We start from the raw sequence: 121,896 nt of genomic DNA, 5'->3' as shown, positions 1-121,896 counted from the left end.
CACAGAGCAACTAAGTCTATGCACCACAACTACTGAGCCTGCGCTCTAGAGCCCGCGAGCCACAGCTACTGAGCCCGCGCACCACAACTACTGTAGCCTGCGCACCTGGAGCCCGTGCTCCGCAACAAGAGAAGCCACCGCAATGAGAAGCCCGTGCACCGAAACAAAGAGTAGCCCCCGCTCGCCACAACCAGAGAAAGCCCGTGCATAGCAACAAAGACCCAACGCAGCCAAAAATAAATAAAAATAAATAAATACATTTATATATATAAAAAAGGGGGGGCTTCCCTGGTGGCGCAGTGGTTGAGAGTCCGCCTGCCCATGCAGGCGACACGGGTTCGTGCCCCGGTCTGGGAAGATCCCACATGCCGCGGAGCGGCTGGGCCCGTGAGCCATGGCTGCTGAGCCTGCGCGTCCAGAGCCTGTGCTCCGCAACGGGAGAGGCCACAACAGTGAGAGGCCCGTGTACCGCAAAAAAACCCACAAAAAACAGAAAACAAAAGGTATATGCACACCAATGTTCACTGCAGCATTATTTACAATAGTCAAGATATGAAATCAACCTAATTGTCCATGATAGATGAATGAATATATAATATATGATATTACTCAGACAATAAAAAATGAAATCTTGCCATTTTTGACAACATGGATGAATTTAGAGAGTATTATGCTAAGTGAAATAAGTCAGACAGAGAGACAAATACCATATGATCTCATACGTGGAATCTAAAAAAAAGAACGGGGCTTCCCTGGTGGCGCAGTGGTTGAGAGTCCGCCTGCCGATGCAGGGGACACGGGTTCATGCCCCGGTCTGGGAGGATCCCACATGCTGCAGAGTGGCTGGGCCCGTGAGCCACGGCCGCTGAGCCTGCGCGTCCGGAGCCTGTGCTCCGCAACGGGAGAGGCCACAACAGTGAGAGGTCCGCGTACCGCAAAAAATAAAAGAATAAAAAAATATTTAAAAATAAATTAAAAAAAGAACGCATACAAACAAAACAAAATGAAAACAGACCCACAGATACAGAGAACAAATGGGTGGTTGCCAGTGGGGAGGGGGTGGTGGGCAAAATAGGTGAAGGGGATTAAGGAGTGTAAATCACCAGTTATAAAATAAATAAGCCATAGGGAAGTAATATACAGCAGAAGGAATAACGGTCAGTGATATTCTAATAGCTCTGTGTTGGGACAAATGGTTACTAGACTTATCATGGTGATCAGTTCATAATGTATACAAATGTCAGCTCACTACGTAGTACACCTGAAACTAACACAGTATCGTACACCAACACTACTTCAATAAAAATCAAAGAACCTTTAAAGTATTGACCCAACACACAAATAACTACCGTCAAGAAAAAGACCAGTATTAAAAAAAAAAAAAAGAAAAGAAAAAGACCAGTATTATTTAAAGAAAGACAAGACCAAGTCATCAGCCACAAAAAATTGACAACGTTCAGCAGTCAGTGAAACATTACTAGACACATAAAGAAGCAGGAACATGTGACACTCGGTGAGAGAAAAATCCTTCAGTGGAATCAGGCCTAGACATGACAGAGGAGACAGACCTAGCAGACAAAAACATGAAAACATTGATTACAAACATTATCCATATACTCGAGGATGTAAAGGAAAACATCAACATAATAAAAGAAGAAACGTAAGATTAAAAACCAAGGAAATTAACTTCTAGAGAAAAAAATAAATTATCTGAAGTGAGAATTTCACTGAATGAGACTAACAGCAGATTCAATATTGTGGAAGAATAATCAGTAAACTTGAAGATGTAGCATCAGATCCTATTCAAACTGAAGAATATAGAGAAAAAAGGTTGGAAATGGTGAACAGATGCTCAGAGCTGATAATGAGATAATACTGGGCATTATCACATATGTAAAATTGGAGACCCAGAGGGGAATAGAAAAAAAAATACATATATATATATAAACACTGGCTTCAATTTTTATAAATTTGATCACTACTATAAAATTTCAGATTCAAGATACTCAACACCCTCCAAGTAGGATAATCTCTGTCTCTCTCTCTGTCTCGCTCTCTCTGTCACACACACACATTTACACGCCAAGACACATATTATTCGATTATTAAAACCCAGTGAAAAAGAGAAAATATTAAAACCAGCTACAGAAAAATATAAACTACAAAGAAAGAAAGATGAAAATAAGGCGAAACTAGGCAAGCCAAAAGAATTTAAACAACAGAACAGGGAAAAGTTTAACCTAGAATTCCTAATCCAACAAAAATATCCTTCCAAAGCTAATGTACATGGAAACTTTTCCAGACAAACAGTGGCTGAGAGAATTCATCACCAGCATACCTACACTACAAAAATATATGAAAAGATCTTCAGGTAAAAGGAAAATGATACTCTAGAGAAACTATACTGTCATCTTAAATTAGAAATAAATCTGAGAAAAGAGGCAGCGTTATCTTAATGCAAAAGGACAGCTTTATTGTTTGCAAGGTTTGCAAACCAGGGATAAGAAGCCTTTGGCTGTAACCAAAAGTACGTTCCTTGGAGGTGAAGGGGTGAGGGGTGTTTGAAAGCACAAGCCAAAGAAGCCACAGTTGGGAGACTTATAAAAGGGGACTGGATGGCCCTTGCAGCCTGACCGCAAGTCACTGCAGCCTGACCAGAAGTTTCCAATGATGGCTGTCACTGGAGCATCTCCTTAGGGGTTTTTCAGGTAGGACCCTTAGCACAATCAGAAGTCCTTATAGTTTTCGTTCGTGGTTTTTCTAAGAACTCAGAGTACGTGACTGAACCCTAGGTCTGTCACGATTGCCTGGCTCCATTTTATTGGGGGTACCTGTTAGCCACACCAGGTCCATTTTCTAAATATGTTCTTTCCACAGGGAATCCCTCTTATTTTTACTTTTCCTTAGGGGATTTTATTTTTACAACAAAGGGATGAAGAGCAATTGAAATGGTTCATATGCGGATAAATATAAAATAGTTAATTGTTCTAATTAAAAAAATCTCTTTCAAATTAACTTTAAAAAATACCATATCATGGGATTTAGAACAATATATTATGGGTCGCGCTATGGGCATATCAAAACCATGCTAAGGTGTAAGCGCAGAGAAGAAAACGTTACATGGAGCACAGTTCAATTTAATAATAAAAATATCTATTTCCTCCTTGCCCTCACAACCACTCATGTAGAACTATCAGGAAGAAACCTGGAGGCCGGATGTGAAGAGATGCTATTTCTGGAAGGGAAGCAGGTTCAAGTCACCTGGGACCTCCTTGTTCATAGACCTTGAAGCACCACTGTGAAGAAGGGAACTCAGTCGCACCTCTCAACCCTATTCCCTTGTGAGTTTCTGCACCTGTAAAGGAAACACAGTTCTGAAACAAGGGACCAGTTTCGTGGAAGGTCTGCTCTGGAAAGGACAAGACGGAGGTGTCCCCAAATCAGGGACACCTTAAGAAGGGCTTCTCACCTGGTATAGTAGATCCAGGTGAGGCCATAGGTGAGAAGGAAACCAGCCCCCATCAGGGCCCCCCTGAGCAACGTGAGGACCAGGGGCCAGGAGCCCTCTCTCCGCTCCCCAGAGACTTGGGAGAAGGAAGAGGAGACACCTGGAGGACGAAAAGAGAGAGGAAGGTGGATGATAGGTGTAAGTCCACACCATTATTTTTATTTTGGCCACGCTGCTTGCCATATGGGATTTTAGTTCTGCGACCAGGGATCAAACCCACGTCCTCTGCATTGGAAGCATGGAGTCTTAACCACTGGACCACCAGGGAAGTCCCTGTAAGTCCACACCTTAACCCTGCTTTCCACCCTAGCTCAGAACTCAGGCATCCTTGCTTATACTCACCTTGTACAACTAGGTTCAGGGAGACACGGAGGGAGCCCCTCGGGTGCTGAGCTTGGCAGGTTAATTCTCCTCCATCCCCTAAGACCACGTGGGGCAGCTCCAGGACCCCAGGGTCCAAAGGCTGTGAGGGGCTCACTGTCAGGCACCCACGGGCCCAGCGTATCCTGGTGGGTGGGTTGCTGTCGACAACACAGACCAGGCGCAGGGACTGGCCCTCCACGACTCGAAGGGAGGTGGCGTTGCCCAGGATCTCTGGGATTAGAGAGACAGAGAGAGCTAGAAGGGCAAGGCTGAGAGGCCCTTCTCTCCCTCTGTCCTCCCAGACACGGGAACAGCGGCTCTGAGACAGGCACTGCAGGCAAGGCCAAGGACGGGGGGCAGTCTATGAGGTGAGGCGGGGGAAGGAGAGGCAACCTGCTGATCCCAGGACCGGGGGCTGTGGACGCTTGAGGAAGAGTCGACCAGATCTAGGCCTGGGAGAGAACATCCCAGGAAGTGGCCCTTGATGTGTGAAACTGTGCAGGGCACTGACATCCGTGGGTCTGGCCACTTGGAGGCCTGCACGCAGGTGATGAGAGCCCCAGGGAGCCATGGGAGGGTTCTGAGCAAGAAAGTCGTAGGGTCAGATCTGGGGCATGTAGAGATCCCTTTGGGGTCCCCATTCTTGCAGGCTGGACAGGGCCAAGACTAGAGGCTGACAGGCCAGAGGGGAGGCTGGTCCGGATCCAGGCCAGAGAGAGGATGGAGGCCTGAGTTGGAGCTGCGGTCACGGGGATGGACGAGGGGACTGACGTGAGTCATTCTCAGAAAGTCAACGTCGCAAAACTCCCTGAGTCCCGGGGACGATTGGGTGAGACACGGAGCCTAAAGGAATTGCCGAGATCCAGGCTCGGGTTACTCATATCGGAGGGTCCCTTGCAGGGGGAGTGGAGGGCACTCAGGACAGAGGTTTGGGAGAGTCTTCAGGGCAGAGGTAGGATTGGAAACCCCGGAGTAGACGAGCTTCCCCTTGGAATCCTGCAGAACCCAGCTTGGGAACTCAGTCTCCTTGCGGGAGAGACGGAGACAGGGAGGAGGCAGGGAATCCGCGAAAGGATGTCCTGGGAAAGTGAGGAGGGAGAAGAGGTGGGAAGGGAGGGGGCAAGCGGAGGTGACAGTGAGTTGTCACTAGGAATCCACAGTGGCCCTAAAGTGAGTCCTGCCAGGGGACAGGGTTGGGGGGCAGAGGGCAGACGTAGGAGCAGAGAGGGGATGAGTGATGGGCTTGATTCTGTCCATCTTCACAACATCCCTGCATCTGACCTCCATTCCACCCAGGTACTTTTCTCCCACCTGTGCTATTTCCCCGGAAGACACGAATGTCCAGGTTCTGTGGAGCATCTGGAACAGAAAGAAAGAAATGTCCTCCTGCAGCATGATGAGGTGTCATGAGTAACATGACACCATGGGGGGGGGGTCTCAGCATTCTCCTCGTTCTCCTCCCAGCCTGCCTCCAAATAGAGTCCCCAAGTATCCCACCCAGGCCTCCCGTCCCCAACGCCCTCCACCCTCAGGGCCCCGGCGTCCCGGCCCCGCGCTCACAGGACACGTTGAGCCTGATGGTTCTGTCTGCGCTCACGCCAGCTCCGGGGAAGGTCACTCGACAGGTGAGGTTGGTGCCATGGTCCTGGGGCCCCAGGGTGAGGGTGAGCACCGAGGAGTGGGGGCCCTTGGGGTGCAGGGAAGGGAGGGCAACCCCGGTCCAGGAGAAGGTGGGGGGTGTCCCCCTCTCACAGGCCCATGGCACTGCACAGGTGATATTCCTGGGGAGGCCAGATTCTAGGGTCCCCTGGACGTGGATGTCGGGTGTCTGTGTCAGAGCTGAAGAGGAGAGAGAAACAGACCCAGGCCCTGGATGGGGGGCCCCGAGTGTGCCCCTCAGAGCTGTCTCTGCCCCAGGCCAGCCGCAGCGGCCTGTCCTCCTAGGTCCTCTTGGGCCCCTCCCAGGATGAGAAGACAGGGGGTCCCCTCCCAGCCCTGCCCTGGGGGCCCTCAGGGCCCCTGTGTCTGTGTGTCCTCTCCTTGACACCATCCTTACCTGTTACATGCAGGTGGAGCTTGTTCTCTAAATAACTATATTTCACAAAAGGCCCTCTCTCCACCCTAAAGAAGTATGTCCCCGTGTCTCCCTGCCGTGCATCTCTGATGTCCAGGGAGCAGCTGTAGGTCCAGGGGTCTCCAAGGAGGTGGAATCGGCCCTGGGTGTCTGTCAGCACCTCACGACCTGGGTCGTTTGTGGCCACTGGACGATTCTGGTCGGTTCTGGCCCCTTCCTGGAACCAGTAGCCGAAAGATGGGACAGAGTCGTCCCAGTAGACCCAGGGATGGTGGAAGAAGCAGGGCACGCGGACACACAGGCCCTCCTGCACCGTCACGGACTCCTGCACTTCCAGCCGGTATTCTCTGTCCTGAGCCAGGGACCCTGCGGGGAAACGAGGGTCAGCCACAGCCCCTGCCCTGCCCAGCCCTCTCCCCGCAGCCCACCCACCTGCCCACAGCAGGGACAGCAGCAGCGGCAGCATCTCTGAGACGGAGGGCTTCTGGGCGTCCTGTGTGTGAAAAGAGAAGGGGAAGGAGAGAGGGAGGTAAGGCTGCGGGGAGACCCACGGGAAGCCGGGGAGGAACACGAGACCCAGCTGTTCACAGAAGAGGAACTGCAGAGCCAGAGCTCGGCCCCCCTCTGCACAGAGCGGACGGACACCCCTCAGTCCAGAGACCCCGGAGACCTGCCCAGAGAGGAGCAGGCAAGGAGGAGAGCCCTGTCCTGCCCCCCATCTCGGGTGGGTCCTTCCAGCACCAGAGCCTCTGAGGACACGGAGGCGTAGGACACGGTGAGCCTCCTAAGGTCCTCCCGTCTGAGCACCGCTGTCTACACCAGGGAGCCGCTCAGCTCCTGTCTTGACCTGGAGGGTCCGAGCCTCACCTAGACCCTCGGGTGGTCGGTCCCGCAAGATGTCGGGTTCTTTAGGGTCTGTGTGAGCGTCTGGGGCAGAAGACAAGAAGGGGCTCCTGGGTGACGTGAAGGCAGCCGCCAATCATGCCTTCACTCCTTCCCCCAACACTGAGCATCTTGGGCTGGTGACCTGGAGACCAGAAGGGCTACGGCTGGCCTGGTCCCTGCCCAGGAGATGCTCCCACCCGGGCCCATCACTTCCTCCCCAAACAGGCAGCACTGTCGGGCTTTAGAGCTGCATCAGTGGTGAGATTGCCGAGTGTCCGGCAGCATACTGGGTATTTTCTTTTAATGAGTATGACTTTTTTTTAATCTAGTAAAAAAATAACTCTTTTCAAGTTGAAAACCTTGAAATTCTGTACCTACTAAACAACCAATCCTTCTTCCTTCTTCCTGCCAGCTCCTGGCAACCACAGTTCTATTTTCTCTCTCGAGGAATTTGACTCCTTTGTCTACCCCATATAAGCGTATCATGTAGTGTTTGTCTTTTTTTCACTAGGTTGTTGAACTTACCGTAATGTCCTCAGAGTTCATCCATGTGGTAGCAAGTGTCAGAAATTCCCTCCTTTTTCAGGCTGAATAATATTCCATGGTTTTGCTTATCCCTTCATCTGTTGAGGGCAAGCTGGGTTGCTTCCATCACTTGGCTATAGTGAATAACGCTACTAGGAACACGAGTGTGCAAATATCTCCTGGAGTCCCTGCTCTCAGTTCTCTTTGAGAGATATCCAGAAGTGAAAGTCAGGATCATGTGTTAATTCTATATTTAAGTTTTTGAGGAAGTATCATACTCTTATCATCCCACCCCACCCACTTTTTTTAACCTCATCTATTGTCATCTTCCACTAACTCTACAATTTAAGGTCTCTACCCTGGACCCCTCCTCTGATCCCCAGACTTTCATATCCAGCTCTCTACATACATTTCTGCATCATATTTGATCCTCATTTCCCCTCACCTACCACATCCATTAGAAAATTCTGTTAGCTTGACCTTCACAACATATTCAAAACATATCCTCTCTATCTACACGATCTCCTCGGTCCACTGCACCATCACCTCCTGCCTGGAGTCCCCAGCAGGGTCCTGCCACATCTCTTTCTTGCTGCCCTAGATCCACTCTGGCTGATTCTGAACACAACAGCCTGAGGATCCTACCTCAATGAGGGTCTAATCCTATGTCCGCTCTCCTCAAAGGCTTCCAGAATCCTGCATTGGCCTGCAGTCACCTTGCACGGGGTCCGCAGCATCCTCCCATCTTCCCCCCAATCCCTTTGCCTCCCCACACCAATATGTCACATGCTCCGGTCCTTGTGTGATTTTCCTCCAAACCTGTCAAGAGCTGACATGCTCTCATTTTACTTATCATTTCTTTGAAAAGTTCTTGTCCGCATAACGACATCCCCATGAGGACAGAAGTACTTCTCGTTTCTAAAATCACCATGAAACAAAACACCATTTGAAACATTGTATACGGTACGATTCAATGGCACTAAGTACATACGCAACGTTAGTGCAACCGTCATCACTATCTCCAGCATGTTCTCATCATCCCAAACAGAAACTCTGCTGCAGTTACACAATAACTCCTCACCATCCCCATCCCCTAGCTGCAAGCAACACCATTCTACTTTCTGTTTCGATGAATGTGCCTTGTAGGGAGCTCGTATAAGCAGAATCAAACGATATCTGTCCCTTTGTGTCTGCTTCTTTCAGGTAGCACACTGTTTTCCAGAGTCACCGGCGTTGTAGCGTGTGTCAGAATTTGCGTTGCTTTGAAAGGCTGAATGATACTTGATTGTATGTTACCACATTTGGTTCATCCATTCAGTTGCTGGGCGCTGGGACTGGTTCCACCACTGCTGGGAATCTTGCTGCTATGAACAATGGCATGGAAGTTATCTGTCTGAGCCCATGCTCTTTTCAGCAACGAAGATCCGTCGCCCCGCAAAATAAATAAATAAAATAAATAAAAAATGTATAAAGTATGCTACGTAATGAATATTTGAGTTAACAGCTTGCGGTATACATGTGCGGGTCTGGGCTGGGAAGACAGGGGTTGAGAAGAGAGCAGAGTTGTCCCTGGAGGTGGACACGTGGACACATTCACCGAGGGGGAGGAGAGGGCCCTGGGCGGAGTCGTGAGAACACGCACGCTCTCAGGCGCGGTGCGCACGGGCTTAAGCTTAATTGCGGGTTGGAGGGGGAGGTGGTAGTTGTGACTGAGATAGCCCGGCCGGGGAGATAGGAAGAGAACAAGGTGGTTACTGGTGACCCAGGTGAGAGTTTTGCCGGGCAGGGGTGGGAGAGGGCGGCAGCCAGATGGCCGGGAGCAGAGCGGTGATGCGAACGGGAGGCGTTGCACTGACCGCCTTTAGCCCTCTCCTAGTTGCCACCTCCGTCAGTGCCACAGAGGAGAGCTTCCTTCCTACCTGTGCCATTTCCTTGGATGGGGCCAAAAGCCAGGTTCTGGGAGCATTCGGGATAGAGAAAGAAAATATTTTCTACTTCCATCATGGGAAGATATGGTGGCTTAACTTCTTTGGTTGGATCCACAAAAGGGTGGCGAGGTGGGGACGGTTGTGCTTTCTTCTCCGTTCTCAGGCCGGGCTTCTGGCCACACATCAGGTCCCACAGGCTCTGCAGCTGGGTCCCTCCTCAGGGACCAGCTGATTGAAGCAATGAGTCAAAATGAAAATAACAATTAAGCCTTTAATCGCTTACTTGTTAAAGAACAGTGAAGCCGACTTTATTCAGGACCACTGCCACAGGTGCAGGGACCCCTGCAGTGGGGCTTTGCAGCAGGGGAAAGGGATCAGGCTCAATTCTGAATACAACGAGGAAAAGTGGGAATTTATTGCCAGGGAGCGGGGTGAGGGGTCAGCGGATGGAAAATTGCTAAGAGGAAACATAGGGGCAAAGGGGGATTCTGGCTAAACCGACCTACCAGGCTTCTTGCTGAAGGTCGGCCAGGGTGATCAGATATCAGCTGGGGGCTAGTGAAGGGTGAGGAACCCCATCAGACCTTGAGGGTAAGGGATTTTGGTTAAACTGTCTTACCAGGATTCTTGGGGAAAAAATGGACGATGCAAAGATAGATGCAGAACTCAAGAACTTGTTGAAAAAGAGCTTCAAGAGCCTGGCTAAAATTAGCCAAGGAGAGAACCTTTGCCGATGGTCAGGGTGACCAGCAGACATGGGGGTCGTCTCGCGGACGCGGGACCCAGAACAAAAAGCTCTAGTGGGTCTAAGGACCCTGGGTTGGGGGTGGCGTTGGGAATGGAAATGTACTGAGTTCTGAATCAGAGTGGGGAAAAGTGTCTCCAATTTTTCCTGCTTCTCCTCTACGAGGAGGCTTCGGTGGAGATGCCTGAAGACCTCTGCCCAAGGCTTCAGATAAACAGACCAAAGAATAAAGTCATCTGAGCTAGGAATGCAAAAATGTGAACAGCACGATGGGCCAGGGCAGTCTGAGTCCTTCACTGCAACTCCTTTCAGAGACTACAGTGCAGCACGCCCGTGAGGCCAGCCAAGGAAAGCTTTTGCATTTGCCTATGATCAGGCCTGAAAAATCACGTATAGGTTTGTAGCCATGAGCTGAACTCCTCAGATGGCTCTATACATGGACCTATCACCTCCTAGGAAGGTCTCCTGACAACGTAGGGCTGGTGTCAGGATCCTTTTTAAAAATTTTATTTATTTTTAAAAATATTTTTATTGGAGTTTAGTTGATTTACAGTGTTGTGTTAGTTTCAGGTGTACGGCAAAGTGAATCAGTTACACATAGACACATATCCTGGCGTCATGATCTTGGGACCCGAACATATGGGTGAATAATAAGGAATGGGGGACCCTGGGCCCCATGGAGGAGAGAAGCATCCTCCTACTGGACTTTGGGCTGTTCAGATTCCAAAATGGTTGTACTTCAGGTTAAATGGTTGTAGATTTGGGGTATCTGGTAACAAGCTGAAGAGGAGAAAATGATTCAGACCCCAGAGGGGAGACCCTGAGACTCCACCTCGGCTTCCTCTGGGGTCCTCAACAAGTCCTCCACCCTCCAGATAAGGAGTATCTGTGTTCCTGTCTCTGGGGTTCTCTCCTGGGGATCCCTGGCTACTTGTCACATTCAGATATATTGGGAGTCCTTTTTCACATAATATTTCTCTACCTTAAAGTATTCCCACTTCCCCGCATCTTGGAGAATCTGATGCTTAGAGGGCAACTGTGGGTCCCTGGATCCCACAGAAGGTTGGATTGGCCCCAGATTGTTTCTTCCAGGTTTTGATGGGGTCTGTGGCCAGAAGGGGATTACAATGTCTGCTGCCCACCTCCAGGATCTGAAGGTGGATGTCGAATGGGCTAAAGTCAGTCCAGAAAATCCATGGGTTGAAATGGAGAACGGGATGGGATGCATAGGTTCTCCTTCACCGTCACTGAGTAAAGGTTACAGATCGCACCTGCGCCAACCTCCAGGGACCACTGCAGGAAACCGAGTCTCTGTCTGCAGCCCTGCCAGGAAACCTCTTCCTCACATCTGTTGCCCTCACGGTTGTGGCCACAGCGGCAGCAGCATTTCTGGGCTGCAGAGGATAATCTAGATTCGCCTGACGCCATCTGAATAGCCTTTCCCAGCTTGGAGATGGGGGCGGCCATGGGGTGCTAAGAGAGCTGGGGGTGCTTCCTAGGTTGAAGTGTATGGCTTCTATGTCAAACTTCTCCCTTCAACAGAAATACCCATCTCTCCCTCGGGCCACTGCCGGGGGGGAAGTGAAAGCTGAGCTCTTCTCTCCTGGGACCACAGCTGGGTGGACTCTTCCTGAACCCTGAAACGCTGACTCTCTCTTCCTGAAGACCAACCCCCACTCCCCTTAAGACACATGGGGGGTTTGGGGGTCTATTTTCCCCAGATAGGTTTCTTGGAGTCTAGACAGACGTAGATAGGGAGGCCTTGATCCTGTTCATATCAAGTCCCCAAGCCTCTCCCACTTCGCCTTCCCACCAGAACCTACCCACAGCGGGATTGCTCTTTCCAGCCAAGACACCATCTTGTCCCCAGGAAGCAGGGGGGTGTCGCTGTCCGTGGTGCTGAAGCAGCATTGGATCTTGAGTTTAGGGATAACTGGATTGTACAGAAGGGTCTGACTAGACACGAACCAGATCTGGACCTCAGGCCAGAAAACCATCTGAGGCAGAAGGACTGGGTCTGCCTAGGAAGGAGAAGATCAGGGAGGGGCCGACCCTCTGGCCTGGGGCCAATCCTTTGCCTCTCCTTCCTTCTTTACTCTCTGGAAAGTCTTGTAGATTCTGCCAAGCCACTTAATCAAAGCCAGCAGCAGCTCTCCCCTCCCCCCACCCCTTCGTGTTTCATGAGAAAAATAAAGCCCTGTTTGGTTTTGGGTTTTTTGTTTCATTTATTTTTGGCTGTGTTGGGTCTTCGTTGCTGAGCGCGGGCTCTCTCTAGTTGCAGTGAGTGGGGCTACTCTTCTTTGCAGCGCGTGGGCTTCTCATTGCGGTGGCTTCTCTTGTTGCCGAGCATACGCTCTAGGCGTGCGGGCTTCAGTAGTTGCGGCACGTGGGCTCAGTAGTTGTAGCTCACGGGCTCTAGAGCACAGGCTCAGTAGTTGTGATGCACGGGCTTAGCTGCTCCGCGGCATGTGGGATCTTCCCAGACCAGGGATCGAACCCGTGTCGCCACCCGGGAAGTCCCGCCCTATTTGTTAAGGTTCCCGAAAGTCAGCTTTTTTTGTAACTTAGAATGAAATGCATTTCTAATTGATACGGTATGTGGAGATGATTCCTCCAATTCCATTTGAAGCCAACACGACATTTTCCAAAAGTGCCCTACTCATATGAGAGTGCCTGGTATGCTTGACTTCTTTCACTTTTGCTAATTCAAGAGTAGAGAAACAGTATTATATCTTTTCTTTACTTTGCATTGATGTGATTATAAACAACCTTTCCCATCTTTTTAAATTAACTGTAATCCTTCTTTGTGATTTATCTATTCGAAGGGTTTACACAGAAGGACCGTGGAGCTTTCCTTATCAACTTCTCTAAAGATTCTTTTTTCTTTTTTGCGGTACGCGGGCCTCTCGCTGTTGTGGCCTCTCCCGTTGCGGAGCACAGGCTCTGGACGCGCAGGCTCAGCGGCCATGGCTCACGGGCCCAGCGGCTCCGCGGCGTGTGGGATCTTCCCGGACCGGGCCACGAACCCGCGTCCCCTGCATCGGCAGGCGGACTCTCAACCACTGCGCCACCAGGGAAGCCCAACTTCTCTAAAGATTCTGATCTCATCCCTATTATTAACCTTAGAGAATAATATATTTTTACCAACAAAATATGCATCCCTAGATTTCAAAGTTTTATTACTTTTGACCTTTATGTGAATGGCATCATACAGTACACATTTTTTCCCTGGCTACTTCCACTTGGTATCAGCTAAAAAAAATTTTTTTTATGGTGAAGTGTATAATGTTCAGAAGATACAAATGGGTAAGTGTGCAGTACAGTGACTTATCACAAAGCAAACGCACTCAGTTCACGAAATATCGCCAGTTTGAGATATCGAGTATCGCCAGCTCCCAAAATAGCTCAAGAGTCCACACACCCACCATCAGAGCATGAGGTTCCTACTTCCTCACATCTTTGCTACCCTTGCTGTTATCTGCCTTCTTGGTTTTCCAACCTGATGTGTGTAGAGCAGTATCTCGTTTCGGTTTGATTTTTCTTCAACTACCAGTGTGTTTCAGCATCTCAATATGGACTTGTTTTCCATTCATATTTCCACATTTCTGAAATAAATATTCATGTCATTTGCTATTTTTATGATGGCTTGTTTTTCTTCTTGTTGATTTGTGAAAGTTTTGGTACATTCTAGTCAAAAAGCTCTTGTGGGCTTAAATGAAGGAAATAATTCCTCCCATTCTGTCATTTCTCAATTGAACTGATCTCAGTTGTCCTCTATTTGATGTGAACCTTCATTTTGATGCAATCAAACCTATGTGTCTCTGGTCACAACACTGTGTATCCCTCCTAAAAGTATCCATGATCCTGGCTTTTACATTAACCATTTCCATGCTTTCTTTTTTTTTTTTTTTGCGGTACGTGGGCCTCTCACTGTTGTGGCCTCTCCCGTTGCGGAGCACAGGCTCCGGACACGCAGGCCCAGCGGCCATGGCTCACCAGCCCAGCCGCTCCGCAGCATGTGGGATCTTCCCGGACCGGGGCACGAACCCATGTCTCCTGCATCAGTAGGCAGACTCTCAACCACTGCGCCACCAGGGAAGCCCTCCATGCTTTCTTTATAGTTTTATCACCAATGTATCCCTAAAAATTATAGTTCAGGGGCTTCCCTGGTGGCGCAGTGGTTAAGAATCCGCCTGCCAACGCAGGGGACATGGATTCGAGCCCTGGTCTGGGAAGATCCCACATGCCGCGGAGCAACTAAGCTCGTGCACCACAACTACTGAGCCTGGGCTCTAGAGCTCACGAGCCACAACTACTGAGCCCACGTGCCACAACTACTGAGGCCTGCGCACCTAGAGCCCATGCTCCGCAACAAGAAAAGCCACCGAGATGAGAAGCCTACACAACACAACGAAGAGTAGCCCCCACTCGCCGCAGCTAGAGAAAGCCCACCCGCAGCAAAGAAGAACCAACGCAGCCAAAAATAAATAAATAAATTTATTAAAAAAGTATAGTTCAGATAAACCTATTTTTGAACTTTTTATAAGTGCAATCATATTATATGTCATTGCCTGTGTCTTGCTTCATTTTTTTTTATTGTGATATAATTTACATATAATGAATATATATTTAGGTACATTTATAAATAATAGATGTATACACAAGTAAATGTTTAAAATAATCAATAGACTTTATTGTTTTAGAACAGTTTTAGGTTTACAGAAAAATTGAGCAGACAGTACAGAGAGTTCCCATAGGCACCCTAACCCCCTCATATTCTTCCCTATTACTAACATCTTGCATTAGTGTAGTATATTTGTTACAAATAATGAACCAATACTGACACATCATCATCAACCAAAGTCCATAGTTCACAGTGAAGTTCTCTCTTTGTGTTACACAATGCTATGGGTTTTGACAAAAGCATAATGTCATGTATCCACCATTACAGTATCTTACATACATATTTTATCATATATGCGTGATATACACTTATGTATGACATATAAATATATATGTAAATAATTTTTATTTAATGTATTTATGTCTAGTCCACAGGATTTTTGTTGTTTAAAATTTTTTTTCTTTTTTTAAATTAATCTTTATTGGAGTATAGTTGCTTTACAATGTTGTGTTAGTTTCTGCTGTACAGCAAAGTGAATCAGTTGTATGTATACATACATTCAGTCATTTTTAGATTTCCTTCCCAGTTAGGTCACCAAAGAGCACTGAGTAGAGTTCCCTGTGTGATACAGTAGGTTCTCATTAGTTATCTATTTTATATATAGTAGTGTATGTATGTCAATTCCAATCTCCCAGTTCATCCCACCTCCCCCCACCTTGGTAACCATAAGTTTGTTCTCTACATCTGTGACTCTATTTCTGCTTTGCACATAAGTTCATTGTATCTTTTTCTAGATTCCACACATAAGCAATATTATACAATATTTGTTTTTCTCTTTCTGACTTATTTCACTGTGTACGGCACTCTCTAGGTCGATTCACGTCTCTGCAAATGGCACTATTTCATTCCTTTTTATGGCTGAGTAATATTCCATTGTATATATGTACCACATCTTCTTTATCCTTTCCTCTGTCAATGGACATTTAGGTTGCTTCCATGTCCTGGCTATTGTAAATAGTGCTGCAATGAACATCGGAGTCCATGCGTCCTTTTGAATTACGGTTTTCTCTGGGTATATGCCCAGGAGTGGGATTGCTGGGTCATATGGTAGCTCTATTTTTAGTTTTTTAAGGAACATCCATACTGTTCTCCATAGTGACTGCACCAATTTACATTCCCACCAACAGTGCAAGAGGGTTCCCTTCTCTCCACACCCTCTCCAGCATTTATTGTTTGTAGATTTTTTGATGATGGCCATTCTGACGGGTGTGAGGTGATACCTCATTGTAGTTTTGATTTGCATTTCTCTAACGATTAGTGATGTTGAGCATCCTTTCATGTGTCTGTTGGCCATCTGTACGTCTTCTTTGGAGAAATGTCTATTTAGGTCTTCTGCCCATTTTTTGATTGTGTTGTTTGTTTTTTTGATATTGAGCTGCATGAGCTCTTTGAATATTTTGGAGATTAATCCCTTGTCAGTTGCTTCATTTGCAAATATTTTCTCCCATCCTGAGGGTTGTCTTTTCGTTTTGTTTATGGTTTCCTTTGCTTAGTACACAGGTTTTAATGAGTTTTGATAAATGCATTCATCCACCCCAATCAAGATGGAGAATATTTCCGTCACTACTCAAACTTTCCTTATACTATGCCTCCCTGAGGCAGCCTTTACTGATTTCTATCGCCATAGCTTAGTTTTGGCCATATTAGAACTTCATAAAAACGGAATCATAACTGTGTCCTCTTTTATGTCTGGCGTCTTCGGATTCCTGCATGCTGTCGGTTCCTGCCTCAGCGGTTCCTTCCATTTTATTGCTGAGTAGTATCTCTGGGACAGGGAGTCCAGAACCTGCTGCTTCCTGTGTCTGCCCTCACGTGCTGGAGAACTGACCCTGGAGCTCCTGCTCACCTCACATGATCCATTCTGCTCCTCTGGCCCCAAGACCTGGGGCCTCTGGGGCAAACACATCAGCAGGCATGTCCCCTCTGGGTCTTTCTTGCTGACAGCTCCACTCTTCCCAGGAGCCCAGATAGGCGGCCATCTGAAGGCTCCGACCAGAGCCACAGGAGCGAGTGGGGCTGGGAAGTGAAGGAGGAGCCTGTAGCCTCAGTGATGCGGCCTGACCCAGGGGCTCTGCAGAGACACGAAGCAGCCCTCGAAAGGCAGCGACCACATGGTCACTCATCCACCATTCGCTCTGCATCAGTTTCTGGGGGCCCTTGGGGAAGGTCACCGTGCTAGCCACTGACAGTAGACAGAGCTCAGAAAAGTCGAACAGCATTAAAACAACAAAAAAAAGAGATGTGGACGACACTTAATGCAACTTCATCACAGCTCTGCCGCCTTTTAACTGTGAGAATACGAAGCTGTGACTTTAGCTGTAGTTTCCAAAATGTGTGGGAAGGGATTAATCACAGGTTTGAAAGTGGCATTCGACGAGGCCTGTGAAGCCCTGAGCACCTACCTGGCACTTGGTAAACACGGCAGCCTAAATAATCCCCCATGTGGGGTTTCAAATAACCCATTCCAATAGGAAACCACCAGCAACCTGCCCAATCAGTGACCCTCACCATGTCCACAGGGACCCAAGGAGAGGCCAACGTCGACCCACTCATTCATCCCCAAAGGACCCCAACACTCACTGCCCAGGAAGCAATGCGGTCACCCTCGCAAACCTCCATCATGGACCCCCTAGGTCTCCCATGCACTGGTTCCCACATGCTGTGCTTAGCACCGCCATTACTGATTTCATATGTCCTCCATCCGTTACTGTCCCCCTTGTGTGTGTTACAAGGTGAGCCTCAAAGCCCTCCGATCCCTGAAGCCCCTGCTCCCAATCAACCACTGCCTCCTACAGCCCCCCAAGTGGTGAATCACTTCCCCTAATGTCCCCCAGCCCCAGGAATAGTTCTCAGGAGCCTGGGGGCAGACACAGGGAGCAGCGTATCCTGGACTGCCTGTTCCTGGGACAATCTGGACCCTCCTGCTGAGAGCAGACCACAGAGGGCAGATGCTTCCTTGTCCACAGGCCTTCTGTGTTATGCAGGAAACCACGGTCTGGCTGATGAAGAAGTATGTGTTTGTTATTGTTTTGTTTTGAAGTAATTAATTTGGCTGCATCGGGTCTTAAGTTGCGGTATGCAGGCTTCTCTCTAGTCGCGTCTCGTGGGCTTAGCTGCCCCGCCGCATGTGGGATCTTAAGTTCCCTGACTAGGGATCGAACCTGCATCCCCTGCATTGGAAGGCGAATTCTTAACCACTGGACCGCCAGGGAAGGCCCCAGAATGTGTTTGTTGGAATAGATTTGCTGGGGAGAGTGATGGGGAATCTGTGGGGTTGAGTATCAGGGGTGTTTCCAGGGTGAGTGATTGGAGAGATTTACAGTGGGTGAGGGGCGGGTCTCTGAGGAGAGTGATCTCTTCCAGGGCATTGGTGGGGAGAATGACTGGTGGGGACTGCGTAAGGTGAGTGATGGGAGGATCTTTTAACTGCGTGACAGGGAGTCTGTGGGGTGAGTGATGAAGTTCTGAGGGTTGGGGGCAAGTTTCTCTAATTTAAGTTGGATGTATGGTTCATGAAGTTTAACCCTCTCCTTTTGTTTTTCTGTATGTATGTATATAGGTACTTTTGTAACCGTTAAACTCCAAGTATAATTTTACTGTTGGGTTTTATATCATTGGTTCATGAGACTTGCTCATTTGAGGACAGTGAAACATGCATATGAGAAGGGACCTAAGTTTGGAACCTTATAGGAGATGAACCTTGTCGAGCCCTTGGCACCTTCCTGGCACATGGTAAACAGTGAATAAAATAAAAATCAGCAAGTTGCAGAGTCAGGTATCAGGTACCGTGTTTAATTTTCACACAATCCTGTCAGCTAAATATTATGTTCATTATTACACCCATTCTGTGGATGAGGAAACTGAGGCTGAGTGCTGTTACATAATTTGCCTTAAGGTCCAAAGGGAGGTATAGGGAATCGGTCCAACGTCCGCCTCATTCTAAATTGCACACAATTGCCACTATCCCATCTGGTTCCCGACATGATCTAATTCCAGAAACATCATTTCTGTGTCCTGTTGCCTTCAGAGAGCTTAGGTTTTGCAGTGGCCATGTCTGGTGTGCCTACTCTGAGTTCTGGACATTTCACTGCCTATCCAGATTATTAGACTAGGATGCTTTTCCAGTCTTTGCCCCGAGGCATGTGATGATACACATCTGTCAACTGCCGGCAAAGAAAGAACTATAATCCCATTTCAGGGATTGAAGCTTGCCATCTGCTCAGGGCTCAACTGTGCCTTTGGCGATGTTTCAGTAAACTAATAAGGAATGTGAAGACATTATCTCAAATTCTGGCGAGCTGCTGTGAAGCCATAAATTAAATTAAGCACAAGGCTGATGTTCTCACTATGAGACAGCAAGTTTCCTGTCTGGGTATTTGTCGCCTGAGCAATTCTTCTGGGAAGAGAATGAAAATTATTTTATGGATGGGGCTCTCTGTTCATCCCTTGTTGTATAAGACTAAGAACTTGGCATGTGTTTACAAGTATCATCTGGTATTTAATATCAAGTATGTGGTTTTATTATCCACATTTTGTAACTGTACATTTCTTCCAGGTGTTCAATCCATCCCTGTCCAGAGAGCTTTAAAAATACAAATTCTAGTGTGAAAGCAAGCTATGGTTGTTAGAGAAAAATTTCAATGACAAAAAGTGAAAAAAAAAAAAAGAATAGGATGCTTATGAGGCTTACAAGTGGGTGGGCAAGAGGGTGCCTCCCCGAGAACTTCGTGGGCTAGAGTTTTATAATCAAGTGGGGAGCGGGAGAAGGCCACCTCCTTCCTCATTCTTTTTTTTTTTTTTTTTTTTTCGGTACATGGGCCTCTCACTGCTGTGGCCTCTCCCGTTGCGGAGCACAGGCTCCGGACGCACAGGCTCAGCGGCCATGGCTCACGGGCCCAGCCGCTCCGCGGCATGTGGGATCTTCCCGGACCGGGGCATGAACCCGTGTCCCCTGCATCGGCAGGCGGACTCTCAACCACTGCGCCACCAGGGAAGCCCCCTTCCTCATTCTTGAGTAGACGTCATGCTTTCATCATCAGCTCCGCCTCCAGGTTGGGCAGGGGAGGTTTTTTGTCCCTACATGGTCAAGGCAGGACTGTAAAAATTATTTTAGGCCTCTGTACGATGAGTACCTTTCCATAAATTATTGTTTTTTATGTGTGCAGAGAGCATGCCCTAGGGCGTCATTAACCTACTGAGCTCACTGGGCAGGATGTGGGTCTCACGCCACCATTGTTTTATTGTTTTGGGGCATGTCTCAAACTTCTGTCGCACGGTTTTGTTGCTAGGCAAGCCTGCTTGGTTTTGTGGTTAAGTAAACCTGCTTTCTTGAGTGATCATTAACTTACAGGGGTCTCCCATACTTTTTTCTTTACTTACAATACCCTAGTGAGATTAACTATTAATTACCTAATTTGTCCTTTACTCTGTCACTATCATTGGGACACTTCATTTAAAGAGAGAAGAAAGAGGGATTCCCTGGTGGCGCAGTGGTTGGGAGTCCGCCTGCCGATGCAGGGGACACGGGTTCGTGCCCCGGTCCGGGAAGATCCCACATGCCGCGGAGCGGCTGGGCCCGTGAGCCATGGCCGCTGAGCCTGCGCGTCCGGAACCTGTGCTCCGCGGCGGGAGAGGCCACAACAGTGAGAGGACCGCGTACCGCAAAAAAAAAAAAAAAAAGGGGAGGAGAAAGAAGAAAAGTCAAGTTAAGAGGAAAATACAATTAGTCGGGACAATGCCAGCAAGCCCAGTTGGGCAGAATTTTCAGGAGGCTTTTCCATCATCAGAAGCATACCCTAGAAAAGTGGGCAGTAGTGGCCATAAAGTAAACAATGGGGCAGATTTCAGGAAATGGATCTGAAAGGATCTGAAATGAACCTCCTCATTTATGGTAACACGGAAGCGCATTTCATGGTCACGGGAAGGATAGCCATTAGAAGGGACTATCACACAAAATAACACTGAGAGAACTCAGGTCTACAAATTCATGATTGCACAAGAAAACACATTTCAGACTCAGGGAGAATGGCGATGCTTGGGAAATGAAACGAACGAAAAGTCTGGGACGAATCCTAAGACTGGTAAGAGGGTCACATTCCTTGAATAACATATTCTCACCCAGCTATTCTTCCATTCATTCAACTCATCCGCCCATCTATACATCCATCCACTTATCCATATTTCCATCCCTCCCATCACACCTGTATTTCCATATATCCATCCGTTCTTCTGTTCACTCTACCAGGTAAGGTTCAATTACGAAAATGGAAATCACTCTAAGTATTTAAGACAAAAGAAATTTAATCAATAAAATTGGTTACAATTGGTAGAAGAGATGAAAAATTCAACACAGGACGATAAAGCAACCTTGAAATGAACAACAGCAGACCACCACCAGGACAAAGGGAAGGGGCAGTGTGACAGAGCCCAGGGATCTGGACACCCAGAAGAAGCTGGACCATGGCAGGTCTTCCCCTTTGGGAGCTGGAGGCTCAGAGGGGATGCAGCCGCTGCCAGAGAGGTTGCACAATGCAAAGAGAGGGGAAGAAATAAATACCTTGGATTTTACATTTTCCTCCTTGATTTTAATCTCCAGCATTTGACTCAGTAACTGACCCTAGTTGGAAGCCAGCTAATGAAGGTACCTGGAAAATGTAGCCTGCAGGGGTAAATCCCATCAGTACAGAGCAGTGTAGGTGAGGGACCGGGAAATGGTCTGAGAGCGCACTAGCCGAGGACTGATCTGTACATCCATGCATCCTCTCCCATAGGTCCAGTTCAGAAGACCAGACATGAAACTGGACAGAGGATATTTCTGGCTGAGAAAAGTCAGCAAGTATGACCTGGGACACAGAGGTAAGCTGTGGTGAGAGAGATGCCTGGGAGACAGAGACTCTGTCCCTCTGAGCTTCTGTGCCCTGCCTTTCACCATGTCCAGAGGAGAGAGAGTGGTTCAACCCACAATCCCAGCCATGCTCCTCTAGGACCCTCCAATTCTGTGGGAAATTGTAAGAGGAGGTTCTGGGCTAGGGCTGCAGAGACAGACAAGGCCACTCTCCCTTGGGATTTGGGGGCTCACGTGCTAGATCATCTGAGGAAGGGGCCACTCACCTAGATCCAGGTGAATCCACAGGTGAGTAAGAAGCTGGTCCCCATGAGGGTCCCCTGAAGCAGGGTCAAACCCAGAGGCTACAAAACACCTTTCTCTACAGACTTAAGAGTCATCTGAGCGAGAAGAGAGAATGAAGTTGAAGAAAGAGAACTGTGGAGATAAAGGGCCTTGGATTTTCAAGGTATGGAAAATAAGCCTAAAAGGCAAGAGGAAAGGAGTGTGTATGGAAGTGTGGAGGGCAGAGGCGAAGAGAGGAAACCTTGGCAAGATTATAGGTAAATATAAATCCAAATTAAATATAAACATAAATATAACTGTGTTCGTGTGCATACGTGTATACATGATGATACATACATTGTCAACCTAAATAAATGTAGGAAGCAATGATCAAGCAGAAAGCATTTATTTGGGATCAAAGATTTGCAATTCAGGGCACACAGATTCAGGTAGCAACCCAAACAGCGCCCCACATGGGAGTAAAAGTCAGGGGTTTTTAAAGGCAAAAAAGGGAGATTTGCACTACAAAGCATTTTTATTGGAGGGACTTCCCTGGTGGTGCAGTGGTTAAGAATCCGCCTGCCAATGCAGGGGACACGGCTTCGAGCCCTGGTCTGGGAGGATCCCACGTGCCACGGGGGCGGCTGAGCTCGTGCGCCACAACTACTGAAGCCCACGTGCCTGGAGCCCGTGCTCCGCAACAAGGAGGGGTCACCGCAATGAGGTCCGCGCACTGCCATGAAGAGTGGCCCCCACTCGCCGCAACTGGAGAAAGCCCATGCACAGCAATGAAGACCCAACGCAGCCAAAAATAATAAATAAATAAATTATTTTTAAAAAAAGAATTTTCATTGGAGTTGGAGGCAGAGTCTAGTCTTAGATGAACATGGTTGAGTGCTAAGGCTATAACTAGAGGGTGGAAAAAGTTCGTTGCAGTGACAAGTCGCAGGTGTTCTTGCAGTGTTCTTGAAATATCTGTGGTTTGATCCAGTTCAAAAGTTCATGGTTCCACCTGGTGGGGACGTGCGTAAGGTCCACCCCCTTAATGGCCTCCTGGATCCATTTTAAAAACCCTTGACGTAAATGACTCCATTTAATTTCACATTTCACAACATCGTATATAATCTCAGAGTTGGGAATGCCAGAGTGATAAGCAAAGGGTTATAAACTCATAAGCTTTAAAGCTTAAAGACGTAAATTCAACTATATAAAATGAGATTTGGATAGCAAATCCAAGCTAAATGAAACCAAAAGACAATGACAAACGAGGAGGATATATTCATGGTCATGTTATAGACTAATGATTGTATTTTCTAATATAAAAAGAACTTGTCCAGGGGCTTCCCTGGTGGCGCAGTGGTTGAGAATCTGCCTGCCAACGCAGGGGACACGGATTCGAGCCCTGGTCTGGGAAGATCCCACATGCCGCGGAGGAACTAGGCCTGTGAGCCACAACTACTGAGCCTGCGCGTTTGGAGGCTGTGCTCCGCAACAAGAGAGGCCGCGAGAGTGAGAGGCCCGCGCACCGTGATGAAGAGTGGCCCCCGCTCGCCGCAACTAGAGAAAGCCCTGGCACGGAAATGAAGACCCAACACAGCCAAAAATAAATAAATTAATTAATTAATTTTAAAAAAAGAACTTGTCCAAATCCTTAAGAAAAGAAATATAGGCTAATAATGATGGAAACAGATATGAATAGTCACTTCATTGAATGGCTGAACAGATTAGAATGGAAAATATTAATCATCATGAAACCTATTTAAAAATGCTCACCTTCATGCCTAAAAAGAGAAATTCTAGTTAAAACTATGATGGGGTACATTTTTCATTGTTAAGAATGGAGAGATCAAAATCAGTGCTAATGCAACCTGCTGTTGAGGTTGCAGTGAAGCAGAGACTCTCATCACATTGCAGGAGACAGTGATGCAAATTGGCACAATTTCCTGGAGAGCCATTTGGCCATATCGATCAACACTAGTAATGCATGTGCCCTCTGAGGAATTCAAATTCATACAGACATTTTAGCAGACAGGCATACCTTGGAGATAGTTCAGGTTCAGTTCCAGACCACCACAATAAAGCAAAATAAAGTGAGTCACACAATTTTTTTCTTTTTTGGTTTCCCAGTGCATATATAAAAGTTATGTTTACACTATATAATCTGGTAAGTGTGCAATAGCATTATGTCTAAAATAAAGAAAAAAGGAAAAACAACCCAATATACATACCTTAATTCAAAAAGACTTCACTGCTAAAACATGCAAACCATCACTTGAGCCTTCAGAGAGTTGTAATCTTTTTGCAATAGTAACATCAAAGACCACTATCACAGATCACCGTAAAAACTAAAATGAAAAAGTTTGAAATACTGCGAGAAATACCAAAATGTGACACAGAGACATGAATTGAGCAAATGTTGTTGGAAAAGTGGTGCTGATAAACTTGCTCATCGCAGGGCTGCCACAAACCTTTGATGTGTTTTTTTTTTTTAAAAAGGTGCAGTATCAGTGAAGCACAATAAAGCGGACGCACAATAAAACGAGGAATGCCTGTATATAAAGAGAGAATACATCCTTAAGTGCTCTCCAAAAACCACATTACCATGACAAAGGACACTTCAATGGCTCTCAACACTAAGGAAATTTCGAAGTTTTTAGTTCTCTGTCAAGCTCAACACTTCTGGGCTCCCAACACGTCTCCTCTCTGGGCAGAGTTGTGCGAGGGACGAAGGGGCTGGATACCTGGATTCTGAGAGTGGGGCTTTAAATCAGTACAGAGAAAGGGTATTTTTTCAGAATATGCTATGCTGTTTTCTCCTAGACCTATATATACACAAGTATTTCATTGGTCCTTTTCCAACGCGGGACAACTGCAAGACTTTTTAGGAAGGTTGCCTAATGTTTTCCCTGCCTGTACGGAATGGAAGTTCTTTGAAAATGGCGGCCTCCTTATCATAATCCTTATGGGCGCGGCCATGTCGTCCTCCTGACACAGTCCGCGAAAGAAAGTGAACCGCGGAGTAGAGAGACGACGTGACACGCCATGATAACTATTAGCAGGCAGTGGCTTCAAAGGTTCTAGTGAGCATGCGCACAGTTCAAGTCCTGACCGGAATCCCAAACCGCAAGCGGCCCAGAGCGGCCATTTCGCTTCTGCCGTGAACCGCCTGCGGGATGCTGAGGTGATGTGGAGTATCAGCGATGCGTAATCTGTGGGTCAATGAGGGGAGATCGGCTTGGCGTGAGTGATGTGGGCGTTTGGGGGCCGAGTGATGGGGGCCCGTGGGATGAGTGATGCCGGGTGTGAGGGGTGAGTGGTGGGGATCCATGGGGTGAGCGATGGGGTTCTTAGTGGTGGAGGCTATAGGGTAAGTGGGGTTTTCTAAGTTGAATTCTTGGCTCGCTGATTTTCACTCCTTCTTTGCCTAATTTCTGTATGTATGTAAGTACTTTTGTAACTTGAATTCCAAGTGTTTTTTTTTTTCCCCAACTGTTCTTTAATGCAGATTTTATATTGTTGGGCTGGGAATCTTTCTCATAGGAGGACAGTGAACGTGCGTCTCCAGAGGGCCTTGGTATGGTACCGGGAGCCATTTGGGGAAGTGATCCACAGCTTGGGGGGCTGTAGGAGGCAGTGGTTGATTGGGAGCAGGGGCTTCAGGGATCGGAGGGCTTTGAGGCTCACCTTGTGACACACGCAAGGGGGACAGTGATTGAGGGAGGATCTATGAAATAGGAAAGTGGGGTGCTAAGGGTGGCATATGGGAACCAGCGGATGGGAGACCTAGGGGGCCAGTGATGGAGGTTTGCAAGGGTGACTGCTTTGCTTTCGGGGCAGTGGGTGTTGGGGTCCTTTGTGAATGGTTGAGTAGGTCCGTGTTGGTCTCCTCGGGTCCCTGTGGACATGGTAAGGGGTCAGTGATTGGCTGTTGAGCAGATCAATGGTAGTTTCCTACTGGGGTGCGTTATTTGGAACCCTAGGTTGGCGGTTATTTGGGGGGTCCTGTGGAAATCACACTCCCTTTGGAAACACTTATTGGCAGTCAGGACAGTAATGATTTCAGAAGCCTGGCCGTGGGGTGACTGGGAGGCATTTCCTGACCTTCTTTGGTCCACTCATTGGGGACTTCTAGAGGTCAGTGTGGTCAACGACTATATTTTGGTTGGGGCGGGGAGGGAGAAATGGAGAGGTAAGAAATGGTAAGTGATTGGGAGTCCTGGTGCATGTCTGCAGGTTTTCCAGGTGAAGGTGGAGTTCCATATATTGAATTTGAGGGGTTTTTTTGGTCAGAAAATGCTGAGCTGTCTATATTATGGATGGGCAGTGAAAAGGCCAGAGTGTCGGATTAGGCACTCCAGATATAGACAGCTTGAAGCCTCAGGAAAATGTAAATGGAATTTCTGGAAATTGACCCCGTAGAGGACCACATGGGATAGTGGCGATTGTGTGCACTTTAAAGTGAGGCGGACCTGGGACTCATTCCCTGTTCTTTCTGTAAGGTCGGATCTTAACGAACGGCACCGCGAAACAGAGGAAAGCTTCAAGTGAGCTTTATTAGGGAGCGCGCCCGGGCGAGGGTTGGGCAAGATTTTATAGGGGAAGAAGGGAAAGGGGTGTGGTGAATCTGGGAGGGCGCAGGGTATTCCTTATTTGGTGGTCTTTTCGGGTATCCTGGGGGACCGTTAGTCCCGCCCCTCGAAAGGCGGGAAGGCTGGGCTGGATTCAAAGTCCCCAGGTCAGTTCCTGGAACTGGGTGGTCCGGAGAATTTCGGTCTGATGCAACCTGTGAATCTGATTGTGTTCCCCTGCCTGGGGCCAGTTGGCCTTACACTTTCCTTTGCACACTGAGTGACCTTAAGGCAAATTATGTAACAGCACTGTTTCCTCATCCACAAAATGGGTATAATAATGATCATGATATTTAGCTGACAGGGTTGCATGAAAATTAAACAAGGTACCTGATACCTGACTCTGCGACTTGCTGATTTTTTTTTCAGTGTTTCCCATATGCCAGGCAGGTGCTGAGGGCTTGACAAACCTCATCTCACGGAAGCTCCCCGATGCCTATGATAAACACCTTCCTTCTCATTTTGGAAACTGCAACTAAAGTACTGTCTTCGTCTTCTCACGGTTAAAAGGTGTCAGAGCTGCAATGAAAGCTTCCTTAAGTTCAGCCCAAACCTCTTCATCTTTTCTCATTTTTTACCCCAATAGCTAGACTTTTCTGAGTTTTGTCTACCCTCATCTTGAACACAGTGACTTTCACCTAATGGCCTTCAGAAATTCATGTGGAGTGAATATTAGATGAGAACTATGTGGTCGTTGCCTTTCCAGGATTTCTGGTGTCCCCGCAGAGCCCCTGGGTCAGGCCACGTCACTGAGGCTGCAGGATCTCCCTTCACAGCTCCAGCCTGACTCTTCCCAGCAGCTTTGATTGGAGCCTTCTGATGCCCACCCAGCTCCAGGCTCCTGGAAAGAGTGGAGCTGTCAGCAAAAGAGACCAAGAATTGAAGCCCAGAAAGGACATGCTTGCTGATGTGAATTTACCGCAGAGGCCCCAGGTCTTGGGTTCAGAAGAGCGGGACGGATCATGTGAGGTAAGCAGGAGCCCCACGGGGACAGTTCTCCAGAACCTGAGGGCAGACACAGGAAGCAGCATATTGGACTCCCTGTGTCTGAGACAATCTGGATTCTCCTGTGTAGAGCAGAGTACACGTGGCCGATGTTTCCTCATCCATGGGCACTGTGTGTCACAGAGGAAACTGAACTGGCTGATGAAGGAGGATGTGTAGTAGAAGAGGGCTGTCCCTGGGGCAAAGGAAGAAGAAAAAGTACATCCAGCTACAGGCGGGGAAATGCTGATTCCTTCCTTCTCAGCACAGGCGAAGATCCTGCATCTTCCATCCACTGCTGGGTCTTCACTGTCTCAGCTGGTCCCCACCTGACTCCACCGGAGGCTGGCTGGTTTCCCCTTTGTCCTCGTAGTTTATAGTCATTGGATAGTAGAGCAAGAACTGGCTTTTAAGGACCATGTTGTTTTTCCTACTTTATTAGATGAATAAAAGTGCCAGGGAATAATGTTTCCAAATTGCCCACAGATATTAATATTTGATATTTTGGAATGAGAAAGCAGGGTTCTTCAGTATACTCAAGGTTTCCTGAAATTCCAAGTTATTCTGTGTATTTCATGACACTTTATTTGCATGTTTTTAAAATAGTAATGACCCACCCCGAAGACCTCATTTTAACTTTGTTACCTCTTTAAATACCTTGTTTCTCCAAATACAGGCACAATTCTGAGGTCCTGGGGGTGAGGACTTAAGCATATGAATTTCGGGTGGGGACACACAATTCAGTCCACAGCAGTGACAGTGTTGTAGAAAAATGTCTTTCATTTTGTACTAAAGTTGGCTGAATTGTTAGGAGCATTTTCAAAAGCACGTTCAGTTACGTGTTAAGATACATGATACTTATTAGCCTTGTTCCTTTTTTAACATTGAAAATATTTTGTTTGCTCGCCTTGATCCTGCTTTTGCTCGCTGAGATTTTCGAGCAGTTTCTCCGTTCACGCTAGAATGTTCTCCAACAACATTCACATCATCTTGGCTTTGCAGCCTTCCCTCTACTCTGGCCAATACTGTGTTGTTAGTTTTTTTTTTTTTTGGTTCTTTTTCTGTTTTTAAATAACTACTAATTTAATCCAAAGAGATCTGTCATTGTTGCTTTAATTTGTATTTTTTTTACAGGCAGGATAATTTTTTTTCCCGAAGTTTTATTGGTCAATGATTTTTCTCTTTTGTGATTTACTTTTCTTGTCCTTTGACAATTTACATTGTAGTTTGTCTTAGCCTCTGGACTTTTAAAGATGTATTATATATTAATAACCCATTTTTCTTTGCATATCTGTGTACATTTCTTTTACCACTGTTTCCCTTGGAAGTCGTTTTTGTTTTTATTTGCACATGGTTTTGCTGGGCTTGTAAATAAAACAGCTGTCACCACTGTCTTTCCTTCTGAAATCCACCTCCTTAGAGGCAATCAGTTTTTACCTTTTTAACTAAATGCTTTGGTACTTACTTCCTAATCCTTTAATGACACCTAATATAGCTCCGTCTCAGATTCCCAGGTTTATGTTTGGCCCTCTGTCATATACTCGCACCTGCAGCACTCACATGCATGCTTTTCATGCTTACTTTTCCAAGAGGTGGGTTAAATTTTGATTAGCTCAGATTCCCTGAAATCAATTTACTTCTCCTGTATGTCTCTCTCTACATAGAACACCACTTCTGACACTTATGGTCACCAAATGTGCAGGGATTTTTCCCACCCCAAGCAATTCTCTGTGACACCAGCTGGGTGTCCTACAATTCAGTTCAATTCTGATACTGTCTACCTGGAGACAGTGTCAGATCCCATACGTTGTTAAGGGCTCAGTTCTTCAAGACTCCCCCCACCCCCTTTCAAATGCCAATGGCACGTCCACCTGTGCTTCTGACCTATCGGCTATAAGTCAGAGGTTCTCACAACTCCCTCCTTGGGTTCAATTAATTTACTAGGGCGGCTCACACAACTCAGGAAACCAGTTTACTCGCTAGATTACCAGTTTGTTACAAAGGAAAATTAAAGGACACAAATCAACAGCCAGATAAAGAGATATATAGGACGAGGTCTGGAACAAAGGAGCCAGTTTGTCACGCGGCCCAGCAGTGAGGCCAGGTAAGAATCATGGGATTAGAGATGTGTGCAGTGTGGCCAATATTCAATTATAAGTCACTCAGTTTATTGCACACAATTAGCACACAACACAGGTTAGTCAAAATAGGGAGAAAAGGGGTGGGGAGTAAGGAGTCACTTGGCCCAGTGCTCTCATTATAAGGAGTCTGTCAGTAGGATGTAATGGTTACACCCCAAGGGATCTTGTCTCGCTCAGTTGCTCCTTCTGTTCCAGTAAAGTCGTTCCTTATCTACCCTTAGTTTATCACTCTGAGACGCTCCCAGCCCTATACCAGACATTTCACAACAACTAATGGGGAAGTTCGCATTGGCCACTGTGACTCCATTTTGCACTACTTAACATAGCTTAAATCCTATGAATTTCACACAGAGGAGTAGGAATCATAAAAGTCACATCACTGGAAAGCCATATATATCATGGCAAAAAAAATCATTAAAAACACACCCTTGGGGCTTCCCTGGTGGCACAGTGGTTGAGAGTCCGCCTGCCGATGCAGGGGACACGGGTTCGTGCCCCAATCTGGGAGGATCCCACGTGCCGTGGAGCGGCTGGGCCCGTGAGCCATGGCCGCTGGGCCTGCACGTCCGGAGCCTGTGCTCAGCAACGGGAGAGGCCACAACGGTGAGAGGCCCACGTACCGCAAAAAACAACACACCCTTGTATGTAAGTGCCTGTTCACCAATGATGACTAATTCTCATTGAGCTTGGGTATGTTGTTACAGGGCTCCGTATCATTTGAGGACGTGACCATAGACTTCAGCAGGGAGGAGTGGCAGCAACTGGACCCTGCCCAGAGACGCCTGTACCAGGATGTGATGCTGGAGATCTACAGCCACCTCTTCTCCGTGGGTGAGCACATCTGACCTGGGACTCTTGGACGGGCCTCCTTGAGGAGATGTCTTTCCTTGTCCTAAACTGTTCATTCCTTTTGGGCATCTTTGAGTGTTCCTTTGCTCCTAGTGAAGGGTGTTGAGTTTCCTGATGTGCCAATAGAGCTTCACTGAATGGCCTCTGAAGCCCAAGACCGCGTCCGAATGCAATATCCTTTCTTATTCACAGGGTATCGCATTCCCAACCCAGAGATCATTTTCAGGATGGAAAAGAGAAAGGAGCAATGGATGAGGGAGGCTGAACTCCCACGTCAGAGGTATCACGGTGAGTGACTATCAGGTCGTGAAGATCTGAGGGGCCGTTAATTCAAGCTACCACACTTACCCATTCCCCCAGTGGTGGACACAGGTTACCTCCTACTCCTAGTTTCTAAGGCTAATGCTGCCAAGCATTATTTTGTAAATGTCCCGTAGGGGCCAACATAAGCATTTCTGAGGTGAAGAGTCAGGAGTGGGGTTGCCTGATCACTGGATATGCCTACACTGAATTTAGCTAAGTAACCATGGGGCTCTTCAGGTGGGCTTCACCATCCACACTGTCATGTGGGAATGCATAAGGATTTGCATTTGTACATCTTGCTTGCCAGCATTTAATATTTACCAAATTTCTCATGTATGGCCTATGTTATGATAGAGCTGTTTCATGTTTTAATTTCATTTTTCTAATAACAGAGCATCTCATCATTATGTTACCTGACAGGATATTCCATCTGTATGTTGCTTTTTTGTCATCTTGTTTTATCCCTTTGTGGAGTTTCCTGAAAGCCTTTTTTATTCCTTTTCAGTTGCCCCCTGAATTCAGCAATTTTTTTCCTGTGCTGGATCTTTCTTCTTTACCCCTAACTGCGATGCCTCCAGCTTGGGCCTCTGTACGTCCCTCTGGTCATCATAGAGGAATTACTTTAAATTCCTTAAATCCCTTTAAAGGGCCCTCCTATTCTCAACACTTAGGCCTACAAATTTTTTTCTGATGATCCCTTTATCAACCCCTCCAGGCCCCGTGCCTAAACTGTGTTCTCTTATTTAGCTACATGGTGGAGAGTTCCCATGGGATGACTCACTTCCTTATTTTGGGGAGCTCAGAAACTGGAATCATTACACAAATCAGAAATTCTTCTCGCCTTATACATTTTTTTCAGATTCTTCTGTTTCTTGGCTCTTCCATCTCAGTCTTCTCATTTTCTTATTTTAGAAATTCTATCACTTTTTTCTCGCCACGCCACTCGGCTTGTGGGATCTTAGTTGCCTGACCAGGGATCGAACCCACACCCTCGGCAGTGAAAGTGCAGAGTCCTAACCACTGGACCGCCAGGGAATTTCCCCCATTTTTTCTTTTTTTTTTTAAAGGTGTTTTTAAAATTTTGTTTATTTTATTTATTTATTTTTGGCTGCAGTGGGTCTTTGTTGCTGTGTGCGGGCTTTCTCTAGTTGCGGTGAGCAGGGGCTACTCTTCGTTGCGGTGGCTTCTCCTGTTGTAGAGCATGGGCTCTAGGCACCCGAGCTTCAGGAGTTGTGGCTTGTGGGCTCTGGAGTGCAGGCTCAGTAGTTGTGGCGCATGGGCTTAGTTGTTCCGCGGCATGTGGGATCTTCCTGGACCAGGGCTCGAACCCATGTCCCCTGCATTGACAGGTGGATTCTTAACTACTGCACCACCAGGGAAGCCCCATTTTTTTCTTTCTGAAAGTACAATTTAATTGACCCTTTGTGTTAATTCCACGGGTATCACCATAAACCAGCTCCCTATTTTCTCATGCTTGGGTTATTTTCTTCCTAATGGGATTTGTGGATTCCCAGTCATCATGAGTTCGGTCAAGGTGCCATTGACAGATTTTATTACCCCAAAGATTGGCATTTTGTTTCTTTTTTCTCAGATTTTAATAAAAAGAAATATATATATATATATACATATACACACTAAAAATGATTATAAAGAGCATTCTCATTTTTTAAAAATAGTGATAGATGACTGAGGTTTGGGGACAGGACAAGGGTCTGGGATACAGTTTATCCAAGTGATGGAAAGAGAAAAGAAACAAGACGTGATGGTCTTATCATACTCAGCATTTATCTCTGGTAGGATAAAGTAATAGTAAAATTTAGCCACTTTTTTTTTTTTTTTTTGAAGAATCTGTTGTTGTGTTCTTACTAACAAATAGGATGATCAGTGACTCCCATTCTTAGGAGAAAATGGCATGTTAAGTAGCATAAAGCTGAAAGTGATAACAAAGAGACCAAGGACCAGTATAATTTCCAGAATAATTTCCCTCCTATAAAACACTTCTAAAAGGCAGGTCAGCAGGAAGCTTTACGTTTTGTATTCATTCGGGTGTTGAAGTTTTTCTCTTGTCATTGCAGTACCATCTTTTATGATGTCACTCTGTGGGACTGAATGCACTGCACCCAAAGCCAGGTTCTACTAGGCAGAAAAGGGGTGGAGGGTATTGAGAAGCTGTGATATATTACCCTGGCCAGAAGTGGTGCATAATGTTGTATGCACATTCCATCAGCAAAAACAGTGTCTGTCACACCTCATTGCAAGAGAAATTGTGAGCTGTTACATGGCTTGGCTGCCCTGTACCTGGCCACAGTTAACCCCTGTGGAAGAAGGGTGAAACAGATTCTAGGGGACAGCTTGCTTGTCCAGTCTTCCGGTGTACCCTTCTTAGGATATGCATATTCCTAAGTTCAAGAAAACAAACTTCAGTTTCATGGAGAGTTGCAAGTTTGGGTATAGGTATTCTTTCAGTGCTTGGCTATGTTAGGATTGATACTTTAATAGGATTTCAGAGGAATATCTAGGGCTGATGGATTTTGTATTGTTTCTTACGAGTGGGAGGAAGCTGGGAGATTAGTTACAATTTAGATCTGAAAGCTAATGAAGACCTATACAGATGGTCCCTGACTTATGATGGATTGACTTATGAATTTCTCAGTAATGTTGCAAAAGCCATACATGTTCAGTAGAAACCATACTTTGTGAATTTTGATCTCTTCCCAGGACAGTGATGTGCAGTACCTTACTCTTGTGATGCTGCGCAGCAGCTCCCAGTCAGCCATGTGATCACGAGGGGAAACAACCAGTACACTTGCAACCTTTCTGTACCCAGATAACCACTCTGTTTTTAACTTTCAGTATAGTATTCAAGAAATTGCATGAGATATTCAACGCTTTATTATAAAACAGGCCTTGTGTTAGATGGTTCTGCCCAACTGTAGACTAACGTTTAAGTGTTCTGACCACATTTAAAGTAGGCTGGGCTAAGCTACGATGTTCAGGAGGTTAGGTGTATTCAATGCATTTTCAAATTATGATATTTTCAACTTCTGATGTGTTTATCAGGACACAACCCCACTGTAAGTCGAAGAGGCTCTGTACTCTGAGCCCCCTCCTTCAACCTTGGGCTATCCACAGATGCTGTCCTATGACACACTTGCCTCTTTTATCCTGTAGTCATCCTACTAGGTCTGGGTATCAAGACTGCCTACATGAGTGGAGCCAGTTTGCCCTTGTTCAAATCTAACTTTCCCCAAGGCTGAGCAAAGTGTTTTTCGCTAATTACTTAACCATTGTGTGTTTCCTTTTCTTCATGTGGAAAACCAGGATAATAAGTAGTTAGCTCCTGGGGTTGTTGTGAGGATTAAATGAGCTTATGTGTGTATCACGAAGGACACTGCCTGGCGAATGCTAAGTGCTATACAGATAAGTGCTTGCATATAATAAGGGCTGTGCAACTGTTTTCTCTCATAATCACCATCAGCACCACCACTGGTATCTGACTCAGCAGTTTCCCTGTGCACAATCTCAATCAGCTCCATGTGACTTTTCCTCTATCCTTTGCTAACTGTTCACTGTATCTATTTCATCTTTTTCTCCTTCTAGAAGGGGAGTCTGGGCTTGAAACCCTACAATGGGAAATTTCTGAAACGGCTTCATTTCACAATGAGATGTTGGATGAAGTCACAAGAGATGGCACATGGTGTTCCATTTTAGAAAAGCTGTGGGAAGAAGCTGACCAAACAAAGAGAGATCAGAAAAATCAAAGTAAACCTTCACATCAGGGGGCTTTCCTCAACAAGAAAAAATTGAACACAGAGAGGGACCGTAACTATAAGGACCCTGGAAAAATCATCCGTGCGAGGCCCCACCTTGTTTCTTCACAAAAGAGACCTCGTAAAGGTTGCTCTCGTGCAAAAAGGTTGAAACCTAACCTAGAAGTAAATCATCAAAATCAAAGCAACACCACAGAACACCTTGATGAGATGGTTGAATCTGGTCAGCTATTCACCCACAGCTCTTCCAGTGCCAGCTGCAAAAATACTCATACAGGAGAGAACTTCTGTGAAGGTAATTCATGCACAAAAGGCTTCGGCCATAAACAGTCATTCACACAACATCAAGTTCACACCCAGGAAAAACCAGATAAGTGCACTGAGTGTGGGAGGGACTTTACCCAGAAGTCACACCTCCTTGAACAACAGAGATTCCATAGTGTAGAAAACCTCCAGGAATGTGGTAAATGTGGGAGAGCCTTCACCCCACAACCAAAACTCGGTGTATATGTGACAGATCATACAGGTAACATACCGTATATATGTAAGGAATGTGGAAAAGTCTTTGTTCAGAGGCCAGAACTGGTTACACACCAGAAAACTCACACTAGAAAGAAGCCCCATAAATGCCATGAATGTGGAAAAGCCTTTTTCCAGATGTTATCTCTCTTCAGACATCAGAAAACTCATACTAGAGAAAAACTCCATGAATGCAGTGAATGTGGGAAGGGCTTCTCCCAGAATTCAACCCTCAGTATACATCAGAAAATTCATACCGGCGAGCGACAGTACGTATGCAGTGAATGTGGGAAGGCCTTCACCCAGAAGTCAACACTCAGCTTGCACCAGAGGATCCATTCAGGGGATAAGTCTTACGTGTGTATTGAATGTGGCCAGGCCTTTATCCAGAAGGCACACCTGATTGTACATCAGAGAAGTCACACAGGAGAGAAACCTTATCAGTGCCACAACTGTGGAAAATCCTTCATTTCCAAGTCACAACTTGATATACATCATCGAATCCATACTGGGGAGAAACCTTATGAATGTAGTGACTGTGGGAAAACCTTCACCCAAAAGTCACACCTCAACATACACCAGAAAATTCACACTGGAGAAAGACACCACGTGTGCAGTGAATGTGGGAAGGCCTTCAACCAGAAGTCAATACTCAGCATGCATCAGCGAATTCACACTGGAGAGAAGCCTTACAAATGCAGTGACTGTGGGAAAGCCTTTACTTCCAAGTCACAATTCAGAGAGCATCAGCGGATCCACACTGGAGAGAAACCCTATGTATGCACTGCATGTGGGAAGGCTTTCAATGGTAGGTCAAATTTCCATAAACATCAGATGACTCACAGTAGAGAGAGAACTTTTGCCTGTTACAAGTGTGGACACACCTTCACCCAGAAATCAGAGCTGATTACACATCAGAGAACTCATATAGGAGAGAAACCTTACGAATGCTGTGACTGTGGGAAGTCCTTCAGTAGGAAACCACAACTCAAAGTGCATCAACGAATCCACACGGGAGAGAGACCTTACATGTGTTCCAAGTGTGGGAAGAGCTTCAACAACAGATCAAATTTTAATAAACACCAAACAACTCATACCAGAGACAAATCTTCAGTTCCTAATATGCATATACGTAAATGAAATAAACTCTGAATTTCTTGAAGAAAAAAATCTTATGAGTCAGATTTAGTCATATATTATAGAATTCATGCTTCAGAAAAACTCTAGGGATGCACTGCATGTCACCAAGGTACACATTTTATGTGAAGGAAATTACTCAGGAAAGAACTTTTAAGAATGAGTGGAAATGTCCATATTTGTACTAGCCTCATTAAAAGTTATAAAATTCACTTGGGGAAGAAACCCTGACTTATGCATTGAGAAGTTTCTGTAGAGTATGGTATAAGACAGAATCTTTAGGTCAGCATATTTATTTATATACACACATACACATACCCTCAATTCTGTAGTGTCTGCTATTGAATTCACTGCAGAACAGTAGGTGTCAATAGATTATATATTTTTTAAAAGAACCTAATATATACACAGATGAATGTACATTTTTTGGTAAGTGTATAAATGTGATTCTAGTCTTCACAGTGTCATTTTTCTCTTCTTTCATGATTAATTCAGCTCTACCCTCCTCTTTCCACCTCCACCATCTATGGTGAAACTTTTACTCTATGGGCTCTATCATATTTTTATACACGCTACTAAACCATTTAGGCCAAGAGTCAGCAAACTGGCCATCAGCCAAATCTGGTTGGCCACCTGTGTTTTTTAAATAAAGTTTTATTGGAACACAGCCATGTTCATTTGTTTATGTATTGTCTGTGGCTGCTTTTGTGCCAGTGGCAGAGCTGAGTAGTCATGGCAAAGGCCGTATGGCCTGCAAGCTGAAAGTATTTACTCTCCGGCCCTTACAGAAGAAGTCTGCCAACACTTGTTATCCACACACACTCATTACTCTGCTCATAAACATACACCTATATAGGTACTCTTCCCTTTGTTTTATAAATATTAGACCATATCATACACATGTGCACTTGTTCTTTTCACGCTACAATACAGCTGTTCGGTGACTACATTAGTATTCTATCCGTATGTGGACATGCTGTAATTTATTCAACCACCCTCACATTTTTTATTATTCATTCTTTCCCCCACCTTTTTTGCTACAAGAAAGCAGAACAGGGCTTCCCTGGTGGCGCAGTGGTTGAGAGTCCGCCTGCCGATGCAGGGGACGCGGGTTCGTGCCCCGGTCCGGGAAGATCCCACATGCCGCGGAGCGGCTGGGCCCGTGAGCCATGGCCGCTGAGCCTGCACGTCCGGAGCCTGCGCTCCGCAACGGGAGAGGCCACAACAGCGAGAGGCCCGCGTACCGCAAAAAAAAAAAAAAAAAAAAAAAAAAGAAAGCAGAACAGCATTATCTGTCAATGGACAGGCCCAGGAGTCAGGTTTCTGTACTTGCTTCTACATCAACCAGGCAAGATATTTAACTCATCTGTCCTGGTTTTCAAAAGCAAGATGACAACAGTGCTACCCCACGAGTCCTCATGAGAAATAAATGGGTGAATAAGCCTTAACTTTAACTGTGTGGAGAGAACCAGACCTTGGTGAATTTGAGTAGGGCCCTGTGTGACCAAATGAATGGAAATGAAAGGATGGGGGTTAGGGATGGCAGAGTGGAGAAGCAAGTAAAATAAAGCCTCCTTTAATATGAAACCAGGTGCGATGGGTGGGAAGGCTGCCCTGCAGCCCTGGTCTCAGGGATTCTGTTCCTGCCTCCAGATACCCCTCAGCCTGGCACTGGGGCTCCTGGGGATGAGAGGCTGATGTCCACAGTGAGGCTGGTGTAGAGGGGCTGCAGCTCCTTGGGAGAGCAGCCTGTATCCCAGCGAGTTCATGCCATCGTGCGACGGATCTGGGCCAGAAGGCCAGGACTAGGAGGAGGGGCAGGAGGGGCAGCCGTGTGAGCCGAGGGCTCGAGGGCTCGGGAACAGGCCCAGGACTGGCTTCCCCCGCCCCCAACCCTGACCCACCTCTGGGGGCTCTGCTTTTGGCTGCAGTCCTGCCCCTCCAGCTTATGGTAGCAGCCAAAGAGCAGATGGGGCCGTGAGAGAAGCATCCCAGAGTTTCAGCTTTCCAGGGGAGAGGGCAGGGAGGCCAGACACCTGTCTCCTCTGATAGAGTCCCTCAGGCCAGAGTGGCTTGCGTCTCCCGCAATCCGACATAGCTCGTGTCCCCTCTCAGTCTAGGGCAGCCTGTGTCCGCCACACCATGGAGGGACCTGCTGCCCCCTGTGCTAGGCTCCCTAGAGCAGGGCCCCCTACCTGGAAGTGATGTCATCATCCTCCGGATTCCAGCCCCAGTATGTGTTGGGGAAGCCATTGATCCTGACTTAGTGAATGGGGCGCAGGGCAAACACCCCTCCAAGGTAGCCCCGGTAGGGCAGCCTGCAGAGGCAGGGAGAGTTGGAAGCCCAGGGAATTTCAGGGAACGGTCCCTGGCCCTTTCCTGGCCAGGATCACAAGGTTGACTTCTGGGTTAGCCCTTCTCCACTCACCCCCATGGGAACCTCTCCCCTGACCCCTAGGATGTCTCCATGCCGGATTCTGGGGCAGTCCTTCCCCTGACCCTTGAGATGGCCCCTCACGTGACCCTGGGAGATCCCCTCCCTGAATCATCTGACAGGCCATTCTTGTGACCCCATTAAGGCCCGGCCCCTCCTTTTTTAAGTTCTCCTTCTCTGACCTCTGGTACAACCTCTCTGCCTACTGCCTTATTAAGTGCATCCTGATTCCCCCATTGATAGCCAATCCCACCCCCATCTGACACCCACACCCAGGAGGAAGGTTCTTCACCGTCCACAAGGCCTCTCCTCAGGCCGCATCATCCTCTGCACCATCAGCACCAGGGACCAGGGCCTGGACTACACAGACAGGCGGGGCAAGGCCCAAGGAATTGGGGGCCTGGCCCAGAGTCTCCCACAGGAGGTCCCCTCCCTCGACCTACTTGTACTTGAACCTGTCAATGGCAGGGAAGACGTCACAGATGTAGAGGTTGTGGTCATCCTTGGGGAGCAGGTTCACATCGTGGAGGAAGACACAGTCCCAGTCCTCCTCCTGCACGGCCTCCCAGAACCCCACGTTGTCACAGTCCCAGTCCTCCTCCTGCACGGCCTCCCAGAACCCCACGTTGTCACAGTCCCAGTCCTCCTCCTGCGCGGCCTCCCAGAACCCCACGTTGTCACAGTCCCAGTCCTCCTCCTGCGTGGCCTCCCAGAACCCCACGTTGTCAGTCCCAGTCCTCCTCCTGCGTGGCCTCCCAGAACCCCACGTTGTGAAGCTTGCCCCGGTGGAAGGCGGTGTCGTTCACCTGTGGTGGACGGAGATGCTTGGCGCTGCCCTCACCACGGGCCGTGGTGGCCCTGCCACCTGCCAGGCCTGTCCTCTCTCACCTTGTCGAGTGCCATTCTCCTGCCTGGAACCCCTTCTTATTCCCACTGTGGAGATGGAAAACCCAGACTTGTCCAGGAAGGTGCAGTTCAAAGGTGACCTCCCCTGAGAAACTTTTCTTGGATCCCCACCCCCATCCTGGTCAGAGTCAGTATCCTTAGCCTCTCAGCTCTCCCTCCTCAGCCACCTTCAAGGTTCTCAAGGATCATCACCTTCCAGAGGCCATCGGAGGAAGGCAGAGGTCAGGAGTGATAGGGGACCACCTGTGTCTCTGTTTCTACTCCTACTAGAGAAAGACTAATCATCACTTATATTACCATGATGTTCATCATCAGCATCACCACCATCATCACTATCTTCATCATCTTCACCATCACCAACATAGTCACCTAACCTCCATCATCGCTACTACCAACATCATCACGACCATCACCACTTTGACCATCACCACCATCATCACTGTCATCAGCAGCAGCACCTCAGCGATCACCATAATTACCACAATCACCACCATCAACACCACCGCCACCGTCATAATCACCACCATCATGATCGCTGTCACTTACTGAGCACCTACTGTGTGCCAGGCATTGGCTTCACTGCTTTATACTCATTAACTCAATGAATCTTTGTCTCATGAATGAGAGAACAGTGGCACAGAGCATAAATGCCCCAAGTTTATACACAGTTATACTAAGTAACAGTGTGCTGAATGAATGGCTGGATAAAAGGATCGATGGATGGATAGACGGACGATCGGTCCCAACCTCAGATCACACAGGTAAAAATGGACAAGGCCAAGACTCAAACAGGCACCTAACAGACCCCAAACCCAGTGCTTTAATTTACCCCTTAGGTTAACTGCCCAATCTGAACAGCCCTGGTCTCAGAGAGACCCAGAGTCATTGGGATTGAGCCCTTCCCTTAGCTAGCTATTCAAGCTGATCCCAGACTCAGCCAGTCTAGACCAAACCTACAGCCTTTGGTTCTGGTTTCCCCCAGTGCAAGTTCTTCTTGACTCACCAATCCTACCCCCTGGATACTCTCTGGCCCAGACGCTCTCAGCTCAGAGACTGGCAACTCCAGCCCTGACTCTCCAAGGCCAGGCGCAGACCCCTCTGCTCTCTTGCCCCTGCCCCTCCCCATTCCTGTCGCACCTGGTTCACTACATAGATGGCGTAGTGCAGTGGCTGGGGCTGCAGGAAGGGGCGCAGGTGGAGGAGCAGGTGCTGCAGGTGCTGGGCTTGCCCGCAGTAGGGCACCACTACCGCCATGTGGTGCTGTGTCCAGCAGTCAGGTGGCCAGTATTGGCCTCCCAGCTCCACCAGGGCGTTCTTTTCCACCACCTGCTCCATCATCAGGTTCTCTGGGATCACCATCTTCAAGGGCCCACCTGAGAGAGGCAGAGGCCAGGGACGGTCAGGGACCCACCCCAGAAACCCCACCACCCAGCTGTATTGGGTTAAATCACGCCCCCCCACAAATTCACGTCCACCCAGAAGTCCAGTATGTGACCTCATTTGGAAATAAGGGCTTTGCGGATATAATTGGTTAAAGTGCGGTCATACTGGTTGACGGTGGGCCCTAAATCCAATGCCTGGGGTTCTTATAAGAAGGCCATGCAAAGAACCAGAGAGAAGGTAAGTGGCCACAGAGGCAGAAATTAAAGTGACGCTCCTCCAAGCCCAAGACTGCCAGCAACCACCAGAAGCTAGGACAGAGGCACAGGATGGTGTCTCTCAGAACTTCCGGAAGGAACCAGCCCTTGACCACACCTTGATCTCAGACTTTTGGCCTCCAGAACCGTGAGGGAATACATTTCTGCTGCTCTAAGCCACCCAGCGCGTGGCACTTTGTTATGCCAGCCCTGGCACACTAACATGCCAGTCCGAAGGGCTCTGAGCTGGGCCCAGTCCCTTCGCCTCCCCGCACCTCCTTCCGTGTTCCTCCCCTCGTCTCTCCCCTGGCTCCCATGCTTCTCTTGTTCCTCCCCCAGCAAGCTCATCACCTCCTGTTGCTTTTCTCCCTGTGGGCCCTGATGGTCCTCAATCTGTCTCCTGAGCTCCAACCCCAACCTGCCTCCCAAATGTCTCCTCCAGGGTGCTTCTCCGGCCACCCACTCTCCCTACATCTCAAACCAGCCTTCTCAGTTCCCGCTCTCACTGAGGGCTCCACCGACCACTCAGTCGCCCCCAGCCGTGCCTCTTCTTTCGGCAGCGGACCGTATTTTTTGCCCAAGATGGCCACAACAGTATTGCATATCCAACAGGCCCTTCTTTTTTTTATGGCGGGGGGAGGGCCACCACACGGCATGTGGGGTCTTAGTTCCCTGACCAGGGACCACACCCGCACCCCCTGCAGTGGAAGCAAGGAGTCTCAGCCACTGGACCGCCAGGGAAGTCCCCAACATGCCCTTCTCACTGTGGCTCTAACACTCTTCCTGCTTATTGAGAAGTGAGTCTCTGTCCCCACCCTTTAAAACCGGGCGGCCTTTTATGACTGTCCCAGCAAATGGAGGATGGCAGAAGTGACAGACGTTATGTGGCTTTTGAGACTAGATCACATAAAAGTCCATGTGGCTTCTGCCTCGTTTCCATGAAGACTCCCTCTTGAAGCCTTCAGCTGCCGTAGAAGCTCTGAGGCCACCATGCTGTGAGGAAGCCCAACTAGACTGTGTGGAGAGACCCTAAGATCCCATGAAGTGAGTGAGGCGCCCAGCCAGCTCCTGGTTGCTTCCACCCGCTGCTGTTCTAGCTCCAGCCTCATCTCACAACTGCATGAAAACGTGGACCACAACTGCCCAGCTGAGCCCCTCCCCCAAATTCCTGACCCCGCCCCCACATTCTGAGAGTTAATGATTGTTTAAAGATGATAAGTTTTGGGGTGGTTCGTTTTGATGCAGCGACAGATAATACATAATCCGTTGTCCCCAGCCACCAAGCCCACTGCCTTCTGCTTCCTGGTCCTGCCCTACTCCTCAGGGATTCCTGCCAGCTCCCCAAAGCCCGAGGTGTGGCTGGGGGCGTAGGAGGTCCCTGCAAGCTTACTGATGTAGGGAGAGATGATGGGGCAGCTGGGCAGACCCTCCTCACCGATGTCCACAGGGTGGATCTGGCTGAGGCTGGAGTACCCGTCCTGGTGAGGGATTTCCGCAGAGGAGACCTGAACCAGAAAAAGTAGCCCTTCCCCTTCCTCAGGCTTGTCTTGTATGAGGAAGTGCAGGAAGGAGGCGCAGCCGTGGCGGTGGTGGTTCCAGTAGAGGAATGCCCCTGCCGGCAGCAGCTGTACCCCCAGAAATAAGAGGAGCCCCCACCGCTGCACCTTTCTGGGAAAGGAAACAGAAGGTTTCTGCTGGAACAGATGGTTCCTCCCATCTTGCAAACCCCTCACTCTGGCCCCGGGTGGCTCGGTCCCCATCTCCTGCGCCCATCCTTCCCCAACTGGCTCTGCACACGGCACAGAGGGGAGGCCAGAGGGAGAGACCTGCTGAAGCCACTCAGGGCCACCTGCCATGCGCACATCTCCAGCCTCATCCCTCCCACCTCTGGTCACACTGCACGCTGGCTGGGCTGCTCCCCTGGGTGAGTGACCCAATCTCTCTAAGACTCGAGGTCTTCGTCTATGAAAAGGGGCTTATGGCTGGATCAGACTCGCTGTGCGAGGACACGCAATGGGCGGGAGTCAGAGGGTGACACCGACTCAGCATTTTCCCCGGAGTGGGCCAGGTTCTCTCACCTCTCCAGCATCCTGTGACGGAAGGGAATAACCCCACTCCTGCTCTTTCTGGGTGCCCTCTCCCCTCTGCCACCACAAGCGCCAAGTAGCCCCTCTCAGCTCCCACAGCCCCTGTATCTCCCTCTACCACCATCTAATCATCCTGGATTGTGACTGTCGGAATGGGGAGGGGCAGGGGCAAGAGAGCGTCGGTATCAGCCTCCCTCATCAGACGAGGGGCCTGCTGAGAGCAGGGTTCAGGACTAACTCAGTTCTAGGCGCCCAGCATTTCCCGGCACAGCAGGCCCCAGGAAATGGATGCATGAGTGAGTGAATGAATGAATGAATGGGTGGATGGATAAGACGCTATTCACCACCTGCTAATCCCCTCCTCCTCCTTCAAGAGCTCCTTGTCTAGGGACTCTTCTCCAAGTCCTTCACTCTCGTCTACACTCTGTCTGGCCTCTCCTGGTCCCAGGCATCTCTGCTGTCACAGCTCTGGTCAGCAGACCTAGACAGATCCGAGTCCACTCTCTCTCCCTCACCCACCCGGGAGCTCTGGGAGGGCAAAGCTAGGCATGACTCCTCTCTGGGTCCCAGCATCACCCAGCACATGAGCTGAGCGTTCACCTACTGATTCAGCCGGGTTTACTAAGCACCTACTCTGTGCCAGGCGTTACAGCGGGAACCAATGAAGCAGCCGGAAAGACAGTCAACAAAAATCTCCACCCCTCCCCCGCCTCCGCCCCCATGAAACCTACACTCTGGTAGAAGAGATGGGCAAGAAAATGGATAATTTCAGAGAGCGATAAAAGCCTATATATGAAAGAGAGAGGAGGAAGGGGAGTAGAGAGTCAAGATTCAGAGAGGTGACCTCAGCCCTGGTGGCTGGCGAGGCAACATTTAACTGAGCCCTGGAAGATGGGGCGGAGGCAGCCACGGGGAGTGTCTCTGGCAGAGGGAACAGCAAGTGTAAAGGCCCTGAGGCAGGAAGGGGGAGAATACCGGAAAGAGTGGCAGGGGACTGAAGCTAGATCAGAAAGTCTCTTCTGTGGTCTTCCCTGGTGTCGCAGTGCTTAAGAATCTGCCTGCCAATGCAGGGGACACGGGTTCCAGCCCTGGTCCGGGAAGATCCCACATGCTGTGGAGCAACTAAGCCCGTAGGCCACAACTACTGAGCCCACACGCCACAACTACACGTGGCTAGAGCCCGTGCTCCGCAACAAGAGAAGCCACCGCAATGAGAAGCCTGTGCACCGCAATGAAGAGTAGCCCCTGCCTGCCGCAACTAGAGAAAGCCCGCATGCACAGCAACGAAGACCCAACGCAGCCCCAAAAATTAATTAATTAATTTAATAATTTTAAATAAAGAAAGGCTCTTCTAGGTCACGGTGAGGGGGGAGCAGGACAGCGGTGTGATCTGGGTCACACAGATAAAAGATTGCTCTGGAGCGAGGGTTCGCAACTGGGGAAGTTTCTGTCCCCACCCAGAGGACATCTGGCAATGTCTAGAGACATTTTTGATTGTCACAAATGGTGGGGGGATGCTGCTGGCATCTGGTGGGCTAGTAGAGGCCAGGGATGCCCCTGAATATCTTACGGTTTACAAGATGGCCACACCCACACCCCATAAAACCAAGGATGTCAAGTACTGAGGTTGCTAAACTGCTCTACAGGCAATGTGGTATGTTCTTCAGCAATGCAGGGTGACCCAGTGGGGAAGAATGCCTTGGTCTCTTTGTTTCTCCCTCCCTCCCTCCCTCCCCTTCTTCCCTCTCCCCCACCCCCCACTCTCTCTTTCCCCAAAGAAACTTCTTGGCCTTGAGACCTGGGTCGCTGTCAGCACTGGTCCCTAAGGAGGACTGGGGAGTGTTCTCATTTCCTGCTCTTGCAAAGACTCACTGATGACAAGGACTGATTCAGGGACCGAAGGCTTCCCTCTGGCTGTAGCATGAAGAACAAATCCTGGGTTTTTTTCCCCTTTCCTTTCTGTGTTTCAAGGGCTCCCAGCTAATGGATGACGAATCCTGTTTTGAATTTACACTTGGAAAGAAGTGGAAAGTGGGGATCTTGCGGAAAGATGGTAGAGAATGAAATGGGATCAGGGGAAGTTCTGCTCCCCAGGTTCATCCCAGGGGATACCTGGCGGCTGGAAGCAAATGGGTCCCATGATCAGAAGTGGGTAGGATTTGCACTGGTCCATGCTGGTCCCCGTGATCATTCTGAAGCCAAAGGTGAAGAATATGAATAGAAGCATCAATGAGCTTATCGAAAGGCGCTGAAAAGTTCCATACAGGCTGACGTCCTTGTCACTAAACTGGCGTGTATACTTTTAGATGAACTACAAAACGATCTCGTTACAGAAGCAGGCTCAGGACCAAGTCTCAAATGTGGGGCCAGACAGAATGTGAGCAGAGACAGACAATCCTCCAACTTAAGGAAACAATAGCATTACGGAAACAAGAATCCAATCTCGGTAGCAGATTCTGTTGTGGGACAGGCATCAGGTAGAATTTCTCCCAGCCTTTCAGCTGGAAAGGCAGCTTTCAGAGGAGCGCTGTTTCAGAGAATACCATCCAGGCTTTTGAGTGGCACATCTAGAATTAGACACCCATCCTTTAGGCAAAACGAGAACTAGACCCCACATGTATGGTGGAAATGCACCCTGCTCACACACACACACACACACACACACACAAGGTAATCAATAGTCAAAAACATCTCAGGGGGGCTTCCCTGGTGGTGCAGTGGTTGAGAATCTGCCTGCCAGTGCAAGGGACACGGGTTCGAGCCCTGGTCTGGGAAGATCCCACATGCCGCGGAGCCACTGGGCCCATGAGCCACAACTACTGAGCCTGTGCATCTGGAGACTGTGCTCTACAACAGGAGAGGCCGTGACAGTGAGAGGCCCGCGCACCGCGATGAAGAGTGGTCCCTGCTCGCCGCAACCAGAGAAAGCCCTCGCACAGAAACGAAGACCCAATGCAGCCAAATAAATAAATAAATAAAATGAATTTAAAAACAAACCAAAAAAAACATCTCAGGAACTTCAGCCGGATTTGGTGCTGTCCTTCAGAGACCAAGGCCAGTCTTTGAAATACCCTGGGAGAGTCAGCCCAGCAGCCATTTATGGACGCGTTTGCTGGGATGAAAAGAGCAGGGCTCATGACATTCCCCATGTCCCAGCTGGGGATGCTGCGGGTGTGGCCCACGCCTGAATCACACCACACGGGCCAGCAGCCAGCTGCTCTGTGAACAGGGGGTGCCGACAAAGCCTCGAAGGCGATATCTCCCGCTCCGAGGCAGGGGGTCAGTGAGCTTGGAGGAGTGAAGAGCCTCAGGTGGGGCGTGTCCTCTCAGGAGCCTGATTCTTCATGCAGGAGTTGGATGCATCTAGTGGTTTCCGGGGAGCCACCAACAGAGCAAGTGTGTTAGTTACACATCACGCTGGTTCCAGAGTTCAGACACCCAGACTCGCCTTCCCAGATGTCCTCCTCATGCTGGGATGGGAAAGCCTACTGCTATTGGAAGTGTGGTTTGTCTCTTGGAAAACCCAGTAAAAATGACCCCTCAGATTCCACAGGGTACGTGAGAGGCACTTCTAGAGCCTGAGAGTTATGTAGATTTCAAATGATTCTTTTTTTACTCCTGGTTTTTATAATTAATCTCTATTGTATCCATAGGGATTATGATTTAGTGCTACACAGTGCTACTGTATTTGGGGCTCTTGATGATAAAAGTTTAATTATCAATAATCATTAAAAAAAAAAAAGAATTTGCTAATCCCAAACTCTAGTCCTCAGTATGTCTGTGAGTCCGCTTCTGTTTTGTACATAGGTTTGTGTCATAGTTTAGATTCCACATATAAGTGATATCATATGGTATTAGCGGGTATAAGCTATCATATATAGGACACATAAACAACAAGGTCCTACTGTATAGCACAGGGAACTATATTCAATATCCTGTGATAAACCATAATGGAAAAGAATATATAAAAAAAAGAATGTCTATACGTGTATAACTGAGTCACTTTGCTGTGCAGCAGGGATTGACACAACCCTGTACATCAACTATACTTCAATTTAAAAAATTAAAAAAAAAAGAATTTGGCAGTATTATCATGTGACTATAGTTGTGGAAGCACAAAGGTGTGTTCTTATTACTTCCTCAAAAAACAGAAAAGATTCCATCTCACTACCATTGAAAGGTACACCAGGTATGATAAAATCAATTTTATGTTTTGTTTCTCAAAGTTATGTAAGATTTCAGGAAAAAATTCTGATGTCTTAAACTAGCAGCAATGTTCGTGCATGGTACATGATTCAAATTAGTAGAGTGTACACCCACATTTTCCAGCTGACACGGTACTGTTTGGTCTAATAATAATCTTATACTTTCATTTGTAGGCAAGAGGGAAGGTGTGGAAAGCAAACCATTGAGAAGCCCCTCTTTCCAAAGAAAATCTCACATTAGAAACATGTCTTCTTTAAGAATGAAAGCCAGGGCTTCCCTGGTGGCGCAGTGGTTGAGAGTCTGCCTGCCGATGCAAGGGACACGGGTTTGTGCCCCGGTCTGGGAGGATCCCACATGCCGCGGAGCAGCTGGGCCCGTGGGCCATGGCCGCTGAGCCTGCGCGTCCGGAGCCTGTGCTCCGCAACGGGAGAGGCCCCAGCAGTGAGAGGCCCGCGTACCGCAAAAAAAAAAAAAAAAATGAAAGCCATTTTTTTCAGTCAAGAAAATCTTTCTGCCTGCATCTGTTAGGTTCAGATATACATGCCCAGATCAGATTGTGCTTTTTGCCCTAAGGCAATCCCTAAACTCCCTGACCTCCAAGGAGGTAAGAAATGTCTTTGGGGATATGGAAGCTGTTTCATCTAACAAAGTAGAGATCTTCCAAGTGGGGTATATACACAGAACTCCCTGAGGCGGTGGCGTGTACTTCAAGTCTACTCATTTTGATGAAGGTGAAGCTTGGCTCACGTTGGGATGTTCTGTATTTAGAACAACCAAAAGCATTATAATTAGTGAAGCTGATTTTTTAAAAAGTTTAACTGGAATGTTTTCAGGGACAAATTTTTCAAGTTACACTGAATACAATATCCAGGTAAACTGGTTAGAACTGGTGCACACTATTCTCTAAGATAATTAAAACCTATCTGAGTCATGTCACGAAATATTTATTCCATGAACAGCCTACCCTCATCTCGTGTCACCTTATAAAACGTGTGGTTTCTACCTGTAACAATAACAAAAACTTGTTAATGTTGAAAAATTTCAGGTATCAACTTAAAATGAGTTAGGTGGTGGTACAAAGCTTTTCAAAATGGTTTTGGGGTCTCCCAAGCAAAAGTGTTTTAAGATGACTATGATATATGCCACACACTCATTCAGACTTCTTACATCTTAGCTAGTTTCAAGACTTATGAAAAATTGTTTTAGCCATTTCCTAAATCGTAAAACAGAGGCTAACGGGAAAATTCATTTACTGCATCATAAGTACACATATTAAGCTTCTTGGTTAAGGTCCCTTGTCTTGGGGAGTAGAGCAGAGTGACTTTGCTATTTGCTAAGACTTACTTGTAATCCAGAACAGGACTATCCAACACAATAACAGGTCACAGATGTAATTTAAAATTTCCTACTAGCCACATTTGTCGAGTAAAAATAAACAAGTACAATTACTTTTTAATATTACACTTAACCCACTGTATCAAAAATATTCCCATTTCAACATGCAACCAAGATAAAATATTTTAGTGAGATATTCCACTTTTTTTTTTTTCACATAAAGTCTTCTCATCTGGTAAGTATTTACATTTTCAGCACAGCTCGATTCAGACTATTCACAGTTCAAATACTCATTAGCCACATGTGGCCAATGGGTACCATTCTGAACAGCCACCCCTCAGACGTCTGTACATAGTTCTTGTGCGCCTGGCAAAAACCTGTATGCTCACATTGTTCGGTTCCGTTTCTGTCCATGAGTTCAAGCTGGTTAGTGGTCTTGTTCAAATTTTCCACAGCTTTATTCTTTGTCGTCTTCTTGATTAATTACTGAGAGACAGGTAATAAAATGTCACAGTGCTTCTGGAATGTGTCAATTTCTTCCTGTAGTCCTGTTAACTTTAGTTTTATTTTTTCTGGGACTATGCTGTTATGTGCATCCCAGTTTAGAACTGTTTCATCATCCTGGTTGTTCCTTTTTCCTCTGTGATGACATTTTATTACTGACAGTGCTTTCTGACTCAAAATCTCTTTTGGTTGGTGGTTAATGTGGCTAAAAGATTTCTCTGAGTTCTTTGTCTGGTATATCTTTTCCCACCCTTTTACTTTCACTTTCTGAGTCTATTCATTACATGCGGATCTCGTGTATATAGCATATAACATCTTTTTTTCTTCTTAATTCTCCTGGTGCTAGAGAAAATTCTGCTTGTTCCTATTTTTTTCTACAGCAAAACATATTTAAAAACATATTTCTTAACGATTTCCCTCAACCTAAACCAACGTAAGGTAAGCTTTTAGGTTTTATTGACTATACATTCCACAGTGGGAGTCCTGACATGAATCAAACACTTCCCTGGTGCTGGTCCATTTCATCCTCAAAGCCACCCTTTGATTTCACAGAAAAGGATACTGAGGCTCAAAGTCACTCAGGTGTGAGAAAAGAGCATGAATCTGAGTCCGGGCTCATGTGTGTGACTCCGAGGGGTCCCTGCTTAACTGAGGGTGCGTCTTAGGGGGACACGGGTGGTAGAGTTCATGGAAGGCTTCCCCAAAGAGGTAATATCTGGTTAGGTCCTGAAGGATGAGTAGGCATTCAAGCCCCATTCAAAGTGGGCGAAGGGTATTCTGGGCAGAGAGATGGAGGCAACAGAGAGCTTGGTGTATTTAAGTAGTGACGGTAATGGTACCTAATATCTGCGGAGTGCTTACTGTGGCCCAAACACTGTTCTAAGCACTCAACGTGTACCTCTTCCCAACCTCAGCACTACTGACATTCTGGGCAGGTTAGCTCTCTGCTGGGGAGGCTGTCCTGTGTGTTAGAGATCTACTAACATTGCTGGCCTCTACCTACTGGATGCCAGTCCCCCTCAACCCAGTTGTGACAACTGTCTGCCAAATGTCCCCTGGGGGACAAAAATCATCCAGGTTGAGAACCACTGCTCTACTCCTGGACTGCACTATTTCATCTCTATCTTACAGGTGAGGAAACGTAACTTGTCCACATTTACACAGCTAGATTGGTCATCCGAGGATCTGAACCTCCATCCTTAACCACCACATCCGACAGCAGCAGTCTCCTGCCGGAGCTGAGTGTTCACTGGAGCGCAGATAACAGGAGGATACAAGAAAGGAGAGGTAGGCTAGGAGCAGCTCAGGAAGGGCCTTGAATACCTGGCCTGCTCTGTTCCAGGCTTTCTGCCCAGTGATGCTAGGGACCCAGATGCAAATCCAACGAAACCCTTCTCAAAAAGCACCCAACCCGGGACTTCCCTGGTGGCGCAGCGGTTAAGAATCCGCCTGCCAACGCAGGGGAAATGTGTTTGAGTCCTGGTTCGGGAAGATCCCACACGCCGCGGAGCAACAAAGCCCGTGCGCCACAACTACTGAGCCTGCGCTCTAGAGACCGCGAGCCACAACTACTGAAGCCCACGCGCCTAGAGCCTGTGCTCCACAGCAAGAGAAGCCACTGCAATGAGAAGCCCGTGCACCGCAACCAAGAGTAGCCCCTGCTCATCGCAACTAGAGAAAGCCCGCGCGCGGCAACGAAGACCCAACGTGGCCAAAAGTAAATTAATTAATAAATTAAAAAAAAAAAAAAGAAAAAGCACCCAACCCAAAGAGATGCTGAAACAGAGGCAGGCACAACCCAAGGTGACAGGGCCTCTGACAAAGTAAGGGACCAGGGGCGTGGGAGCCCAGAGGTGGCTTGTTAACCCAAGGCAGGGGAGAAGGGATCCTGTGGACTTCCTGGGGGAAGTACATCCAAGTGGCTACCTGGAGGAGAAACAGGAATCAGCGTGGCGGGGGAGGAGGAGTGAGGGTTGGAAGGTCTTCAGGAAGGGGAGGGGGCATGTGCAAACACCTGGCAGAAAAAGTTATTTCTCCAGCAAAGGTGGGGACCTGCCAGAGGTGCAGGGGTGAGACATGAGGCTGCAAAGTCATCAGGGGCCAGGTCACAAACACCAGGCTGAGGGACTCAATCTTCACCCTCTAATTGACAAGCAGTCGACACCAACTCAGTCTCTCCCCTTAGAAACTAAGTTAACATGTTACAACTGCTGCCCCAGGGGAGTGACATTAAGGAACCAGAACACTGCCCTCCACTCTCTTCACAGCTCTTGCTAAACACCAAGCCCTGTCTTGAATGCTTTACATATATGAAATCATCTAGTTCCTCCAACAGCTGCTCTTATTATCCCCTGAACAGAGGAAGCCCAGAAAGGTTAAGACACCTACTCAAGGTCACACAACTAAGCAAGTGGCACACGGAGTGACGCGGGCAGGCTGGCTTTCACATCCTCTTTTATTTCACTGAAGCCCAGTTTAAGACGAACCTTTTTTTTTTTTTAAACTAACTTCTCACTCAATATGTGAGTGGTGTGGAGATCCGCTTAAATACTTAAATAAACTTTCATAGCGAGGGACTAAAACCAACACAGCAACACCTGAATGTATACTAATTTGGGGATAGAAAACCAGGCACAGCAGAATGCCACTTAAGCCAGGGCCCCTCAGCCTCGGCACGACTGCTATTCGGGGCCTGGGTGATTCTTCGCTGTGGGAGGCCATCCTGTGCAGAGTATGCTTACCAGCATCCCTGGCCTCTGCCTGCCTGATACCAGTCACACCCTTCCCCTTGCACCCCCGTCGTCACAATCAAATATGTCTCCAGACATTGCCAAATGCTCTCTTGGGGATAAACTCACACCCAACTGAGAACTGCCTTAGCTTATCTGTAGGTTGCCTGATATTTTGAAATTCCCAATTCATGGCTTGCTTTAAAAGAAAACTTAGGCCTAGCCCCCCCAGAAAAGGCAGCCATGCCTGGTTATGAGACTTTAATGGACGAAAATTATAAGAGTTTATGGCTTGGTCAATAAACACTTTGCTGTTAACTCATTTATTTTCACACACACTCTGTGAGGCAGGTCCGATGATTATCACCCCCATTTTACAGACGAGGAACTTGAGATGGTGCAAGGGAAGTGCAGAGCACCGGTGTCTGGCACGTGCTAACTCCTTATTAAGTGGCCCCACCCCCCATGCCCTGGTTAGCAGCACCTGTGATCTCTGGGCTCCTGCAGCCCCTGACATCTGGTACCTCCACATCAAACTGTACCATCCTTATCTCCCCAACCAGGCCTGGTACACCTGTGTCCCAGAGAATAGGACCTGGCACACAGAAAGCCCCAGGAAATGATTAACAAATGAGTGAACCCGATGACCAGGCTTCAACCAATAGGTCCAGACACCCGAATGTCCCCCATCACTACTCTCTCACGAGCTTCACAGGAGTAGAGACAAAATGATCTCAGAATATAACATGCAGGAGAGGCGGCAATTAGGGGGCTGAGGGCTTGGACCTGGGGATCAGGGCTCCGGTAGACTCTTGGGAAGGTGCTCCGTTTTTTGGTTTGGGGGGACTTGTTCCCCGGGGAACCCTCCGTCTTACGGGTCTCACCTGCCCTCCATCCCGAGCTCTGCCTTCAACTCCACCAGGCAGGAGGCGTGAGCACGGGCTCCTGACCCAGGTGCGCGCATGTCTGCTCACCGCGTTTATGCCCCGAACCCGCGTAGAGAACCGCAAACCACTACTTTTCGGCTCCGCGCAAGCATAACGCCCCCAGCCCGCACGACGGCGGTCCTCAGCCGGGGCGCACACCCGCTCTCACGTCAGTGGGGGCGCGCGCAAGAACCCAAACTGTATCCCCGATCCTTGGAACCGGTCCACCGCACTCGCTACTCTCCCTTTCGCACCCCTATCCCCTTTGTACCCCGCCCTGACGCCTCTCCACCCCCACCACAAACTCTACCATGCTCCCACAAGAGCAGAAAATCTAAAAAACATACATCTGTGGAATAAACCACAGCGCGCCGCCCATGTCAGCACCCAAATCACACGCCTCACCAGCTCCTGCGCAGGCGCACTCGGAAATCGAACCGCACTGGCATGGAGCACTCTGGGAACCGTAGGCGGGAACGAAAGACACCACCGCGAGCATCGCCGGGAGTTGTAGGCCCAGCTTGTCCGAGAGCCGTAAGCGCTCCAGGCCGAACCGCCGCACGGGCACCTGGGAGTCATTCGCGGGTTGACCCAAAGCTTTCTGGGAGTCGTAGTTATCTTACCTGCTTCCGCGTTTTCTCTGAGCCTGGACCGTCCGGCGCGGGTTCTACTCAGGTGAGTGCCTCCTCCCGCGGCGGGTCGATCTCGGCCCTTGGTCGTGCTGCCGTGGAGGAGTTGATGGTCTCCATATTTCTCTCCCACGCATTCGGTAGGCATCCCTCGGGAGATGGCACTCCCCTCCGTGATCCCCCCAAAGCCGGTCTACCGCCGGCCCTCCACACGGGAGTGCCCTAAGCCTCTGGTGTCCCTGCTGACCCGCTTTGGACTCTGCCGGCCGGGTCTGACTCCTTGTTCCCACCGCCCAAGCTGGGTGCGGTACGAGCGCACCCTCTTCTGTCCTGATTACAACCTTAGAGTGGTCAGGACTGGCCTTCGCTGAGGGTCAGACGGCCGTGGAAGCCCAGAGGAGGCGCCAGACCCAGGCCAGAGTTCTGGAAAGACTTGCAGAGCAAAGGACCTCAAATCTGGCCATGCCCAAAAGAAATTCCAGATTCTTTGCCATAAGCTTACTCCTCTTACAATATTTCCCCAGTCTTCCCTAACCCCCACCACCTCTTTATTAAATGGTCCCACTACCCTTACAAGTGCTCAAGTCAAAACAAAAGTTGGAGTTGTCATGAGTCCTCTGTTTCATCCACTGCCGTCCCCCAAGACTTGGCAGAGTCCCATCTACTCTGTCTCCGGAAGCGATCCAGAATCTGACCACTTCTCTCCAACTCCACTGTCTCCACTCTGCTCCGAGCTACCACTGTTGCTTACCTGGATCACTGCAGGAGCCTCCTCACTGGTCTGCCCACGTCTGTCCTTGCCACTCTCCACCCCTCTATTCACACGCAGCCCAAGGGATCCTGTTAAAATAGAAATTAGGTCCTGTGACTATACAGCTTAAAACCATCCAACGGTTCCTGTTTCACTCAGAATAAAGTCCAAGCTCCTCACCCTGCCAATCTCCAAGCCCCCGACCCTCTCCAGTCTTGAACCACCTTCCACCCAAAAGAACACAGACAGGACCTGCCCTTTCAGGTCCTTTGCATTTGGTATTAACTCTATCCGGAAAATTCTTACCACCTTGATCTAATGCCTAACTCCTTCTCTTCTTTCTGGTCTGAGCTCAGAGGGTAACCTATTTATATCTGAAAACTATTTTGCGTCGGCTCCTCCACTAGAACTTAGTGCCTGCAACCCTTCCTGTTTTACTCCCTGCTGTGTCCCCAGTGCCTAACCAATGTTGGGCACTTTGGAGGCACTGAGTGGATATTTGTTGAACAAATGAATGAAAGCTTAAACTGAGACTTGAAGGTGCCAGGCCTGCACAGCGCTGGGGGAAGACTGTTCCAGACAATGGGTTTACTCTGGGCACTATTTAGGCAGCCTGCCGAGAGGCAACGACCCCTTAATCCGGAATCCACGTGTAACCCGCCTCCTCTCTCCACCCATCCAGGAGAAGCCAACCCTCCCGCCTCGCCAGGACCCCGCAATGCCCGCCCCGCAGTGCGCCTCCTGCCACAAGGCGCGAGCCGCCCTCCGCCGTCCGCGCTCGGGCCAGGCGCTGTGCACCACCTGCTTCTGCGCCTCCTTCGAGGCCGAGGTGCTGCACACCGTGGTCGCGGGCCGCCTGCTGCCGCCCGGCGCCGTGGTGGCCGTGGGCGCCTCGGGCGGCAAGGACTCCACTGTGCTGGCGCACGTGCTGCGCGAGCTGGCCCCGCGCCTGGGCATCTCGCTGCACCTCGTGGCCGTGGACGAGGGCATCGGCGGCTACCGGGACGCGGCGCTGGCGGCCGTGCGGCGGCAAGCAGCACGCTGGGAGCTCCCGCTCACCGTCGTGGCCTACGCAGAGCTCTTCGGGGGCTGGACGATGGACGCCGTGGCCCGCAGCACGGCCGGCTCCGGCCGCAGCCGCTCCTGTTGCACCTTCTGCGGGGTGCTGCGACGCCGGGCGCTAGAGGAAGGGGCGCGCCGCGTGGGAGCCACGCACGTCGTGACGGGTGAGCGCAGGCGCGGCACAGAGGGGCGCGGTGGGAGGAACGGGCGCATGCGCGGCCGAGGGGCGGACACTGTAAGCCCACTGAGGCGCATGCCCCAGAGGTCGTAAAGGAGACTGCGTATATCCTAATTGGAGACGCTAAAAAAGGAGGAGGGGCTGTGCATGCACACTGAAGGTTCACAGTATGTGCGTGTCCTTAGGTTGGGCATGGTAAGCTTTTGAGTCACTGCCATCATCTTTGTACACACACGCTGGCAAATAGAGGGGTGGTAGGGTACTCTCTAGGGGCTAGGGCTGTGGTTCTCTGCGCTTATTTTTTTATGACATTGTGTCCCTTGTCACAAAAGGAGGGGTATGAAGGGGCATCTCCCATCAGAAGCATCTAGTCTGAACGCAACTGTGTCCTTTTCTCTATTCGCTTCTCCTCTTTGATAACACTTTCTCTGTACCAATCATTACTTAAACAAATAATTGTTGACCATTTATTGTGCGCCAGATGCAAGCTATATAGCCTAGAACAAACTACCTAACCTTGGTTTCCTCTTTTATATAACGGGGATATTAATACTATCTAGGACCTAGAGTTACTGGGAATTAGATGAATTATGGGAATTACGTATGACGCACTTAGACAAGACACTGAGAAACGGTAAACATATAAATGTTTGCCGTTATGATGATGCACAAGACAGTCTCTGCTCCTGTACGTTTCTCACATACGTAATTGTAACCTGATTATAATTATTTCCTGTGCCACTAAGGAAAATGACACAGGAGGACCTAGTGAAGGGAGAAACATGGGGATTAAGGAAGTGTTTCCTGAGTGAGCGGAGACCTGAAGCCGAGTGGGTAACTAGGTGAAGGACAAAACAGGGGTGGGAGACGTTCTGAGCTGACGAAACAGCTTATGCAAAGGCCCTGAGGAGGGAAAGTATGGCCGACTTGAGAAGCCGTAAGACTGGTGTTTTACTATAGACCCAAGTATAAGATGACAAGTTGCAGAATAAGCAGAGATTCAGCTTCAAATTTATGGTGACTGTTGTGTAACTATGCACTGGCTTTCTCCCTGGTCCTTCTAAATACCATAATCTGCATTCCCAGAGGCACTTGTGTCAACAGCCCACTTGAGCATCTCCATCAAATGCCATTTTGATGTCTGTGCGGTCTGAAGTACACTTCACTAGACTGAAATTGTATCTGTAGCGTAAAGCAGTGTTACTCACTACCTGAAAGGGCACCGAGCACAGAGCCTGGTTTGCAATAAGAGGGGGGCAAATGAGGGCATCCCAAGTTGCTCCACGGGAGCCTGGTGCGTTCCCCTCTCCTTTCTCGCGGGGTTCACCCGCAGCCTCCCCCTGGCCGTCCCACGGTACCGCGGGGTCTCCTCCCGCGGACCCGCCGGCCCCCGCGCCCCCTCCTCACCGGCTCGCGTCTCTCCCCCAGGACACAACGCCGACGACATGGCGGAGACGGTGCTCATGAACTTCCTGCGGGGCGACGCGGGCCGGCTGGCGCGCGGCGGGGGCCTGGGCTCTCCGGGCGAGGGGGGCGCCCTGCCGCGCTGCCGCCCGCTGCAGCTGGCCTCGCAGAAGGAGGTGGTGCTGTACGCGCACTTCCGCCGCCTGGACTACTTCTCCGAGGAGTGCGTGTACGCGCCCGAGGCCTTCCGCGGCCACGCGCGCGACCTGCTCAAGCTGCTGGAGGCGGCGCGGCCGTCGGCGGTGCTGGACCTCGTGCACTCGGCCGAGCGCCTGGCGCTGGCCCCGGCCGCGCGGCCCCCGCCCCCCGGCGCCTGCTCCCGCTGCGGGGCGCTGGCCAGCCGCGCGCTCTGCCAGGCCTGCGCCCTCCTGGAAGGCCTGAACCGCGGCCGGCCCCGCCTGGCCATCGGCAAGGGCCGCCGGGGGCTGGACGAGGAGGGGCCGCCGCGGGAGCCACAGCCGTCCGGACCCCCCACTTCGGAGCCCATCCCTGGCTTCTAGAGACTCCAGTTCTCCGCTGGGATCCGACGACGTGGGAGTGCGGGGCGGCCTGTAAATGACACTGTGAAGGAACCCGAGTTACCTTAGCCCGGGCTTCGGTGTGAGGTTGGGAAGGGGTCGGAACCCCTCACCTGTGGTCCTGCAGAAGCTGGGGCTCTGGGCTCCTGGGGCTGCGGAGGACTCCTGGGTGTCTGGGGGACCCCTGGGCCTCAGAGAGGAGAGAACTGTACAACTTTGCATTCCTGAGCGAGTGGGAATTAGGGGGCTTCTTGCCTGGACCTCTGTGGGGCTCTGGGCGTGCTCAGATAGTCCTAACCCTTCTTGAGCGCCTGCTGTGTGCCTCATGTTTCATGTTTGCCTGCAGTGGGATAAGCAAAGCCATGTAACGTGATGGGCACGTCAGTTACAGCAATCGTGATGCTTCTGTGTGAGCGCTGTGTACAGGGCAGGCGCTGGATCATCTCATTTCATCCTCACCACGATCTCTTTGGCTGTAGGCTTGTTACCGAGGCCAAGCTCGCTCTGCTCCCCGCACCACAGGCCAATAAGTCGGAGAGGAAGTGTTGAGGCAAGGAATACGACTTTATTCCGGGTTTGGTTGCCAGTTTCTTTTACAGCACAGAGAGGGCGAGAAGATGAGGAAGTAAAGTGAAAAGGCCATAAGTTTTTCAAATATCCCCTGGAATGGCCAGCCTCGGGGAGGGGATGTGTTAATTTCTTTTTTCTTGCAGCCATTCACAGGTGGACAGGGTGCGGATGTTTCCCTGAACAAAGGCAACTTTGGTTTAACATTCAGGCAGAGGGGCAGGGTTCCCCGAGGCAGGCCATTATGTATAGATAGTATCCTTTCAGTGAACTAAAGGGGCGGAAAGCAAAGGTTAAAGTAAAAGAAACAGATCCCACACGTAGTCAGGATTGACTCTTCCCTGTTACAGCCTGAGGCCAACTAGCCTGAGGTCACCTCGCTGGAGCCCCAACTAGGGGCTTACACCCAGGGCTGCCTAGGGCTCCTCAAGACAGTGGATTTAGTCCTTACCCCCAATCTCTGTGTGATGGGTGGGGAGCCGCTGGGTGAGCTCCCCAGACCTCAGATTCTAGAGGCAAAGCTGGGTGAGCCTGGGTCAGTGACTTAACCTCTCTGGTCTTCCATTTCCTCCACTGAAAATGGAATCAAACCCTCCTAGCGAAGCACTGTTTTGAGTATTTGGTAACGGTGTCCGACTTGGTTGTTTGTATTAAAGTTTGGCCACCAGGGGGCTCTGGGTTGCAGGGTTGCCTCCCTGCCAGTCCAGACAGGTGTGAGGCTCAGAAACTTCTTGCCTGACCCCTGGGGAGACTTGGTGTCCTCGGTCCCACCTCCGAGCTGTGCTGGGCTGGTCCCTTGTCAGGAGTGCCCTCCTTTCCCATCTTCTGGCTCACATCCTCCAGGGGCCTCCCAGAAGCCTCCCTGATTCCTCCCATCTAGGTGAGGATGTCTCCTTCCCAGAACCAGCAGCCATGAAGTGGATCTGAGTCCACCTGAGCATTTTGTGGTGGGGAAGTTGCAAGGATGCAGAGCTTCTGCATCTTCACGACCATAAGGTGTGTGTTGGGGGGAGGGTGACTCAGAGACACCCCTTGCCAGTTGTTGGGTGCCCTACCCCGTCAGGATTCTCTTGTGCCCAGATTCCAGGGTCCCCAGGATATAGATGTCAGGTGTCTGGGTCAACACTGGGGCGGGACAGAGAGAACAGGAGCTCAGAAAAGTATGACACTGGGATGAACCTCACGCCATCTCCCAGTGTCCTGCTTGCCCCCATCCTGGCATCTCTGTTGCTCACAGATCAGTCATAGGAGGAGGTTCTCAAAGAGATGGAAAAGGCCCAAGGTCCTTGATCGTCCCTTGCAGCTTTTGACCTGGTCTGTTTGTGGGCATAGGAGGGTCGTGGTCTATGTTGGCCCCTTCCATAAATCAGAATATGTAGACTCTTTTAGAGTAAACCTAGAAATTTCAGGATGAGAGAAGGTCAGAGCATGAAGAAGCACTTTGTCCTACACAGTGTCCCCAATCCTTATACCTGCAGCTCCTACCCTTTGCTTCTCCAAGTTGTACCCCAAAGTGGAGACCAAGGACCCTGCATAGAGTCACGTGTTGCAGACCACTTACCCTGCACACTCACAGCCAGGGAAGTGGCAGCAGCTTGGGCCTGGATGGGGCAAGTCTGGGATGACTGACACCCCAGATCAGTTCCTTCTATCTGGAGATGAAGGGCAGCTTCAGAAGCAGCAGTCATCCAGAGACTCTTCTGGACTGGACTGCCCCCACTCCTCCCTCTTTCAGGAGCTCCCCTTCTCCCCAGTGATGACCAGGGAAGTAAAGGCTGAGCTCTTCTCATCCAAAGTCTGATGATAACCTGTCAAGGTGGTTCCTTCCATCCAACTCTCCACTCATGTTGCCTCCCCCAAGTGTCCATCTCCATCCCCTTCAGAAAATGGATGGACTGTGGTCTCTCGCTGCTCTCCTCAAATTCTCTCAGAGCAGGGGAGTGTGGGGGGCACAGGACCTACCTGAAACAGAATCTTCTCAATCCTGGCTCTTAGCTCAGGCCTGATCACACAAGAAGCTTCAACAAAGGATGGCTGACCTCAAACTCATGTGCAAGGGGCTCCTTCTGGTCAGAGGCTGAAACAGAACTGGGGTGCTGGGTCCAGACCCAGAACTGGGCGTGATGTTTGCAGGTTTCTGGTGTCAGTTTCAGTTCAGAAAGCCACTGGATTTGCATGTGGCTCTCAGTCCATTCCCAGGTTTCCCATGAGCCCTGCACTCACACCTGCAGAATGAGTTCTAACTTCTGTACAAGCCCTCCAGCCTCAGAAAGTCTGCCCTCTTTATGGTATCTATCGAAGCTTCCTCTCCTTACCACACTACTACTTTTTCCAGACCTTGCCTGGCTTCCTCTGCACTTCATGATAACTCTCTCCATGCTGTGTTCCACTGAGTCCACAAGATCCTTTCCCCAATCTGAAAATTTACCGTTCATGGAGAATAAGGAAAACTTAGAATGTATTTCTGTGACCCATCAGCTAAACCAGACTTCTGATTCCTTTATTTGAGCTGAATCAGGACGTGGCCGAGCACCAGGCTTAGAAAATGGTCATAAACCACGTTCTCCGTCATCCAGAGTTCCATGACAGTATGAGAAAGGGGTTAAAAACAAGAACAAACTAGCAACCTACTGGAAATGAGGGGAGAAAGGGGAGGAATCTGACACAGGGAAGATTTTCTGCAGGGGGTAGAGTCAGCCCCGAGGGGCAAAGAACTGTGAGAAATGCATTGTGTCTCTGAAGCTAAGTCCCCTCTTCCCTAGGATGAGGAGGTTTTCAGGGGAGACTGAGGAGTTGGCTGTCCCCTGATGAGCACCTCTGTCCTGAGGGACAGAATGTCACGACTCCCATTCCTCCAGCCCTCTTTCCTCTGCAGTTGAGACAGGTCAGGGATCTGCCCCCAGGGGGCACTCCAACCACCCTGCCAGACCCCGGGGAGGTCCTAGCTGAACGGTTGACGCTGTCCATGGTTCTGGATCATAGCTGGGCACTGAGTTCAGGAAAACCCCAACTCCGTCAAGGACCCCAGTCCACAGACACAAGGTCCTGAGCCTCAGGCCAGCAGGGCACCTAAGTCGGAGGGGCTTCGGAAGGCTTTCTTTTTTAATTAATGTTGTCATAGTATCTAATTTTGTCTGCTTTTACATTTGACCTTCTCTATCCTTATAATTTAGACGCATATATTGTAAAGAGCATATACTTGGAATAAGAATCCAAGCTGACGCTCTGTTTTTAACGGAAGCATTTATCCAGTATAGTCAATGTAGGTACCCCACGTTACATTTTATCTTCTATATGTGCCACCAATTTCACATTATTTTATCTCTCCATTCTTGTCTTCTTTTGATTTACTAAGTTTTTATAGGATACTTTTAAAGACTTCTAGTTTGTAAGTCATACATTCTGATTCTATGCTTGTCGTCATTACCATAAAATTCCTGCATGCATAATTAACCTACTAAAGTAAATGAAAACCTCTATCTCCTCCTGGATAATCTGCAGATATTAGGAAATGTAAAGTCCACTTACCTCCCCCCACCCCCAGCTTTGGACTTAGCTGTTGTTATTGTCAGGAAATCTTTTTAAGTTTTTGGTCGCACCCCACAGCATGTGGGGTCTTAGTTCCCTGACCAGGGATTGAACCCATGCCCCCTGCATTGGAAGGCAGAGTCTTAACCACTGGACCTCTGGGGAAATCCCTACTGTTAGGAATTTTTAAACTATCTTCTATTGTTATTCTACCGGTAGAGAACCTCTCGTGTATTTGTTCTAAATTGTACTGCTTCCTCATTTTTGAATTATCTTTACAGAGTATAGGTTATAAAATTATATTTCAAGACAGTATTTGCTTTCTTCTGCTCTCCATGGTGCTACTTGATAAGTAAGTCAAACTGCTCTTCTTTGGAAGATAATTGGTCTTTTTTATATATAAATTTATTTATTTAATTTATTTGGCTGCGTTGGGTCTTCGTTGCTGCACGCGGGCTTTCTCTAGTTGCGACGAGCGGGGGCTACTCTTTGTTGTGGTGAGCGGGCTTCTCATTGTGGTGGCTTCTCTTGTTGCAGAGCACAGACTCTAGGCGCACAGGCTTCAGTAGTTGTGGCACGTGGGCTCAGTAGTTGTGGCTCTTGGGCTCTAGAGCACAGGCTAAGTAGTTGTGGTGCACAGGCTTAGTTGCTCCGCAGCATGTGGGATCTTCCAAGACCAGGGATCGAACCTGTGTCCCCTGCATTGGTGGGTGGATTCTTAACCACTGTGCTACCAGGGAAGTCCCCGTGAAGGACTTTAAATGCTGGGACAGATGCTTGCAATGTACTAAGACCAGGAAGCCACAAACAGGTTTGTGCAGGAGAGTAAGGGTCAGCCCTCTGGCTGTTGGGAAGATCCCTTTAGGGTCCATAAATGAGATAGGGAAGGGACTGGAGGTCAGGAGATGGAAATGTGCTGCAAGAATTGACAGACAAAAGTGAGGCAAGGGGCTTCTCTCGCGGCGCAGTGATTGAGAGTCCACCTGCTGATGCAGGGGACACGGGTTCGTGCCCCGGTCCGGGAAGATCCCACATGCCGCGGAGCGGCTGGGCCCGTGAGCCATGGCTGCTGAGCCTGCGCGTCCGGAGCCTGTGCTCCTCAACGGAAGAGGCCACAACAGTGAGAGGCCCGTGTACCGCAAAAAGAAAAAAAAAAAAAGTGAGGCAAGGAGATAAAGATTATGAACCGAATGTCAGGCTGAGGGGCTGATCTTTCCCTGGGGAGGCTTTGAAGAGTTCTGGGAAGGAGAATGACATCAACAAGTTGCCACCCTGTCCTCTGTGCCTGGCGTAAAAAATGAATAAAATGAAGCCTCAGTTTAATAGAGTCAGGAGACCAGAGGGAGACCTCTCACGGCCCGTGATGAGTAGAGCCCGACAGGAAGAAGAAAGACGGCTCTTCTTTCCTGGCAAGGACTCTGCCAATGAAAAGCCAGGGACTCTGTTTACTCTAGCCCCCAACTTCCTTCGCCCCTCTATAAAAGCGGTCTCCTTCCCTTGCTGTGTCAGAACTTGCCCATGGCTCATAACGGCTGCAGACCCCAAGTTGCCATGCTCAGCTAATGCCGGATAAACCCATGTTTGCTGGAGAAATGTCTGGCCGTCTATTTTTTTCAGGTCAACACTAGTCACCCCCAGCCTCAGGAGAACTTGCCAGGAGGACCTTTCTCTTCAAGGAAGAGAAACCAGCAGACACTAAGCACACGCCACATGACGGGACCTCTGTTGGTTGATTTTGATGTGTTCTTTCTTTAATTCTCACACAGCTTTGAGGTGAGACACATGATCTCTGATTTACAGAACGGAAAACTGAGACACAGAGATAAAGTGACTTGCTTGCTAACGATGCCTCAGGAAGTGCTGGAACCTGCATTTGATTGAGCCCAAGTCTCTAATCCTGTCACCTGTCTTCCTTCTGCTCTACCTGGGGACACTCATACAGTAGTTAATGCTAATACTGCCACAAAGCCTTCATCAACTAGTCCCTGACTTCTCCTTTTCCCCACAGAGGCTGTGATTCCTCCAGCCAGGACCAAGCTCTGGGCGAGTCCTCACTAGCTTGTGTTGATCTCTGAGTACTCGGTGGTGCTGGTGGCCTCCTGGTCCAAAGGCTCGCGAGACTTCATCCCGTGAAAGCTGAGGGAGGCGTAATGGAGCTCCTGTTGCTCCCCTGAAGGCGGGGCATCCTCTGCAGGGGACGACGTCTGGTCTGGGGGGCCGTCTGGCCAGGGCTTTTGCCTGGAACCCTGAGTAAAGGGGAGAAAAGGGAGTCAGAGAAGGAGTAAGGCAGGCACTTTCCCCTCCAAGGGAAAGTCGGCCTGAAGGGACATTTATTCATTCATCTTCGTATTCCACACGTGTTTCCTATGAACTCAAATATTCACTCATTCATTTACAGTTTTGTAATACTAAGACTGATTAGGCCATATCAAGGGCTTACGAATCATATTTAACCTTCACAGAAAGCCCCAGTATGAATGATACTCTCATTATACCCATTATACAGGTAGGAAAACTGAGGTGGGGAGAGGTAAAGTAACTTGCCCAAGGTCACTCATATAGTAAATGGCAGAGCCAGGACTCAAACCCAGGTCTGCTGTGTTACTGACAGTGTCTCCCGTGCCAAGTCCTGGGCGAGGGGCCAGGTGGACTGTGTGAGAAAACAGACATGGACCCTGACCTCAGGCAGCTTAGTTTGCTAGGAGCACTGGATTAGAGACAAGGAAACAAAGCAAATTTCTAACTTCCTGGTGTACTGTGAGATAGCTTATGCAGAAAACCAGAAACCAGAAAAGAGATGGCAATTCTGGTTTCCCTGGTGGTGCAGTGGTTAAGAATCCACCTGCCAATACAAGGGACATGGGTTCGAGCCCTGGTCCAGGAAGATCCCACATGCCATGGAGCAACTAAGCCCGTGTGCCACAACTACTGAGTCTGTGCTCTAGAGCCTGCGAAACACAACTACTGAGCCCGGGTGCCGTAACTACTGAGCCCGCGTGCCACAACTACTGAAGCCTGCATGCCTAGAGCCTGTGCTCTGCAACAAGAGAAGCCACTGCAATGAGAAGCCCACACACTGCAATGAAGAGTAGCCCCTGCTCTTCACAACTAGAGAAAGCCTGCACGCAGCAACGAAGACCCAACACAGCCATAAATAAATAATTTTTAAAAAGAGATGGCAATTCTGGATCCTGGGCCTGGGCTCCATAAAACAAAAATGAAAATAAAGCAGGACCCAAGTCTCCCAAAAAGATGGTACCCAGACACTGGTAAGCCATTTCCTTTTCTCTCTCAAGTCTGCCCACACCCCTACATCATCATGCTATAGAAGAGAGTGTTGAAAGCAACATTAGCCTTCAAAAGTAGCCCAGAAAGAAAAAAAAACGAGTTCCAGGTTAGGAACAAATGGTTTTATGACCTCAGCAAAAAAATAGAATATCCAGACAGAGCTGCCCGTATTAGACATGAGCAAGGTAAAATGAAATGACAAAGCAGCTAGGTGTATTGACGCTACTGCAGCCAAAGAGGGAGAAATAAGGATGTGCGTCCATTAATAATAGCCTTACCATGTATTAAGAAGGGAATAAATTGGTCATCATAAGGCAACATGCAGCTCAGATGAATAGACAGGAGAAAGTGATATGTGCATTCTTTCATTCAATACCTCTTTGCCGAGTGCTGGCTAGGAGTTAGGTGCCATTCTTGCAAATGAGGACATAAGAGGAACTGAAACAGCCCAAAATACCTGCCTTCATGCAGTTCCTTATTAGAGGGGGGAATAGTAACATTAGGTAACAGTTGTAAGCAATTTCCCCATGACCTAGGCACATTTCTAAGCATTTCTTGTAACAACCCAATGAAGCAGTTACCACCATATCCACAGTCTTATTTCCAGAAGAGAAAATAAAGAAACAGAGAGGTTAACTAACTTGTCCAAGGTCACACAGCTTGGAAGTGGTTGGATCGAGGACTTGAACACAGGAAGTTGAACTCCAGGGACTATGAAGCTCATCGCTTTACTATTCTGCCCACATTATGAAAGTTACAGAAAGGTTGAGAGTAAAATAATGGGGAAAACAAAGCTCTCTGTCACAGTTCTGTCAAGATAGTGAATTCACACATGCCACTGGCTCTATTCACCAAGATCCAGCAAAGAAGAACTACAGATAGAACTACAGGATGACAAAATTTTATAAATCAATTAGTCGATTGCTTGATAATCAATTGATCACACTGAAGTCCCTAGGGGGAAGTAAAGGCTAATGTGAACAAATGGGGTCGGGGAGGCGATGTGCTGCAGCCCAGGGCTGGGGAATCTGCCTTGTTGATAAGAGGATGTTTCCCCTCAAATGTGCTTGAATTCTGCTCCTTCCTCTCTTCTACTCTTGCCTTGGGACAATCATTGCCTGCAGAATTCAGACAGCGTTGGACAGGACGGTGATATGCAGGTGGCCAGAGGTAAGTGCTGCATCAGCACCGTAGCTTCCCTGGAGTGAAGAGGAGAGCAGAGATGGAGCCTCACTGGCCTCTGGGATTCTTGTCATCATTTTCTCCTTTCCAAACTCCAGAGTCCAGTGGATCAAAATCCACGAAGAGTCCCTGCCCAAAGCTCCTTCTCTCTGAGGGTCAGAAGGCAAAGGGGCGACTTAAGCTGCTTTCTTGGGGGGACAGGAAGTGGGAATGATGGGCAGTGGTTTTGGTGCCTGGGGGAGCTCCACCCTGGGGCTGGTCCCCGTTGCTCCTTTGAGCCGACACAGACTATCATCTGCCTTTCACCTTCACCCAATCAATACTCCAGACTGAGTAACTAACATCGCCAGGGGAATATGCCCTCCCAGCTCACAGGACTGGACACCCGTGGAGTGTAAATGTCCCAGAAGGAAAACAAGCCAACGGAACCTGGGAACTTCCTGTACCTCCAAAGCACAAGTATTAGAACACTTTGATCAAGGGTTTAAACTAAGCACGCTAAATGCACTAAGAGAAGTGAGTGATGATATTACCATCGTGAAAGTGAGAAGAAGAAATTAGGTACATCAGTCAATAACTCTGCAATATCTTTGTATGGTGACATATTGTAACTAGACATCATGGTGATCATTTTGAAACATACAGAAATAGCGAATCACTGTGTTGTGTAACAGGAACCAACATAGTGTTGTAGGTCAATTATATTTCAATAATGAGCAAACAAGAAAACTCATAGAAAAAGAGATCCGATTTGTGGTGATCAGAGGCGGGAGACTGGGGGAGGGGGAATTGGATGACGGTGGTCAAAAGGTACAAACTTCCAGTTATAAGATACATAAGTACTAGAAACGTACAACAGGATAATTATAATTGACACTGCTCTATGTTACATACGAAAGTTATTAAGTGAGTAAATCCTGAGTTCTCATCACAAGGAAAAAATTTTTTCTATTTCTTTAATTTTCTATCTATATGAGATGATGGATGTTTGCTAAACGTACTGTGCTAATCATTTCATGATATATGTAAGTCAAATCATTATTCTGTACACCTTAAACTTATACAGTGCTGTATGTCAAATATATCTCCAAACTGCGAGGAAAAAAAGGAAATTATATACATCAGAAATTATGTACATAAAATGTAAAACAAGAAGTCATGTAATCACGTAAATTATGTGAAAAGGAAATGTGTATGCAGTTCTGTAAAAAGTGGAAATATTATGTCTGAAAAATAGAATAGGAAGAACCCAATGGCGGAATGAAGAATAGAATGAATACAATTGAAGACACGTCAGTGAGCTGGAAGGGCCTTTGACGTCTCCCCTAGAAGGAAGTAGGGAAGGATGAAGCACACAACATATGAAAAGAATAGTTGGGACTTCCCTGGTGGTCCAGTAGGTAAGACTCCGCACTCCCAATTCAGGGGGCCAGGGTTCAATCCCTCTTCGGGGAACTAGATCCCGCATGAATGCTGCAACTAGAGCCTGGCACAGCCAAAATAAATAAATATTTTTTAAAAAAAGAAAAGAAAAGTTACAATAGATAGAGGACAGAAATAGAAGATCTCAGCTCAGATTATAATAGTCCCCAAATGATATGCTTTTTTTTTTTTTTGCCACGCCACACGGCATGTGATGTGGGATCTTAGTTCCCCAACCAGAGATCCAACCCTCCACCCCTGCATTGGAAGCATGGAGTCTTAACCACTGGACCGCCAGGGAAATCCCAACAGTCCCCAAATGAGATAAAAAGGAAATTAAAAGAAGAAGAAATATTTGGACAAAAATAGTGGAGATAAAATTGCCAGAATTAAAGAAAAAATGAACCACTTCAGCTCAAAGGACCCCACAGACACAAGAAAAAAGACAAGGAAAAGCCAACATCCAAATAGAGTATTCTTAAAAATATCAAAACCAAGGAGAAACGTATAAACCTTTCCAGGGAGAATGAGTGGATTACCTACCAATGTGCGAGCCCTAAGATTTCTAACAGCGATACTGGGTACAAGAAACAATGAATAAAGTGTTCAAAGCATTGAAGCGAAATCACCTTGATCCTGGAATCAATATCCTGCCAAATGAAATTCAACTGTAGGGGCATAAAAATATTTTCAGACACAAGTCTTAATACAGGAAAACCCAAATGAGAACATGTTGGGAGGAAGAATTCAAATAAGAAGAATTCAAATAAAAATAACAAAACTAAGAAACCACACGCAAGAAATATAGGATACAAAGGTGCTCAAACACCTCAGTAAAATGTGTACCTGTATATATTTTTTTAAGAAGACCAGAGAACGGAAAAATGTTAAGTGTGTTCATAATTACCCAGAATGAAAACTGGAGATCTAGAAAAAGAACCAACATTACAGTAGAAGGTGGACAGAGGGGAAACCAATAGATATGAAAGCACTCGAGTTCTTTCTGTTAGGTGTAAGACAGAGATATTAAATGTTGAAATAAGAAAGGAGAAAATGAAATATTGAAAAAAATTGGAACCAAACAGAAGGGAAAGGTAAAATGGTACAAAGAAATCCACATGTATCAATAACCACAATAAATCCAAAGAGAGTGAACTCAACAGAGGATGTGAAATTGGAGTTTTTAAAACCTGGTTATATACTATTTAAAAGAATCACTGCCAAAGCATAAGTAAAATGTTGGAAGGGGGTGGGGAGAGGAAAGGATGGAGAAATATTATCCTTTCTAACTGACCAATGACAAATTGGTGTATCTGTTTTAAGATCTAACCAAATAGACTTTAAAACAAAAAGTATCAGTAGGCACAAAGACAATCACTACATGTGATTAAATGTGATAAAATGTTCAATTCACTAAGATACAATACTTCTAAAATATACAGTTTTAATTTAAAAATACATCAATTATAAGAAATACATTTGCTAGAACTCCAGGGAAAAATTGACAAGTAAACTATCATAACATAAGATTTCAAATATTGACAGGTCAGGAAGACCTATTAGGAAAGATATGGATTTGGATTTGAACAATACAGTTAACACACTGGCCTACTGATCTTACCTAGAATTTATGAAATAGGAAATATTTTTTTTTCTGAAGCATATAGGAAATATTTACAAACATTCATCACATACCAGGCCACAGATCAAGTCTCAACAAATTTAAAAAATAGGTATCATAAAAACCATGCACTCTGAGAAAAAACTCAATGTATTTAGAATTTAAGGATGGAAAGACGTTTTAAAATCCCCATACATTTGGATTTTTTTTTAAATCCCCAATAATTTAAGATTCCAAAAAGAAATCACAATAGGGTTTTAGCAATATTTAGAACTGAATGATATTAAAATAACACATTTCAAAATGTGTGGAATGAAATTAAAGTCATATTCTGAGAGAAATTTATCCAAAAATACTTTTATAATGAAAGAAGTGTGCTATATATTAATAAGCTAAGTATCCAGCTTAAAAACATAGTGAAAGAGGGCTTCCCTGGTGGCGCAGTGGTTGAGAGTCCGCCTGCCGATGCAGGGGACACAGGTTCGTGCCCCGGTCCGGGAAGATCCCACATGCCATGGACCGGCTAGGCCCATGAGCCATGGCCGCTGAGCCTGCGCTCCGCAACGGGAGAGGCCACAACGGTGAGAGGCCCGCGTACCGCAAAAAAAAAAAAAAAAAAAAAAAGTAAAAGGAGCAGCTCTGTGTGGACAAATGGTGGGGAAATGAAAAGAAATTGACTACTGTACAAACAACCTGCCCACAATCTGAAGTGTCACACGGACTTCCATTACCACACGAGGCAGTCTTGGTGCGCTCACTTCCCCACCATTTATTCAGGGGAGTGAGTCATTTGTTGAAATCTGAAACCTCTCAGAAGAAAAATACACCTGCAGGGGTTGCAGGAGGCTAGGCGTTTCTTCTTCAGTACCTGAAGCCCGAAAGGACCAGCTGATTCTTGAAGGAAACGACATTACATGTGCATCAAACTCAGCTGCTTTGATTCAGCAAGCCACGACCGTTAAAAACAAGAATATTACAAATTTTTCAGATGGTATCTTTATCTCTGAAAAGGAATGGTTCAGCAGGCTTATGGATAAGATCTAAGAATTTTCCAGCTACAAATGCAACACGATTCTAAATGGCACCCAAGACCAATTTGTGATTTTTTAAAATTAATTAATTAATTTATTTTTGGCTATGTTGGGTCTTCGTTTCTGTGCGAGGGCTTTCTCTAGTTGCGGCGAGCGGGGGCCACTCTTCATCACTGTGCGCGGGCCTCTCACTGTCGCGGCCTCTCTTGTCGCGGAGCACAGGCTCCAGACGCGCAAGCTCAGTGGTTGTGGCTCACGGGCCCAGTTTCTCCGCGGCATGTGGGATCTTCCCAGAACCCGTGTACCCTGCATCGGCAGGCAGATTCTCAACCACTGCGCCACCAGGGAAGCCCCTGTGATTTTTTTTTAATTACAAAAACAACCTCATATGTTTTGAAAAAACTTTTTTTTTCATTCTGCATACCAGCAATGAGCAATCAGAAAATGCACTTTAAAAAAGATAGCATCGGCCTCTTGCCTTCCAAGATGGCCCACACTCTATGGAGTGTGTATCTCCCTGAATAAACCTTCTTTCGCTTTGTCTTGCTCTTGAATCCTTGCCTGCGCAAAGCCAAGAACCCACACTGGGCGGCCATCCCCGGGACGCAGACATGACTTGGGACGTGACCATCCTCTCGCGCCCCACTCTCTTTCCTGCAACATCTTTCCTGGCACCCAATGCGGGGCCTCCAAGGCCATAATCTCGATCTGCCTACTGGGCTATGGCTCCCCTCTGAAGGGTGGCTGGGACTTACCCTGAGCCACGTAGATTCAAGTAGCCCGTTAAGGGGCAGCTGACGTCGCCTGCAGGGTCTGCCAGAGAGCAGTTCTCTGGCCGTGAAGAAGCGCACTGAGGCCAAGGCTTTTCCCCCTCCGTCCTTCTCATTCTCCTATTGCCCTGTCTCTGTGGACTTGAAAAGATCCACCCAGACGACCACCAAACATCCAAATTAAGACTGCGCGGCAAGTAACTGACAACTTGGTTGGGTCTAAAGAACTCCTGCCAGGGGTTTTATCTGGTGGCGCAGTGGTTGAGAACCCGCCTGCCAATGCAGGGGACACGGGTTCGAGCCCTGGTCTGGGAGGATCCCACATGCCTCGGAGCAACTAGGCCCGTGAGCCACAACTACTGAGCCTGCGCGTCTGGAGCCTGTGCTCCGCAACAGGAGAGGCTGCGACAGTGAGAGGCCCGCGCACCGCGATGAAGAGTGGCCCCCGCGTGCCGCAACTAGAGAAAGCCCTCGCAGAGAAACCGAAGACCCAACATAGCCAAATATAAAAAAATAAAATAAATAAAATAAAAAAGATAGCATTTACAATAGTAACAATAACTAGTATTTAGGAAGAAAAATAGAAAAAGATGACCAAGACCTGTGTGAAGGAATTGTCTCTCTTTCTTGAAAACATTTTTTAAAAGACTTAAATGAATAGACATATCCATTTTTCGTGGGTTAGAAGACTTAAACTCAAAACCAAGTACACTCTTCCTGAATTGATCTATGGGTTCAATGTAATTCCAATCAAAACTCCAACAGGAGTACTTTTTTTGGAACTTGACAAACTGACTCTAACATTTAAATAGAACAACAAAGGGCCAAGGATAGGCAAGACAGCTTCTGAAAAAGATTCAGGAGAAGGTTTTGCTCTGTTAGGTACCAGGACTTATGTTTGAGTTTATAGATTCTGTTGACTGTAGACACAGTTCTGACTCAGGGACTATAAAATTGATGATTGGAATAGAAGAGGCCACAGATCGAGGCCCACCCACGTATGGAATTTTGATGTATGGCAAAAATGGCATGGCAGATCAGTAGGGGAGGGAGCGAAGGACTATTCTATATAAATGAAGGAAGGACATATATAGATCAACACTGCACACCACACACAAAACTCAACTCCCGGTAGATGAAGTCTTTAAATGTCAACAGGAAAACAAAACTTTTCATAGAAACTATACTTGAATATCCTTCTAATCTTAAGATGGGGAAGAGTTTCTTAAATGAGACCCAAAAGGCACTCAATAGAAAAGAGAAGACTGGTAAACATGGTTATATTACAATTCAGAACTTACCATAATCAGAGGTCACCTTTAAAAAAAGTGAAGATAAGCTACTCACTGGGAGAAGATATTTACCATGTATATAACCAGAAAGAAAAAAAAAGTATAAAAATGTATAAAGAACTCCAACAAATTTAATAAGAAAAAGTCCAACATCCAGTAGGGGAATGGGCCGTAGATGGGACCTGGCATTTTATAGAGAACATGTTCAGATGCCACTGAAGACATAGAGAGACTTTTGTTTTCATTGGTAACCAAGGAAATGCAAACCAACACCATAGTGAGATGGTGAGATGACAAAAAAAAAAAAAAAAATGGAGAAAACCAAGTGTTGGAGAGATTGTAGATCAACAGAATCTGATAAGTACCGATGGGAGTATAAATGAATGCAGTTGCTTTGGAAAACCATTTGTCATGATCTTGTAAATATGAACTTTACATGCACTATGACCTAGTAATTAAATTCTTAAGTAATGCTAAAGAAAAACTCTCACATGTGAACACAGTGAGACACGAATAAGAATGTTTGTAAGAGCAACACCTGGAAACAACTCAAATGTCCATCAATACAAGCTTAGATAATAGACATAATAATAAAATGAATTATTATACAATGGAGAACTGCAACTTTATGTAAAAATAGGAATGACTCTTTGTGACCTAATGTTGCATCTACAAAGCGAGTCCAAGAAGAGTATGCGGAACGTGAAGCCCTTTGTAGGTTCAGAAGCAATTAAACTAAACAGTGTACATTTTGGGTAAACATATATGTGATAACACCAGCAACAAAAGATTCAGAGCAGGGCTACCCTAGTGGCGCAGTGGTTAAGAACTGCCTGCCAATGCAGGGGACACGGGTTCGAGCTCTGGTCCGGGAAGATCCCACATGCCGCGGAGCAACTAAGCCCGTGTGCCACAACTACTGAAGCCCGCGCACCTAGAGCCCACGAGCCACAACTACTGAGCCCATGCGCCACAACTACTGAAGCCCGTGCGCCTAGCGCCTGTGCTCCACAACAAGAGAAGCCACTGCAATGAGAAGCCCGCGCAGCGCAACGAAGAGTAGCCCCCGCTCGCCACAACTAGAGAAAGCCCACGTGCCTCAACGAAGACCCAACACAGCCAAAAATAATCAATAAATTAAATAAATTAATTAAAAAAAAAGAGATTCAGAGCAGTGGTTACTGAGGATGGATCAGGGAGCAACATGGGTAGATAAAAGTCATCATCAATGTTTGAAGTCTTAGGTTGGACAGGAGGTTTACATTTGCTTATCATATTATGAAAAACAAAGCGAACACTGCATGTTCCAGTGATAATAGCTTGGTCACGAGCAAAGCATTTTGGATAACTCCATTTAGGGCAACACAAGCCCAATTTTAAAACAGAGAAGGGGGGTCGTGCTGGACAGGAACAGAGTGAGAGAAAATTACAACCCTTGCCCTCTCAAGGACTTTACAAATACGATGAGAGGGTGGAGACAGGTAAATATAGTGATGTTGTGTGATGTGACCCTCAGTACGGGGGCGGACACAGAGCTCTGGGGATATAGAGAAGGGAGGGATGGGCATTGACAGGGAGGGAGAGGACAAAGGTTTCCCAGAGTCAGAGATGTTGATATTGGAGCTAGAAGGAGGAGGCGAGGTGGTCTGGTCGAAATGAGGAAGGAAGGGCATTTCAGGTAGAAGGAACTGTACATTCAAAGGCTCTGAGTCATCAGGTAATAGATTGCTATGGAGACAGTGAGAAGGCCAGTGTAGCTGGACCCTAGGGCAGGACCAGTGGCTGGAGCAGCCATCAGGGGAGACCTCAGGAAGGACTTCGTATATCAGACCAAGGATTAGGACTTGATTCTCTAAGCAATGGTAGCAAACAACAGCTTTGAAACTCCAGAAGGGCTGGAAAGTACTGGTTTGGGGGAGATGGTTCTGGAAGGCTGTATCTGGCAAAGAGGTGAGGTTGGCTCAGTGGTCAGCAGAGGGCCATTGCGTCTGGGGGATGAAGGGGAAGAACAGAAGGGGAGTCAATGCCCAGGTGTCCGCCCGGGGGACCAGGGAGGAGCAGGAAATACTGAGGAACTCAGTCTGGACCCACCGAGTGGATACGCCCAGGGCTCCCACTGCAGGAGAAGACGCCCACATCACTCACCCAGGCGATGGTACCCATGACGGGGTCTTCACCATCCACACCCTCTGGTCTCCTGGCTGCCTGCTTTCTGCGGGCTTTCAATCTAGGAGAAGAAACCAGTGGAAGAGAAGAGAAGAAACTGCAGCCAGGCCGGCTCGGGCAAAGGCAAGCAGGCTGCCCCCACTCCCTGGTAAGACAACTCAGGCATCCGGACCCTGGAACCGGACTTGGAGGCCTTCCTGACGTGCAAGTGAGTGCTTCATCCTCCTGGATGACCAGGACCTTGGCCAAGACTGAATTTCCATCCCTAAAGACCCCGCTTACACATGAAAACTTGTACGTGAATGTTATTATTATTGGCAAATGATAGCCAAAAAGTGGAAACAACCCAAATGTCCATCAGTGGATGAGCGGATGGGTAGAAACGTGCTCCATTCATACCAGGGAACATTATTCGGAAATAAAAAGGAACAAAGTACGGACACATGCCACAACGTGCACGAACCTTGAAATCATCACGCTAAGCAAAAGGGGTCAGTCACAAGGGACCACATATTTTATGATTCCACAATGTCCGGAATAGACAACTCTAGAGGGACTCAGATTCGTGGTTGTCTAGGGCAGGGGACGGATCAGATGGGATGACAAGGGGTGTGCGTTTCCTTTTGGTTTCATTTCAGGGGCTAATGAAAAAGTTCTATCAAAATCATGGTGATGGACACACAACTCTGAATAGACTGAAAGCCAATAAATTGTACACCTTAAATGTATGGGAATTCTATCTCACGAAGGCTGTTACCTATTCCCCCCCAGCCCCGCAAAAAAAAAAAAAAGACCCCCTCTGGATCTAGTCTACTCAGCGCTGCCTTTCTGGGGTTAAATGACCGTTCTCTGGACTGCCTACCACACACACCTCCCTGTACACCTCCCCAAGAACACAGGCTTACAGGCAAAAGAAGATAACACACAAGCACAGTGACAGCAGGGCCATGGCACCGGCACCTGCAAGGGCCCCACGAACCACTCCGGTCAGGGATGCCGGTTTCCCTGCAGAGGAGAGGGCTGTGAGATGAGCTCACTCCCAAGATTCAGTCTCTTGCCTTCCCACCTCCTTGCAGAACTTGCTGGAGAACCCCTTCAGGTCTGAGATGGGGCACCCTGTCCTAGCAACCACCTTCTGTCCAGGCCCCAGCCCCTCTCCCTCCAAGCATCATCTTCTAGGACCTTAACTCCTTTCCCCCTAAGCCTCTGCCCTCAACAGGCCCCCTGACCTGGCAGCAGCAGGACCGTGGCGCTCTGGGCCCCGTGGACGTTCTGGGCCTCGCAGCTGAGTCTGAGGCCAGAGCTGAGCCCCTCGCGGAGGCTCAGGGAGCTGTTGACCCAGGGCCCAGCCGAGCTGGAGGTGACCTTGAAGGAGGCGTTGCTGAAATTCCCCTCCAGCAGCCCCTCCCCCAGCCGCCAGCGCAGGGAGGGGGCCGGCTGGGCTTGGGAGGAACAGTCGCAGTGCAGACCCTCATCTTCCTGGGAGCAGGAGGGTCCCAGCAGCTGCGGGGGGTCTGTACAGAGGGAGAAGTGTCAGCGGTGCCCCTCCCCTCACCTGGGCCCAGGTGTCCTGCCCCCAGGGGTCCCCGCACTCACAGACCACCGAGAGGCTCAGAGACGTATTCTGGGAGCCCAGAGGGTTCTGAGCTCGGCAGGTGAATTCTCTTTCTGCAGCGCCTAAGCCTGGCAGCTCCAGGATCTTGGTGCTGGAGATGCGGGTGGCGTTCAGGGCTGGGGACGCCCGGAACCAGCTCAGCTGTGCAGGGGGGTTGCTGTCAGCCACACAGAGCAGCTGCAGAGCCTGGCTCGCCGAGATGAGAAGGGATGAGCTGTTTTGTAGAGCCTTGAGGGCTTTGGGGGAAAGTGCAGCGAGAGCTGGGAGAGGCTGAGGTCTCATCCCTCCCGCCTTCCTAGGATCTAGTTGGCCTCTCCCCCTCCTCCCCTGGCCCGCTAGCTTGCTTCGGTGTGGGTTCCAAGGCTGGACCCTCACACCCTAAGGAGGTTGACACAACGTGTCTGGGCCTCGTATCTTCAGGGAAGGCTCAGTGTCTCGATGGGACGTGCCTGGGTTGTTTGGTGGACAGAGCACAGAGAGCCTCAAGCCTTGGGAAACTGATTCAGTGAAGGCACCAGGAAATGGGACGCAGGTGGTTCTGTGGAGGAAAACCACAGAGCACAACCATGGTGAAGTGAAACGGGCTTTGAACAGAGTGTGTGAGTGCGTATGTGTGTGGTGCATGTGTGTGTGTGGCCTGTATGTGTATGTCCATGCGTGTGTGGGTGCATGTGCGTCTGTGCATTTCTGTATGCGTCTGTGTGGATGTGTAGAGATGTGGATGTGGATACGTGTGTACGTGCATGTATATATGTGTGTGTGTGTGTGTGTGTATATGTGTATTGAATCTGCGTGTGGACTAGCGCCTGGGAGGTGGGGGAGAGAAGGTGGTGATTTTTATCCTTGCTCTTCCCATATGTGACGGCATTCAAGTCCTAATCCCACCCTCTCTGCTTGGAGGTGGTCCCAGGAGCTGGACCCAGCCCCGGAGAAGAGAGGTCCTTTCCTACCTGTGACATTTCTGAAGCAGAGGTTGATACTGAGGTTCCACGGAGCATCTAGGATGGAAAGATATGGCCTTGCTTCAGAGCTGAGCAGTGGGATGGAAACTGACCCAGCACCCAAGGAAGGAAACCAGGAAGGGGGCATGGCTGTCCTCATGGCCTCTCCCCACCTCGGCTCCCAAGGTGCAGATCCATAAAAGAGTGAGCTGGCCCTCGTTCTGTCCCTGCCCTCTACACACACACACACACACACACACACACAGCCGACTGCCCTCAGGGACCCAGCCCCCCTCCAAACTCACATGACACATTGAGTCGGATGGTTCTCTCCATGGTCACTTGATCTCCTTGGAGTTCCACTCGACAGGTGAGGTTGGTGCCGTGGTCCTGGGGCCTCGGGGTGAAGGTGAGCACCGAGGAGTGGAGGGTCTCTGGGTCCATGGCATCAAGGGCATCCCCCGCCCAGGAGAATGAGAAAACTCTTCCCCCATCACAGACTAGTGACAGGTGGCAAGTCAGGTTTGTGGGGCGGCCGGACTCCAGAGCCTCCAGAAAATGGATGTCAGGTTTCTCTGTTGGGGCTGACGAGAAGAGAGGGAGATGCCTGGGCCCCAGGGGGGTGGGGGCCCAGAATGTGACCCTGAGAGGGACCAGTGCTTCAGAGCCACAGCTCACCCCAGGTCCTGTGTCTCTTCTGAACCCCTAAACCCCAAGACCTGGAGCAGGGAGTGGTCCTGTGTCCTGTTCCTGTTCTAATACGGGAGTCTCCACATCCCAGGGTCCTCTCCTGGGCCCCTGCCATACCTGTCACCTGCAAATTCAGCTTCTTATCTCTGTAGCTGTATTTCCTATCACCTCTCTCCACTCGGAAGAAGTAGACTCCTGTGTCGCTCATCCTGGCATCTCTGATGTTCAGGGAGCAGTTCTCTTCCCTGTGGTCCCGGAGGAGGTGGAATCGGCCCTGGGTCTCTGGCTTCACTTGTCTACCTGGGTTGTTTGTGGCCACAGGATCACTGCGGTGTATGTCGTCCCCTTCCCGGAACCAATAGATGAAGGGTTCTCCATAGAAGTACCACGAACTCCAAGGGTAGGAAAAAGAGCAGGGCACGTAGACACCCAGGCATGCCTGCACCGTCACTGATTCCTGCACTAGGAGCCGGTACCCCCGGTCCTCCTGCAGGGACCCTGGGGGACACAGAGGCTCCGCTGAAGCTCCAGCCCCTCCCCCACCCTTGCCGCCCCTCCTCCCTCGGCCCACTCACCCCCCCAAAGCAGGGGCAGCAGCAGCAGGGGCACCATGTCCGCGTCCGCCAGCGCAGAGCCCGGGTCCAAGTGCCTCAGTCAGGGAAGGAAGCGCCGCGAATGTGGGGAGCGACCGAGGAAGCCCCAACAGGAAGCCAGTGGGTGACAGCGACAGCCTTGGCCAAGCAGAAGGGGAACTTGGACGCCACAGGCCACAGGAGGGGGCAGGTCTCTCCCATTTGCAGCTGCAGACTGCGAGCTACTGAAATGTGAGGCTTGTCTAGGCACCCAAGGCCCCACAGCTGTAGCCCTTCCCCCTGCACTGTTGTCTACACGGGGAAGAGAGCATCACCTGTCCAGCTCCCTGGGGATCAGGGCCTCTGGGAGGTCAAAGAGCAAATTCATTATCACATGTTGAAGGGAGCCCAGGCTGAGGGTCCAGGTGATGGAGGCCTGCCCCCAAGTCAGGAGAAAGGTAAGTTCTCAGCAACAAGCATGTCAGTTGGACATGACTCGGTCCACAGTGGTCACAGAGCAGTGGTCGCCACCAGTGACCTGGAGCCTCCTGACCCCATGGAGTTAGGTCCCCGTTCCCATCACTGTCCTCGTCCCAGGCAGCCTCAGACTCTGGTCCTGGTGTTGATGCCCAAAGCAGACCGAGCACAGGGTGTTTCGAATGTGGGAGTTGAAGGCAAGGAGTGCCCGGGTTGGAACCCAGACACCTGCTCACCTACCAACTCACCTGCCACCTGTTCAACTTTACCAGTTACTTAGCCTCTCTGTGCCTCAGTTTGCTCATCTGAAAAACAGAGACACTAGCAGAAATGCTGTGTGAGGATTAGATGTGTTCATATGTGTCAAGTGCTTAGGACACAGCCTGGCACTGATACTTATTCAGCTAAGGCTTTGAGGACACCTGCTGTGTGCCATGCCCCCAGGTAGGGGCTATGTAGGGGCTGGAGATATAACACAGGATAAGCTCCTAGGATGGAAAAGGTGAGTCAAAAATCTGAGTGGGGAGACTAACATTTAATAAGAAAATGAAGATACACAGTCTCAGGGCTTCCCTGGTGGCGCAGTGGTTGACAGTCCGCCTGCCAATGCAGGGAACGTGGGTTCGTGCCCCGGTCCGGGAAGATCCCACATGCCATGGAGCGGCTGGGCCCGTGAGCCATGGCCGCTGGGCCTGCATGTCCGGAGCCTGTGCTCCGCAGCGGGAGAGGCCACAACAGTGAGAGGCCCGCGTACCACAAAAAAAAAAAAAAAAAAAAAAAAAAGATACACAGTCTCTTGGAGAATAATGTAGTCTAAGGAAACAATTAAAATCAGGAAAGCAGGAACTCCCCTGGTGGCGCAGTGGATAGGACTCCGTGCTCCCAACGCAGGGGGCCCAGGTTCAGTCCCACAGGGAACTAGATCCCACATGCATGCCACAACTAAGAGTTCGCATGCCACAACTAAGGAGCCTCCCTGCCACAACTAAGACCCTGTGCAACCAAATAAATAAATATTGAGAAAAACAGGAAAGCAGAAGAGGAATAGTTGAGAACTGCTGAAAGTTTTTAAAACGTGGCTGGAGCAGGCCTCATGGAGAGGGTGACATCTGAGTAAACACATGAAGAAAGTAAGAGAATGACGCCTATGGGTATCCAGGCAAAAGTGATCCACCCCGAAGGAAGAGCGCATTCAAAAGTCCCAAGGTGGGAGCCTGTGTGGTGTGTTTAGCGCAGCTGGATGACGGGGTAGCAGAGTGATTAACGGGGTGAATAAGGAGAGTAAGTCTGAGAGGTATCATAGGTCAGATTATGAAGAAATTCTGAGACTGTTGTAAGAATTTGGCTTTTACTCTGGGTGTATTAGGGTTCACTAGAAACAGAACCAACAGCATGTGTATACATACATAAAGAGATTCATTATAAGGAACTGGCTCGTGTGATTACAGAGGTTCACAAGTCCCAAGATCTGTGGTCAGCAAACTGGAGACCCAGGAGTGCAGATGGTGTGGTTCTAGTTTGAAGGTGTGCAGGCTTGAGACCTAGGAAGAGCTGTTGTTTCAAGTTCGAAGGGAGGAAGAAAACTGATATCCCAGCTGGAATGCATTCAGGCAGGAGGAGTTCCCTTACTCATGGGCGGGTCAGCCCTTTTCTTCTATTTGAGCCTTCAACTGATTGGATGAGGCCCACCCACATTCGGGAGAGCAATCTGCTTTACTCAGTCTACTGATTTAAATATCAATCTCATCCATGGGGTGTGTATATATATATATATATATATATATATATATATATATACAATGGAATACTACTCGGCCATAAAAAAGAACAAAATTTTGCCATTTGTAGCAACATGGATGGACTTGGAGGGCATTATGCTAAGTGAAATAAGTCAGACAAAGAAAGACAAATACTGTATATCACTTATATGTGAAATCTAAAAAAGAAAACAAACTAGTGAATATAACAAAAAAGAAGCAGACTCACAGACATAGAGAACAAGCTAATGGTTACCATTGCGGGGGGATATAGAGGTGGGGGAGCGGGTTCGAGCCCTGGTCTGGGAAGATCCCACATGCTGCGGAGCAACTAAGCCCGTGCGCCACAACTACTGAGCCCGTGAGCCACAACTACTGAGCCTGCGTGCCACAACTACTGAGGCCCGCACCCCTAGAGTCCGTGCTCCGCAACAAGAGAAGCCACCACAATGAGAAGCCCGTGCACCACAACAAAGAGTAGCCCCCACTCACCGCAACTAGAGAAAGCTGGTGTGTGGCAACAAAGACTCAACGCAGCCTAAAAAAAAAAAAGGATGTATTCTGCAATATGGAAAATATAGCCAATATTTTGTAATAACTGTAAATGGAAAGTAACCTTTAAAAATTGTATTAAAATTTTTTAATTTTTTCAATAAATAAAATTAAATTAAAATGTAAACAAAACAAACAAACAAAACCCAAACAAACAAAAATCAGTCTCATCCAAAAACACCTTCACAGAAACACCCAGAATCATGTTTGACCAAATGTCTGGGCACCTCGTGGCCCAGCCAAGTTGACACATAAAGTGAGTCGTCACACTGAGTGAGTTGTTATGATTTCAACAGTGATGCTGATGTGTGTGTGTGGTTTTCTTCCACATCACCAAGCAATTAACTCAATTCTGATGCCACCTCCCTAAAGATAGCATCCGATCCCACAGGTGAAGGGCTCAGTCCCACAAAACTGCCTCAACTTCAGACACCAATTACAAGTCCAGGTTGTCACCTGTGCTTCTGATCCACTGGCTATAGATCAGAGGTTCCCATGATCTCCTCCTTGGGTTCCATTGATTTGCTAGAGCAACTCACAGAACCCAGAGAAACCAGTTTACTTACTATCTTACCAGTCACCTAGGTTACTAGATTATTACGAAGGATATTAAAGGATACAAATCAACAACCAGATGAAAAGATGCATAAGGCAAGTTATGCGGGAAGGGGCATGGAATTTCCACGCTCTCCTGGGTACACCATTCTCCCTGAGTCTCCGCCTGTTCACCAGCCTAGAATCTCTCCAAACCCCATGCTTTCGGATGTTTTGGAGAATTCATTACAGAGTCATGATTGATGAAATCAGTGGCCATTGGTCATTGATTCAACTTCTGGGGTCCTCTCTCTTCCCTAGAGGTCGAGGGCATGGGACTGAAAGTTCCAACTCTCTAATCACCTCTAGGGCTTCCCTGGCAACCAAGCCCCATCTTAAGTGCGTCTCAAAAGCGACTTCATTAAAATAACACAAGACCCCTTTATCACTCTCATTACTTAGGAAATCCCCAGGTTTTTAGGAGCTCTGTGCCAGGAACAGGGATGAAGACCGAAATACATTTTTCTTTTTATAAATCACGATATCGCAGGTGTGAAGGCAGTTCAGGGCTTGAGCAGAAAAGGGGCAGGCTCTGATTTACTTTCACCTGATCACTCTACTTGCTGTTCTGAGCCTAGATTCCTCTGCCAGGGTGTTGCAAATGCCGGGATGTGAGATGGGGGTGGCAGGTCAGACAGTAGGGAGTGGTGAGAAGTTGAAGAGAACTGAGGGGGGATTGACTTTCAGAAGTGTGGGGTATGATTGTGCAGGGTCTGTTGTCCAGGAAGATCTGGAGCTGAAGCACCCGTGATATATCCCTTACCACAAATGACCTCCAATCCAGACCTCCCCTATCACTGGTTCTGCATACCAACCTCCTCCCCTAATTCATAAAACTTTGACCAAACCCCACTTGGGGAGACAGATTTGAGCTTTGCCTCCTGTCTCCTTGCTGGTCGACCACTCAGTCAAGCTTCTTCTTTTCTCAAAAGCCGGTACCATCATACTGGCTTCTAGGTGCATCGAGCAGTGAGCACTTTGCTTGGTTACAGTTGCTGACGTGAAGCCACCATTGCCACAGAGGCAAAGACTTCAAGGGATTTTTAAAAAATATTTATTTATTTATTTTGGCTGCTCCGGGTCTTAGTTGCGGTCTGTGGGATCTTAGTTCCCTGACCAGGGATCGAACCCGGGCCCCCTGCATTGGGAGCATGGAGTCTTAACCACTGGACCACCAGGGACGTCCCTAAGGGATTTTTAAAGAGGACTGGGCGCTCTACTGGGAATGTGTGGAGTGAGAAATGCATATTTGACACACAAATGGAGAATCAACAGAAGGTACTCATTCTATGAGTCTGGAATTTAAGGAAAAGTTCTAGCTGGACACACAAACTTGGCCTGTCACTGTGCAGACAGCATTTCAAGTCATGGGCCTAAGAGAGATCAGAGAGGGAGCGAGTTTAATTGGAAAAGATAAGGGAGTTCCCTGATGGCGTGGTGGTTAGGATTCCAGGCTTTCGCTGCTGTGGCCCAGGTTCGGGGAACTGAGATCCCGCAAGCTACACTGCGCGACAAAAAAAAAAAAAAAAAAAAGGAAAAGAGATGGGGACCATCTCCAGGGGCTCTATGAGCTGCATATCAGACCCAGCTTCCTGCTGAAAATAACTAAAATTACAATTTCATTTTAAAATAAATAATCATTGTAACTGTTCTGAAAATCCTCGAAGCGCTGGCAGGAGAGAAGAATTTTCAGTCCGAAATCTAGGAGAGGGTGGAAATCCAGAGAGGGAACCCAAGTCACACATGCCCTGGGGGAATTTTGAACATGAAAAACTTGAATTTGGGGCTTCATGGACATGAGGATCAAAGTCAGACTAGACGTCAGGGAAGGGAAAAGCTTGGGACTCGCGGTCACACATAGCTTCTGCACACTCTCAGGCTCTGTCTAGGGGGACGGAAACTAGAGCAGGGCCAGCCCTGCAGGTGGGCCTGCACTCCCCACTCCCCCCCCACCCCCGGGGTTACCCAGTCATTAGTAGGGAGGGCAGAAGCATCTCTAGGCTGGAAGGTCAAGACCCTGCCCTTGAGACACTTGGTGACCTGGCATCTGGAACCTGGGACCATTTACTGAAGTGCTTGCACCTGAAGAAATGTCTCACTGAGCAATAAAATACAAAGAAACTATAAGGGACTAAAAATAACTGCATGCATGGGCAAGTGGGGCAAATTATGAACAACAAGATGATCCCTGCACCCAGCACCACCAAGGGGGTGGGTGGACCACCCAAGCTACACCTCTGGCCCGACCCGCCGATCTGCCCCTACCCTCACCCCCTTTAAGGGACCAGCTTGCCCCCCTAGAGAGTGAGCAAGGGTACCTTTCTGCAGCACAATAAAGCCCAATACAGCCTTACCTGAATTTCTCATCTGGCCTCTCATCAATTTCTCTTTTTTCTTTTTAACGATTTTTATTTATTTATTTATTTATTTTGGCTGCACTGGGTCTTCGTTGCTGCACGTGGGCTTTCTCTAGTTGCGGCAAGCGGGGGCTACTCTTTGTTGCTGTGCACGGGCTTCTCATTGTGGTGGCTTCTCTTGTTGCGGAGCATGGACTCTAGGCGCACGGGCTTCAGTAGTTGTGGCACGTGGGCTCAGTAGTTGTGGTGCACGGGCTTATTTGCTCTGCGGCATGTGGGATCTTCCTGGACTAGGGATCAAATCCATGTCCCCTGCTTGGCAGGCGGATTCTTAAACACTGAGCCACCAGGGAAGTCCCTCATCAATTTCTATTGATTAAAGGGTCTAAGGACCTGGGTCTACAACACCCTGGTATTACTTCATTCTCTTACCCCATGTTCTGATTCATCTATCAGGAATGGGAACACAGACACAGTGAGCGGGAAGGAAGCTGCTGCGCATGGACGGAAGGACTAGACGGAAGGATGCTGATTGAACAGAGAAGGAAGTTTCCCCATAACATTGTTACCAAAGGCAAGTTCATGTGCCCGATGCACAGTGAAGACAAACAAACCCGAAAGTCAGAGTTTGGAGAAAGGTTTATTCCAGGGCCACGCAGGGCGATGGGTGACTCATGCTTAGAAAAACCTGAACTCCACGAAGGGTCTCAGCAAAAATTTTTTTTTTTTTTTTTTTTGCGGTACGTGTGTCTCTCACTGTTGTGGCCTCTCCCGTTGCGGAGCACAGGCTCTGGACGCGCAGGCTCAGCGGCCATGGCTCACGGGCCCAGCCGCTCCGCGGCATGTGGGATCTTCCCGGACCGGGGCACGAACCTGTGTCCTCTGCATCGATAGATGGACTCTCAACCACTGCGCCACCAGGGAAGCCCTCAACAAGGCATTTTTAAAGGCCAGGTGAGTGGGGGGTGTCCCGGGGTGTGTGATCAGCTCATGCACAATTCTCTCATTGGTTGATGGTGACCAATACTTAGGCACCAGAAGGTCCGGGGGCTACACAGCTCCTGGTCATCAGGTAGTTAATTTCTCCCATTTGGTGGTGGTCTTTAGCATCCGGAAAAACTCAGGAAATATACATGAGATACTATTGTCAGCGTACTTCAGAGAAGAGCTACAGCGGAGGGTATGGGGGAGGGGTCTTTCCCAGGAAGGCCCCATAGGGTTCTGCTCGGTTGCAACATCTCTGGGGAAGGAAGAGGCTGGACTGGACATCCTCAGAGCTCAATACTTGGTGAGAGCCTGCCTGAGAACAAGGCCAGCAAAGCTACAGGGTTAATGATTCTTTTTTCTTTTTTCGGCTGCGCTGCCTGGCACGCGGGATCTTAGTTTCCCCTCTCCCCCCACCCCCTCCCACTCCCACCCTCGCATGGAACTTAGATCCCTAACCAGGGATCAAACCCATGCCCCCTTCAGTGGAAGCACGGAGTCTTAACCACTGGACTGCCAGGCAAGTCCCAACGATTTCTTTTTGAAAATGGAGTTTGGTGACACTGACCAAGTCCCGAAACCCTCAGTGCCTGAAGCCAGTACACTTCAGAGCTTTTCAAGCGAAGCGAGTAAACACTTGGATTTGTTTTGTTTTCTCCATCAGGCCAACTTGGGCTGGAAAGATGTCGCGTGTGCCTAACACAACCTTGCCCCTCACTGTCAGGCACACACACCCTTACCTACTCTGTCTCAGCCCCTGAAGCTGCCCCAAACCTCCCCGGGAGACTTGCTTTCGATTTCCCCGTTCACAGCCCTTCTGTGGACTCCTGGGAAACACGCTGACCTATGTTCATAGTTTTTAGCAACTCCTTCTCTGATGCCCATTAATATAAAATAACAATGACCAAAACCTGCCGTAGAAATAAACAAAGACCAACGTCTTAGTTCAGGCTGCCATAATGAAATACTGGGGGGCTTAAACAAAAGGAAGCTATTTCTCACAGTCCTGGAGGCTGGAAAGTCCAAGATCAAGGGGCAGGCTGATTCGGTTCCCTGGTGAGGAAGACCCATTTCCTGGCTTGCAGATGGCCACCCTCTCACTGTGTCCTCCTGCAGCAGGAAGAGAGAGATTGAGACAGCAAGCACTGTTCATTCTTCTGATTATAAGGACACTAATTTCGTCATGGGGGCTCTACCCTCATGGCCTCACTTAATCCTGTTTACCTCCCAAAGGCCCTACCTCCAAATACCATCACTTCGTGGGTTAGGGCTCCAACATACAGATTTGGGTGGGGAAACAAACATTCAGTCCAAAACAACCAACCAAATGAGAACAAGCAGGGGCTACTTAGAGCTTGCTGTTGTAACCGGAAGTGGGGTCCGGCTGCTCGCCCCTCAAAAGCCAATAAAGAGGCGAGGTTGGTGGAAAAGAAAGTTTGCTTTATTTTTGATGCTGGTGGGGAGGGCACCTGTCCAAAGGCCGACTCCCTGCTTCTGACAATCAGGGGGTGAGAGCTTTTATATACAGAGGGAGGGGGCTACATGCAGAAAGAGCGCTGTCAGCTCGGACAGTCATCTTGAAATTGGTCATCGGTGGTCTGACCAGCATCATCTTAATTGTTTTAGGTAAAGTTAATCTTCAGTTCCAGGGTCGGTTTGTTTCCATTTCTTTGAGGCCAGTTCTCGGAATTGTGGCAGCTTAGGTCATGGCTACAGTCTGGTCATCATGTAGTTCACTTCTGCCACCTGGTGGGGCTTTCAGTATCTATAAGACAGCTCCCAGGATACGGCTCAGAATGTTACCTGTAGCCCTTCAGGAGGAACTAAAGGTCCTTGACTGTGCTTAATGACTAAACTATTATTATTTGGTCTCCTTCGACTGTCTTCCTTTGTTTCTGCATTTTCTCACTTCTCTGAATAAACTTATTATTTGGCTAAAGTTTTTCCACAGACAAAAGGCAGGTGGAGGACATGGCGGGCATAAACCATAGGGTCCTGCCTCATTTCAAGCAGGGGCTACTTACCCAGAGCTTGCTGTGACAAGGGAGTTGGCCACCAGCAAGTACGTTCTGGCAGGCACTCAAAGGCAGACAGAGGAGTGGGGAAGATTCATAGAGGAGAAAAGAGAAGGCTTCAGGTGTGCTCTGATTGGGGCTGTGGACCTGGGGGGCTGCGTAGAAGTGGCGCATGCTCTGTGATTGGTTGGGGGTACATATCTGGCTTGTTGTGATTGTTTCTAAATTGGGAGCAGGGACAAAAACTAGGAAAGCTGCCATGAAGTTCTGTCCGTCTGGGGCTTATTGATACAGGGGTTGTTGTTTAGCTTCCTGAAAGGTTGCCAGAGATACGGTCTGACTTTCTACAAGTCTGACTTGTTGATAGCAGGCTGGCCTCATGGGCTGGTTTCTGTAGATGATGGGTTGGTTTCCTGGGCTTGGTGCTGCCCATGGTGCGTTAAGGTTCTATTCTGACCTATGGTCTGAGGTCATCCATTGGTATATTCAGACTCTCACAGTGTTGTAGAACAAACTCCACATTCCAGAAGAGCTGCAACATCATCTCAGGGCAAGGACCTACACGCTTATGTTTTCAAAACAAATCAGTTACCTTCTTGAATGTCTAAACAGAAGAGGCAGTACTAATCTGGTGGTTGAGCCAAAGAACAGGCTAAAATTTCTCTGCCTGGGCTTCCCTGGTGGTGCAGTGGTGAAGAACCTGCCTGCCAATGCAGGGGACACATGTTCGAGCCCTGGTCCGGGAAGATCCCATGTGCCGCAGAGCAACTAAGCCTGTGCGCCACAACTATTGAGCCTGCACTCTAGAGCCTGCAAGACACAACTACTGAGCCTGCGTGCCACAACTACTGAAGCCCGTGCACCTGGAGCCCGTGCTCCACGACAAGAGAAGCCACCACAATAAGCCCACGCACTGCAACGAAGAGTAGCCCCTGCTCACCGCAACTAGAGAAAAGCCTGCACGCAGCAATGAAGACCCAACACAGCCAAAAATAAATAAATAATTTTTTTCTTTTTTTTTTTGCGGTACGTGGGCCTCTCACTGTTGTGGCCTCTCCCGTTGCGGATCACAAGCTCCGGACGCACAGGCTCAGCGGCCATGGCTCACGGGCCCAGCCGCTCCGCGGCACGTGGGATCTTCCCGGACCGGGGCACAAACCCGTGTCCCCTGCGTCGGCAGGCGGACTCTCAACCACTGCGCCACCAGGGAAGCCCTAAATAAATAAATTTAAAAAATTTTCTCTGCCTAATTAAATTATGTGAAGCCTAAGATTATGGCTTAGGGAAAAAAGGCTGGGCAGCGTTGGTCTCAGTAGCAATGGATGGTGGGGACAGGAGCTCATCTTCTTTCACGAGAGATGAGGTCCCAGCAGCATGGTGACAGGAGACTCACAGCTCGTATGGGGCTTCATGGCGTGGAGATGGACAGTGGGGATTAATATCCCATTTAAGTTGCTTCATTTTTTGTGGGGTCATTCCCTGCTGCAGTCCCCAAACTTTAAGTATGTTACACATAATCCCATTGGATTCATAGTGCTGGAGAATGCAAGAAAGAAGTTTTTGTTCCCATATTGGGAGAAAGGACATGGCTGCAGATGAAAATTAGGAGAATGACGTCATCCATAGAAATCCTCTCAAATAAGATGCAGGGCTGGCAGTCTTGCATTTCCTGTGCTTTTTTGGCATGGGAACTTCAGTTATATTCTCCCTATATTAAAATCCTGGAGGGGGGTTTCCCTGGTGGCGCAGTGGTTGAGAGTCCGCCTGCCGATGCAGGGCACACGGGTTTGTGCCCCGGTCCGGGGAGATCCCACATGCCGCGGAGTGGCTGGGCCCGTGAGCCATGGCCGCTGAGCCTGCACGTCCGGAGCCTGTGCTCCGCAACGGGAGAGGCCACAACAGTGAGAGGCCCGCGTACCGCAAAAAAATAATAATAATAAATTAAAAATAAATAATAAAATCCTGGAGGGCTGCAAGATTTGGAGGACCTCGTTTCGTACCATGCATGATGTTAAAATCCCTGAGGATATCGATCTGTAATACGACAATTTGGACATAATTGAAGGAGGACAGAAGGAGAACCAAGAACAAAGGCATAAGCACTGTCTGAGGACATGGTATGATGTAGTGAAGTTAAAGAGTGGGGAGGAAATTATGCAGGGCTCCATTTAGCAAGGATGTCAACCGTGGGAAAGATGGCATCCACACTCGAGCAGCAATGACTCCAGGGCTGAGGAAAAAACAGGGCACCTGTGAAGACCTACCTCTGATTTGGCTTCTGGTGAACAGGCAAGGTCTATCTCGTATTTATGTTTCATTTGGCTGAAACAGTTTGGAAACATTTTAACTAAAAAACGTAGAATATTTAAACATTGGGAAATATCTCACCATAACATGAAAGCCTTCTTGAAAAAAACGGAAGGTCTGATATTCTCACAGAGTAGCCATCAGCCGAGGCTGAACAATAAATGATCTCCTTTACTTTGCTATACTCCCCACCATGCACTATTGCATCCCTCCACTGAAGCCAAATCCAGGTACTATTTGTCAGAACACGTGCCCAGTTGTCTTCCTTACACTAGTCTACTTCACTCATTTACCACAGCTGTCTTGTCCACGTAGAGATTTGATCTGGGAGGCCCTGAACCTACCAAACAAAAATCCCACAAGCTGTAAGGTGTCTCTAACTGGATTTAGCCAAGGTCAAGTACTCCTTGAGAAAGGGGAAGAAACCAAAGTTCAAGGGCTCCCCCTGCTGGACTTGAGGAACTTAGCATTTTTAACATATTTCAGAGGTTAAGTTTAGGGAAACCATGTTCCCAACGTGCAGATGTGATAGGCCCAGCCTCCAACAAAAAGATGACACACACACAGAAAGAGAACAAAAATGACATAGCAAGAGGACTTCTGGTTTCAGTCCTAACATTAAAATTGTTTGGAAGTTGTCAATCTCATTCTTACAATGAGAAAAATGTGAACAAACTGGGAATCAATGATTTTTCTCAGACCCATCAGAGAACTGAGATCACAGAGCAAGCCACCATCCTGAAATCTAGAGAGACTGGAAAATTCAGAAAGTTACAACTGAGATCTTTCTCTTCACTTTCTGCTCAGCTTTGCTGTGAACCTAAAACTGCTCTAAAAAACTGTCTATTATAACAACACCACTACTACGGTCTAAAGAGACAAACCAAGCAACAGAACAAGACTCTGAAATGACCCAGATGTTGAAATGATCACACAGGGGATTTTAAATAGCCATCATTACTATGTTAAAATTTCTAAAAGAAAAAAAAATAGACAACATGCAAAAACAGATGGTAAGGCAACAGAGAGATGGAAGCTCTAAGATAGAATCAAAATGAAATGCTAGGAATCAAAAACACCATTAACAGAAATGAAGAATTCCTGGTCTGACTGACAGCAAAGTAATGCCTCCCCTGCAACACTGAGATGTGGGTGCAGGAGAGAAAATCCCTCAGCTCCTCGGGTCCTGGCTTGGGGAAGTATTGACTTTTTAAAAATATTGAATATTCTAATTCATGAGCACGCTATATCTCTTATTTAGGGTTTCTTTAATTTCTCTCAGCAACATTTTCCAGTCTTCAGAGTAACAGCCTTGAAACGATTTGTTAGTTTTACTTATAGGTATATTGTGGATTTTCATTCTTTTTCAAAAGATATTGTATTTTTAATTTAATTTTCTGCTGTTGCTAATATGGATATAGAACTTATTTCTGTGTATTGATTTTGGTTACAGCTACTCTGCTAAATTACCTACTAATTCCAATAGTTCGCTCGTATATTTTGTTTGTTTGTTTTGGTTTTTGGCCACGGCACGCAGCTTGAGGGATCTTAGTTCCCCGACCAGGGACTGAACCCGGGCCCATGGCAGTGAAAGCTCAGAGTGCTAACCACTGGACAGCCAGGGAGTTCCCTCACTTGCATACTTTGTGTTTTCTCTGTACACTGTCTTGCCATTGGAAACAATGATGTTTTGCTTCTCTCTTTCCAATCACTATGCCTTTTATTCCTTTTCCTGTTTCACTGCACCCTCTAGTAATTTCATTACAATGTTGAATAAAAGTGGTTGGAATAGACCTCCTTGTCTTTTTCTTGACCTTAGAGTAAAAGTGTTCAGTATTTCACTATTTAATATAACTGAAAGCCCATGTTACGTAAGTACAGTGAATCCAGGGCTACTCACCAAAAAAAATTCTAGATCATAGTTTGTATTTAGTTTACATACAGGTTTTAAAAACTGTTTTAATTCATCAGTCACAGTTTAACACTTGGAGATATCTCGCAACAGTCTGAATGGCTAACGTCTCTTGAAAATTTTAAATATCTGGCATCCCCAAGCGACAGAAATCAGCTGGGGCTGAGTGGGAGCTGCCCAGTTTTATTTTGCCGCATTCTCCCCTGCTGTGGTCTCCCCTGCACGGAGGCCAAAGTTCAGGTACCATTTGTCAGTATACTTGTCCTGTTGTTTTTTTAACCCCAGGCCTCCTGCACTCACTTTTTCAATATATATTTTAAAATTTATTTATTTTTTTCCCGCTGCATCTGGTCTTCGTTGCGGCCTGCGGGCTTCTCTCTAGTTGTGGCTTTTGGGTTTTCTCTCTCTAGTTGTGGTGCCCGGGCTCCAGAGCTCATGGGCTCTGCAGTTTTTGCGGCACGCAGGCACGCGGGCTTGCGGACTCTCTCGCTGAAGGCGTGTGAGCTCAGTAGATGTGGTGCGCGGGCTTAGTTGCCCCGTGGCATGTGGGATCTTAGTTCCCTGACCAGGGATCGAACCAGCATCCCCAGCACTGGAAGGCGGATTCTTTACCACTGGACCACCAAGGAAGTCCCTGCACTCACTTTTATACCTGCTTTTCTACTGTGGGGACTTAATTTTGTATTTCCTGGGAAAATAGATGCACTGACCCATCAAACAAAACTTCCTCCAGCCAGAGGCTTACTCTCTAACTTCATTCCTCAAGAGTGGATTTGCTCAAGCTGAGGTAGGAAAACAATCAAAGTCTAAGACCGCCCCCTGCTGGACAAGGCTCACTCAGCAAGCTTGACTGGTAAATTCAAGGAGAGACCAAGATCTCCAATTTCTTCCAAAACACTTTTGACAAAATTCTTTAGAAATTTATTTTATTGAGGTATAGTTGATTTACAGTGTTGTGTTAATTTCTACTGTAAAGTGATTCAGTTATACATATATATATTCATATATACTCAGTTATACATATATATACATTCTGTTTCCTATTCTTTTCCATTATGGTTTATCACAGGATACTGAATATAGTTCCCTGTGCTATACAGTAGGACCTTGTTGGTTATCCATTCTGTACATAATAGTTTGCATCTGCTACTCCCAAACTCCCGATTCATCTTTCCCCCACCCTCTCTCCACTTTTTACAAATAATAAAATATAAAAGGAATATAGCATGAAAAAATTAGAGTATTTTAATTGATTAACTGTATCAAACAAAAAATGGTAGGCTGTAGCAGGTTCCCACTTACTGGAAATTAAAGAAAATTTTCTTTTTAGATATAAGCAATGATAAGACACCAAAATCAAAACAGAACTAGAAAACCTAGGGGAAATAATTAAGGAAAAACAATGACAATTAAAAATTGAAATGGACTTAGGAGAATAAAATACAATATTTGGCACGCAGAAAATAAAAACCAGTGGCATAGACTCCAGGGTTGGGACAATCACACAGGATGCGGGGGAACGAGCCAAGCGTGAAAATGATGAGAAGAAAGGGGATAGCTCTGGAGGAACATAATTACCCGGAGAATTCTTTGTTCAGTTCATTGTTAATAACTAGAAAATTGGGGATAAATGGATGATTTTTCAGGAACATGTAAATTTCAAACATTCTCAAGAAGAGATGAACATATTAAATAAATTAGTAACTATAAGATGAACTGACAGAATCATTAAATTATTTCAAACTATCTACAAACAGACAATGCTGATTCAATGTAAACTAAAGATAAACATGAAAAGTTGGGGACTTCCCTGGCGGTCCAGTGCTTAAGAACCTGTGCTTCCACTGCAGAGGGCGCCAATTCCAGCCCTGGTCGGGGAACTAAGCTCCCACATGCCGCAAGGCACAGCCAAGAAAAGAAAGAAAGAAAGAATGAAAGAAAGAGAGAAAGAGAGAAAGAGACAGAGAGAGAGTGAGAGAGAGGGAGAGAGGGAGGGAGGGAGGGAGGGAGGGAGGAAGGAAGGAAGAAAGAAAGAAAAAAGAGAGAAAGAAAGAGAGAGAGCAAGAGCGAGGGAGGGAGGGAGGGAGGGAGGAAGAAAGAAAGAAAGAAAAAAGAAAGAAACAAGAAAGAAAGAAAAGAAAGAAAGGTTTCCCAATGATCTGTATAGAGCCAGCATCATGAAATATAAAAACCTAATATGGTAACATGAAAAGCGTTAACTACAGATGAATCTCCCTTTTGAAGATTGATGGGGAAATTCCAAAATAGAAAACTAGCAATAGAAAACTCCAGTAAATTAAAAATATATACCATGGGGAGTTCCCTGGTGGCCTAGTGGTTAGAATTCCGGGCTTTCACTGCAGAGGCCCAGGTTCAGTGCCTGGTCAGGGAACTGAAATCCCGCAAGCTGTGGGATCACACACACACACACACACACACACACACACACACACACACACACACACACACACACATATATATATATCATGGCCAAATGGATATTACCTAGGAATACTGACATGATTGAATATTCGAGTATCGATTAAAATAAATTTTCATTTAAATAGATCAAAGGAGGCTATGCATATCACTGTGTTACATGCTGAAAGGGAGCTATTAAAATTCAGGTATCATCTGCAACAAAAATCCCCTTATATAGAATTATTTTCTTAATCTAGAATTCTATTTACCTACCTACCTATCAAGTCACATAAAACCAAAAACAAGCTAAATGTTTCTATGTAAAACACTGTATTGGCCTACCCTGGGATTTCTCTTTTCAGTCTTTACTCATTTCCAAAGCAACCTCATCTAGTCCGAAGGCTTTAAATACTACCAAATATTGACAACTCCCAAATGTATATCTATGTATATCTTCATCCTAGCCCTCTTTGCAGAACTCCAGACTCATAATTTTTTTTTTTTTTTGGCTATGTTGGGTCTTCATTGCTACATGCGGGCTTTCTCTAGCTGTAGCGAGTGGGGGCTATGTGGTGCACGGACCTCTCATTGCGGTGGCTTCTCTTTGTTGCAGAGCACAGGCTCTAGGCACATGGGCTTCAGTAGTTGTGGTTCGCAGGCTCTAGAGCGCAGGCTCAGTAGTTGCGGCTCACAGGATTAGTTGCTCCACGGCATGTGGGATCTTCCCAGACCAGGGCTCGAACCCATGTCCCCTGAATTGGCAGGCGGATTCTTTTTTTGCGGTATACGGGCCTCTCACTGTTGTGGCCTCTCCGGTTGCAGAGCACAGGCTCCGGACGCGCAGGCTCAGCGGCCATGGTTCACGGGCCCAGCCGCTCCGCGGCATGTGGGATCTTCCCGGACCGGGGCATGAACCCGTGTCCCCTGCATCGGCAGGCGGACTCTCAACCACTGCGCCACCAGGGAAGCCCTTTGGCAGGCGGATTCTTAACCACTGGACCTCCAGGGAAGTCCCTGGAGATGTATTTCTGATGTATTTGTGGGGGGAGGTGAGCTCTACATCCTACTACTCTGCCATCTTGATTCTCCCCCCACTTCTCTTCCTCTTCTGATCAGTAGAGCTCAGGTGTGGCAGAGCAAGATAGATACCTGTGCAGAGAGATGACCTGAAATGCAGTGTCTCAAACAGAGTGAGGAGAGTGTCTACCCAAGAATATCAGAGAGAAATGTCAGAACCTCACCTAGGCGAGGAGGGCATTTGCGTGTTGAGAGCGTCAGGGTTGGGTGGGGACATCCCAGTAGGGGAAGGGAAGCCAAGCAGGATAAGGACCACCGCATTGGGAAGGAATAGTGGCTGAGATGGGGAACTAGTTACACTCAGAGGAACTAATCAAGGGAATTCCCTGGTGGTCCAGTGGTTAGGACTCCAAGCTTCCACTGCAGGGAGCACAGGTTCAACCCCTGGTCGGGGAACTAAGATCCCACATGCCATGCGGCAGCCAAAAAAAGAAAAAGAAAAAAAAAAAAAGAGGAACTAATCAAATAAGTAAACACATTATGGCTAAGGGGAACAGATTTCCCTTTCTCAGAGAAGGGATTTACACATATGGGAAGGCAGAAAACCAGAATGACCCAAGTGGTATTGGGTAGGAACTAGAGGTAAAGGAGTGAACTCATGAATTTCAATATGTGTTTTATGAATAGATTAATGAATGTGTGCAGACGAGAGACTATTTCCAACTAAGTCAGGAACGAGACAATAAGCTCCCACTGACTGTCACAATTATTATTTAACATTCTAACCGTGGGGTTCTTGGTTGTGAAGGAAACCAATTTGGGTTAACTTAAGCAAAAAGGGAATTCATTCACAGGACATTGGGCAGCTGACAGATAGGATGAGAAAGCTTTAGTTCCAAGTTTAGAAAATGGGTCAAAACCCAAGGAAACAATGGAAGGAGAATCATCGCCAAGTTTGCCGAGGGACAGCCTCGTTCAGTGCCAAGGCCATCAGAGGGAGCACAGGACCCTTCATGATGTCTTTATAAACTCTCAGTTCATTCAGACACGTGCACACTAACCACTAGGTTTCAGGGAAAGCAAGTATCTAGCCTTCAAGTCCTTGGTGCTGGGAAGTAGAACCTCCCCCAACGATGGAATTCCCAAACAGAGAAATATAGTTCAGCTCCTCAGTGCAAACTATATTTGCACACCCTCATTGTTCTGAGAGTGCTAGCTAAATGCAATTATAAAACAGAAGCAAATAAGAGGTTTAAATACTGGGAAGGATGTATCCTTATTATTTGCAATTAGTGTGATTATATACCTAGAACATTCAAAAAGTAACTGGAAATCTATTAGAAGCATATGATGACGCATTAAGGTGTCAAGTTATACCACAGTTTTTCAACTTTAACACTATTGATATTTGAAACTGGACAATCCCTTGTTCTGGGGGGAGAGAGGGAAAATGTCCTGTAGGATATTTTGCAGATCTCTGTCTTCCATTCACTAGATGCCAGTAGCATCCCTCTCCCCGACTCAGTAAGGACAAGCAAAAATGTCTCCAGACTTAGACAAACGTCCCCTGGAGGGAGAACAAAATCACCCCCATTTGCATCCGATTAATTAATTTATAAAAGTCAATAACTTTCATCCATTAAAAAAGGACCAATGGAAAATTATTTTTGTTCTATCTGGAGTGACATTGTGTATGGTGTGAGATAGGGATCTAATTTTACTTGTTGTTTCTTCATCAGATCTTGATTAGTGTATATAGCTTATATCTTGCCAAGTCAAAGAACTTGATAATGAGTTCTGTTTTTCTGTAAATTCTCTTGGGTTTTCTAGGTAGGGGATCCTATCATCTGTAAAAGATGACAATCTTGTATTTTCATTTCTCACTTTTACACTGCTTGTTTCAATTTCCTGTCTAGCTTCCTTCCCTGGTACTTCAGGAGCAATTATAATTGTGTTAATAGAGAGACTCTGCCCCAGTGTTCATAGTAGCACTATTTACAATAGCCAACACGTGGAAGCAACATAAGTGTCCATCGACAGATAAATGGATAAAGATGTGGTATACACACACACACACACACACACACACACACACACACACACACACACAATGGAATACTACTCAGGCATAAAAAAGAATGAAATAATGCCATTTGCAGCAACATGGATGGACCTAGAGATAATTATACTAAGTGAAATAAGTCAGACAGAGAAAGACAAGTATCATGTGATATTGCTTACATGTGGAATCTAAAAAAGTGGATATTGCTTACATGTGGAATCTAAAAAAGTGATACAAATGAATTTATTTACAAAACGGAAAGAGACCCATAGACATAGAAAACAAACTCATAGTTACCAAATGGGAAAGGGGAGGGATAAATTAGGGGGGTGGGATTAACACATACACACCCCTATATATAAACTTGATAAACAACAAGGACCTACTGTATAGCACGGGGAACTGAATTCAATATTTTATAATAACTATGAGGGAAACGATATAATTGAATCACTGTGCTGTACACCTGAAACTAACACGACATTGTAAATTGACTATACTTCAATAAAATTTAAAAAATAAAAATAGGGGCTTCCCTGGTGGCGCAGTGGTTGAGAGTCCGCCTGCCGATGCAGGGGACGCGGGTTCGTGCCCCGGTCCGGGAGGATCCCACATGCCGCGGAGCGGCTCGGCCCGTGGCCCAGCCATGCAGGCTGGGCCATGGCCGCTGAGCCTGCACGTCCGGAGCCTGTGCTCCGCAATGGGACAGGCCACAACGGTGAGAGGCCCGCGTACCGCAGAAAAATATATAATAATAATAAAAAAAAATAGGGACTTCCCTGGCGGTCCAGTGCTTAAGACTCCGCATTCCCAGTGCAGGGGACACAGGTTCAAATCCCTGGTCAGGGAACTAAGACCCCACATGCCGCATGGTGCAGCCAAAATAATGAAATAAAATAAAGTAAATTTAAACAAATTTTTAAAATAAAATAAAATAAAAATGAAAATAAAACTTTTTCAAAAGTTGAAAAATAAAATCTTAGATTCTAATCAGCTCTGTTGGGGCATCACAAATGAATGAATGTTCTGTTCGGCCCGTATTGGGTCACGTGCCCAAGCTATGTGTTTTGGGGGAGGGAGGAAAGGCGTTTTGCTAGAATATTCTTGTTAGAGTCACCTGGAGTGGGTGTCTCACAGGAAAGACAGGCTCTATTACCAGAGGAAGGGGAAGTGGATGGCTTGAAAAAACGGTACCCACTCCCACTCCAGTCTCCTTGAACCTCAGAACCACCTTCCCTCTGTTTTGCTGAGATGTGTAGAGTGGAGCGGCTGAAGGCTTTCACCAGATGACTAGAAGGCATGGCCCTAAGGGGAAAGAGTTAGGCTGTGCAGAAACCCTCCCTCAAAAATCACACCAACCCCCCAATCCAGGAAAGGGTTAATAGTGGGAGTAAGATTTGTCATCTTCGTCCCACCCACCACCACCACACACACCAAGGAAAGGTGGCCCTGTCCCCAGTTCCTGCAAGTCCACCAGGGCAAACTGCCACTTGGGATTATTTAACGGCACGATGGGAGTATCTGTTGCATTTGGATCCTCTGGTATTTTTGTGCTCTGCCAGTCTGGGGATCATCGCACCTGCGGGGATTAAGTGGTGCTGCAGGGGATTGTCTTGAGTTTGGAGTTTAACCCTCACATGGCAGCACTCTCTGACGGTGCTGTAGGATTATGTCCGGTTGGGGGTTGATTCCTCCCATGGAAGGCTACTCTGCTACTTGGAAGTTCTTCACAACCTGGTGCCCCTTTTTCTACAGCATTAACAAATGAGTCCTTGATCCAGACCTACTTCAGGGCGGGTTGAAATGTCTTTCTGGCTAACAGTTCCTGTTCCAGGAATTTGGGGATGGCCTTATGAAGGGTGGGGTGTTTCTATTTTCCATTGGCTTGCTGTTCTGAAGGATAATAGGAAAGGTGGAACTTGTGTCTCAGGAGTTGATGGGAATGGTGGTCTACCTGTATCTTAAGGGGATGGGAATTATGGATGTTGGGTACCAAGGTCTGACAAGAACTGTAGTACTTGTGTGCAAATGTCAGATGGGAGTGGTGGATCCCGAGGCTCAGGGGCTAATGGGAATGAATGGTGAATCCTGAGTCCCAGGGGTTTATGGGAATAGTGATCCTGAGTCTCAGGGGCTGATGGGAAAGATGGATCCTGAGTCTCAGGGGCTGATGGGAAAGATGGATCCTGAGTCTCAGGGGTTTGTGGGAATTGCAGTAGCTAAGTCTTAGGTGCCAAGGGATTTGTGAACCCTGTATATCAAAGAATGATGGAAACAGTGGTTCCTGTGAGTCACTAACCAATGGTAATGGGGGCCTTATGTTTCAGGAACTAATGGGAATTATGTTCTTTCATCCCAGAGGCTTAAGCAAGTCCCAGCCTAATCCATAAACCATTTGCTTTTCATCGAACCCTCCATTCATTCATTTAGCAAACATTTTCCTGAGTCTCTGCTCTGAGCCACACCCTATGCTGAGTGATACTGAGAACAGAGATGACTCAGACCTCAATGTTGCCCTCCTTGAATTCTCAGAGACAGACCCAGACATCGAGAATTACAGCACAATGGCGGAGGGCGGGGTGGGGGGACCACTTCCCTGGCAGTCCAGTGGTGAAGACACTGCACTTCCATTGCAGGGGGCGGGAGTTCGATTCCTGGCAGGGGAACTAAGATCCCACATGCCACGTGGCGCAGCCAGAAAAAAAAAAAAGAGAGAGAGAGAGAAAAAAAAAAATACAATGGGATCAGGGCCAGTACCAGGAGATAGCAGGGTGACGCAGTTACTATCCTGACCTGACTGCAGGGTATCTGGGGTGAGTGTAGACTAACAGTAATTCTGGATACCAAATCAAGGTACAGGGTATGACAAAAGGTCCTTTTATCAAACGTGAATTTGTGTGCATGACAAGTCCAACCTCTGCTGGAGAGCAATCCCAGGTGAGCTGCACATTTTCCCAGAGGCAGCCCATCTCCAAAGAAAGGGCATAGAACTTGGAGCCAGAGAGGCGTGGGTTCGAATCCTAGCTCTGCCATTCACTTTGTGAGCTTCGGTAACTCACTCTTCAGAACTCAGTTCCCTCATCCTTACATGAAGATAAAACAGTTCCTAAAAATAAGACTGCTGTGTTAACTGAATGACATAATGTATAACAAATACCCAGCCCAGGGCTTGTCCCTAAGTAGACATTCAATAAAAGGTATGGTTACATCATTATTATTCCTATCATTAGTAATTAATGACAAAATTTAAAGGCCCTAGAATTATTTATCAAATATCTGGGTTCAGCAGCTTAAGAGCATTGTAAGAAATCAGTTCTTTCAAAAGCCCAGTAATTTGAATATTCGTAAGCATTAGTTTCTTTATGTAAAAAAAAAACCCTCTTAATTGATTGAATAAGTAGGGCTGAATAAATTTATACAATGGAATACTATATAGCCGCTAAAATGAACGAGGTACCTCTATAAGCTGTGTAGATATAGGAGGATCTTCAGGATATAGTGTTAAAAAAAAAAGCAAAGATAGAAAAATATGATCCCACCTGCGGACAAAAAAGGCGGGGTGGTATAACATATGTGTGTAAATGTATAGACTTTCTCTGGAAAGATACACAAGAAACTGGTAAGCATAAGCTGTCCCCAGAGAGAAGTGGGTGGCCAGGGACAGGGCGGGAGGAAACTGCATTTTTCACCGTCTGAGCTCCAGAACGCTATACCCACCACATGTCTTCCCTAAATGTCCTCTGGCCTTTAATGTCGACGAGGTCCCAAGCTGCACACAGCATCTTCCCTCTCCTGTCCTCCCTTCTTCCTCTTGGTTCCCCATCTGGAACAACTTCTGCCCCTCAGTTTCAGGGCCAGACTTCCGGCTGTTGTATCTTCTTCACCTCTTCCATCACGCCCCTCACGTTCTCTGCCCCACCACCTCCTCTGGGTCCCCAGGGTCCCAGCCCCTGATCAAGCGTCCTCCTCCCCAGCCTCCCAGCCTCCAGTAGTCTCTCCCCCTCATCTCATCCCCCACGGCCCTCAGAGGGGTGTTTCTGACACCCAGCTCTGACCCTGTCCCTTCCCTTGCTCACAGCCCTCCAAGGATCCGGGTCACCCTCACGGGAAAGTTCCCAGCCCGGCCTTCCGAGCGAAGAGGAACCTGGCCCCGCCCACCACCTCGGCCTCCTCTTCCAGGCTCCTGGGCTCCCGTCAGACCTGACTGCCTGCCCTTCCCCCAGAATGGCCCCTGGTTTCCTGCCTTTGGGTCTCCGCTTGAGCTGTGCCCTCTGCCTGGAACGCCCTTACTGCTGTCTCTCTCTCCCTCTCTCTCTCAACAATTCAGATCTAACTTCTCCCAGGTCTTGGAGGTCACAACCACGGCCTTCCCTGGAGGTCCTTTCCTCCCACAGACGCTGGGTCCTCCCTCTGTCAAACCCCGACCGCCCTGAATTGGAACTGTCTGCGTCTGGGTCTGTCTCCTCCGTAAGACTGTGAGCTCCGTCTGCAAGGGCAGATCTGGGTCTGATTCACCCTTCTCTCCCCAGTGGGTGGGTGGGTGGGTGGAGAGCCCGAAGCCGAGGGAGGGGAAGGAGGCTGGGAGAGCAGGAAGGGGGAGAAGAGGGGGGAGAGGAGCAGACCCTGATTGGGGGGGGGTTGATGTAAGGAGAAAGAGAGAGACGCGGAGACGAGACGGAGGGGAACGCACAGGGCCAGGAGGAGGCAGGCGGGCAAAGAGAAGGAAAGGGAGGAGAGGTGGAGGGGACGAGAGAAAGCGGAGAGAGAGGAGAGAACCGGCCCCGGCCGAGGGAGGAGGGAGGAGGGAGGAGTGCGAGCGCTGCCGGCTCTGCAGCCTCCCGGCCCCTTTTGTCCCTTCCCTCCTCCCTGCGTCACGCTCCCCGGCCCGGCCTCTCCTCCCTGCTCCCTCCCCCGCCCCGCTCCTCCTCCCCGGGGCTGGATGGAATTTTTTCCCCTGGACCGGGGCCAGCTCCGGGGCAGGGGGGTGGCGGGGGGGGGGGAAGCCAAGCCGGACTGGGCCTGGCGATGGGGAGGGGCCGGGGCGGGGGCCCCCTGGGGAGGGGGCTGGTCCGGCGGGGTCCCGGGCGGGGGAGCCGGGCCCGCAGAGCCGGGAGGAGGCGCAGGCCGGAGGGAATCGGGGAGGAGGGAAGGAGGATGGCGGGGACGCCGGGAGGAAGAGGAGAGGCCGTCGGGCGGCGGAGGCGGGGAGAGGATGGAGAGCTGTCGGCGGCGGCGGGGCCCGGCTCAGCCCGGCCCGGGCGCTGCCCACCGAGACCCCTTCCCCCCGACGCTGGAGCTGCGGAGCCGTGAGTCTGCGGAGAGGGAGGGGGATGGGGCCCGGGACCCGAACTCCAGGGTCCCTAGGGGGAGGAGGCAGCCGGGGGCCTGGATTTCTGGGTTCTTGGAGGAGGAGGGGGCTGGGAACCCAGACTCCTGAATCCTTGGAGGAGGGGACTGGGGGCCTGGATTCCGGGATCCAGGAGGAGGAGCGGGCGGGGAACACCTCCTGGTTTCCATTGGGAGGAGAGAGATGGGGCTGGGGTAGCTGGGTTCGGAGCTGGAGCCGACTAGGGCGAGATGCCCTCCCGCGCCCTCAGGGGAGGTGGAGGGAGAGAGTCTGGCCTTGGAGGTGCCTGTGGCAACGGAAGGGTTAACGTCTGGCTGGAGGGGAGGGGGAGGGGCAGGGAAGGGGCTGCGGGGCTTTGAGGGGTCAAGGGTGAGCCGTGCAAGTGGGAGGGGGCTGCAGAGGAGTGGGGGAGGCTGTCTGGGCTGCCAGACAGGCCAGGGTCAGCGGCGGGGGCAGGGGATGTCTGGCGGAGGAGAGGCCCAGCATCCAGGCTCCCCTGGGGACCCGGGATTCCAGGCCCCAGCCCCCTCCTCCCTTAGACCTGGGAGTCCGCGACCCAGCCCCCTCCCTCAGAATTCCAGAGTGCGAACCCCTAGCCCCCTTTACCCCAAGATCCAGGAGTCTGGGCCTCCAACCTCTCCTCCCCTCAGACCTGGGGCTCCACGTTCCATCCCCCGCTCTCCACGAAAGCCCGGTGTTCGGGCCCCCAGCCCCTTCCTGCCCAGAACCCAGGAGTCCCCACCTCCTCTTTAGCCCCAGCTGGAGTCCAGCCCTCTGGGGGTTAAGGGGGCGGGGCCAACTGGTTGCCATGGTGCCAGACTGTTTGGGTCTGCTCTCTGACCCTTGGGGGCTCCCCAGGGTCTGCAGAGAGGGGGAGGGGGACCCAGACCTGGGGGAAGTCCAAAGCCAACCTTTTCCCCAAATCCGGCCTATGGGCCCAGGGAGTTCGGGCCTCCACCAAGGCCTTGTCCAGTGACCTTGAACAAGTCCTGACCCTTCTCTCTGGGCCTCAGTTTTCCCGAGGAGAAATGTGTGGGAGGAGTGGGGAGATGCTCAGGTCCTGCAAATCTTTAAGATTCTCAGCTTCCCCTCTGCTCTCACCCCCCTCCTCAGGCCCCAGGCAGCCCCGGGGCATGCTGGGAACCCAGGCCTGGGCTCTGGGCCAGGTTGTTGGGTGGGGGGGCGGCGGGGGCAGCCTCCTCCCTTCCCCTTCCTCCCCACCTTGGCCTGACTCTCGCCCCCGCCTGAGGGTCTGGGAGGTTGGGAAGGAGGGAAGGGGAATGAGAGCTGGGACCGTAGACCCGTCTCTGGCCCCTTCCTCCCCCCTTGCCGCCTCCGCCCCCTTCCCGCCTCTCCTCCCCCTCCTCAGTAGGTCGCTACCCCGGCCCTGGGCCCCTTCTCCAGCCACCCCAGCTCCAGACCTGGCTCCGAGCTGCTGCGAGGGGGAGGGAGAGAGGGAAGGAGAAAGGGAGAGAGAGAGAGAAGGGGAGGGAGGGAAGGAAGGAGAGAGACCTAGGAGGGAGGGAGGGAGAAAGGGAGAGAGAAAAGGAGAGAGACAGAGACAGAGGGGAGCGAAGGAGACAGAGGGATGGAGAGAAGGCGGGCAGCGAGAGGGAGGCAAACAGGAAAAAGGGGGAGAGGAGAGTGAGACAGGGAAATTGAGGGAGAGAGAGAAGGAGAGGGACAAAGACGGGGTGGCAGGGAGAAGAGGAGGGTGAAAGACAGAAGGGAAAGGAAAAGAAAGAGAAAAGAGAAAGGAGAGAGAACCAGGAGGCGGGGAGAGTAGAGAGAGAGGACTGAGCAAGGAGAAGGCCGAGCTGAGGGGGAGGGTGGGCAACGCAGAGCGGGGAGAAGCGTGCAGAGGCTGGAGGAAATGGAGACCAGGTAAGACGGAGACTGAGCCAGCGGCAACACGGCAGGATGGGGAGAGAGAACCAGAAAGATGGAGATGGAGCCGGAGACAGTGAGAGCAAGACAGACGAGCGCTGGACAGAGGCGGAGGCTCTCGGGTGCACAGACTCAGCCCAGGGGTGGGGAAGCGTGGGTGCTGGTCCCGCCACCTTGCGGGCCTGGCCCCTCCCACTCACCAGCTGACTGGGGCTCAGCCTTCCCACCTGCAAAATGGGGGTGCTGATGGCACCTTGAGCCCCTGCCTGCCACATGACAGAGGCCTGGGGCGGTATCAGCGCTCAGGGATCCTAGCTGTCAGTGTTGTGCATGATGAGAGGCCAAAGGAAGGGAGGAGAGAGGGGAAAAAATACCCAGAAAGGCATGACGGTTTTGTATCCCGTGGGCGGTCTCCACACCGGTCCTGGATTTCTGAATCTGACAGGTAGGTAGGGAACTGTCTTGTCCAAGGGACCAAACTCCAAAACAGATGAGGTTCCCTCTGACCCGGGATCCAGGAAGCCAGGCTGTGTCTTCTCCAAGGAGGCAGGCCTGGCCGGACTCCCAGGTCTGAGGGAGGGGGCTGGGGGGCCTGGCTTCCTGGGTCCCCAGTGGAGAAGGGGGCTGTGGACTTGGACTTCTGAATCTGGGGGAGGAGAGGAGGCTAGGGGGCCTGGATTGCGGGGACCTGTGGGGAGGAAGGGGCCTGGGGCCTGAATTCTTGGGTCCCTGGTGAGGAAGGGGCCGAGGGGCTGACTCCTGGGTTCCTTGGGGAGGAGGGGGCCGGGGGCCCGCATTCCTGGGTCCTGGCACCCACCCGTAGAACCGACCTTGCGGGGCCTTCGCCGCACACAAGCTCGTGTCTGTGGGTCCGTGTCGGGGGCTCACCATCGCGGCTGGGGCCTCCCCGGCCCTCCCCGCCCTCCCTGGCCCCCGTCTGTCCGTCCAGTCCATCCGTCTGTCTGTCCACCTGCCGCGCCCCCCGGGCTGAGGTAGGAGGTTGTATAGTTGAGGAGGACACCCACGGAGATCACTATACGGCCTCCTAGCTTTCCCCAGGCTGCGCCCTGCACGGGACGGCCCGGCGGGGACCCCTGACCCCGGTCCCCTGCCCCACCCCGCCAGGCTGGGGAGAGGGGCTGCCGCAGGGATCGTGGGAGGAGAGGCTGGGCTGTTCCTCGTGTCCTCGTCCCTACATTCCTTCCTGCCCCTTCCCTCAAAGAGTTTCTCTCGCATCAAGATATCTCTGTTTTGCTTCCTCTCTGTCTCTCCATCTCCGCTGGGTCTCTGCACAGTGACCTCTGAGACCCTGTCTCCATCTGTCTCTTATGGTGCTTTCTGGGTCTCTGACGCTCCCCATGTCTCTCCATGGCTTGGTTTCTGTCTTTCGGGCCCTCACGGTGTCTCTGTGCCATGTCCATTTCTGCTGCACCCCACTACCACACCCCAGGGCTTGGCGGGCCCCCGCACACCGTACTGCCGGCCTCTGGGTCCCTGAGACCCTTTAACCTGTGAGGATGTCCAGGGTCACAGGTGAGGTTCTTGGGAGCCTGGCATCCGGCCCAGCCATCAGCCTGGGGTCCGACCCCTGACCCCTGACCCGACACACCCTTCCTCCCTGAAAACCCTGGAACCTGACATTGGACTGGAGACTGCAACCTGACCTCTGACCCTGTATCTTGAGCCCCTCCCCCACACCGCTGTGACCTCACAAAAGTCTCCAGCTTCTCCACAGGCTGAGACCCTCCGCTATGGCCCTTCTGGCCGCAGGGAGCGCTGTGCCGTCCGCCCTGGTGGCCCTCACGGTCTTCCGGGCCTCCGCCTGGGCCTGTCTCCTCTGCTTCACGTCTTACAATGAGCGCCTCCAAATCTGCCAGATCTTCGTCGGCCTGGAGAGCCCCGACCTCGAGAAGTGTGAGGAGGCCTTAACAGATGCCTTTAAGGGCCTCCAGGACACTGAAATCAGTGAGGAGACACCCCACATCCTCCAGGGCCCCGAGGGGGGCATGTCGAGGGAGGGACCAGAGAGGCCTGGAGAGACTGAGGGGAACAAAGGTTCAGAGACGGGAGGATGGAGACTTTGCGGGGGCCAGAGACTCAGAGACGGGAGGACAGAGGCTTTGCAGGGGCCAGAGACGGGAGGACAGAGGCTTTGCGGGGGCCAGAGGCTCAGAGACGGGAGGACAGAGGCTTTGTGGGGGCCAGAGACGGGAGGACAGAGGCTTTGCGGGGGCCAGAGACTCAGAGACGGGAGGACAGAGACTTTGCAGGGGCCAGAGACGGGAGGACAGAGGCTTTGCGGGGGCCAGAGGCTCAGAGACGGGAGGACAGAGGCTTTGCGGGGGCCAGAGGCTCAGAGACGGGAGGACAGAGGCTTTGCGGGGGCCAGAGGCTCAGAGACGGGAGGACAGAGGCTTTGCGGGGGCCAGAGGCTCAGAGACGGGAGGACAGAGGCTTTGCGGGGGCCAGAGGCTCAGAGACGGGAGGACAGAGGCTTTGCGGGGGCCAGAGACTCAGAGACGGGAGGACAGAGGCTTTGCGGAGGCCAGAGGCTCAGAGAGAGGCAGAGGAAGGTCCACTTTGGGAATGTGGTGTTGGGGAACCGCTTCGCCCCAGCTCCTGCCTCCGACCTCCAGACTACGAGGAAAGGAGCCATCTGCACGACGCCTTCACCCAGATGACCCACTCCCTGCAGGAGGTGGCCGCCGCCCAGGGTGAGTGGGGCGGGGCCGGCAGCAGCGGGAGATGCGGGCTTGGAGCCCCCAGGAGATGGATGTTTGTGCGGGGAAAGCCCAGAACTTGACAGCGATCTCGCAGGAGGTGACGCTTGGAAGCTGAGGGAGCTGGGCAGCCTTGTCCGGGAGAGGAGATGGGCAGGGGCTGGTGGAGACAGTGCAGAAGTAACTTAGAGTCTCAAGCCAGCTGGGATCAGGGAGATGTGCGTTCTGACCTCACTGTGTGGCTTGCCCTCTTCCTGGCTATGAGATTCTGGATGCATCATGTCCCCCCCGCCCCCCCGGGCCTCAACTTACCCATCTGAGAGATGGGACAATCTCCTTGCCTCCCAGGGTGGCCTCAGAGCGCAGTGAGAGGCAGGGCTCCCCCAGTGAGACAGACTTCAGGGAAGAGATCTTCCTCTAGGATAAAACACACATATTCCCTACAGTTAACAAAGTAATTCCACATTTTTGACATGTGAGGCTATTAGGGGGCCGGAAGACAGGTAGGAACAGGGAGAGAGAGGATGATTCAGGTGACAGCTGTGAAGGGAGACAGGCACACGTGACAACCTTGGGGTGGGTGAGACACACACTCTAGAGAAACACATGCATGTGCCGGTGGGGAGGGACCTCAGGGCTGGGGCGACCCTTGCGGCCGAAGGGCAGCATGAGCAGTGATTGCAGCAGGCCACTGTGGTCACGTGACACAGGATCCCCCACCCCCACCCCCATGCCCGCAGTGTGCTGGAGACTGGGGGTGGGAGCGCTCACTGCTTTGCAGCATAAACTGGCCACGTCAGTGGTCTGGGGGCTCTGCACTTATTTCTGCATCTTAGCTGTTACTTCTTTCGCTTCCTGCTCTTGCCACGGAGCTTCTTTGACAAAGATCCCTAAACGTGAGGAGGTTCCCATCTATCCAGGGGGCTCCCGGGGGGTCCAGCATGGAGAAGACTTCAGCTGCGGATCCCCCACCCCCAAAGGGAGAGCTGAGGAACTCAGAGCTGACTGGGGAGGAGGGAGGAAGATTCCAGGAGATGCCTGTTCTCCCCGGTTTAGGCCAACTTGTCACACAAGGTTTTGAAAAGAGCAGAAACAAGTCCAGCTCTGAATGTAGAAGACCCTGGCGAGGGCTGTGTGTGGGACCGACTGGAGCAGGGGAGAGCGTGGAGGCTGGGAGGCCTGGGTGGAGGCTGCTGTGAAGGAGGCCAGAGCTGGGGTGGGGACTGTGAAGGTGGAGAAGAGGGAATCGGGTAGAGAGAGTCAAGGGCAGGGGGGATGGGGCTTGGATCTGATGAGCTGTTCAGGAAAAGGGGAAGAGGAGGATTAGGGGCCGTGTCCGGGGTCTGCCTCCATGCCTGAGGGGGCAGAGGGTCATCCCTGAGACCGGGAGCCTGGGAGGAAGAGCAGGGGTGGGGGCAGATGGCCAGCTGGGCGAGGATGTAATGACTGCGAGGGGCCTGGGGGACATCCAGGTTCAGCTGGGAGTCAGGGAGACTTGACACTCTGTCCTGAAGGAGCAGGGCTGTGAGCCGGGGAAGGGCAGGGTCAGCTCTGCGTGCAGGAAGATCCTCTGGGGCCACATGGAGGACGGACTGGAGGGAGATGGGAGGCTGGGAGAAGCTGGTACTCCACGGATATTTATTGAATGTGCCAGGAACACCACCAGGGACACAGCTGTGACCAAAACTGCAAGCCACCTGCCCTCAGGTTGCTTATGTTGATTATTGAACATAACAAGTGAAATGCCATTGATGTCGGTTGGTGATCTGTGCTGTGGAGGAAAACAGAAGGGGAACAGAATGGGGTGGCCATTGGGGTGATCAGGAGAGTTGCAAATGAGAAGGTCCAATTGAGCAAAGACTGGAACGAGGGGACAGTGAGAGCCGTGCAGATAACCTGGGGAGAGAGCTTCCAGGCAGAGGGGAGAGCCAGTGCAAAGGCCCTGGGGCCAGTGGTTCTTTAGCCCCACAGTGTATGTCAGACTCTCCTGGGAGCTTATTAAAATGCAGACTCCTGGGCCCCTCCCTCTGTTTCTGAGCAGTAGGTCTGAGGTGGGGCCCAGAAATGGACATTGCTAACAAGTTCCCGGGAGCTGCTGCTGCTGTTCTAGGGACACACTTTGAGAACCACTATGGTGGGCCCTTGGTCTGACTTTAGCCAAGGTGGCTCCTCTTTCCAGCTTATACTCAATGACCATCACTTTAGCCAGTCTCTTCAGCTTTTGCTCTTGATATGGGGAAGCCATTGGAAGATTTTAAGGAAGGAGGGGGTCTGACTAAGGCCACGTGGGTCAAGGGCAGAAGCAGAGAGACCCGTGAGGTCAGTGGTGGCTCGGACCAGATGCGGTGGTTCAGGTGGGCCCAGACCAACCTGCCCCTTATACGGAAGATGCTGTGTTTTGTTTATATGTTTTTTTGCTGGCCACGCAGTGTGGCATGCGGGATCTTAGTTCCCTGAACAGGGATCGAACCCGTGCCCCCTGCAGTGGAAGCTCAGAGTCTAAACCACTGGACCACCAGTGAAGTCCTGGCAGAGTTACTTGTTAATTATCTTCCTAAAGGATATCCTTGTATCAGCCCTAGGAGGTGGAGTTTTATAGCCCCATTTTCCAGATGGGCAAGTTGGGGCTCAGCTAGACAGGGAGGATGGACCCAGGAGATGTCTGGACCAGACATATATGGGGTGAGGGGTATGGGGAGAAACGAGGATGACTCCCGGGTCTCTCCCAAATGGAGGACCTGAGAGATGGACGTGCTGACTCAGAGTGGCTCCCGCTGGTGGCAGGTGACACTGTTAGCGCATATAAACCATGGAATGGATAATGTGGTGTCAAGGAGGGCAGTGTATGTACCACAGGTAGTGGTCGCATGTGGAGGCTCTGGAGTTGGACCACCTGGGTTCAAATCTAGCTATGTGACCTTGGGCTGCCTTCCTAACCTCTCTGTGCCTTGGTTTCCCCATCTCAAACTTGGGGATGGTAATACCAGTAGTTGACCCTTCTATGACACGGTTTGCCAGGCGCCATTCCAAGCACTTAGAGACATTATCCCACATGGTCGTTAAATGGTACCTGGCACATAGTTTGGAAGGGGAATGCTTTTATGTTGTACGACATTAAATCCTCCCCGCCAGCCCTGTGAGGTAGACGCCAATATTGTCCCCGTTTTATGAACGAGGAAACTGAGGATCAGGAAGGTTAAATACTTGGCCGAGGTCACATAGGGAGGAGGATGTGTGATGGCTAGCTCAGGTGTGCGACAGGTGTGCTTATCATCGGAAGAGACAGGACTCAAACCCAGATGATCAGAAACAGTTGAAGTTCCTAATGAAGCACCTCTTTTGGGGGAGACTTTATAACATCCACCCGCGCCCCCTTGTGGTTCAGTGGATATAGCCCCTGCCCCTTGGCCTCTCTGGTTATTTCACTCCATCCCTACTTTACTCCCATGCTTCTCCCCTGCCCCATGGCTGACTTGGTGTATCCCTTCCCCGTGAGTCATTTGGTTTGGTCCACAGATATTCCTTAGATGCCTCCTCCAACATCCTGGCCTCTCATTTGAGCACCCGACTCGGACCACATCCTCCCGACCATCCTGCCATCTCCAGACCACATGCCTGCCTTGTGGCCAAGGAGAGACCACTAAGTCCTCGACCCCTCATTTTGAACCTGCTTCCTGGCTTCAGCGCCCCCTCCAGCTTCTACCCAATGATCATCACTTCAGCCAGTCTCTTGCCAATATTCTCAATTCCGTCCTGTTTTGTACGGTTTTAAATTGCAGAGAAACCTGCACTGGCTTAAGTAAGCTAGAAGTTTATTCCTCCCATAAAAAATAAGTCTTGAGTTAGGCACTTAAGGCTAGTATGGCAGCTCCATTTTCCTGGGAACCCAAGCCCCTTCCAGCTTTCTGCCTTACCATCTTAGGGTATACCCCCTTATCCTCATGGTCCTTTATAACTGCTAGAGCGCCAGCCATCAAATCTAAGTTTCAGGCTACAGGATGGAGGAAGGGGAAGGGGTCAATAATATGTCACCATTTCTCTCTTAAGCCTGCTTTCTGTAACTCACACATGACATTTGCACTTAATCTCAGGGAGCAGAAGTTGGTCATATGATCACAGCTAAGTCACATGACCACAACTAGCTGCAAGGGAGGTTGGGAAATGCAGTCTTATAGCTGAAGCCGGGAAGGGTGCTTTCTCAGCTAAAATGCAGTATTATGTTACTAAAGAGAGAATAGATATTTTGAGGCAACTGGCAATCCCTGTGTATTTGTTTGCTAGGGCTGCTGTAACAAAATACCACAGACCGGGTGGCTTAAATAACAGAAATTTATTTGTTCACAATTTTGGAGGCTAGAAGTCCAAAATCAAGGAGTCAGTGTCAGCAGGGTTGGTTTCTTCTGAGGCCTCTCCCCTTGGCTTGTAGATGACTGGCTTCCCTCTGTGTCTGTGTCCAAATTTCCTATTCTTCTAAGGACATCAGTCATATTGGATTAAGGCCCACCCTAAAGACCTCATTTTAACCTAATTACCTCCTTAAGACTCTATCTCCAAGTACAGTTACATTCTGGAGGACTGGGGGTTAGGACTTCAACATATGAATTTGGGAGGGAGACAATTCAGCCCATAGGACCCTGCCACGTTTCTTGATTTCCAAAACCGCCTCCACCTGTAAATCATTCCACCCATCCACTTTGAAAAAGCCCCAAAACATTATAGCTTGGAGGCCATTTCAGTGGTCAAAACTCAAACATCCATAAGGACAGAGAACATAAAAAGAGTGAGGGACTTCCCTGGTGGTTAGGACTCCACGCTTCCACTGCAGGGGGCACAGGTTCGATACCTGGTCGGGGAACTAAGATCCCACATGGTGCCATGTAGCATGGCCAAAAAAAATAAAATAAATAAAGAAGAGAAAGAAAAGGAAGGGGAAAAAAAGGAGTGAAAGAGGGATAGAAATGAAGAGGCTGGGAGCTCTGTAAAAGTGGGTGTGTGCCCTGTCTGAAGGGGGAGGCTGCTACTACGCTCCGGCTAACTGCTGCCTCATGGAAATACGGTCTCTCTTACATCTCTTCCAAGTTTCTTAAAGGGATGCCAAACATTTTATGTGACTTTTCCCAAATTTCATATGATGGCAACTGGTTCATTTTAAAAAACACTTTCCAGGCCAAATATAACACATCCAAAGGATGGATCGGGGTCACTGCCTCCAGCTGTGGTCTCCATTCCAGTTGGATCCTGGAATTCATTCTACACATACTTATTTCTAAGACTCAGGGCCCTCTCCTGGGTTCTGAGGACATAGCACTAAGAGACAGACTTAAATGCTCACTATGTATATATAAAATATGTATTTGTGGGCTTCCCTGGTGGCGCAGCGGTTGAGAGTCTGCCTGCCGATGCAGGGGACACGGCTTCGTGCCCCGGTCCGGGAAGATCCCACATGCCGCAGAGCGGCTGGGCCCGTGAGCCGTGGCCGCTGAGCCTGCGCGTCCGGAGCCTGTGCTCCGCAACGGGAGAGGCCACAGCAGTGAGAGGCCCGCGTACCGGGAAAAAAAAAAAATGTATTTGCAAACTGGTGAGAGCTATAATGGAATGAATGCAGCACTATTAGAGACAAAAACAGGGGACTGGATTAGATTATACTTGTCAGGGAAAGCCTCTAAGGAGGTGGCACAAGGTGTGACATGAAGGATGAGTAGGAGTAGGGGTAGAGATGTGCTGGAAACTGAAGGCGGCACGTGCAAAGGCCCTGAAGTGCTAGAGGATATGGTTCTTTTCATATTAGGGGAAACGAAAGGTGGGTATTAGGGATGGAATAGAGAGGGAGAGTAAGCCAGACCATAGAGCCTCGGAGGCCTTGGAAGACATGTGACCTTTATCCTCCCCTTTCCCCTCAACAAGATAACACAGATGATGCTGAGGGGTTCCATCAGAGAGGTTAGTCCAGAGTCAGCAGAAGGAAGGAGGTTTGGGGATCTGTCAGCCTTTGGGGTAGACAGGGTAGGAGGATGTGGCCTATACCAGAGACATGGGGGTCGAGAGGGGTTGGGGGAGGGGCACAGGCACGATGACGGCGAGTTCTGTCAAGCTCGGCCAGCCTTGGGGAAGGGTCTTTACTACAAGGACTCCCTCTACCCTCCAGGGTCCTTTCGGGTTGCCTTTCCTCATGCCGCGGAGAAAATGCAGAAGATTATATTACAGCTTAAAGAAGGTAAAATAGACCATCTCCTTCCCCCAGGCACAGACAATTAGAAAACCCCACTCCCGAGACCCCCATCTGCTCCCTTCAGCGCAAACCCCTGGCCCGATCTCTGAGCCGAGCTTCCCTTTGTGGGTCACTCGGGACACAGCCTCTTCCTCTGCTTGGACCACTCTGGGTCCGGCCCCGCCCCTCCGACGGAAGGTTATCTCTAGCTGGAACGCTTCTTAGGACGGTCCCGTCCCAGATTAGCCCGGGCCTCTTCCTGGATCTCTGTGTCTGGCCCTGTGCACTCTGAAAGGTTTCCTTTCCAACCGGGCCGCCTTAAGGGCTACTTCCAGCCTGACCACACCTCTAACCGGGCCCCCTAGTTAGACTTTGTCCCCTCCGAGCATCGCCCAGGATCTAAGCCCGCCCCGTTTGACGGAATACACCGGAACTGGCCCTGCTTCCTTGGTGAGAGCAGCAGGCCTGCCGCCCTTTTCCCCCCACCCCGTCTTAGATGCTAGCAGCAGGCCTGTGCCTGACCTCTTAGTGGAATGCTGCAGGCCTGGCCCCGCCTACAGGTGGAATGCTGCAGGCTTGGCCCCGCCCCCCAGGTGGACCGCGTCAGGCCTGGCTCTGTCCTCTTGGAGGAATGCATCCGGCCCTGCAACGTTTCCTCTAGGGGAACTTCAGGTGGGCACCTGCCGCGACTTCCAGGGTAGTAACGCTTGCTTTCTCTCCGCAGTCCAGGCCTGCATCCGTCCCTGCGGTAAGCACATCATTCAGAGCTCAGAATTGCGGGGGAAGCGGGGTGGTAGGGGTCGAAACCTGGGACAAATGGGAGAGGACGGGTGGGCCTCTGATCCGAAGGGGGCCAATACGAGCCCCGGGAAAAAGTAAGTAAACCAGGTATTGTTCACAAACCTCATAAAAGGCGGGTCCGAAAACCAAAGCAAACCAATAGGGATCCTACAGGCTGGAGCGTGGTGAGAGCTGGCAATGAGCACAGGGAAGGCGGGGCCCAGATTCTGTCTGGCAGGTAGAATCCAAGGAGGTTAAATAGACCTTAAGGTGGCCGAAGGGACCCGGACTAGGGGAGGCAGGTGGAGTCCAGATCCAGCGTTCCCGTCCCATAGGACTCCAGGAGGTCGCCCGGCGTTTCCGCTGCCGAGGATGCTACTCTACGGTCTGCGACCTCCCGTTAGACTGCCCAGGTGAGGGGCGTGGCCTTGAAGGGCAAGAAACCTGAAAAACTGGAAGAGGGAGCTGAGTGCGGAGGAGGCGTGGTCTGGGGGCGGGGCCGGACGTGGGCGGGCCGAGGCGGTGATGAGGACTTGTCTTCAGTTCAGGACTTGACGGTGACTCGGGGTCATCAGGCTATGTTCTTTTGCACTGTGAACTTCCAGCTGCCTAAGGAAGAGATCACCTATTCCTGGAAGTTCGCAGGAGGTGTGAGTCGGGGAGGGTCCAGCATGAAGACAGGAGGCGGGTTATGCTTTACTAGAGGATGGGGAGTCAGGATGCAGAGGGTGGGACTCGGTCTAGATTCAGACTTCGTGCAAGGGGAGGGTCTCGGCATTTAAGGTAAGGGGCAAGCTCACAATGCAGAACCAGAGCTCAGGGGTGGGTTATCCGTAGTTTTCGGCGGGAGAGCAAATACTAGGGCCAAGAGGCGGAGTCAAGACTTAGGAGGCGGGACTATGCGTGAAAGATCGGCGAATAAGAGCTGAGGGTGGGGCCAGGGCTCAGAAAGTCGTGGTCTAGCTCGGGGGCGGGGCTTTACGTTGTGGTTTGGCGAGTCGGGGCGGAGAGAATCTCTTCTGGGCTCGGGGCTGGGGGCCCTCCTCCTCTCGCCGCTCCAGCCCAAGCGTCCCGCAGCTCCGGACTCAGGACCTGTCCTACTTCCGAGAGATACCAAGGGCCCGAGGATACCTGGCTCGGATCCGGCCGGTGCAGCCCACGCACCGCGGCACCTTCTCTTGCGTGATCACACACGACCAGCGGCCCCTGGCGCGGCTCTACTTCTTTCTGAACGGTGCGGGAGGGGCGGAGCTGCGCGGGAGGGGCGGGGCTACGTGAGGGGTGGGGCTCGTGCCCGGCTGACGTGCGCGTCCCCGCAGTGACAGGTCCGCCACCGCGCGGGGAGACTGAGCTCCAGGTCTCTTTTCGGGAAGTGTTGCGCTGGACGCCACGGGAGGGGGAGATGATCGAACCCTGGACGCCCAGCCTGGGCGAGCTGCTGGCCAGGCCCGAGGCTCTAACGCCGGGCAATCAGTGCCTGCTCGCGGCCGCTGTGGCCTTAGCCTCAGCCAGTGCGACCGTGCTGGCGTGGTGAGTCCCTGGGACCCCAGAATCCCAGCATCTGGCTCTCCGTTCCCAGACCCAAGAGTCTGGGTCCCCAGCCCCTCCTCCCTCAGATCCAGAAGTCTGAGTCGCCAGACCCTCTTAGGAGTCCAGGCCCCCACCCCGTCCTTCCTCAGACCAGGAGTCATAACCCCCAACCCCTATTTTCTCAGATCTAAGAGTCCAAGCCCTATCACCACCTTTGGGACCTAGGCTCCAGGACCCAGATTTCTGGTCCCCAGCCTCTCCCACACACACACACGAATATCTCCTTTTTTCCCCAGGATGTTCTTTCGATGGTACTGCAGTGGCGACTAACAAAGCTATCTTTTTTATCCTATTTCCATCCCTAAAATAAAGAATCTATTTCAGCTCTCTAGATTCTTTCATCTTCGAAGGTGGTCACTACTAACTTAGGAGGAAGAGAGGCACACCCCAAAGATGCCCGGGTGCCCATGCCCCCATAACGACGGTAATAGGCGCAGCTGTCGCAGTGCAGGGTCCTGTAATGAGGCGTTAGGTGCAAGCCCAGACCCCTCCCCGGATTTCTGGCAGCATCCTGGACATTTCCGCCTGCAGCAAGTCACCCTTAAAGAGTCCTTGATATCGCCCTGAAAGCCTGTTCCTCCCCCCCGACTTTTGCTGTCATAAAGGGCACCATCATCCACCCAGCTGCTCAACCAGAAACCGAAGTTGCGTTTAATTCCTCCTCCACTTCCAATCTAGTTCCAAATCTCAGCCTTTTCAATTCCTAAATATCTCATGGAGATGCTCCCTCTCTGTGGTCTGCCACCGTCTCTTGTGTGGATCCCTGCAGCAGCCAGTCCCCACCGGCCTCCCTGGCTCTGCTCAGCCTTGTGCCAGTGCAGTGCATTCTCCACAAAGCAGCCAGAGTGATTTTTTTTTTTTTTTTTTTTTTGCTACTTTGGCTAAGGTTTTATTTATTTATTTATTTTTGCGGTACGCGGGCCTCTCGCTGTTGTGGCCTCTCCCGTTGCGGAGCACAGGCTCCGGACGCGCAGGCTCAGCGGCCATGGCTCACGGGCCCAGCCACTCCGCGGCACGTGGGATCTTCCCGGACCGGGACACGAACCCGCGTCCCCTGCATCGGCAGGCAGACTCTCAACCACTGCGCCACCAGGGAAGCCCTAAGTTTTTATTTTTTTTAATTTTTATGAGACTGTAGTTGATTTACAATACTGTGTTCCTACTGTACAGCAAAGTGAATCAATTATACATATACATATATCTACTCCTTTTTAGATTCTTTTCCCATACAGGTCATTAACAGAGTATTGAGTAGAGTTCCCTGTGCTATACAGTAGGTCCTTATTAGTTATCTATTTTATATATAGTAGTGTGTATATGTCAATCCCAATCTCTAGAGTGATATTTTGAAGTTTGTCAGATCAGGTCACTCCTCTGCTCAGAACCCTTCAGTGGCTCCCCATTGCTATTGGAACAAAATCCAGTTCCTTGCGAAGGCCTCCAAAGGCCCCCAAGGTTCTGGTTAACTTTGTCCCACCCCACTCTTCCCCCTTGATCTTTCTATCTTGCAGTTCCTCTGGCCTTTGCTCATGCGTTGTATTCATCATGATTCTTCTCATTCTCTCCAGGACCTGGGTCCATACTAGTTTCTGCCTAGAATAATGTTCCCTTTTTTGTCTAGTTAACTCAGTTATGATTTCCCCTGAATGGCCTTTACATGCATTGACCCATTTAATCTCCAGGACAAGGCTGTGTGGGCGGACACTGTGTTTATGTGCCTGACTCCACCTCCCTCTCCTCCCCCTCTTTACTCTCTAGCCCCACTGGCCTTTTTTTTTTTTGTCCCTTGAACATGCAAAGTTCAGTCCTGTCCCTGGGCCTTTGCACATGCTGTTCTTCCTACTTGAAATGACTTTACTCTGAACCTCACAAAGCCACCTCCCTCTCATTGCACAGGTCCCAGCTCAAATGTCACCTCTGACGACTCCCCTCCTCCCACATGACATCCCCCTATTTTATTTTATTTTTTATTTTTTTATTGTTTTTGGCTGTGCCATGAGGTTTGGTGGGTCTTGGTTCCTGACCAGGCATCGAACCCGGGCCCTCAACAATGAAAGCATTGAGCCCTAACCACTGGATCACCAGGGAGTTCCCAACAGCCCCCTATTTTAGCTTGTGCATTATACGTGTTCAGACCTAATGTAAACTTATTTTTTAATTTGGTTTTGTGTCTTCCCCACTTAAAAGGTAAGCTCCTTTATATTCTTATTCACCGATGTGTTCCCCTTCACTGATTCATTCAATCAGCAAATATTTACTGAGCGTTTACTATGTGCCAGGCATTTTCAAGGCACTGTGGACACAGCAATGAAGAAATCAGAACAGACAAAAATCTGCACCCTCAAGATAGGCGGAGGGGATTAAGAGATACAAACTATTATGTATAAAATAAATACGCTACAATGATATAATGTACGGCACAAGGAATATAGCCGATATTTTATAATAACTTTAAATGGAGTATAATCTATAAATTATTGAATCTGTTGTATGCCTGAAAATTATATAATATTGTACATCAGCTGTACTTTAATTTTAAAAAAAATCTGCACCCTCATGGAGTTTAGATTCTCATCGATGGTCAAAAAATAAACAAGAAAATTATGTAAAAATGTGCACCAAGGCATATGATAATATATGTGATGGAGAAAATAAAGCAGGGAAACAGGGGATGTTAGGGGGAGGAGGGTAGCAATAGGATCTTTGGAGAAGGCCCCACCCAAGAAGGTGCCCCTAGAATAAAGGCTTGAAGGGGATGAGGTATGAGCCATGTGAATATATGTGTTAAGAGCGCTCCAGGCAAAAGAAACAGCAGGAGCAAAGGCCCTGAGGCAGGGGTGTGCCTGGTGTGTGCAAGAACAGCCAGGAGTTCAATCCACTGGGAGCAGGGCTTTAGGAAATGAGTATGCAGTGAGGTCAGAGAGAACACGGGGGGGGGGGGGGGGGGGACCAGTTCATGCAGGACCTTGGCCACCCTAAGCTCTTGATTTTCCTCCGCATGAGATCATGGTGGTTTTTTGTTTTTTTTTTTTCATGGTGGTTTTTGAGCCCAGGAATGTCATGATTTGATTTGATTTACATAGCTCCTGCATGGCTAACAGACCGTAGGGGGCAAGGGTGGAAGTAGAGGTCACTGTTAGGTGGTAGGCCAGGCATGAGGTAGCAACTTTAATCCAGGGAAGAGATGCAGCTCGGGGACAAAGCAGTGACAGGGAAGGTGAGGAGCGGTGGTCCTAGATCTGTCATGTAGGTAGAACCAGTGGGATCTGCTGACGGATCAGCGTGTCGGATATGAAAGAAAAGACAAGGGTCAGGATCAGTGGTCAGGACAGCAGCAATGTCCAGTAGAACTCTCTGCCCTGATGGAAACGTTCTAGACCTGCCCTGTCCAGTATGGCAGCCACCAGCCACATGTGGCCATGAAGCACCAGACTTGTGGCCAGTGCAACTGAGGAACTGAATTTCTAATCTTTAATAGTTTTCATAATTTAAATCGTCCCACCTCTGTGACAACAGAATTCATAGAGGCATGTGTCTGGGTATCCTTAACTAGGGATCACAGTCTCTTTGCTTAATTGACTAGGAGCTCCTGGAAGGCAAATTCTGCCTCTTAATTGCTTCTGTATTTGCAAACCTGGCAAAGTGTGTGGAATTCAATAGGAAATTGATAAATGTTTTTGTGGCCGATTGAATCAAAGAATGAATGAAATGAGATGATAGTGTCGGGTACATAGTAGGTGCTCTGTAATAACTGAGTGAAGAGTTGAGAAATTCCACCCTCAAAACAACCCTGATCCATGGGACTCCTATCACTATGTTCCAAAGAGGGAGTCCAGGCTCCGAGGAGGGAGGGTGTCCTGTCTAGTGTCAAACAGCTGGTACCCCAGATGGGGCCACGAGTTCCCAGTTCTCAACCATTCAGCCCCCTTAATTCTCAAAAAAAAAGAAAGAAAAAGAAGACGAACGGAGGAGGTAGGCTCGGAAGAAAATAAATAAAATTATTATATCCTAATCGCACAGTACAAATGGGGGTTAAATAAGAACAGGGAGAAATCGGGGGCCCCAGGACAGCATGTGGGGGCCCCTTCCCCCCGCCCCTAAAAACCCACACCCTGTTCAATAAATACCCCTCCCAAGAGACCCAGAATTACCAGCCCCCGAAGAGTCCAGGCTGAAGAGTCTTGGGTCGAGCCCCTCACTTCACAGAGGAGGGCAACTGAGGCCCAGAGGGTCACCCGGCAAGTTCGTGGTTCCGGGGACCCTGGTAGGTCTCCTCTGGCCGCCCCCGGACCCCCCTGAGCGGGCGCCCCGCGCACCTGGACTCACACCTGGACGCGGTAGCCCCCCGCTCGCCTCCGGCAGAGCCTCCGCACCCACACCCAGTAGAAGGTCAGCATGATGGCCCAGTAGCCCACGTAGGCGCCGGCCCCCGCGGCCAGGTGGCGGGCCTCGGCCGCGCGGGAGGGCCCGCTCCAGTCGGCCCGGGCCTCGCGCACCACGCTGCGGACCAGCCCCCCGAGCAGCAGCAGCGCCCAGAGGGCCAGCGGCAGCACCGGGACGTAGTTGGCGGCCAGCTGGCGGCGGCCTGACGTGCCCCAGCCGCTCTGGTTCATGGTCGCCAGCGCCAGGAACTTGGCGGGCAGGAGGCCGCCCATGTAGAGGGGCGCGTAGAGCGAGAGCAGGAGCATCCGCAGGCAGCCGCGCAGCCAGGCCGCGAAGGCCGCCTTGGCCAGCGCCACGCCCTGCACGCACAGCAGCACCCAGAGCAGCGCCCACGGGCGGCCCGCGTAGAAGAGCCGGAGCACCGTGGCCGCCACGAAGAAGGGGAAGAGGCCCGAGACCACCGCCTCGTAGGTCATCCACGCGTGGTGCCGGTGCCACCAGAGCGCGTTGTACAGCCACTCGCGGAAGTACGACTTGGACCAGCGCGTCTGCTGGCTCAGCCAGCGCAGGAAGGATGAGGGCGTCTCCGAGTAGCAGCGGGACCGCGAGGTGTACCTGGACGGGTGGGAGGAGGCAGGGCCGTCAGCGCGCCTCTCCTTGGGGCCCCCGGACGGAGAGCGGGAGCCAGAGATGGCCAGGGGGCAAGTTTTCTCGACCTCTGTGGGCCTCGGGGTTCTTGATGCCCACCTGCGTCCTTGGACTCTTTAATCAATAGAAATTGATAAAAGGCCAAAGGAGAAATTCCAGTAAGGCTTTACTGGGACTCCTGCTGCAAGTAACAGGTTCCCTGGCTCGCTGGGGGAAGGGGGAGGGGACACGGGGACGAGCTGGTCCCTTCCATGGGGTGAGGGTCGGGGCGGATCTGTGGGTGGGCTGGAGGGTGTAGCTTAGGTGGTCCGCCCACCCCTTTGGTGGTGCCGTGGGCAGGGATCGTGCGCATGCGCAGGACCCTGCTTTTGCTCCCCACACCTCAGAAGTGGCGGTTGAGTTTGGGCCTTTTTGTATCTTGTTGTTCATAATTTGCCCCAACTGCATATGTGTGCAGTTATTTTTAGTCTCTTATAGTTTCTTTGTATTTTGTTGCTGGAGGAGATGTTTGTTTAGGCGCAAGCACTGCAGTAAAGGGCCCCAGGTCCCAGGTCTCAGCCTGTCTCATTCTCCTATGTAAAATGGGGTCAATAATGGTTCCTACCTAATAGATGAGGATTAAACGCTAAGTGCTTAGGACCAGTACATAGTACTTGCTCAATAGATGATAACGACTACTACTATTTTTATTATGACTAATGTAACCACTGGCATTACTATTATCACTGCGGTATTACTAATGCTATCACTAATCTATTACGAATACTATTCTTGGCAGGCACCATGGTGAGGAACAAGCCGGGCATGGTTCCTACGCAGGGTAATCCATGCGTTAGAGCTTCTCAATGGAACCATTAAGCTCCCTTCCAGTGGCTCTGCCAGACATTACTAATCAATCCCTGCCCGGTTTCCAGCCCAGCCCAAGCAAAGCTAGAATCGCTTGTACGGAGCATCACCTTAGGTGGCCTCCAGCAGTCAGTTTGTTAGGAGGGGTCAAACTAGTCTATCCCCGCGGGCACTGTTTGACAGTGTCCAGTCTCCTTCCCCTGTGTCACTTGGCACCCTCAGCGGCCTCCCTGCTAATCCTCTTCCTCCCTGCAGTCTGTACTCAAAACAGCTGGAGGGATCCTGTTAGAGCAACATGCCACCCCTCTGCTCAAACCCCCTCCTCGTGGCTCCCTCATCTTAGTTCACAGTTCTTACTGTGGCGCACAAGCCTTTCATGCGCGGACACCTCCAACCCCACCCCCGTGGACTCTCTGTCCTCTCCTGACACTCTCTCCCTTGCTGCACTGTTTCCCGCCCATCCTTATCTTACCCTAATTTAACATTTCACTCCCTATCTGGAAACTTCCTGGCTTTATGTGTCACCTTCGCATGATCGTTATCTAATACACTATATGTTCTACTTACATATTTTATTTACCGTCTGTCTCCCCAATCAACGTAAGCATGAATTGCATCTCTTTTGTTTGCTGCTGCATCCCCAGAGCTGAAAACATTGGCAGCACTTAAAGAATATTTGTCAAGCGAATGAATGCCCGGGTTCCCTCGGTATACCCCGAGTTGTCTCTGGTGCTGTCACTGAGTCGAACTTCATAGAAATCCCTGTCCCCTGAACTTCACTGGTCTAGCCCATGCACCCCATGAGCCTCATTGAATCACATCTCTTCTTC

At 49.4% G+C, this 121,896-nt stretch overlaps 6 protein-coding genes, 2 long non-coding RNA genes and 1 other non-coding gene across 20 annotated transcripts in view; 3 read left to right on the top strand and 6 right to left on the bottom strand.

The window, feature by feature from the left end:
- Positions 1–2,505: 2,505 nt before the first annotated feature.
- LOC132509726 (sialic acid-binding Ig-like lectin 14) lies at positions 2,506–7,462 on the bottom strand. The gene is made up of 8 exons (XM_060131075.1): positions 7,356–7,462; positions 6,378–6,438; positions 5,928–6,311; positions 5,432–5,710; positions 5,183–5,230; positions 3,851–4,102; positions 3,470–3,608; positions 2,506–3,355 (listed from the first exon to the last, which is right to left on the bottom strand). The coding sequence occupies exons 1-8, from the start codon at positions 7,374–7,376 to the stop codon at positions 3,313–3,315; spliced, it is 1,227 nt and encodes a 408-aa protein (XP_059987058.1). The 5' UTR covers positions 7,377–7,462; the 3' UTR covers positions 2,506–3,312.
- Positions 7,463–8,645: 1,183 nt separating this feature from the next.
- On the bottom strand, positions 8,646–53,617 carry LOC132509504 (uncharacterized). Its single transcript, XR_009537037.1, has 3 exons — positions 53,539–53,617; positions 9,567–9,669; positions 8,646–8,719 (listed from the first exon to the last, which is right to left on the bottom strand). It is a non-coding gene; the product is annotated as an uncharacterized LOC132509504 (long non-coding RNA).
- ZNF175 (zinc finger protein 175) lies at positions 25,012–36,818 on the top strand. Of its 4 annotated transcripts, none has more exons than XM_060130598.1 (5): positions 25,012–25,060; positions 26,818–27,417; positions 30,278–30,404; positions 30,615–30,710; positions 34,326–36,818. In XM_060130598.1, exons 2-5 carry the CDS (start codon positions 27,268–27,270, stop codon positions 36,152–36,154), a joined length of 2,202 nt encoding a protein of 733 aa, XP_059986581.1. In that variant the 5' UTR covers positions 25,012–25,060; positions 26,818–27,267; the 3' UTR covers positions 36,155–36,818. The 4 variants fall into 4 exon arrangements, with proteins under 4 accessions (XP_059986581.1, XP_059986583.1, XP_059986580.1 ...); XM_060130599.1 differs by lacking the exon at positions 25,012–25,060 and adding an exon at positions 27,524–27,651 and having other exon boundaries at positions 26,464–27,417; XM_060130600.1 differs by lacking the exons at positions 25,012–25,060; positions 34,326–36,818 and adding an exon at positions 31,638–31,784 and having other exon boundaries at positions 25,089–27,417.
- On the bottom strand, positions 48,925–53,336 carry LOC132509716 (uncharacterized). The gene is made up of 2 exons (XR_009537113.1): positions 53,259–53,336; positions 48,925–49,227 (listed from the first exon to the last, which is right to left on the bottom strand). It is a non-coding gene; the product is annotated as an uncharacterized LOC132509716 (long non-coding RNA).
- LOC132509502 (cytoplasmic tRNA 2-thiolation protein 1-like) lies at positions 53,514–58,196 on the top strand. The gene is made up of 3 exons (XM_060130601.1): positions 53,514–53,590; positions 54,978–55,521; positions 56,964–58,196. Exons 2-3 carry the CDS (start codon positions 55,014–55,016, stop codon positions 57,497–57,499), a joined length of 1,044 nt encoding a protein of 347 aa, XP_059986584.1. The 5' UTR covers positions 53,514–53,590; positions 54,978–55,013; the 3' UTR covers positions 57,500–58,196.
- A 5,239-nt stretch (positions 58,197–63,435) lies between these two features.
- Positions 63,436–78,242, bottom strand: LOC132509411 (sialic acid-binding Ig-like lectin 5). Of its 2 annotated transcripts, XM_060130425.1 has the most exons (9): positions 78,206–78,242; positions 77,748–78,128; positions 77,246–77,524; positions 76,950–76,997; positions 75,981–76,235; positions 75,614–75,898; positions 75,290–75,389; positions 74,364–74,445; positions 63,436–63,858 (listed from the first exon to the last, which is right to left on the bottom strand). In XM_060130425.1, the coding sequence occupies exons 1-9, from the start codon at positions 78,240–78,242 to the stop codon at positions 63,667–63,669; spliced, it is 1,659 nt and encodes a 552-aa protein (XP_059986408.1). In that variant the 3' UTR covers positions 63,436–63,666. The 2 variants fall into 2 exon arrangements, with proteins under 2 accessions (XP_059986408.1, XP_059986409.1); XM_060130426.1 differs by lacking the exon at positions 75,614–75,898.
- Positions 78,243–82,690: 4,448 nt separating this feature from the next.
- Positions 82,691–82,763, bottom strand: TRNAW-CCA (transfer RNA tryptophan (anticodon CCA)). The gene has a single exon. It is a non-coding gene; the product is annotated as a tRNA-Trp (tRNA).
- A 20,809-nt stretch (positions 82,764–103,572) lies between these two features.
- Positions 103,573–115,512, top strand: SPACA6 (sperm acrosome associated 6). Of its 8 annotated transcripts, XM_060130810.1 has the most exons (9): positions 103,573–105,856; positions 106,528–106,605; positions 112,757–112,825; positions 113,544–113,567; positions 113,935–114,012; positions 114,143–114,249; positions 114,677–114,833; positions 114,919–115,129; positions 115,426–115,512. In XM_060130810.1, exons 1-9 carry the CDS (start codon positions 105,643–105,645, stop codon positions 115,457–115,459), a joined length of 972 nt encoding a protein of 323 aa, XP_059986793.1. In that variant the 5' UTR covers positions 103,573–105,642; the 3' UTR covers positions 115,460–115,512. The 8 variants fall into 8 exon arrangements, with proteins under 8 accessions (XP_059986793.1, XP_059986789.1, XP_059986788.1 ...); XM_060130806.1 differs by lacking the exon at positions 103,573–105,856 and having other exon boundaries at positions 105,864–106,605; positions 114,925–115,129; XM_060130805.1 differs by lacking the exon at positions 103,573–105,856 and having other exon boundaries at positions 105,864–106,605.
- A 3,876-nt stretch (positions 115,513–119,388) lies between these two features.
- The window catches only part of HAS1 (hyaluronan synthase 1), a 5,966-nt gene continuing 3,458 nt past the window's right edge, over positions 119,389–121,896 (bottom strand). The window contains exon 4 of the mRNA XM_060130596.1: positions 119,389–120,187. Within this exon, the coding sequence (XP_059986579.1) occupies positions 119,512–120,187 (676 nt within the window). The 3' untranslated portion in view covers positions 119,389–119,511. The remainder of the gene's footprint in view (positions 120,188–121,896) is intronic.

The sequence above is a fragment of the Lagenorhynchus albirostris genome, chromosome 19 (genome assembly GCF_949774975.1).
Source record: "Lagenorhynchus albirostris chromosome 19, mLagAlb1.1, whole genome shotgun sequence".
NCBI lineage: Eukaryota > Metazoa > Chordata > Mammalia > Artiodactyla > Delphinidae > Lagenorhynchus > Lagenorhynchus albirostris.
Note: the sequence above shows the minus strand (reverse complement) of the source record. Positions and strands in the feature narration are given on the sequence as shown.

Coding starts and splice junctions, on each gene's coding strand:
- LOC132509726 (XM_060131075.1), bottom strand. CDS start 7,376: ATGAACTCTGAGGACATTACG. Junction 5,711..5,927: donor GCTCCACCTGCATGTAACAG/GTAAGGATGGTG, acceptor TCTCCTCTTCAG/CTCTGACACAGACACCCGAC. Junction 3,356..3,469: donor ACCTGGATCTACTATACCAG/GTGAGAAGCCCT, acceptor TTTCCTTTACAG/GTGCAGAAACTCACAAGGGA.
- ZNF175 (XM_060130598.1), top strand. CDS start 27,268: ATGCCCACCCAGCTCCAGGCTCCTGGAAAGAGTGGAGCTGTCAGCAAA. Junction 27,418..30,277: donor AGCGGGACGGATCATGTGAG/GTAAGCAGGAGC, acceptor ATGTTGTTACAG/GGCTCCGTATCATTTGAGGA. Junction 30,711..34,325: donor CCCACGTCAGAGGTATCACG/GTGAGTGACTAT, acceptor TTCTCCTTCTAG/AAGGGGAGTCTGGGCTTGAA.
- LOC132509502 (XM_060130601.1), top strand. CDS start 55,014: ATGCCCGCCCCGCAGTGCGCCTCCTGCCACAAGGCGCGAGCCGCCCTC. Junction 55,522..56,963: donor AGCCACGCACGTCGTGACGG/GTGAGCGCAGGC, acceptor TCTCTCCCCCAG/GACACAACGCCGACGACATG.
- LOC132509411 (XM_060130425.1), bottom strand. CDS start 78,242: ATGGTGCCCCTGCTGCTGCTGCCCCTGCTTTGGGGGG. Junction 78,129..78,205: donor GCTGCCCCTGCTTTGGGGGG/GTGAGTGGGCCG, acceptor TGTGTCCCCCAG/GGTCCCTGCAGGAGGACCGG. Junction 74,446..75,289: donor TGTGTTATCTTCTTTTGCCT/GTAAGCCTGTGT, acceptor TTCTTCTCCTAG/ATTGAAAGCCCGCAGAAAGC.
- SPACA6 (XM_060130805.1), top strand. CDS start 105,963: ATGGAGACTTTGCGGGGGCCAGAGACTCAGAGACGGGAGGACAGAGGC. Junction 114,834..114,918: donor GCTCTACTTCTTTCTGAACG/GTGCGGGAGGGG, acceptor GCGTCCCCGCAG/TGACAGGTCCGCCACCGCGC. Junction 115,130..115,425: donor AGTGCGACCGTGCTGGCGTG/GTGAGTCCCTGG, acceptor TTTTTTCCCCAG/GATGTTCTTTCGATGGTACT.